This window comes from Cyprinus carpio, chromosome A14 (genome assembly GCF_018340385.1).
Source record: "Cyprinus carpio isolate SPL01 chromosome A14, ASM1834038v1, whole genome shotgun sequence".
NCBI lineage: Eukaryota > Metazoa > Chordata > Actinopteri > Cypriniformes > Cyprinidae > Cyprinus > Cyprinus carpio.
In genome coordinates, this window is record NC_056585.1 from 9,703,473 (window position 1) to 9,847,651 (window position 144,179).

Consider the following 144,179-nt stretch of genomic DNA (forward strand, 5'->3'; position numbering starts at 1 on the left):
ACCCAGAATCCTCTCTGCTCTTCCACAGTGTAAACTTGAGTTCCAGGCCTGCAGCTCGAGTAAGAGCATCTCTGTGAAGTGTGAGGGTCCGTGTCCCTGCCTGCCAGGACAGGAAGTCATCAAACCACACGCAGAGAAGAACAGTGAGTCACTTCCTGTTTGTTAGGATGTTGATAGGACTTGTATACTGTCTGAATGGAGACTGTCTGCACCGTCATTTTATAGGTGGTGGAATCTGATCCATTTGAGGTCAATATCAACACTATATATCAGCGATTTTCAAACCTTTTTGGCAGCTGAAGCCTTTAACCTAAAATTTTAACAAAATAATTGGATGATTATATACTTTTAGAAAACATCTTAATATAATTTTTGAATGAAAATCATGAGAAAATACAAAAAAATATAAAACATAATCATACAACATAGAAAAAAATACGAAGAAAGAACAGCACATTTTTGGTACTGAACTCATGAGAATTTGCAATACTGTATTTTACATATTCATTCTGTGTCTGATATCACTCACTAATTCACTAAACAACAGATGCTTCATAGTTTAATATATAGGGAATGAATGTATGAACACTTTTGATGAGGTTATATATGGGTCATGCTTTGAGTTATGAGGAAATAACAGTTTAAAATTCGATCAGACGCTCAGACCACATCGGATCAGATTTTAAATTGATTTGAAATGACCAGTGAATGTGGTTTGGATGGGGTTTGTGGAAGTTGCATTTGGTGTGTTTTTGCTGTTTAGACCACAGAAAAATAAACGCTTTTGAGTTGGGCATGGCAGAAAACATTTTGCTGCCTGTCTAAACAAACCGTAAGAGACACATGAAAAAGCCTCGAGAAAGAAAAACACTCAAACACAAGAGGTTTTTTCATAGTGTGTGTGTGTGTGTGTGTGTGTGTGTGTGTGTGAGGTGTTTCAGATGTTTTATTCATGGGAAAGAAGGGAAAGTGAATAGTGAATTTGGGAACAACACTGGACATCACAAAGGCAAGCTCTCTGGAGGAAAAAACACAGAAAGATGTGTGTTAATGTGAATTTCAGATGTTTTATTCATGGGAAAGAAACATGTCAAATGAGATCTGTTTAACAGTTTAATTCTTTGAGATCAAATGGAGATTAAAGGGCCCCTTTTATGCCACTTTTAAGGTTCCTAATATTGTTTTGGGAGTCTCCTACAATAGGTTTACATGCATGCAAGGTCAAAAAATGCTTTGTTTTCTCAAAATATGCATTTAATATCACCTCATTTTCCAATGATTCTCAAACGATTCGTTCGAAGCAGTTCAAAGGTTCAGTCTCTCTAAACTTCTACTTTCCATGAGCCTACTCTGCTCTGACTGGTCAGATGTCACAGTCTGTTGTGATTGGTCTACTGTGTACAGCACATGTCGGAAACGATACACCCATTGCCATAGTTCTGCATTTTGAACACTCAATAGAAAATATAAGTATCTATTAATATAAAGATATAGGTTGTGATTCAGTGGAGCCAGCTGGTCCAAATAAACTGTGTACTGAGCCATCTTTCAAGAGCAAGTGTTTTGTGAATCCCACGTTGAACTCCCCAAGATCAGAGAAGCAGTCGTCAGTAAAAAAAAAATCTGTGCTTGGATTCGCAAAAAGAAGTCTCAGGATAAACTAACATTTATCATCAAATCTGAGCTGCTCTTCACATTCATTTTATAACTATACACTTACTGGATGATGACTAGTAACTAATTTTGGTCACTTACAGGAGAAATATCAGAGTAAATTTGTGCAAGTTCAATGTGCATAAAAAATAACTCCAAAGAGGAGCATTTTGATAAATATATGCACTATATTACATATTACATATACATATTAAATGTATATTTGAATTAATGTTTCATGCTTCAACAACAAATTGGAGTAGAAACATTATTATATGATTAAATATAAAAACTGCTTTATGTGCAATTTAAATGTTAATGATCAGTTGTTAAATGTTAGTTATTATATTTAAACAATTAGAAAAATATTTATAGTAATTAGAAATTAGAAAAAAAAAATCTGATTTATATACCTGATATATATCCAAACGATGCAATATCAAATCAAATTGAGATTGGAATCAAATCAAGAGCTTTTGAATCAATCAAAATCGTGAAATCTATGTCAGAATTATTGATACTTAAAATATAAAATGATATATAACAGAGTTGAAACAGTCATATCATATAAAAATAAAAAAACAATTATATCATATAATGTAACTGCCTTATGTGCATTTTAAAATTGAATTTAATGTCAGTTTTTGAGTGTTAATTATTTAAAAAAAAATAAAAATAAGTTTCAGAAAAAAAGTTTGTTTTTTTCCTTAAGACAAATGGACATGTACCTGATATATTTCCAAATTAACTGATATAAAATCGAGATCAGAATCAAATCAAATCAAGAGCTTGTGAATCAGAATCAAACTGAATTGTGAAATCTGTCAATACTCTCGACACTTACCTGTAAAATAACTGAGAGTTGAAACATAAAATCATATATATTTACATGTATCATTAAATATTAAAAACACTGTCTGTGCAATTTTAATGTTAGTTATCTTATATCCTTAGATATAAGATATACCTTAGAAGTTAGATCCTTATATGTTTATACGACCCACCAGGTCTTATTTTTTCTACGCACCTATTACTTACAGGTGTGCGATGGAGTTCGTTCACTAATGTTAGTTATCTAAAATAAGAACACATCTGAAAAAAATAAATAAATCCTCTTTAGTTGAGAGATTTTTTCCCCAAGAAAAATTGACATGTAACTGATATATTTGCAAATTAATTGATATAAAATCAAGATTGTAATCAAATTGAGTCAAGAGCTTGTGAATCGTAATAAATCTGAATCAAGAACTTGTGAATCGGAATCAAATTAAAATCAAGAGCTTGTGAATCAAAATCAAATTGGGAATATTGTGTCAATATCCAGCCCTAGTTCCCTCACATATCCTGAACACTGAATAAGCAGTGAAGTTTTCCTCCTGAAGTGTTTTGATGCCATCACTCTGTTATTTTAAGGGTTTGTTATGCTGTAATTCAGATTCATGACCTCTAGCCTGTTTGAACTTATTTCCCAGAGGCTTCACCACACAGCACAGTCTCTCTCTGCGGGTTCTGCTGCGAGATGCGAGCAGAGATGAAGGTTCAGTCTGATAGCAGCGATATGATGTCTGTATTTTAATGACTTCAGATCACTGACATGATCTTTAATTGGAAAAGTGCTACATACATCAGGAAGCAATTACCACCATAAGAGAGAACGTGTCATTTGAAAGTCCATTTTTCTTTCATTACCTCACGTTTTTATTGTCTCATGGCCTCTTCTCTTTCTCTTTATTTGACCTGTTCATCTTGTTTTGTCATTTTATCTCTGACTTTCATCTCACTCTATTTTATGTGTTTCTGTTCTGTATTCAGATGAAGCGGTTATTCCTCTGTTTGCTTTGAGAAAATCTCTTTCTTCTCAGCATCCATCCATTATCTGCTCTTCTGTTTTCAGCCGTGTGATTCTCGCTGGAGCTACATTGTAGTTTAGAAAGAGGGGAGACACAGGGCAGGACTTAGGCCATAAGATTTTTGCAATGAGAAAAAATGGGGACAGAATCATAGAATCCAGTTCATGAAAATGGATTTTGCTGTAAACTGCAGAATTTTGGATGCATAATTCAAAAGTAGGACTGTACACTTAATCAAACTGTGATTTGGACTAGTGTCTGTGAATCTTAAACTGCAAAAAGACTGCTATTGAAATTAACTTGAAGAAATAAAGAAATAAAAATAATAAACAACAATAAAAAAAATAATAATAGTAATAATAATAATAAATAATAATAATAAGAATAATAAGAATAATAATAATAATAATAATAATAACTTAAATTTTTTACGGGATATAATTTTTTCCCATGTTTTAATTTAAATAGTACTCTGTCTGGCAAAAAAAAAAAATATATAATAAAAAAAATAATAATATATATATATATATATATATATATATATATATATATATATATATATATATATATATATATATACACACACATTCAATTTTATTTTAATTACATTTTAAAAGATTAATTAAAATATTGTTTTATGCCTTCTTTTGATCACCACCATTTTTGATAATACATTTAGGAGAAAAAATATATAAATATTTCATAGACCCAAAAATGTATTTTTGTTAAACCTTTAATTAATTATTGTTAAATAGTTTAGTTTTCATGAATTTAATTAATCACTGTCAATGAACTGTTGTTAAATTGTGTAAGTTTCATGATTAATTAAATTGGACATGCTTTTAGATTATTAAAATTGAATTAAACCACAGAAATCTAATTCAGAAAAATTCAAACAGAAAATATGGAATTTAGGAAAAAATAAAAACTGATTTCATAGGGCTCTTAGTGTAATTTTCATGAATTAATTAGACATGCTTTTTGATAACCATTAAAGCGAAAGGGAAAAAAATCTAGAAAAAATTACACAATAAAATAATTGCAAGATTTAAAAGAATTGGGTTAAAACAATTGGGTTGGGGGGGTTAATGAGGCCCTACAGGAGATTTAAATGTATGTGTTTTGCAGAGGCTTTTATGCAAAGTGACTTACTTAGAATCAAATCCATGATCTCGACCAGCCGAACTGCAGAAACTCTGGAGATGCTGGAGAGATAAAGAGGTGGAGATGATTACAGATGGAGCACGAGGGGGTGGAGATGGGCGATGAGTTTGTTAGGAAGAAAGGATGGCTGGAGAGAAAGAGAGAGATATGATCTAAAGACAAACACCAGAGAAATTTTTCACTCACAGCAGGAGAGAAAAGTGAAAAATAGAGGGAACACCTGGGAGAAAATACTATAGAGAGATGTACAGAGTGTGTGTATGGCGAACAACACTCACTCATTATGTTTTGAAGAATCGTTTTTCACGCTTTACACCGCAATATAATACAACACACACACACACACACACATGATCTTTCTTCATTGGGCCTTAGAGGAAAAACAGCAATATCAGGCTTTCAGTGGAAAATTAAATCCACACAAATCTGTGTCAGTGATTGCTTGTGTGTGCACGCATGTGTGTGTGTTTCTGGGTCATTATGTTATGCAGAATATCTTCATCTCAGCATTTGTCTTCATATTCCGCATAAAACAAATGTAAAACATATCACTTTGTTTCAAGGTGATGCACCCCTGGAATGATAAATTGCCAATAATCTTTCCTGTCCTGTTGTTAGTCTTTTAAAATCTTATTGTTATTGGATATTATGGTATTTTGACCTTCAAGCCTTATATAAACTACTTTTAACAAGTTTGTGGTTGGGAACATTCTTTTTTTTCTTTTTTTAGGTCTCTTCTAAAAAAAAAAACAAGGCTGCATTTATTTGATAAACAATGCATTAAAACAGCAATATTGTGAAGTTTTATTAAAATTTAAAATAAGTTTTGTTTCTTTTTCTTTTTTTTTTATTGTGGATTTTTTTTAATGTAATTTATTTCTGTGATGTAAAGCTGAATGTTCAGCATAATTTCTCCAGTCTTCAGAGTCAAATGATCCTTCAGAAATCATTCTAATATGCTGATTTGCTGATTCCATTTATTCCATTAAGTTGTGTCTATAATAAACAACCATTTATGAACTTAAACTTGAAAATGAAAGGCTTCAGAAGCTCATCAAATGCAGATGTGGACGTGAGTGTATTTTGGGCTCACCACAACCCTGCAGAACATTTAGGAAATCCTGTAATTCCTCCTGAATCTCAGGTGCACCTGTCGAGCATTAATATGATGGTTTAATACATCAGAATAAATGTCACTGGAGTGTTTGACTCTCTCGTACTCATAAACACTTCATTTTAAAGGTCACACATATCAATAGCACTCTCAGGCAGGTGGATGTGATCTGAACATTATTCTTGTCTGTATGTCACATTAGGAGATGATAAATATGCTATTCGGTGCTGTTTCTTTGCAAGTTTTCATTAGACTGTGTCTGCATTCATTTATTAAGCGCATTTTTTGCACCAAAATCAGCAATTTTCCATCTACTCTCTAACTCATGCTACTGTAGCTTTAAAACGTATTTGTTGTTATTTGACAGTAGTGTTAAGATTTGTTCTGTAAATGTGGGTGGTCATATGTTAATGAGCTTATGGTTGTGACACCAATCATGATCATTTTTGGATAACACTTTACAATAAGTTACCATTTATTAACATTAATAAAACAATCTAACAACAAGCATGTATATGTTGATTTATTATTATTATTATTATTATTATTATTATGCATTTATTAACTTTTAGTTGATAAAAACAATGTTGATAATTAATGTTAGCATACAACTTTTGATTTTAGAAGTGTATTAATAAATGCTGGATATAACGTTTCCATTAATAAATGCTAATGGCTCCTTTTACTTTTACTAGTGTAGTTAACTAAGGTTAGCAAATTAAGTTTTAATGTTTTCCTCTTTATTCTGTGTTCCAGCAAAACTACACTGAATACAACAACAATAATAATGTAGGATTTACTTTGAAACAATTTTCTCTCAGAAATTGCTAGTACATTTCACAAATAATTGCAAAGAAATGGCAAGTACCATTGAATTCAACATGACATTTAGAAGTAGAAAAATTGAAATAATATTTTCTTGTAAAATGCACTGCAGTAACCTTTGTTTATAACAGTATTATTTATTATTATAATTTTCTAAGTACATTTGGGTTCAAAATGTTGTTATGTCTGCATGGTACAGCAGTAAAATAATGTATTTCAATGGATTTCTTCTTGGTTCTGTTTTCCAGCAAAACTACACTGAAATGATGATGATGATGATGATGATGATAATAATGTATTTAGTTAGAAATGCTCAGAAATTGCTAATACATTTCACAAATAATTGCAAAAGAATGGAAAAGTAAAATGGAATTCAAGTGAGATTTTGAAGCAGAAAGACTGAAATAGTGTTTTCTTATAAAATGTACTACAGTATTCTTTCTTTTATTACCAACTTCCAATATATGTATCTATATATATATCTATATATATATATATATATATATATATATATATATATATATATATATTTGTTTAGTTTAAGTAACGTTTGTCTGCATACAACAAAATAGTATTTCAGAATAGCAAGGGAATTTATATATATATTGTTCCAGCAAAACCACAAAGTGATGTTTTTTTTTTTTTATCATACTGTACTTTCCATAATAGATTCTGAAAATAGTGTGATTGCCATGAACAACAAAAATTTGGTGTGGAAATTTTTTTTTTTTTTTTTTTTTTAACACATCTGGTTATTTTCCGCCTGTTTCATGGTCCAGCAGGTGAATGTCTTACATCTGCACAGCTCCCCTCAATAAGACACATGATCTGGAGCACAGAAACAAAAAGTTGAATACTAGTACTAGAGGTGCTTGTCTTAGGAATCGCTGTTAATGAGATATTGTGAAATCAGTGCCACGTTTAACTCAGAGATCTCAGCAGTTTTAGTGGAGCAGACCACCTGAGATTCTGCACATTTGCATTGATTGTGCCTTCGTACGTCCTACTTTATACTCTGATTATCCATAATTCAATGTGACCATCACACCTCCGGGGGGGGGGGGGGGGGGGGGGGAGGGGGAGGGGGGGGGGGGGGGGGGGGGGGGGGGGGGGGGGGGGGGGGGGGGGGGGGGGGGGGGGGGGGGGGGGGGGGGGGGGGGGGGGGGGGGGGGGGGACACACACACACTCTGATTATCCATAATTCAATGTGACCATCACACACACACACACACACTTGCACAATTCCTGGTGGGAAGGTGTGTGTGTATGTGTGGATGTAAAAACCTGAATTTGCATTGTTGCCAGACTTTATGAATCATCAGAAAACCACAGTGTTCTTCTGTTCCTCGTGAAATCTCACACACACACACACTGTTAGCGGCGGCCCAGAGGAATACTGTGGACTTTGATTAAAAGAGGCTCAAAGTTCAACACAGAGAAACTGAAAAGGGACAAAAGAAAAGCGCAACTAATTAATTAATGATCTTCGTTATCAGCGTTTCCCTCTGTTAGGCCGGATTGTAACGATAGAGGAAGGATGATAAGTGAAGTAGGAGCTGGTGTTTTATTCTCTCTTTTTCTGTCTTTGACTGCAAGCTAGTTAATTAATCAGACTTTCTTAGATTAAACCTCGAATCATACATCTGGCCTGCGGAGGCTTCCTGAAAGTGGCAAGTCAGTTTTATTTGTATAGCACTTTTTAGATTACACACAGCTTTATAGAAAATCATGATGGTAATGTCTATAATATATTAATATCTTCATGTCTTATAGTCGCATTTAACAGATTTACTGGACAGTAATATAGTTACATTTTGTGATAATAAAAGCAATCAAGCTGTTGAGGTTTGATATATAATATATTCTGCTGTACTGGAGTATACTGTATGTATATGGAAATATAGATTGCTATACTTAAATATCTGACTTTATATACAAAGCTGTGCAATAATAACACTTTTTTATGTATAGGGGGTCAAAGACAAAAAGGGGTTTTCAAGCATTAAAACAATACAAGTTTAATACAGCTTTAAGTTTATTTCTGTACATTAGAATGTGTCCTGTGTTTTTTTGTTTTTTTTTTCTGAGGGAGAAAATAATGACTGTTTTATACATTTTATCATGATTTACAGAAGGCACCCAATAAAATGTCATTCATTGTAACAAAAGTTAATATAACGAAAAATCCTGTCAGGCTTATTTAGACCAAGAATCTTTAGATGACATTAAAAGGCTTTAACGATCACAGTGCAGCCTCCAAAAACTAATTTATTGTCATTTTAAATCTTTACCAAACTTTGCCACTGTCCTTCAAACAACTAGTTTTTACCCATTTGTCAGCAAGAAGTTTTTAATCATTTCAAATATAATCAAAATTAATATGCTCAAATTTTCTATTTTTAAGAACAGGTCAAAATAACTATGTTGTTTCATTTGTACATAAATATATCTGTTATGCTGAATGACGATGGAAAAGTATTTTTATCACCCGTATTTTGACATTTTATTTTCACAAAAGTTATTTGAAACAAAGCAGACACTTAACTTGATTTAATATGCTTTCTGTGCACATAAGATCTCTTTAGTAAATTCAGTTTGATGCAGACACCAAAATGTGTCATCACATTTCTGATCCATATTTGCAGGTAAAGTAGTAAGTATTATATATCAGACTTTTAATATATATCTGGGCGATAATGTAGTTTACATTTGTGTGTGTTATATTGTGAACTGCATTCATTTTGTTCTTGTTAGGTTATCAACCCATAAAACTCAAATGCACTGAAGATGTTTTCACAAAGAAATTCCAGCCATTTCCGATATATATCAAATTAAGAAAGAATAAACAAATAAATTATGAGTGTTAACACAACTGAAGGGTTGTACCTTGATGTCAATCGTTTAGCTGATTAAATATTAAGAATACGTCTCTGCAAAGAGTTTGCAGTTGTGTGTTTGTTTGGTGGTTGAGACTCAGGAACAATAATATTTGTCTTGCAAACATAAGATTGAACTAATTGCACATAACTAAATGTAAGGTATAGGAAGGAGAGCTTGGGACTTTTGGGAGACTGCTTGGACTTTTCAGCTCATGAAAATCGAATTGTTTTCTGAAGTGCAGAAATGACATTCTGAGGAGTTTTAACTCAGGAGTAGTCTGAGTTTGTTTGGTGTTTGTTTGTGCTTGAGCTTCTCAGTTTGAGCTTCTCAGTCTTTTCCAACCTGCTGATCTGCGTTCCATTGTGAAATACCCATAATCCTTCACTCTGGCAGGAGATGAATCAATGAAGAGTTTTTTCTTGAGTTCATCACTCTCTGAACCGTTCCTGTTCATCCGCTGGCCACCCACCAGCCGTGAGCAGCACGAGCGCTTCATCATCTACATGTTCACATGCTCTGGAGCCTCCAGGAACACCAGAAAGAGAAAGAGAAAGGCTTTCTGAATCATTGACAACACCCACTCAACATATGCTCCTACCCAGGACACACACACACACACACACTTTCACACGCTTGATTTGAATTTACCGAAACTGCTCGGTTAAAGAGATTAATTCTTTTAACTAGATTCCCAGTTTCATTTTCATTAAGCAGAGCTCCAGGCACAGAAAGGCAAACATGCCAGAATGACGGACCTCCATCAGGAATTAAATCTCTGCAGCTGTAAGTCAAAGCCCTCTGATAAGAGCAAATTATCTCTTCCATCTGTCTGTAGAAGAAGCTTGCTGAACGTTTGGGACTAAGGGGCAAGATGAGAGCCCTACATTAAAATGTAGTGTAAAACTTACATTAGTAATCCGTATGAAAGTAATGTCATCTGATTACCAAAATGCACACAAGAGAAAGGTGAGGATTTGAATGTCAGCAAAACAGTCTGACCAGTAAAACAAAATAATTGTGCAAGTGCTAGGGCCCTTTGAAACTCCCCACCCACTTTTTTCTGGATTCCAAAAAACTTGTATAATTAATTTAAATCCACCAAAATCAGTTTAACAACAATTTATTATATAAGAAATTTAATAAGTTAAAAAAAAAAGAAAAAGAAAAAAGCAATTCCTTTTATTTTGTAGGAAAATAAAGTGCTGCACAACAGTGGTCTACTAAAGAAGAAAAAAAAATTGAAAAAATGAGATGATGTGATATTAAAATGAGATTAAAATTGTATTATTAATAATAATAATAATTTGAAAAGTGTTATTTTCAAAATGTTTTGTAATAAACCTCAAAACTATAAAATTAAGTTACACTCTAAATTGATCTGCTCATGCATAAAACATGGTCCCCTTTGGAAGTGCAAGAAAGAAAGACTTTAACTGTAATTACAGTATGATATGCAGATCCCTGGAGGACATACCCACATTATCTAGCCAATTAACATAGTCTATCACAGACACTTACTCTGTCTGTGTGTGTGTGTGTGTGTGTGTGTGTGTGTGTGTGTGTGTGTGTGTGTGTGTGTGTGTGTGTGTGTGTGTTCATAACACCATATGGGTCATGACTAAATCCAAATGCATAGCAGCAGGACTTCAACTTGAAACCCTTTGACCTTTAAGATCACCTACCTATGCTGCCACACCTGTGTTTTGCATTTATTACTGACAACAGTTCAGTGACAAAAGGACGTGACCATGGAAACCATAGGTTGTGCTGTCTATCAAATTTATTTAAGCAATTTGACCATCAGCCAACAAGAGCCCAGAGACCCACTAATTGTGTTCTTCCAATGAAAGTGAACAGTGACCAAAGACTGTCAAAAAGGACAAAAACAACATAAAAGAATCATAAAAAATAGTCCATGTGACTCATGCACAGTAAGTCTTCTGAAGCAATACGATGAGACAAATTTAAGTTGTTATCATTAACTATCATTCATTCATTCATTCAACCTTCAGCTAGTTGCCAAGGTAAAATTTCTCTCTTTTGTTTTTCTCTCAGATCTCAGTTTTTAATTCAAAACATACAAAATTGGTCATGGTCAAACTAATGTCAATTTAGGCCACTGACATTAAACATATTAACTGAAAATGCACATTTGTAAATCAGAAGCACATCGGTCATATGCACGACTCATACTTTTACTAGTGTTCATTTTGTCACCCATTTTTAAATTAGTCTTAGTCTTAGTCCTGGTGTCATATGTAGTTTTTAGTTATTATCATATTTAGTCAACCTTGTCCTGTTTAGTCAGGTTTTAGTTGACTAAATGTCTGAGAATTTCAGTCTAGTTTTAGTCAACAAAAAGTTTTCGGCACATTTCCATCATGCTGATATATATATATCTTGGGGAAAAAAAGCTTGTCAAGGAACATTTTTCATCATACTTTTGTTAACAAAATTAGCACTAACATTTACTATGTATTTTTGATTATCACTGGTCACCATATGTTTTCATTGCATGGTGCAGAACAGTGTGAACATGGTGTGAAACATCTCATTTGGTGTTGCATGAAGATACTCCAGCAGGTTTGAGTAAATGCCTTTTTTTAGTTTTAGATTAAAAAAAAAAAATGTGTTTGCTTTCTTTCCATTTTGTATTGATTTTCCTGGAGCATGAAAGACAGAAATTATGTTAAATGAACATGTGAACTCTTAAAGGTTGAGTAGCAGAGATTGCTAATTATAAGTTTTAAAGTGTCTCCTCCTCTCTCAGTCTCTGGGTTCATGCAAATGTTTAGTCTGTGATCTGTTGGCCTGTTTTTTCCTAATTAAACAAGACAAAATCATGCGCATTTGACCTCTTTAGAGAGCAGAAGTCTCAGCGTGCATTTAAAACTCTTTTAATACTGTAGAATGTAATACTGAACTTCAACACACACCTCTACATTCATCATTTGAAAGCTCTTATTAAACATGATTCACTTCCACAGCCGAGCAAACTCTGTTCAGCTGCTGGGATCTAATTTAAGTGCATAATGATATTAAATGACCATATTCGGTTACAGTTTGTGTGTGGATTAAAATATATATGTTTTAAAAACACCTGAGTGCAAGATTTGTTCAGAAAAACATAATCATGTTGTTTCAAAAGCGTATGACTCTCTTTCATTTTTGAAACGTATAATTAAGCAAAAGAAGATGAATACTTTTGAGCTTCAAAAACAACAAAAATCATCAGAAATTGGTAATACATTTTGCAGTGAATTGCAATGAAATGAAAATGAAACACAATTAAATGTGAAATTTTGAAGTAGAAAAACTGAAATTTATTTTCTTGGAAAATGCAGGGTAATTTTAGTATAACTGAGATGCTACTATGGTATTTATAAATATTTTGAATATTTTATATATTCTGTTTTCATTTTAATTTTAGTTAAAGTTTTAGTATTTATTGGCATTTTTATGAAATATGCCTGTATAGTTTTCATATATTTGTAGTTATTTTAGTATATAAAGAAATGACTACATGATATGACTGCATGAAAATTTAAAAATGAAATAGAAATTATTATTCTAATTTTCAAATATTACACACACACACACACACACACACACACACACACACACACACACACACACACACACATATATATATATATATATTTATATATATAAAAATCATAAAAAAATAGAAAAAAATATTTTTTACAATGTGTAACTGTCATAAAAGTGTGTTATATTTTGTGTGAGAGACAGATGCGAATTTAAGCCGTTATCAGCAAGAATGAAATAAGATTTGAGAGCCATGGGAGATTTTTAGCAAATATATTGTAAAATTATTTTTCAAAATTTCAAATAAAATTACTGGAGTAGCCTACCTTTTCTGTCTTTCTATTTCAAAATTTCATGTTGAATTCAATGTTGCTTGCCATTTCTTTCTAATTATTTATTAAATTTAGAAGCAATTTCTGAGTGTTTTTTTTTTTTTTTTTTTTTTTTTTTTTTTTTTTTTTTTTTTTTTTTTTAAGTGAATAATATTTTGTTTTCTGTTCCTCATATAAAGTCTTATGAACTATTGTTATTATACTTCTGTGATGATTTTTGGCCTTAACAGACTTGGTTACCATCCACTTTCATTGTAAGGATGTATGCGGGTGAGTGAACGGTGACAGTTTTATTAATATGTGATCTATTCCTTTAATTAAATATTATAATCTATCTCTTGTGCTCTATATGAGGCATCAAACAGTCGATCTGATGTCATTACCGCTGAGAAGCATTTCTGTGTGTAATATCGCCCGTCCTGCCGTTAATCGCTCTGAGAGATGGTTTTCTGTGAGGAATTACTAATATCTACGTCTCTCTGAATTAAATGCGTTCATCATGTCGTCCGGAGCGGAGTGAGTGAATGGTGACTGCTGCGGTTAGCGTTTATCTTTAAAGAGGAGGATGATTGTCCCGCGTGAGCGTCAGCAGTTATCCTTCACACCGCACAGGAACAGTCAGAGCCTGACTACAGCGGCCTTTAATTACTGCGACAGTGCGACACATCAGCACCAAAACTCACCTGTCAATCAAACACAGAGGACTAGAAACATCTCCAGGTTTTCAGGTTAACCCTATGAAGACTGATCTATGAAATATGAATATAAATGTTAAACATGGTTGGATTTCTCTCACAGTAGGCTCTGGTAAATTAACCGTTTGATTTACAGAGTTCTTTGAAGTACGTTGTGGAACTAAATTGGACAACTAGTTTTAATACTGCAGAATGTAATACTGAATTTAATTAGACTCTCCGCTGTAGTTTCTGTGATCTCAAGCGAAACCCAACATTACAGTCCAGAAAACATGCTGTTTAACAGCAGCAGCTTAAAGAGAACCTCACCGTGTTAATATTCATGAGCTTAGCTTTCACTATTAATATCATCTTAACCAGCTCACATGTGAATCAAAGTGTTGCTTCTGGTTAAACTGTTATTTCATGTGTTGTCTTGTTTAGACTCTAAATCAGTGGTTTTCAACCTTTTTGACTCAAAGGATCTTATTGTCCAACAAAATTGTAAGATATTTCCAGTATCCATGCTGTACTTATCACAACAATGCATGTTTTTAAACCTTTTTATACCAGAAACTGGGGGTGTTGATATAAAAAATTAAATTAAGCACAAATTATTTTGTGATTCCAGAAGATTCTGATTCTGTATGTCCTTAAAAAAAAGTTATTGAAGGGGAAAACAGTGCAAATTATTTTTGACACACATTAACAAATGAGTGCCTTCACACTGGGAGCAGGAGCAGCACATGAGAAGCACTCAATTAAAGTGGCAGCACACTTCTGATGAACAAAATTAATATGATTTCACACAAAAAGTGCTAAAATGCACAGAATACGCATGTCTAGTGTGTTTTAAGAAAATTCAGAAACAAGAAAATTAAGAATATTTTTTTTTATAGAAGATTTACCAATTTAAACTTGTTTTTAGCTATTCAGTTTGGGTAAAAGTACAGTGTATTATAAAAAAAACAGTATGTTATTGAAGTATGACTGAGATTACATGATCGTAGCTGTTTTTTCGGTTGTGTTTGTTGTTTACCATTTACATGTGAATCCCCATATTAACAGATTTCCAAGACTTTAAAACTTTTAAGTTCTAAAAAAAATTATTGTTGTCTTTGTAAAGATATATGTAGCTTTGGAGCCGCTACTGTGACGCTGCACAAACGCTTCCAGTGTGAATACTCTGCAGCTGCAGGGACGAAAGTAGTTACGCTGATGCTTGGCTAAAGCTTGCGGTGTGATGTTATTGTTGTATTCCTGAGCTCCTTATTTGTAAACTCAGCAGAAAGACAGAGAACCAGGCCAGAAACAAGATTTACACAAGTACATAGAGTTGAATGCTTGGCCAGTATATAACAAGTATGTGTAAACCTGCACTGAGTTAGACTTCAGAGAGTCATTTATCTGACATTAAACTAGATGTTATTGTGTTAACTCTCATTCTAAATTTAGTTTCTTTAAACTGTTGGTTCGTCATGACAGTATTTGATCAGAAAGACAATCTGACCACAGAAGAAGATGGAATGCATGTTTGCATAAATGTGTAGAGTATGTTTCTAACCACACAGACACAGTACATTTCTATTTCTAGGTTTGTCTTTTTTTCTTCTCTGCTCTCAGGTCTGGGTGTTTATCTGAAAAACAAAGACAGCAGTGAGCATGTGTGTGTGTGTGTGTTATCCGTTTCTATCAGTCTAGGTGGCTTATTTCCCTCCTGACACTTGCCAATTTCCAGTTTGCAGCTTTGTGCTGATGTTTGTAGAAATAGAAATGACATGTTTCTGTCACAAAACTATAACAACACAATTCAGCTGAATTACTGCACTTTAAACACTTCAGTTTGACTCCTGCGGACTTCCAATTTTGTATTGAAGTTAAACATGTGCTTGTTTTGTGTGAGTAGAGTAATATTTGAAGATGCTTTCATTGAGGTCCTCTCCGTAACCGCAGCAGTGTGATTGCACATTCATATCTGTGTGTTCAGTGCTGGTCTGTTGTTTGCGGCTTTGTTTTGTGAATTTGGCAGGTGTTAATAGGAGAAATGTTGGATCTGCAGAGCTGTGTGTTTGTAATGGTGCCTCTCTCTGGTTAAGCTGCAGCGTGTGTCGTTTCATTTGGGTTTATCTCTGTGTAGGTTAATTACATTACAGGCTTGTAAGAGTGTGTACACAACACACATCAGTCGCCACGGTAACAAGACTCGTTTAACAGCACTTACTGCACCATCAAAGCCTTTACTGCACTTCCTCCTTCTTCATGAAAGTCTTTGTCACATGACTGCGGTCAAACACACTCGTCTGTGTTGTAGAGGTGAAGTGTGTTGTCTGCACAGCTGCCGCCACCAGATGGAACAGTAAAAATAAAGACCAATCAGTGTTACAATCCTCAGGAAGCTGATTTATTGTCATCTTTTTGGTGGGCTGCAGGATTTTCACGTTTGGGAGCTCTTGTTTTACCTTACCAGTTAACGCTTATTCTGTGGTTTTGGTTACTTATTTTGTTTATTAACTCTTCTATTTGCTTATTAACTTATTAACTCTTCTGAAAAATGTATTTTATTTTATTTTATTTTACATGCTACGTGGGGAAGCAGGAGCCTATTTTTTATTTTATTTTGGTTTTATCCATTTTCCAAACCACTCATGGAGGTTCATGGGGATGTTGGTGCATTATTTTATTTTATTTTATTTTATTTATTTTATTTTTATTTTATTTTATTTTATTTTATTTTATTTTATTTTATTTTATTTTATTTTATTTTTTTATTTTTTTTTATTTTATTTTATTTTATTATTTTGTGACCTTTTTATTTTAAACATACAAAGTTTAGCAAATGCACTAAATATACTTTGGTTTGCACATTGTTTGAAGATTATTAGAAAAGTGGTAAAATATCAGATTATTTGAGGATAATTTAAAGATTATCAAACTGGCCTACATTTACATCATACTCTGATTTTCTTCTCAGCCATTTCATGGATTTACTGCAGTCGCCGTTTCGAAGAGTCATAGTCTCAGTCAGCTGGTTAATCTTCAGCTATTTCTGAAAATAAAATAAAATCAACACTTTATTAATGTTTTTCCAGTCCAGCGTATTTACTGGCCACACACAGAGACACATGCTAAAGGTAATCTCCATAATCCTCTCCACTGGCACTGTGTGTTTCTGCTGCTTCATGAATAGTGTGACCAGAGTTATGATTGCAATACAGACACAGATATGATGCGATGTATCATAGCACAGATATATCAGTAGAATAGAGGAATTACACTGTGTTATCTGGTTCCTGCTCAGAGGTGTGATTCACACAACTACCAAAATAATCCAACACTTTCAAATATAGAGACACACAGGATTATATAAAGGAGAATATAAGTGTGTGTGTGTGTGTGTGTGTGTGTGTGTGTGTGTGTGTGTGTGTGTGTTACAGTGCTGTAAGACTGAATATAGACCAACAAAACAAGACTTTGCATTCAAAATTAAATAGCTTCCTTTTCAATCAGTAGAGCTGTTCCTTCAGCTTCAGGTTCAGCTGAGAGACACTCTGTTTTAAATCATCCTTTAAAAAATAAAATAAATGCATTTGTATGGATTTATTTTAGTCAGTTCCTTAATATATATGTAAAACAACTTCTTGCAGCTTGTGATGTTTCTGGCTTACTAACCTTTTTTATTTCTAGCTGTAAAATCAGTTTTTAATTTAATATTTTCCATTTTAATTTTAGTTCAAGTTTTAGTAATTTTGTTATTATATATATATACATATATATAAGATTGTGTTTATATATATATATATATATATATATATATATATAGTGAATATTTAACCACACACACACACACACACACACATAAAGTGAATATTTAACCTATAACTTATTTTATAATATAATTTAATTGTGTGTGTGTGTAATTTAAAGTACTTTATTTTAAAAGTAACAAAACAGTTTATATATATATATATATATATATATATATAGGTATTTAATCTATTATTTAAAATCTTTAATTCTACCACTTATAAAGTGTGTGTATGAAAGTGTGAAAATGAAAAGAAGTCGTCTAGTATCTCCCAGCTGATTTGTCTTTAACCCCTTAACTGTCATTCACATTTTTGAACATAGACTTGAAAGTGCACTTTCCAAACTAAAATTTTTATAATTAATGAACAAAAAAATTTTATAACATGATATTGATGTACCATTTTCGTGGTAATGCTATATCTGATTTTAAAATGGGTTTTAAAGGATGGATTTTGAGATTTTAAGTTTTCAGTTGATAAATCATTTTTTTATTATTTCTAAAGTGTGACAGAGAAAAGACGAAGGACACTTTTTTTTGACAAGGTCAGAACTCCTGTTATGATGTACAGGTCCTTCTCAAAAAATTAGCATATTGTGAAAAAGTTCATTATTTTCCATAATGTAATGATAAAAATTAAACTTTCATATATTTTAGATTCATTGCACACCAACTGAAATATTTTCAGGTCTTTTATTGTTTTAATACTGATGATTTTGGCATACAGCTCATGAAAACCCAAAATTCCTATCTCAAAAAAAATAGCATATTTTCATCCGACCAATAAAAGAAAAGTGTTTTTAATACAAAAAAAGTCAACCTTCAAATAATTATGTTCAGTTATGCACTCAATACTTGGTCGGGAATCCTCTCAACTTTCTCTTCACAATATCCCACAGATTCTCCATGGGGTTCAGGTCAGGAGAGTTGGCAGGCCAATTGAGCACAGTAATACCATGGTCAGTAAACCATTTACCAGTGGTTTTGGCACTTTGAGCAGGTGCCAGGTCGTGCTGAAAAACTAAATCTTCATCTCCATAAAGCTTTTCAGCAGATGGAAGCATGAAGTGCTCCAAAATCTCCTGATAGCTAGCTGCATTGACCCTGCCCTTGATAAAAACACAGTGGACCAACACCAGCTGCTGACATGGCACCCCAGACCATCACTGACTGTGGGCACTATACAAAAAAATTAATTCATACCACCAAGCAACACTCCACAGCCTCCCCCCAGACTCTGGCACCTTGATTTCCGAATGACATGCAAAATTTGCTTTCATCCGAAAAAAGGTACTTTGGACCACTGAGCAACAGTCCAATGCTGCTTCTCTGTAGCCCAGGTCAGGCGCTTCTGCCGCTGTTTCTGGTTCAAAAGCACACGCCTGTGCACGGTGGCTCTGGATGGTTCTACTCCAGACTCAGTCCACTGCTTCCGCAGGTCCCCAAGGTCTGAATCGGTCCTTCTCCACAATCTTCCTCAGGGTCCGGTCACCTCTTCTCGTTGTTCAGCGTTTTTTGCGCACACTTTTTCCTTCCCACAGACTTCCCACGAGGTGCCTTGATACAGCACTCTGGGGAACAGCCTATTCGTTCAGAATTTCTTTCTGTGTCTACCCCTCTTGCTTGAGGGTGTCAATGATGGCCTTCTGGACAGCAGTCAGGTCGGCAGTCTTACCCATGATTGCAGTTTTGAGTAATGAACCAGGCTGGGAGTTTTTAAAAGCCTCAGGAATCTTTTGCAGGTGTTTAGAGTTAATTAGTTGATTCAGATGATTAGGTTAATAGCTCATTTAGAGAACCTTTTCATGATATGCTAATTTTTTGAGATAGGAATTTTGGGTTTTCATGAGCTGTATGCCAAATCATCAGTATTAAAACAATAAAAGACCTGAAATATTTCAGTTGGTGTGCAATGAATCTAAAATATATGAAAGTTTAATTTTTATCATTACATTATGGAAAATAATGAACTTTTTCACAATATGCTAATTTTTTGAGAAGGACCTGTAGATTTTTGAGGGTGCACTCTTGTCATAAATTAATTATTACTTTTCCTACATATTTTTTAACCAAAACCATTGGTAAAATATCTATTTAGGAGTCTTAGACCTTTCCAACGATATATAGTTTGTCATGATTAGATAAGGATTTAGTGAAGTAAATGTAGGCGTCCCGTATACGGGAATGGGTGACAGTACTTCCTGTGTTGACAGGATGTTAGTGTTATTCTTCCAGTTTCTCGATAGTTCAGTTCTGAACTGTTCTTTTCATTGTAAAACATTCAAATGTCAATTAATTCACAGGGAGTCACATTACCTTATTCCAGCGTGGCAAATCACATTGAGGGAACAACATCATTTTATTCATGTATTTCATTTGGAGTGATTCTCTGAAACAAACTCCCATTACAGCAAAAACTCATATTCCCATTACAGTGAAAGTGTCAAACAGCAGCCCTGCGGCACTCTTCAGTTCCTCCTTGTGAATTCAGACATGTCGATTCAGATGAGAATTAATCTAACACGCAACCTCAGTATTTGTCAGAAACACTAGCTTCTTATTTGGTCTGGAATATTCTCCTGGGCTTTTGGGAGAAAATCATTTCCGATTCAGAAGGCTATAAAATCACAGACTAGCGGCTGTAAGTGCTGAAATTACCTTAAGCCCTCCCGGAAAAAACAAAACAAAAAAACAATCACCCTTGATTTTATTTTACTGAGGTTTTTATGCTGTTTCAATCACTCACACACTTCATAATAACAGAAGAATCACAAATGAGATCTTTCATATCTCAACTATTTCTTCTGGATAGTAATACGATCTCAATATGGACTCAAATATTTTTTATTAAATGATTTCAGCTGCTCTACATTCAATTCATAGCTCTAGACTCTAATTAGATGACAACTAGTTACTCTTTTAGGTTTGGAATTTTAGGTGAAACATGTTTTATTGACTATAAAAGTGAACTCCATTAAATTTTCTTGAGGTGAGAAAGAGAAACATTTGAGCAATAAAATGCTCTACTGATCTCTGACCTGTGTCTGAGCTGAATGTAATGAGAGTTCCTCAGTGTGTGTGTCTGTATCTCCTGCACAACTATTGTGATGTCAGACAGAAAATATATCATCATCACACTGGTGTGCTCATTTAAATGTGTGTTTCTGTGTCTCTGTAGGCTGCAGCGACGCTGATTTGAAAAGTTTAGCATCCAGACTCAAAGACTGGTTCGGGGTTTTGCACACAGATGCCAACAGAGACCTGAAAAGCACCACGAGTGACACTGCACAGGGACGTAAGTGTGCTTACATATTTTAAAAATGTGTTCAGTTCAAGCTCTGAGACACTTTATTAATGCTTTTCTGTTTACTATATGTTATTTATTGTAATTTTACTTATTTTACTTGTTAGAACCAATTAATTACTTACTGTACTACTAGTTCCCTTTCAGTCGGTCACTCTCGACGTCACGTCAGATGACTGACGAATTGGGATATTGCTTCGATAGAATCTACTGTGAGTGTAAACTAGCATGAGCATAAAAAGGCAGCAGGTGCAATGCATACCAGCTTTTCACTTCGGAGCCGAGTTCTGCTCCATTTAAGTGTCTTCAGTGAGCTACGAGTTCAACGTGCTCTTGGAAGCTCTTTGTGTTGGCGGTACGGCGCTTCAGCGGTGGTCGTTCCTGTGTCGAGTGGGTTAGGCACTCCATTCCCCTGTGCGCCTCAGCACATAGAAGATTATTTCCCTAAAAGAGCAATTTCTCTAAAAGAGCAATAAATGGGTGCGTCTTTGTAAAGAAGACGGATCGTCTTTTTAAAGATGCCATTTCACCCGTACGTTTCTAGATGCGGTCGTTACCTGCCGCTAGGTGATGGTCACAATCGCTGCCTCACATGTCTGGGTAAACATGCTGAGGCGGCGTTCGCGGATGAGTCATATTCCCATCGCAGGAAGATGACCATCTCGGAGCTGCGGGCCAGGATCCATTTCCTCAAGGGGGATCTGGTTCTGGTTGTCAGTGTCGCGCCTCTGTGCCTTTCTTTCCTGAAGTCCATGAGGTGCTCACCAGGTTGTGGGTAGAGCCTTTTACTGCCAGAAACCAGCCTGATGAAGTTGTAATACCGTCTCCTCGGTTTACATGGATTATATGGCCTGTGGAGAAACTGCCTCACTCATCCTCCTTTGCCAGCCGGCAGCAGCAGGCTGTTCGAGAGCGTCAACAAAGGCCCTACTCACGCACCCTCTGCCAACCTGTGGAACCAGGTTAGCGTTGCACCTCACACTCAGACTCCTCTCCGGTCCCGTCACAAGCCGCCTGAGTTGGGTCCCTGCGTTCTACCTTGCTGCCCTACTGCGGGTACAGTGGTGGTTCCGTTGGTCCCACTTGCACAGTTTCTGGGTGCCTGGCTAGTACTACCCAGTCCATCTTGCTGGCTTCTTCGGACCATCAGCCTCAGCTATGCGATTCAATTCACCCTGGCGTCCCCCAAGTCCAGCAGCATCCACTTCACTACAGTGACACTACAGCTGATGCTCCTGTCTTGCATGTGGAGATCGCAGTCCTACTGGCGAAGGATGCGATAGAGCCGGTCCCTCCAGTTGATATGAGGATGGGGTTTTACAGCCCTTATTTCATTGTACCCAAGAACGGCAGTGGGTTATGGTCAATCTTGGACCTGTGAGTCTTGAACCGGGCCCTTCATTGGTTGTCGTTTAAGATGTTGATGCAAAAACGCATCTTCGGGTGTGTCCGTCCCCGAGATTGGCTCGCAGCGATTGACCTGAAGGACACGTACTTTCAAGGGTTGATCCTTCGACGCCACAGACCTTTTCTGCGGTTTGCATTTGAAGGACGGGCATATCAGCACAAGGTCCTGCCCTTCGGGCTGTCCCTGTCTCTTCACAAAAGTCACGGAGGCGGCTCTTGTTCCCCTCAGAGAGTAGTGTATTCGCATCCTCGCATCTCGCATCTTGATGATTGGCTTATACTAGCACAGTCTTGGGATCAGTTGTGTGAGCACAGGGACCTGGTGCTCCGGCACCTCAGCCTGTTGGGTCTTCGGGTCAACTGGGAAAAGAGCAAACTCTCCCCGATGCAGAGGATCTCTTTTCTCGGTATGGAGTTGGATTCGGTCGAACAGACAGCACGCCTCACAGAGGAACCTCTGCTTGCTGACCTGCTTGAATTCGTTCAAGGGCAGGACGGCAGTCCAACTGAAACTATTTCAGAGGCTCCTGGGGCATATGGCAGCTGCAGCAGCACTTACATCGCTAGAGCTATTGCATATGAGACTGCTTCAGCACTGGCTTCATGGCCAAGTCCCGAAGTGGGTGTGAAAGCTCTGCACTTACCGGGTCAAAGTTACACCGGCCTGTCGCCAAACCTTCACCCTGTGGTTAGATCTTATGTTTCTCTGGGGAGGAGTGCCCCTGGAAAAGGTCTCCAGGCATGCTGTGGTTTACACGGATGCCTCCACCACCTGCTGGGGGGCCACATACAACGTGCACGCAGTGTCGGGGGTATGGACAGGCTCACATCTGCACTGGCATATCAATTGCCTAGAGTTGATAGCAGTGCACCTTGCCTTGAACCATCTCAAAGTGTGCTTACGAGGCAATCAAGTGCTGGTCCGATCAGACAACACAGCGACCATTGTGTACATCAACTGATAAGGTGGTCTGCGCTCCCGTCGCATGTCGCAACTCGCCCGCTACCTTCTCCTTTGGAGTCAGAAGGTTCTGAGGTCACTTCATGCCATTCACATTCTAGGCCTGCTCAACCGTACGGCCCAGGAGCTGTCTCAAGCTACGCTCCCGGGAGAGTGGCAACTCCATTACCGTACGGCCAGCTGATTTGGAGAAGTTTCGGAACCACTCAGGTAGACCTGTTTGCCTCACAAGAGACCTCTTACTGCCAGTTGTTCTACTCTCTGACCGAGGGAAGACTGGGCATGGACGCACTGGCACACAGCTGGCCACGGGGCCTGCGCAAGTATGTGTTTTCCCCAGTGAGCCGTCTCGCACAGATGCTGTGCAAGGTCAGGGAGGACAAGGATCAGGTCTTGCTTGTGGCGCCATAATGGCCCACTCGGACCTGGTTCCCAGAACTAGTGCTCCCCATGACAGCCCCTCCCTGGTGGATTCCTCTGAGAAAGGATCTTCTGACTCAGAGACAGGGCACCCTATGGCACCCGTGTCCAGACCTCTGGAAAGGTAATTTCTGGTCCCTGGATGGGACGCGGAGGTTCTTGGTGACCTACCACAAGAGGTAGTGGAAACCATCACTTCGGCGAGAGCACCATCTATGAGACATGCTTACGCCTTGAAGTGGAACCTGTTCATCGAGTGGTGTTCTTCTCATCAAGAAGACCCATGGAGATGCCCGATCAGGGTCGTGCTTTTCTTTTTACAGCAAGGGCGGGAGCAAAGGCTGTCTCCCTCCACCCTCAAAGCCCAAGTTGCTGCGATTTGCTGCGTACCATTACCCTGTTAAAGGGAAGTCGGTGGGTAAGCATGACCTGGTCATCACGTTCCTTAGAGGTGCCAGGAGGTTAATCTTTCCCGGGCCCCCTCCATACCCTCTTGGGACCTGTCTCTAGTGCTTAAAACACTACAGCAGGGCCCATTTGAGCCCTTGCACTCAGTAGAGCTAAAGTTTCTTTCACTGAAACTCTGCTCCTGCTTGCATTGGCCTCCATCAAGAGGGTAGGGGACCTGCACACATTTTGATCAATGATTCATGTCTAGAGTTTGGGCTGGCTGACTCCCAGTTAATCCTGAGGCCCCGGCCTTGCTATGTGCCCAAGGTTCCTACTACTCCCTTCAGGGATCAGGTGGTGAACTTGCAGGCGCTGCCCCCGGAGGAGGCAGACCCAGCCCTAGCTTTGCTCTGTCCTGTCTGAGCCCTGGGATGCTACGTAGACAGGACACAAAGCTTTAGGACCTCAGACCAGCTCTCTGTCTGTTATGGAGGCCGGCAGAAGGGGAATGCCGTCTCTAAGCAGAGGATGGCCCACTGGATTGTGGATGCCATCACCCTGGCTTATCAGGCACAGTGTGTGCCCTGCCCGTTCAGGTTGCGAGGTCACTCAACTAGGAGTGTTGCATCCTCCTGGGCGCTGGCTCGTGGCGCCTCGTTGACAAATATTTGTAGAGCTATGGGCTGGGCGACCCTCAACACATTCGCTAGATTCTATAGCCTTCTTGAAATGGTTAAGTTGAAGTACTTACTAAAAGTAAAACTGAAATAAAAATATAAAGCTGTATAGGAATATAAATAAGTAATAAAATGGCAAAAGAGCTTAATTGTCACACCCCTGGACTTATTATGTGTGTTTTTGCCCCTGTGACCCAGTTTCTGTCTCCCATGGTTTGTTAATTTATTTCCAGGTGTGTCTAGATTCTTTCCCATGTGTTCCATGTCCCCATTTATTTAGTAATTCCATGCACCTGTCTGCTCCTTGTTATCCTTTCTTTATAAGCCTTGTCCTTTCAGTTCAGTTTTGTCGAGTCTAGTGTTGCATTCGTCAACGAAAATTATGACTAAATATCATCGTCAACGAACCTTTATCATGTGACGAAAATGAGACGAGATGCAACGTAAATGCTGGTCTTGTGACGATGACTATAATTAAAATTATAATGCAATATTGTTGACGAATAAAAACAAGACTAAATGTGGTTTACAAAATAAAAACTATGCTAAAATATCTCTTCATTTTCGTTGACCAACAAGAGACGTAACAAAATATTTTAACGTTATTTCATCTTGTTTAGTCTTTATTATTATTTTGCAGTATTTCTCTTCCCCAAGTCCCACTCCACACACTCAAAAGATGTCCCTTCCTCAAGTCCCACTCGCTGCATTTAGAAGATGGCAACAAATAAAGTTAAGCAGGATTTATACTTTCACCTGGCTCTGCTGACTGTGAGCGCACGTTCCCAAAAGGACGAGGCTTTTATACTTGTTGCGTTCGCCGTTGTACTATTCTTTGAAACGACAGGGGAGCGACGAGGAGTACTTGTCCTCTAAAACCGTCGGGAATCACCGGTGAGAAGTAATTTGCCAGTATGGCCAGAACAAGTCTTGTGATGAATTCATGAGTTGATGAATTAATAATTTCTTTATGTACAAACTTAAAACAATCTTAAACTATTGGCTGTATTATGCATCAAACACAAGACAACTTTAAGCAAATAGTGTATAATTAATATCTAAATGAATTCTAATTCTATTTTATACTATAAAAATAAAACGTACTTCAAATAAAAAGCATTGGACAAACTATGCAAACATTTTTTTCCAAAAAAAAGATTTTTCCGTCAATAAGCACCTAATGGAGTTTGAACTTCACATTAAACTGCGTCTGTTTCACACAAATGCCGGCACAGACGTGCATGTTCGGCTAGAATCACCCTGAACTCGTGCATGTTCGGATGCGGAGCTATGCGGAAAGTTACAAAAAATGCTGTGCACTCCGCCACACGAAATGAGTTCATGCATATTCAAATAGAACTTCCAGCAACACCGCGATGAAGTCATATTTTCCGCGTTCACCCAAGCGAAATTGCGGATGCGTCGAGTATAAATCAGCCTTGATAAAGAGAAAGGCCAGCCGGGGTTCATCTTTGGGAGAAAAATTAGCAGATTTTTATTATTATTTTTATTGTTTTTATTTATTTTATTTAAATTTATGTGTGTACTTCTAACATGTTTGGTTGGTAAAATAAATGTAAATTCAAATCAGAGAGTCTGGAATGGATGTATTCTTGAGTCTATAAGGTAACAATAATATAATAAGATAACTATGTTTGAAATGGGTTTGGCTAAAAGAAAATTTTGGTTTTGTCTGTACTTTTAGGTACTTGTACTATATTGACTGGGTTAAAAAGAATAGAATAAAAAAAAATATACAAAAACAAAAACTACACCAAAAAAAAATCAATACTAAACGACAATAAACTAGACTAGACTAAAAAAAAAAAACATGTCATCAGTTTTCATCAACTATAACTAGACTAGACTAAAAAGAGTATGAACGTGACTAAAACTAGACTAAAATGTCATCAGTTTTCGTTGACTAAAACTAGACTAAAAAGAGTATGAACGTGACTAAAACTAATAAAAACTAAAATGACAGCTTCACACAAAGACTAGACTAAGACTAAAATTAAAACAGGTCGCCAAAAACAACACTAGTCGGGTCTACAACTCAGTACGTATGTCTTCCTTCTGTGTTCCATGTTGGATTTACCCCTGTGTTGGATTAATAAAGACTCTCTCGATTATTCTCGACTCCGTGTTCCTTCCGGCAGCATAGCGTGACAATAATATTACTGTAATGAATGAATGAATTATCATTTTAATTCACTCTTCACTCAGTTCTATATTTCTATATTTATATTTATTGTGTTATATTTATTGGTTTTAACTGCCAAAATAAATAACCTAAGTAAAATAATAAAATTGGCCAGTATCCTGTGTCAAAAATATAAGTATATTTTAAAGCACACCCACACAGTGAATTAAAAACATTATATAGTATTCTCATTACAGTAATTTTATGTTCTTTTGCCACTTTTATTTTACTTAATTTTTTTATTTATTTTATTTTGTTTTTACTTTATATATTTCTGTATAGCTTTGTTTTTATTTTAGTTTTAGTAAGTTTATTACTTTAGCTTGCTTCAGTTTATTGCCAAGGTGACATTTCTAATTTTACCAAACTAATTTTTTCTTATTATTTTATTTTTATGTATTATTTAAACTGTTAAAATCAACAAATATAACATAATACATATTAACACAAAGAAGGTTGAATTAAAAAGATTATTAATTATTATTATTATTATTATTACAACATTTATTATTATTATTATTATTATTATTATTATTGATTTGGTTTGACTAATATGTATGTCCACCTGTCTCTTTCTCTGTCCTGTAGGTTTTGACACCAGCATTTTGCCCATCTGTAAAGATTCTCTCGGGTGGATGTTCAACAAGCTGGACATGAACTATGACCTTCTACTCGACCAATCAGAGCTCAGCGCCATTTACCTCGACAAATATGAGCTGTGTATGCGGCCGCTGTTCAACTCCTGCGACTCCTTCAAAGACGGAAAGCTGTCTAACAACGAGTGGTGCTACTGTTTCCAGAAACCTGGCGGTGAGTTTGCAAAAATTATGTAATACACATTATATTGGGGAGCATTTCACAGTGGGGAGCTATAATTTGAATTAGAAGGTACTACTATTCGGGTACTAGAAACTGTTTTAAATGTGTTTCTTCAGGCATGCCATGTCAGAACGAGATAAACAGGATTCATTCTCAGAGCCGAAGGAAGACTCTGATAGGTGGGTGGATTTGATGAACAGCTGTTAGCTCCTCCCCCTGAATCCCTCTGGACCAATCCGCATCAGTAATCCTGCATGAAATGACTTGTAATTCTGTGTGTGTCTGTAGGGGTGTACGTGCCACGCTGTACTGAGGACGGGTATTTTAAGGCCACTCAGTGTCATGGCAGCAGCGGTCAGTGCTGGTGTGTCGACAAATACGGCAATGAGATCGCAGGATCCCGCAGACAGGGAAACCCTAACTGTGGTACAGGCACTAAAACACACAGCCTAACCTGTGCTTCACACACCAATCTTGTTTAAGTATTTTCTATATACTATATTCTATTTTTCTATTAGAGTATTTTTTTCATATTTAAAATTAGCTTTTTTGTCATTGATATAAATTATTATTTGAATTAGTTTGAATAATTTTGTCATGTGATTTTGTCGTTTTTATTATTTTTTATCTGTATAGCTTTATTTTATTTTTATTTCAGTTTTAGTAATTATAGTACTTCAGTTTGTACTACAGTTAGCAGCATTTCATGTTTGTTTTATATTTAATTTCATTTTAGCTTTATTTCAATATACATTTTTATTTTAATATTTGTTTCTAAAAAAAATATGGTTTCAGTGTGATTTTGCCATTTTTATTAGTTTTTATTTGTACTATTTCTATATAGCTTTCAATTGTTTTTATTTTGTTTTTTATCAAATGTTTATATTCCATTAGATAGACAATAAACAATAACAACGCTGATAAATAAACACACATTTTGATTCCTGCAGCAAACTCCAGATATGTATTTCTGTCATCCGAAGCTACATTATTCAACAGTATTTCTTGAGTTCTCTGTCAAAATGTATAAAATATCATATTTTATATATAATAAATGATCTTCCTCAGAACACACATGCGCACCTGCTATCTATCTGCCTGACACCTTCCCTTTCATTTGCTTGTTTGTGTGTGTGTGTATAGAGGAGGATCAGGAGACGTCTGGAGATTTCAGCAGTGGTGGTGGCGCCGTGATTCTATTGGACGATCAAGAGGAGGAGTCTCCACAGCGTGGGCGGGGCCGGCAGAAAGAGAGGCGTGGTCGACTCCACCCCCATGGGACGATCGAGGACGACGAAGATGGAGAAGATGATGAGATGGGCTACGTCTGGTAGCTCCACCCACCCATCTTCTGCTAATTAACCAGGGACCCATGTTAAAATGCACAGTTCTGAAGCCATTCCAGCTCTGCCCCCTCAGACACTCCCCCTTCTTCTCATTCTGGATCTAAACTTGTCCTTCTCATTCTGTCTTTCTCTCTTTCTCCAGCTGCCTCTTCATGTTCGGCCTCTGTTTTCCCTCGTTCAAACACTCCTTGATCACTCTTGCATATTCTAGACCGGCTCTAGACGGTAGACATGCATGACGAAATTGTTCAGCATTTCGGGGGCTTCTTACCAGTTCTACATAGGATCTTTTAAAAGGGTTCGTTCTCAGTGGTGATATGCATGAATGCCACTGCTGAATACAGGAGACGACATCCGAGACCTTCGAAGGCGAGGATCAGGTGGGCTTAAGCCAAACGCGCACTACAAGACCGAAGCTCATTGCGCTTTCATGATTTATATCTGCCACAAGAGGCTGCGGATCATAGCAAATTTGCAGCAATGATGTTCACTCTGTGTGAGAAACGTTACAACTAGTCACAGATGCTATAGTACTAGTTAAGATCTAAAATCTGAGCAAAGAGCAACAGCAACAAGGTAAAAAGATTGCAGGAGAGCACAAAAGAAAATGGTGAATTTCTCCCAAAGCACAGGCTCATGCATATTTTCTTTTTCTTTTTTGCTGCATGCAAAATCCATGCAAAAATGACCTGAAGCCCTACCTTTAGTGTTAGAATGAGAGAGGTTGTGCAGGATGATCTTGTAATTGATGCTTGTAGCCTGTGATTAGTTGAGTATAATGTGCACAAAAACAACGCAACACAAGAAACTTTGTAAATGTGCACAGAGCAATGAGCTTTAGTCAGGTTGTGTGGGCTTGACTTCATGCTGCTTTCACGTCAGTTCAAATTACTGTAATTATAAGTAGCAAAACCCATCCATGTGATTGTGAACTTATAGTTAAACTTCACTGCAAGAAGTGCTGTTCTTCCTCTGTGTTTTTGTCTTGTTTTAAATTGCAAATTTTATTTCAGTTAGTTGCCAAGACAGTTGAGTGTTTACATTTGATTTGATTTTAGCTACATTTTTTTTGTCATATGCATTTGTCATTTTTTATTTTATTTAGTAATTAATATTCTATAATATTATTTATTTCTATATAGCTTTTTATTTTAGTTTTGGTAATTTTAGTTCTTCAACTTTTTCATTTATTTCAGTTGTCAAGGCAATGTTTCTAATTTTCATTTACTTGACATGCAGAATGGCATAAGATAGTTCATGAGGTCAGAAAAATAATCTTTATTTTAATAAACTTGACTTAATGGCAGATATTTGTGCTTTTTAAAGCATGAAGTCACTTCATTTTGCTACATTTTTTCTGAAAACAAGACTTGAAGTGAGTTTCTTCTTAAAACAAGAACGAATATCTGCAAATGGGGTCAGAAAAATAAACTTACAAGATTATTTTTCTGACCCCATTAGCAGATATGTGTTCTTGTTTTAAGCATGAACTTCTAAAGCTTTACAAATTTAAGCATAGATATCTCAGAAAACAAGACTTGATATCTTATGTCGTTTTGGATTTGGAGTAAATGTATCTTGAGTTAAGAATGTTTAGATGTTTGTACTGGAAAACAAGACAAAAATACTGAGGAAGAACATCGCTTTTTGCAGTGTTGACCAAACAAATAAAATGACAACAGTTATTTGACTGCTTGTTTGGAATGGTTTTATTTTATTGCAGGTAGTTTCGCCTGGAGCTTTTTCTTTGTTTTTCAGTATTTTGCAAAATAATCTGAACACAAATTCTTATATTTACCATCTTGGATGCCATAGTGAGAAATAAAATCCATGTCATAACAGAATCTGGTAATTGCAGGAATTCTGACACGATGTGAGCGCAGCGTTGAGCGCGCCGGCCGTGAGCCTGATATTATTGTTTGTTTGTTGTTTTCGGCTGATCATTTACTTTCAGAGTTCTTCATTCTGTTTTGTTCTGTTTTTCTTTCTCCGACTCTGAGTGTTTAAGTGGATCGTGACCTTTGCGTCAGCTCTCTATGTGTTTCGACTAGACAGAATTCAGAAGTGATCAAATGGCTCGTCAGCCTGACCTTTTCAAACCATTACCGAACGCTTCCTCTCGCTGAAAAAAACAAAGGCGAATAAAACAGCATGACGGCTGTCAGCAGATGAATTTGCTGTAGTTAGCGCATCCGTGAGACTCTGGGCCCTGGAGTCACGTTTGCCTCGAATCTTCATCTCATTTTGCATTTGATCAAAATAGATTGATCCGACCCAGTATGTCAAGCTTGAAACAGATTTATAAGCACACATGAGAATCATACGGCTGAATCAAGGCTGTCTGACAAGCTCCGCTTGGTCGTTTTCTGCTTTTGATTTGCATACAGTTCTGAATTTCTCATTTTTTTGCTGATCTTACTTGCTCAGCAATCCCGCAATCCCCTGCTCGGCTCCTATAGTGAAGGAACTGGCTATGCACCGCAGTTAGACCGGATCGGATGATCCACGATCCTCAAACACTGCAGAAGAGTTTAGTGCTGATATCAGATCACAGCAGCCTAGTTCTGTTCCTCTGATTATATTCACATGTTCGTTTCTCATCTTTCTTGCACGTCTTTTCTCACTCATGTCAGTGGTGAGTTCTCTTAAGAAGGAGATGTCTCACTCGGTGATCATAGACACCACTGCAGATGGATTATGTGAGGCATTTTGCACCCAGAGGAGAAGTCTCTGGGTGCTCCTGAGGGATTATGGGTAACAGAGGAACGAACTGATGGGCTTATGGCTTCCTAACACCTTTTTATTCTCTTCTTTTTTCCGGTGTTCTGCACTGCACCTTTTCATTTCCATGTAAATGGTAATATACTGTATCTTGGAGTAGGAGACACATTTAATAGATCAAGATGAGTAAATAATAAGACAGAAATAATTTACTCATCCTGGTGTTGTTCCAAACTTGTATGGACAGGTTTTTGAAGAAAGTTTTCACTGCTTTTAAACATTACAGTGAATGCAGACTAAACAAAATAACAAACTTAAAAAGCATCATACAGTCTTGAAATTAAAGGTTCTTTATTGGCATCAATGGTTCCATGAAGAACCTTTAACATCTATTCCACTAAAGGTTATTTACACAAAGATAAAATGGTTCTCTTAAGAACTTTTCATTAAAAGGAATTGCATTTCTATGGCATTTAAGAAATACATTTCTAAAATCTAATTTGTATTTTATTAAATATGTTTAAAACGTGAGATATGATAACAGACACCATTGGTTTTCATATAATTGAAGAGATCTGAGAGCTGCTAAAAAACAAAACCATGGAGCTTTGGAACAACACGAGGGATTTTTCATTGGATACCCTGAAATAGGGCTGCATGATTTCAGGAGGAACAATTGTTTTTTATTTTATTTTATTTCTTTCATTAATAATTAGGAAATATTAAATTAAAAAATAAACAAAATAAGAACGATTACTATTAAAGCTTTAATTTTCGCAGAAAACCACAAAAATCCCGTTTGTTGTAAACGAACACAGCGTCACAATTTACTCTTCACACACAGCCCATTTTTTATTTTTAATTCAATCACAGCCTTTTTGATTTAAGCTAAGCCATATTGTGATTTTGGTTTTATTTTGATTAATCGTGCAGCCCTATCCTGAAATATGAGCATCAAGCTACAGGAAGTCCATCTTTCTTTCATTCCGACTCTCTTTCTCTCTCTCTGTCTATCGATCACATTCTCAAATGAAATCAGTTGTTATCTTGATAAGCTGAGAGCATCACACACACACACACACACACACACACACCCGTATCTGATCTCTGCAGAACTGCATCATGGACTTCTGATGATAACAATAACCTAAAGCCTTTGAGGTGACCTCTCCCCCCTCTAGTGCTGCTGTGTGTCTGATGCCTGGTCTGCAACTGTAAACTTCCCCCGGCCCATCCTGCCCACTTCCTGTCCCGCCTCTGCCTGCTTCGCTCCTGTACAAAGGTGCAATAAAAGCTTCATCACAATGTTTTCACATATTTTACCACACACACACACATACGCAGGCGATCTGACCGCTCACACCTGCAGCTACAGATGAAACAGTCGATGGCCATATTTGCAAGAGTTTCATTTGTTAATTCTCTATATTTTTTACTCTGTAAAGACAAAATTAATGTGTAAAAAACAAGAAAAATGCTGAATGTTCTACTGGAGATGTAATTAATGATGTCATGTGGCTTTGTCCATTTGCCTTGCCTGAGTCTGATTGTGTAAAAACCCTCCTGTGGTCCTGAGTTCAGTGTACAGCCCCTTCTCTCATGATCTGTCTGTCTCTCTATCTGTCTGTCTTGCTCTCTTTCCACCGTCAGTGCCGCTGTTCGCACTAGATTCAGTGTTCAATCTGGCCCGATACGGGTTTTTAACAGCCAAAACCGAAAACTTGGTGGCTGATCAAATTTAATGGTGGAAAATGAGGTGAATACAACATTATTGAAATGAAATAAACATCTAAACTCTTAAAAATAAAGGTTCTTTATTGGCATCGATGGTTCCTTGAATCCATGGATGATAAAGGTTTTTCAAAAGAATAAAAAGGTTATTTTAAGAACTGTTTCCTAGAAGGTTCTTTGAGGATTCAAAAATGGTTCTGCAATGGCATCTGTGAAAGCCCTTTGAAATCTTTATTTTTAAGAGTGTATTTTACACATTCTGTGTTAAAAAATCACTAAACCACAAAACAGGGCAGTTTTGAATTCACCACCCAAGTGGACATTGTTATTGGTCCATGATCTCAAATATCAGCTGATTAATCACCAGTTCTGGGTCAGATCGGAAAAGTGAACCTGCTGGTTTTGATTCAGTAACATCAGACATGTTTCAGATTCTCCAGCCGAACGCCGGCACCGCTCCTGTGGTTTGTCTCTGTTCTTGTGTTTTCCTGTCATTTTCCCCTCCTGATCGAGAGTCCCAGTGGAATGTTCTTGTTCTGGGCTGATTTATTTGCTCTGTTTGGTTCGTTTTGTTTCTCTCTTTTTTTCTCTCTCTCTCTCTTCCTTTTTTTATTTTTAGTTTTAGCTGTAAAATGGTTCCTTGAGAAATTGTTTGTCTGAATAAAACTGGAGTTTGTCCTCGTCCAGTTCTTCTCCATCTGTGAATCTCTTTTCTGCTTGTGTGTCTGTGTAGGAAACTGGTCACTGAGTCTACACAAGGTTTGAGAAGTAGTTCTTATTATAAATATAATAGAATTGAACAGTTTTCATTGTGTTCGGTTCCATTAGCAGTTTTTTTAATGTCTGAAACATGTCTTAAATCCATCAACACAAATATTTTACCTCGATTTGTGTATTTAAAGTCACACTGAAACTGAAGTAGCAGTAAATATATATATATATTTTTTTCCATATTGTGAAGTACCTCCAAGTCTAACAGATTTTCCAAAAAGAAAAAATGTAGGGTGGGACTTGGTTCTATGCATCAGTTGTTGATTGGATGTTGATGGATGAGATGCGGTGTGGCACTCAAAAGTGAATGCAGATTAAGATGAGTTTGCAAGCGGAGTTTTAAGTGGACTAAATGATTGGAGAAGTCATAGTTTCAACTTTTTTTAATCTCATATTTTCGATTTAGCTTTTCATGATTTCAGCTTTATATCATAGTTAGAAGCTTTTTAGCTCATGATTCTAACTTAGTATTTTATCATTTCAACTTTATATATCATAATTTTAACCTTTATATTTTATAATTTCAACCTTTTAATCTCATTATTCCACTTTTTATTTTATAATTTGGATTAAGTATCCTTTTATCTCATTTTTTTTTTTTTTTTTTAGTATTTAATCATTTCCACTGTTGTTTTGTTCAAGTGGGATAAGTGACTGGGGAAGTCATAATTTAACATAAAATAACTTTTTATGTCATATTATTTACTTAGTATTTCATGATTTCAACTTTTTATTTCATAATTTCAATATTTCAGTCGTTTCAATATGTACATATAATGCTGTTTTACCAGAAAGTCCATTTATGACTTTGGTTTAACATTACAATTTCATATTTATTTATTTATTTATTTATTTATTTTGCACGGATGAATTATACATAGTAAGATCTATAACATGAAATATATATATAGAGAGAGAATTTTTATTCCATGCTGACTTTCATCACTGTCACAGCTCAGATCTTACAATCTGTCCACTATAACACTGAAACCTTAATATCATCAATGATCTCCATGTATTGATTGTTGTCTGAGACACTATTTCCCATAGATACGCCCTCAGAACGGCACGCATCTGTCAAAGCTAATGTTCTCCAGCGGACACGGCAGACGCTGTTCTTTTGTCTTCATTTGATAAGCTTTATTCACCCATTGATTTCATAAGACCTGATTTATACGCTTTAATTCATTAGGCCAGCAGAAAAATCCATTATTTTGTCAGTCACTCTTCCTGAGCGTCTGGGTTGCCCACTCGTTCTCTCTCTCTCATCTCTCTCTCATCTCTTTCTCGTCTCACTCCATTTAGGATGTGCTAACCGATATGGTTTCAGTGGGATTCTGGAACGTTCTTCTTGTTCCAGAAATCTTTATTGAAGTGGGATCTCCTCACTCTCGGCTCCTCACCTCCGATAAAAGCAATTTTGAGCTGACAGCAGCCGTGGAGTTTATTTACAGATGTAACATGGGAATTTGCACCATCTGGACTCCTTAAAATACCTGCATTCAACATGTCAATTTGTCCCCTTTCAGAGTCCGTCAGAAAACAAGAGAGATGTTTCAGAGGTCTCCAGAGGGATTGTGGGTAGCTGCAACATATGCCAGAACGTGTGTTCTCTCTATGAGTGAGACAGCAGTTTGCATTAGTCTGTTATTTCCTCGTATTATGGGCCAATATGATGGGGATTCAGATTTGACTAATAGAATTAAAAGGTAAAACTTGATTTTTGTGTTTCTTCCAGTTTTGTGTCCCATTTTGACAACATAAAAAAATGTTTTGGTAAATCATAATTTTCACATAAATCATAACTATGGCAAAAATGACAAAGAAATTGAGTGCTTATGTCAGAATTACTTTTTTTAAAATCTTATAATTTCAATTATTTTATCCCATTATTTCAGTTTTCTATTTAGCTTTTAAAACTATTTAATCTATTTATCTCATAATTTTGACTTAACTCATAATTTCAACATAGTATTTCATATTTTCAGTTTATCTCCTAAATTAGAATTTTTATTTCACAACTTTGTCATAAATTACTTTTCATCTCAAAATTGTTTTTTTTAATCTAAATTTCAATTTATAGTATTATTTCACAATGTCAAATTATCTCATAATTTCCTATTTCGTCACTTTCATCTTATCTCCATAATTTCAACTTTTTATCTCATAATTTTTACTTGCCTCACAACTTTGTTGTAATAATGACTATTCCATAATTTTAATTAATTATTATAATTGTCTTTAATTGTCTTTTATTTCATAATTTACATTTATCTCATACTTTTGACACTTTTTCTCAATTTTGACCTTTTGATTTTCGACTTTATGGACAAAAATTCTTATAACTATGACTTAGTATATCTCTATGCATTTTTCATAGTTCATGCTTTATTTTCATAATTCATTCTTATTTATGGATAAAGAAAGGCAAAACAATTAAACATGCAACCTAGGAAGAAATGTTTTGCTGTTGCTCATACTATTCCTAAAAACACTAACAGTATATACTAATATTAAGGCCTAAATATAAAATGTATGTATTTTGTGATTTTCAAATTTAAAGACAAAAATTTGTATTTGTATTTTAAGCTGGGTTCACACTGTGCGGTTTTTAAAAGTCCTTTAGGATTGTACTTGTCAGACTGTACGAACATGATCATGTCACACTGTGGAATCTCAGCTGCAATTATATATGGCAGTCAAAGAGGCGTTAAAAACAGGTGCGTGCAAGTAACCTTGTCCTGAGTTCTACATTATCAGCTCATACACATTCAGTGACCACGAGCTGCATTACACATGGGGCTGTAATGTTGGCGATCATAAAAAGTATATGAATGGCGGCAATACCGGCATATTTAAGAAGAATAGCGCAAGCAGCACTACACCCCACAAGAAAACAGCGGCCCAACCAGTGTTTATCATAGTAAAGGCAACGTATCATATAAATTCAGTGAGCGGAGGACAAGAGCGCCGGAGTTTATGGCAGATAGAAGAAATCTCTAGCATTAATTCTGATCACTGACACAATAAAAAAAAAAAAAAAATTCTACAATAAACATAAAACAACACACAAAAAAAACAGAAATCCTCTGCTTACTTTATCTGACACAACGAAATGCAACATGTCAAAAAAGTCTTTAAATAAAATTTTCAAAATTAAGCAACAGTCCAAAAAAACAGTCAGTGAGCCGGTGTTTAGAAGATCCTCTTCAGAGATAAATTAAAGCAGCAACAGCCGTCAATACGATAAGGCAAATAAAAATATCCTCATGAAAAACAAAAAAACACAGCAGAGGGAACAGGTCTGGCGGCGTCAAGCCTCAGTCTCTCAGAGGAGGTACAACACACGGCTGGCGGGTAGGAAGCTCAGGCTGGCAGACATCAGCAGGTAAACTGGACAGAGTGCAAGCAACCCGATAATCAGCAAACACAGAGTAATAAATTGTACAGACCAGATCCAGACAGGACTCAGACTAGACAGGTACATAGAACAGAGAGAAACCCTCTGCATAAATAACTCTAGGAATAATCCGGCAATGAAGCAGGGAAATGGGAAGCTAGAAGTAGCAAACACAATCAGAGGGAAAGGAGAACAGGTGTGAGAGAATTAACACAAATGCTGATAGCAAACTAGAAACAGCTGAGGGGAGTGAAGGTGCGTGTGGAAGAGAGTGAGTGAGTAACCAGTAGAGGGAGACAGAGACGGATACCGGACCCATGACAGCCGGGCTTTATATTTATGAATTAGTTTGTCCTGATTTTTATCTCTATACATTTTTTCATAATTTCAATTTATCTACACAATTCCAACTTTTTACCTCATAAATTTGTCATAATTATGACATTTTATTACAAAATTTCAGATTATCTCATAATTTTGACTTTTTATCTCATAATTTCAATTTTTGTCATAGTTATGATTTTTATCTTATAATGATGACAGTTTATTTCATAAATGTGATTTATATGAAATATGAAAACATGTTTTTCTGATGTGATGGATATGTGCTTTCCTGAGTGTAAGAAGAGTCATGATCATCTAGTTTCTAGATATTGCAGGACGATGCACACACTGAACATTAATTTAATATTTAATTTGGAGTTTTCTAAAAATCCCTAGTCATAACCATGTGCTAATCTTTGCCTTGGTGAATATCACTAACTAGCACAAGCTCATTCATATTGAAAGGTGGATTGTAAGGAGATAAATTCAGATGTTTTTCTGCACTAATGATGAAGAGTGCAGTTGTTTCTTGCTCAGATCAGATACACTAGCCACTAGAGGACGTGCTTCTCTTCCTGCATTGCCATATTAAAGCAGAATAACAGCCTCTTTTAGCCTGTCAGTCAAGCCAAAAAGGCCCTGAACTCCTGCTTTCTCTTGTGTTTGACCTTCGCCGCTTGAATTACACGCACACACACACATACGCGTGGTTGGATTAGCTGCGCGCTTCGCCTGCAGTGTCATGGCAAATACAGCCTGCATGTACTGTCCTAGATCTCAACTGTCTGCAAACTACTATTTATATTTATGACACTGACGCTCTTAAATTCTTCATTAATCCACTTAATATTTCAGAGCTGATTCATAAAACAGCTCTCGTCAGATGTGACAGGAATGATCTCATAGCGATTAAGAGGGAAGAAACACACACATAAGATCAATGACAAATAAGAATGTTTGAGATCTTAAACAGGAAAAAAATCGATTAAAATGAATGTGTCAGTTAGAACTGCTTTCCTTTTTTCATGTTATTTTAAATTCAGTCTATAAATTACCTGACCTTTACCCATACATTTTTTTGAATTCAAATATTTATATTTTAAACAGCTGCTTCTCTATTTTTTTATAATAATAATAAACATAAGCAATTTTTATGAACGCTTTCTTCCCCCCAGAGTGAGGGCATAAGGCTTCACCTTTCTTCCTCTGAGGTGATTAATGTGGTGAGCCTTGACCAGGATGAAACTGGATAATTTTCACCCTAGTCCATCCAGTATGAGGAGCTCTTGGAGGTGGTAACTAGGGCTGTATGAAAATTAAAGATTGATTGGCCCGATGAAAAGCAGGAAGACTATCCAAAACTGGATGAGCGCTTCCTGCGCTCCAAGTCATCTCCTCCATGCCTGAGCCTTCATTCTTTCCTGATTTCTATGCTGACGTTGCGAGATCGTGGGAAAGACCATACTCTGCTCGCATATTCAGCCCTAATGTCTCCAATTATTCCTCCAATTATGCCACTCGGAACTACTTCAGCTTTGGTAGGTAAAGCCTTCACGGCAGCGGGACAGGCTTGCACATGCCTGCATACTATTGTGGTGTTGCAGGCATACCAGGCTGACCTGCTCAAAGACCTGAACAAAGGTGAAGATTTTTTCTCCAATGACATCAGGGAGCTCTGGAGGGCTGCAGATTTGGCCACGGAGAGACATCTCTGGTTGAACCTGTTCAGCATGAGGGATAAGGACAGATTCTTCCTTTTTGTGTGCCTCGCTTACCCCTTCGGGCCTCTTCGGCTACGCAGTAAGCTTGGTCATCGAGAGGTTCCTGAAGGCTAGGAAGCAGGTGGCAGCATTCCATCAGTTCCCCTCCCGCTGGATCTTGGTCTCATGGGCTGCAGGGTGGGAGTTTTCTACCAACTCATACAGGGGCAGCAGATGAAGTGTGTCGCTTCCCGGGCTCTCAGATGAAGCCAACTAGGGAGAAGGTGGATCTGCGTACTGTCATTCTCTCAAGGAAGCTTTCGCTGCCTGTCTTTCCTCAGTGCCCTCGTGGTACTGGTCTGTCAACCTTGCCACCTCTGATGCTTCAGGGCACAGTGGTCTCCAGCAAGCAAACCTCTCAGTCTCTGCCCAGAAACTTAGTGGTCCTGGGAGGTTCGCGTCCTGCAGTGAGGATTCCAGAACAGCTGAATTGGTCGGTCTCTGCTGGTCAGCTGCTTCAGGGCATCAAGTCAGTTGTTCTGACAACACCAGAGACCAGTCCCGAGAAGCTGGTTCCCTTAGTAGACATTTTGGCTGCCTGGAGACGTCTGCCAAACGTGTTTTAGTGGGTTTTGCAGACAGTGGAAAGAGGCTACTGTCCGGTTCTTGTCCACCTCTATTCAACAGGGTTACACTTACTGTGGTATGACCTGAGCAGGCAATGGTGATGGAACAAGAAGTGGCTACCCTCTTGAGAAAGGAGGCTATAGAGCGCATCCCACCAGAGGGAGTCCGGCTTTTACAGCCGATACTTTATTGTTCCCAAGAAGGATGGGGGATTGTGTCCTATCATAGATCTGCGCCAATTCACCTGCAGTTCAGATTCAAGATTCTGATGTTGAAACAGATTGTGACGCAAATCAGGTCTGAGGACTGGTTCGTCACCATAGATTTGAAGGATGCATACATCCATGTCTCTATCCTACCCAAACACAGGAAGTTCCTGAGGTTCATTTTCAGGGGTGAAGCATACCAGTACCGGGTTCTTCCGTTCGGTCTAGCGCTGTCACCCTGCACTTTCACCAAGTGTGTGGATGCTGCCTTAGCTCCTATTAGACTCCAGGGAATAACAGATGACTGGCTGATCTTAACCCAGTCGTAGCAGATGGCAGTTGAGATGTTTTTCTTGTCCATATGAAAGAGCTGGAGTTGAGGCTAAACGCCAAGAAAAGTGTGCTTTCTCCGGTTTGGAGGACCACCTATCTTGGCATGGTGTGGGATTCAACAACGATGCAGGCACATCTGTCCCCTGTTCATATTAATTCGGTCCTTGCAGCCATGAACATTGTCAAGCTAGGCCAGTCACTCATGCAAAGCAGTTTCAGAGACTGTTGTGTCTGATGGCAGTGTCCAACATGATACCTTTTGGCCTACTGTACATGAGACTGCTGTACTCAGCACCAAGGGGTTTTCCCTGAGTGGCAACCCATTTCGTATTATCAAGTTCATGCGACGCTGCCTTCATGCCTTAGTCATGTGGAAGAAGACTTGGTTCCTGTCTCAGGGGCCTATTTTGGGTGCTCTGTTTCACCTTGTCATAATTTTTAATATGTTTAAATAAATGAACAGATCTGGACAAAAAGCCTCTTAAACACAATCAGCATTCATATAATGTCACTGGTTTCAGGTCTAATTGCAAAGAAACTTTCAACAGTTCAGACTGAATCCTCTCTGCAGTTAAAGAACCTCAAACACATTACATGACAGTCATGTTCAGCAGTCGATACTGTAGATGCTTAACATTTCATGCTGCTCTGTCACACAACTCAAAGCCAGTGTGTTTGAGTTGTTGAAGAGTTTTCATTGAGTTTCCTGGAAGACATGATTCACTGAGTGTAAGAAACATGTTGGAGTCCCCGGAGGGATTATATCAGTCTGAATGCATCATGAACTCAAGCCTGGAAGCCGAGCAGATGTCGTCTCTCAATCCTGAAATAACCCAAACACACATCCACATCCACCTGATTGATAAATAACATTCTATGAAAGGTGGACAAGAGCACGACAACCCCTGCATTTGAGTGAAACATTGAGTCTGTCTCTGTGACTCACAATTAATCATGCTTCTTTAAGAGAAGCAGAAAAAATTAAACATGCAACCTTAGAAGATTTTTTTGCTGTTGCATATGCTTTTCATAAAAACACTAAGCAGTATATGCATTTAGGCCTAAATAGAAGATTTATGTTTTTGAATTACATTTAAAATTACCATGCATTTAGAATATACAGTTTTAACATAAACTAATAAACTTAATGTGATGCAGATCAGTGGAGCAGGTCAGATTTCTGCAAAAGTAAAAAAAAAAAAAAAATGGCATATGTTATAAATAACCAGATTTATTTTTATCATCCATAAATCCAGTGTCTCATACAATCTCATACATTTTAACTAACTGAATATTGCCTGTTCCACAGATTGCCATATATATATATATATATATATATATATATATATATATATATATATATATATATATATATATATATATTTTTTTTTTTTTTTTACTTTTGAACTAAACCTTTTAACCAAACAGCTGCAGATGGAAACTAGAGCAGACTGGAACAGTGACAGGTGTGTGTGTGTGTGTGTGTGTGTTGTGTGTGATTCAGGGGAGTAAATCATGAGCCTTATTTCTCTGTTCTGTCAGATTTTACTGCTAACATTTTTTGGGTCTTTTTACACAAATATGCAAGTCAAACAAATGTTAACCTTAAATCGTAGCACTCACTCTGACCTTTAACCTTGACCTTTGACATCTGACCTTAAGGTCAGCAGGGTTCAAATAAGTGATTCTGTTTACATTCTTAAATCATGTTCATGGTCTTATTGTGAGCAACTCATCAGTGCATATTATAATAAAGACATTTGTGTAATTAATAAATAAATATGGATATTGGTCTTTTCTGAAACTTCTTCAAAACTTCTACAGTACAAAACAATGACTTGAATGCAGTGAAGTGTAAATCTAGTTCTAACCACGACCTTAAAAGATATATATATAACTGAATCAACACTGAGTTGAACTGAGCTGAATAATGACAATATAGTCTTAAGTAGAGCTGCTTTACAGCTAAAACTGAATCTTAAAAACATTCTGTACTGAATAAGGTGCTACAGAAATAAATGTGACCTTTGACCTTAACCCTGAACCATAACCATGACAGCGCTGAAGACACAAGTTTTCCCTGCAGGAATGATGGGAAATCACGTCTGATCAATTAGTGCCAGTGAAGAGACACGCTGCTGTTGACACATAATCGCATCAGTTCCTCTGCAGACGGCAGCTATTAGTCTCCATTTGAGCTTGTAATGTTGACGGCTCGTGTGTGACATTCAGACTGATATCCAAGACATCTGAGGAACCGTTTGCATAAGTGAAAAAAGAAAAAAAAAAAAAAGCCGCCATGTCACCGAAACTGCTGCATCATGGGATTTTTTGTGCAAACTGACAGGAGTAAAGGAGGTAATTTGTGTCTGAAACATATTTGCATACCTGAAGCACGAATCCTGCCCATTACCCAGCATCCTCTCTGCAAGGAGATCTTGGCAGGGCCTGAAAGCGCTTACTTCTCCCGTGCAATGATCTATCATTCCTCTCAGAGTCATCTGGTACCAAGCTTTTCCATTTGGAACAAATCTATTGGCTGGAGTTTCTGACTTGGACAGGCAGCAGTCCAAAAGGCCTCTAAAATTACCCAATAAAATCCAATGAAATAATGCAGGAAGAGCAAACCAGATTAGACCTGCTCCTGCTTGAATCATTTGGGGAGAGATCTGAAAATTGCATTTTTAATTGTGTTTGTCTCAAAGACCCTTCATGATGAGTTTATCCAGCTAACGGCTGTCTTAATTCTGCTTGTTTAGTTTGGGATTTATCCTGTGAATGCTGCGTGTTGATTCAGCGCTGGTGAAAATGATGCGATACAGAAACAGCATGTTGATATTCAACTGAAGTCAAGCATCATTAATATTTCTAGTATTTTCAGTGATCTGATCAAACCTCTAACATTAAGTATTTAACTTCAGCTTGTAACTGTGAAAACAAAAATTCCTATATACAAAATCTCAGCTGCATGTTTGTTATATGATTACATTAGGATTTATTAAAGATTATTATTTATTAAAGATTTTTTTTTTTTCCCTCAAAGCCTTCCCTTAAAACTTAGGAATTAAAAGCATATTCATAGCAGAGATGTATTCACATCATTATCTGTTTGAACATGTACTGAACATGTATTTTATCATTATCTGTTTTTAAGTCTGGACAAAACAGATCTAAGCATCACACACATTTATTATAGTTAACTAAATCTTAAATCTTTTATTATTTGAAGTAAAATGAACTTTAACTGAAAAAGTAAAATATTAAATTAATTAATTAATAAATAATAATAATTATAATAAATCAGCAAGTTGCCAAGGCAAAATTTTTCATTGTCATTTAGTTTAACTTGATGTACTTGATGTAAAACTAAGACTAAATATATATAAAATTTTCAACATGATTCCGGATTGTTGGTTGTGCTTCTGATTCCAGATCTGTCCTGTCCAGACTGAAAATGATGCAGAAATATATTTCTACCAGAACCTGAACAGAACCATATCAGAGAAACACACCTGCAGGAAGTTGGGACAGAAAGATGGTGCACTTCCTGTTAGTGATGTAGCGAGGCAGCCATCTTTTGGCAGCAACACTGAAGATGATTATTTTAGATCTGCTCAGAAATAGATTTACTGTAGTTTTCTGAACTTAGCCAATACCCAATATGTACGGTAACTATGGTAACCAAACAAGTATCATCAAACAGCTGTGTTCATTTAGAAGAACTCTCACTGCTTTTTCTGAATTCTGTCCTACAAACTAAATGTCAATTTAGTTTGTAGTACAGTCTATTCCCAGAATAAAAGTGCCAAGTTTTAATTTGACATGAAGTTAAATCATCATTCAGATGTTGATAGTGTAATAATTGGTGTGCTGATGCACCAGGCTCTCATGGGTTCTGAGCGCGAGGACCTGCGGTGTAATGACCATCTGCCTCCTCTGATAAGTGCTGCAGTCTCTGCACTCATAAACGCTGACCTGACTCTCACCGGGAGCAAACGTCCTCACACCCTCCACAAGACACATCCAACCTTCCCAAAATAACCTGAGTGTGTGCGCTTCAGTCTCAGGGTGTTCAAAAGTGTTTGAGGTGAGAATTACTGGGATTATCATCCTTAAATCGCTGTTATCACAGACAGTTTCAGCTGAGGTTTTCTTGGCCTGCATAAGGGAAGCAGCCTTGAGTGTGTGTTAGCATGCAAAAACACTAAATGTAAACATGCACAATGTTTAAAGTGCTTTAAGTTATTCCATTTGGAGTGTGGATTGTGTGAACACACATATTTTATACCCAGCTAACAATTCTGGTTCCCAGAATGTTCCCATAACACACATTTTAACATTCTCTGTTGGTTAGCCAGGAAAGCCTATTCAGCAAAAATATATTTGCTAAAATTTACATAAAAATATTTTCAACCAATATAGGCCTATTTTGGGGCTTTTTTAATTTTAATTTTTAATTTTTATTTTTTATAAATATATTTAAAAAATGTAAAGATATTTTAAAAGCTTATTTTTAAAGGTTATTTTGCCGTCCATATATTTGAATCCAAGAAAGTACATTTACATATGTCACATCCGAAGGAAAAACAACATTTGTCATCTTGTAACACATTTAGGCTAAATATATGCTATTGCAAATTTGGAAAGTATTTTCTTGCCCCGGAATACATTTTTAAATATGTTTTGGCATATGAAGATCGAAATATATTATTAATTTCATATTTCACTGAGCTTAACTATTTACACCATATATTTAGTATGTATTTAACCCCCCCATATTTTATTCAGTGCTTAAAAAGCCAACAGGCACAATGTGCAGCAATTAACTGCACTGGATTGTAAAGGAAACACTAACACTTTAATCCACTTTAATCCATACAGACAAAGTCTTGTTAAACAAATAAGTGAAGTCTTCATTTTTCAATTCCAAATCTATCAAACATTTCTCAACATGTCACAATGTGGAATCACAGTGTTGCGACAATGTCTCCCTCTGCTGGTGACAGTGACACACACCATACGGCAAACAGAAATGATGTCCCCATTTCAACATCGAATAAAAATAGGCAAAAATTTAAACCAAGTTATTACATTATCCCTTTATGGTACGGAGTTGCCATATTGCAAAAATGTATTTTCTGCAAATTTCAAAAATTGCAATTAATTTCTAAAAATGCCCTTGTCATTAAAAAACTAAAATAAGTAACATAAAAATATACTAAAAAATTAAAGATATTGTAAAAACAACTACAAAAATAAACATCAAAATAACAAAAACAATTAACTATGGGAATTAAAAGGGCAGGCCTTTAAGTCACATGACATCTAAATGTCCGTCCAAAACTCTTTTTCCGACTGTCACTCTCACACAGAAGACACCTGTTGAACTGCTCCAGAAATAGCTCTGTCAATCTCTCTCTCTCTTTTTTTGCAACATCTTTGTTAAGTAAATGAGACATTTTTATTCACAACTTAACTTTGTCTAACGTAGTTTTACTGTAAATTGAGAAAATGTCAATGTTTCCATATATGGCAACGCTGTACAACAGTGGAATTGCAGTAATTTCCCATTGGGATTTTATATAAATATGCGTTTGTGTGTATATATCTCGGGTATATATATATATATATTTCATGGTTAGAAAACAAAAATTTGAATATAATGCATGTTATAATTTATTAATTTAGTGAATACATCTGTAATATATGTAAAATTACCAGAACAAAAATATTATTATTATTATTATTATTATTATTATTACTACTACTAACTACTACTACTACTACTATTACTACTACTACTACTACTATTGGACACGTAACGTTACTTAGACAATAGCGTTTTTTAAGTACCTTAAATTAAATACAATAGCTATGTATCATGATATTTAGACCTGTAATTTATATTGAACATCATAAAAATACATTTCCCATGCACCCTTTCGGGGTTAAATTATGCTCATTTCCGCTTTCCGACGCAACTCTTAACCAAGCAAAACGACGTATTGACGCTGTTTCTACCACAGATGTTTATACATATGTATATCTACAGATATGCATTAATACATAGTTATATATATCTATGGTTTCTACTGTAGGAATAGCGGCTAGAATGGAAAGCAAATATATAGTAGGCGGGGCTTAGCGCGGCCCGGATGTTGTCCACTGTATTTTTGTCAATTCTATAAAAGTTTCTTTTTGTCATTATTCAGGTGTGGTTTCTTCATTCAGCCCTGCTGCTGGCGAATTGTCAGTATATATTTGATATATAAAATATTTGATGTTCCCATTAAATGAATCGTGAGATTAGAATGCGCTTCAGTCGAGCGCCCCGCTGGGCTCACGTGGCGCCCGATGGTTTCTAGGCAGGTAACTAGGAAGTGAAAGCGCTGAACTCCTCCTCCCGCGTGTATCCGCAGGAACCGGCGGCAGCGTGACGCGGGTGGAAGAGACCGAGAGACCGGAGTGACACAGCCAGGTATTTATATTGAACAAATGGTTTATATGGGGTTTTAAAGAGAATCTGGAGTTTACTGTTAGTGTACTTCGACGTGTACCATACTATTTGTACGGTAACGTTACCTCAAAGAATACAATAACACCTCCGGGGTAAGTTACGCGTCAGAAATGAGGGTAATACCGTGGTACTTTGTGGTACTTTTTGTTAGTGCGGCCTTGGGGAGCGAAGAGGGGCGTCAAGTAACCGTTTACCGGGCGCTAGTGTGGACGCGCTCGTCCGGGCCGGACAAACGCACGCACGCACGCGCACACGGGTCATGTCGGTCACGGTTTTAACGGCAGTTTCTTTCCGCTGTTGTAGGACTGAAGATGGCAGATGATCCGAACGCGGCGGACAGAAACGTGGAGATCTGGAAGATAAAGAAACTCATCAAGAGTCTACAAGCGGCGAGAGGGTGAGTGTGTGTGTGTGTGAAATCGCCAAATAAACCTCGTGTGTGTGTGTGTGTTTGTTTGTTTGTGTACGTACTTTACCATATTTTGGGGACAAATCTGTACCCAAAAGTCGGCAAAACCTGACAGAATCGCCAAATAAACCTCCATTTTGAAACGTCCTCATTTGTAAAACTGGTCTAAAAATAAAGTAAACAAAGTTTTTCAGAAAAGGTAAAAATGCAGAAAGTTTTCTGTGAGGGGTAGGGGTGTGCTTAGGTTAAAAAGTGTATATCTATCAGTATATAAAACAATAGAAGTCTATGTAATGTCCCCATTTAGATAGCTAAGTAAACATGCATGTGTCTGAGAAAGAAACACTTAATTGTGTGTTTGCGTTGCATGCAAGTGTTTTAATGTTGTGTTAGTTTAGTGGTCGACAGATTGACTGGGAACTGAAAATCTGAAGTTTCAACCCCACAGAGATTAATTTATTGCACATTAACACATGTATTTATAAAAATGACATTTTGTATATCATGTAATTCATATGTTGAGCTGAAGGATGATATGCACGCACACACAGTTAAATTTAATGTGGTTTTCTTCATAATCCCTGAAGTGTAAGTATGAGCAATAGTAGTGGTGATCCCTGCCTTTGTAAACAGCACTTAGCACAAGTTACTCCAATCTCAGGGCCAGGCAGCTCTCATGATAGTGTGAGATACTTCACTTCAGACCTACTGTGTGTGTGTGTGTGTGTGTGTGTGTGTTTGAGTTTTGAATCACGGTGAGTTTCAAACAGGTGTGTTAAGTGCCTCATAATGACTATAATCGCTCATTAAACAGTACATTTATTGTTGGCTCAGATAAGAGTCTTGGTCAGGGACACAGTTGTGATTGTTCATGATCAGCTTTTGCTGGATTTGAGCCTACAACCTACGTTTTGTCAGTCATTTGTTGTGGGTTTTGAAACGGGGAGATAGTTGAAGAGGAAGGAAATGCATTGCTGGATGGAGATTGTGGATCCGTGAGCACTTTATCGAGGGTAAAGCTTGTGTACATATGGGTCTGTTTGAAGAAAAACCACTGTGTGTGTGTTAGAGAGGGTTTAAATGCGTCATCGGCATGACACTCATGCTTTCATTCTGACAGGTAGTTATGTTGAGCGTTACAACAATACAGACCTTCATTGAAGGGTAACTTCTGTGTGTGTGTGTGCGCACCGCACATGATAAGAGTAATTAATGCCCACATAAAGTCCCACATCAGAAACTGAAACTCTTTGTTTTCATGCTTGCGTGCCGCTGACCTTCATGCCACGTGTGTGTGTAAATAAACCAGAGTGTGTTGGTGTGTGTCTGTGTTTTGGCACCAGCGTGACCCTGTTAACTCCTCACAGCTCAGTGTGGACGGTGTAAACCCAGCGTTTGAAGTCAGTCTCTGTTTTAGCAGTGGTTTGTGTACGAGAACTCTAGAAATGCCACTTTCACAATACTGAGGCCTTTGACCTCTATGTGACTCTCTGACTATAGTCTAATAACTAGTGAGCTACCCAGCTAGGCAGCATTATAAGGGATCATACGTGTGATTGTTGATCCAGGACATATAGAGAAGGCAATCCCAGGATGCACTGTGATGGGAAAAATCTATCCAAGATGGCAAACAAACTGATTTTTCAAAGTTGTAAATAAAACAAAGATTACTGGAGTGTATTATAGAAGAAAATACCGTTTCACACTTTAATTCAATGTGTAACTTGCTGATTCTTTGTGATTGGGTCAAGGACAAAAAGCACCAAAACTAAAGTTTAATGCAGCTTTGTTTTTAGAATGTGTGCTGTTTAATTGTTCTGAACAAAAAATAACGACTACCATACTTTTTACCATGATTCACAGAAGGCACCCACTGAAATGTAATTCAGTGTATCAATAGATCATATAACAAAAAATCTTGTCAGGGATACATAGACAATAAGACCACATTAAAAATCTCTATTTAAGGATCAAAGTGCAACCCTAAAATACTAATCAGATGTCATTTAAAATCTTTAGCTATCTTCGCCTCTATCTTTCAAATCGCTGGGTTTCACCTAGTGGCTGAATAACGCTGGAACATTATTTCATCCACATTTTAGCATGTTATCATACAAGTTATTTGAAACATTAAAGTCGACACTTTAGTAGCATTCAATATCCTTTCTATGTATATAAAATCACTTTTGTAAATTTAATTTGATGGAAACACCAAAATGGGACATCTTGTCTTTGACCCAATTATTTTTTAGCAATTTCTAAATGAAATTATTTCTTCACCATTTTTTTGTTAATACAGAAAAGTAGTAATTAAAATAATGAAAGATTTTGAAAGATCTGGTCAGTTCATGTCCTTTTATCTCATTGAAAATTGTTTCACCCTGGGAAATGTCAAAAAATGGTTTGCAAATGCCAATTTAATGTTGACTTTTCATCTTTACTTAGATATTGTATGTTTATGATACTTGTCAAATCTTTATTATTTGTGAAATATGCTAGCAGTAAAAATTACATATTTCTCTCTGTCACTTGTTTGATTGACAGTAATTTGTCAGTTTGATATATTCAGCTCGACAAAACTCAGTTCCTTAATTTTAACCACTAGATAATATCACTTGCAATGGTCATGTTCATGAGTTTGATTCCCAGGGAACGATGTACTGATAGAATGTGTACTTTGAATACAATGTAATTCGCTTTGGATAAAAGTGTCTGCCAAAAGCATAAATGTATATGAATAATGTTGGCGTTTGTTTCTCTCTCTGTCAGTAACGGGACCAGCATGATCTCGCTCATCATTCCTCCTAAAGATCAGATCTCCAGAGTGGCCAAGATGTTGGCGGATGAGTTCGGGACAGCATCAAACATCAAGAGTCGAGTGAACCGGCTGTCAGTGCTGGGAGCCATTACTTCTGTGCAGCAGAGACTCAAACTCTATAACAAAGGCTTTCTAAAAAAAAACTAAAAACAAACACAACTACATTAGGGCGATATGGCAAAAAAAATATCGTATCATGTTTTTTTTTAGTTTGTTTGTTTTTTCAGGAAAATCATGATTCCTTGTCATGTTGGTTTTATTATTTTGCAAGTTGTCTGAGCAGTACAGACAAACTCATTTCCATTTTTTAAAAACAAAGCCTTACAGGGTAACAAAAAAAACAAAACAATGGCAGACATTTAGGCCAAAGTGGGCGAAGATAAAAATCACTCTCATTATTTTATCATTGTTATTAAAAATAAGAACCAAAGTTACACATTACAAACACACATAATATACAAATAAAACTAACAGTGCTTTAATTTTCAGGTACAGTAGGTGTATTTAGCAGTAGCATTCAAATTGAATGAACAAATAAATAAAACAGTATAAACACTTCACTATATAAATTATACGTTGATTCTTATTAAAGCAACTGTAATAAAGTTCTTCACTCGAGCGGTGAGTGATTTTTCTCTTTTGTTGTTTTATTAACATTAAAGGAATAGTTCACCACAAATTAAAATTGTTATCATTTACTCACTCTTAAGCTGTTTTAAACCTGAATGAGTTTCTTTCTTCTGTTGAACATAAAAGTTTTTTATTACAGCAACCTTTTAATTTCAGCAATGAATTGGAGTAAAAACATAATTATATCATTAAAAAGTTGATGAAACTGCCTTATGTACAATTTAGGTTTATACAACATTTTTTTTTATTTGAGTGGTGATTAATTAGTTGATTATTAATTAGCAGTTTGTTTGGTTTAAATAAACAATTTTAGTGCATCACTATTGCTAATAATTACCACAATAGTTTAATGTTGGTTAATGTATAAAAGCCTACAGCAGTTATAACAAAAAAAAAATGTCAACTACATCCATACTCCGAAACTCCATTACCCCATAACCATACTGTACTTCACTATTTCACCATAGTATTGATGGTTTTGGTGTGTATTTGCAGTGCCCCATAATGGTCTGGTGGTTTACTGCGGCACCATAGTGACAGACGAAGGCAAAGAGAAGAAAGTCAACATCGACTTTGAGCCGTTCAAACCCATCAACACCTCTCTGTACCTCTGTGATAACAAGTTCCACACAGAGGTAACATCACCGTCCAAATCAAACATGTTTCATTGTTTCACAAAGCTCATTATACCTGAGATGCTGTATAATCGTCTGTCTTTATCTAGGCTCTGACGGCGTTGTTGTCAGACGACAGTAAGTTTGGATTCATAGTCATTGATGGTAGTGGAGCTCTGTTCGGGACTCTGCAGGGAAACACCAGAGAAGTGCTGCACAAATTCACTGTGGACCTGCCCAAAAAACATGGTAATCACTAGAGCTGCCCTCGAGGAAAGATTTTTCTAGTCAACTAGTAGTTGTTCATTTTAAGCAATTAATCGACTAATAATAATGAGCCTTTAATTGCTTATAGCCTATCAGCGCTCAAGCGCAAGCATAAAACTTACCACAGCACACCGGCAGAAGTAATGATTATGAACTCGTCAGGGAAAAAAAACAGCAAGAAGACTGCCTTAACATTATAATAATTCATTGATAAGCTAGTGTTTTCTGTATTTTTGGCGACAACACTGACTCGTCATCTCCACAGCGGACGTGCATGTTTCATACAGATTGCATAATCTGAAAATATTTGACTTGGTTCATTTATCATTTTTTTTTTAACTTCCCAAATTCACATATACCAAGACAGCAAAAAACACACAGTGCTCAAGTTCACAGAGATCTAGACAGCAGAAAGCGCACCCTGTTTGCTTTCATTGTTTTACGTTCTGTTGTTATTGTGAGTGCACACAAGTAAAAGTAAACCTTTTACAAATCAAAAGATGTATTACTCTGTATGAGAAAAAAAAATTATGGAGTATTTTAAGTTAAATGCAAATGATCGCCTCCAAGTTAACGGTCATACATATTCAGCTTCCACACTCCGCACAAATACGTTAATAGCACACACTTTTCTAGGTTGACATTGGAGCGAGCGGCCATATAATGTTGCTACTTACATGTTTCAGATGATAAGCCACACCATAACACTTGACTTTGATGTGATATCATTGGCGTGTGTAAGGCTCATAGAAAACTAAGATGGTTTCAGTGCACTTAGTATTAAGCCATTAAGCTAGTTTCAGAATTCAGCCTTCTCTTGAGACTTGTGAGTACAAGTTCATAGACATTTTAATAGCATCTGTCATGCAAGCATCAGCAGCATATCAGTGTTAGATTTGGTAAGTAGGCTTCATTTGCATCACTGCATTCATTTGCATTATATAAAAATGATCTGTAGTTAAACAGTGCTGATTGTTATGTAACACATGTGTATACAAATTAAAATGATGTAATTTTTTTATGTGTTATTTAATGAAATATTGTCTTGATTTTAAAAGGTAAACATAATTATTAGCCTCATATAAATGCATAAATATTAACATTTTATTATAATTTCTAGCCATATTTTCTTAATAGTAACCGTGTCGTTTTTCTCCGGGATATTTTACTTCTTGCATAAACATTTTTAGCTTGTTTTATTTTTTCAAATGGTTACTCTTAATTTTTTTATATAAATGCATCAATATGGAAATTTTATTTTATTTTAGCTATATTGGCCAGTAACTGTGTAATCTTAGTCTTACTCAAAGTTTCTCTGGTCTTCTATTCTAGGATGTTATTTTATAGAATTAAATGCATTTTTATTTGCATTTTTGCATCTTGCTATCTTTCTAATAATTACCCTTTTAATTTTAGAATAAATGCATAATTATTGAAATTAAGGCTAAAATAAAATTCAGAGTAATCTTCACTCAGTTTTTTTTTTTCTGTTCTTTTTGAATGTTATTTTATAGAATTAAATGCATAAACATAAAAAGATTTACTCTGTCAGGAAGAGGAGGTCAGTCCGCGCTGCGTTTCGCTCGGTTACGGATGGAGAAGAGACATAATTACGTGAGGAAGGTGGCAGAGACGGCCGTGCAGCTCTTCGTATCCAACGATAAAGTCAACGTGGCCGGACTGGTGCTGGCCGGATCTGCAGATTTCAAAACGGAGCTCAGCCAGTCAGACATGTTCGATCCGGTAAGAAAGAAAGCGGATTGGTTGGTAGTTGTTGGCCTCTGATTAGTTGAATTCACTTTCTATAAAGTCGTTGTTAAGAGAAATATGTAGAAATATTCAGAGAATTATTTTGTTCTGTATGTGGTTCACCAAATTGCAGCTTCTTTGTGATTGGCTAAAGTCTGACTTTCTAACATCAGTTTGTTGTCTCTGATTGGTTGCAGAGGTTACAGGTGAAAGTGTTGAAGCTGGTCGACATCTCTTACGGAGGAGAAAACGGCTTCAATCAGGCCATCGAACTGTCCGCTGAGGTCCTGTCCAACGTCAAATTCATCCAGGAGAAAAAATTAATAGGTAAATGTTAATTCTCACAAAGATGCAATTCTGTATCGTATGCATCTCTAACAACAGCACAGTCTAATTCTGCGTCCAGAGATCATTTTATAACCAAACAACCATTTCGCAAAACACGAGTTTTGCTCGTGCAAACCCCAGAGAGCCCTTAAAAAGTTCTTAAAGTGCCTTAAAGGGATAGTTCACCCCAAAATGAAAATTCTTTCATCGTTTAAGTTTCTTTCTACTGTTGAGCACTAAAGAAGATATTTTGATGAATGTGGGTAACCAAACAGTTTCTGGTTCCCATTGACTTCCATAGTATTTTTTATTTTTTCTCCCATACAATGGAAGTCAATTGTTTGGTTAACAGCATTCTATTTTTGGGTGAACTATGCCTTTAAATACTATAAGAAAAGACTTAATTATCATTTTAAGGAGAAAATACAATATCGATTGACCCCTAATTTGTATGTATTGATGCACAATTCAGTACATACTGTATGTACGCCACTAGTCAAAAGAAGTGGCTTCTGCTCACCAAGGCTACATTTATTTGATTAAAAATACAGCATATTAGAATGATTTCTGAAGGATCATGTGACACTGAAGACTGGAGTAATGATGCTGAAAATTCAACTCTAATAAATTACACTTTCACAATATATTTACATAGAGAGCACTGATATTAAATTGCAATACTGTAATATTTCACATTCTTATTATATTTTTGATCATATTTGTAAATTTGCTGTTACCCTGTCAGTTGAATGTGGAAAATAAATAAATTCTGAGCTACATAATTTATTTTGAGATTGTATTCATCCTCAAAAGCCCTTAAATTGACTTTACAATTTCTCCAGATTCTCTGGTTTCTTTAGAATTTCTGAAAGCGCATTTAGCTTGTCACACGTTTGACTAGTTTGCTAACCTAAACGAGTCGAAAGCATTAATAGCGGTGTTCTGTGTCTCAGGGCGATACTTCGATGAGATCAGTCAGGACACAGGGAAGTATTGTTTTGGTGTGGACGACACACTGAAGGCGCTGGAAATGGGAGCCGCTGAAATTCTCATCGTCTATGAAAACTTGGAGACGATGAGATACGTCCTGAAATTGCACGGCGCGGAGGTCAACGGTTCGGAGAACGGTAAGGAGACACACACGGGACAGTCTCAGATTAAAGATATTTTCACCTGCCTGTCACCTACTTTCAGTGCATTTCAAATAATTAAATCACATCAGAAATTGGAAAATGGATCATTCCTGTCTTCTGATTGGTCAATCCTGTGTTGCAGTGGCAATATAGTAACAGCTATATATGTGATTATATTCTCTATTCAGTACAGCCTCTTGTGCCTTCAAGCGCTGCGTGTCAGTGTGTTCAGTGTAAACATTCTCAGTGTTTCTCTTTTTACTGCAGGATGTTGTTTCAACAGATAGTAGGAGATTAGATTGTGTCAAGTGGGAGTGCTTCTGTAATGTCTCTTCACTGCTGTGTGTTTCAGATGAGAAAGTCATTTATTTGACCCCAGAGCAAGAGAAGGACAAATCACACTTCATAGACAAAGAGGTATGTGTGTGTGTGTGTGTGTGTGTGTGTGTGTGTGTGTGTGTGTGTGTGTGTGTTAGCATACATTTGGTATTATTTTATAGTTTTATTAATATTTTAAATGAGCTTATAGTTTTTACATTTGTAAAGAAAAGTCCTCAAATAAATATAATATTTAATAATATTATAAATAATCTAAATATATATACACCATGCAATAAATAAACACAACAAGCTTCATCTTTTTACATTTGTAAAGAAAAGTCCTCAAATGAAGATATGCATGAAGACACCATGCAATTCATTATCATAACACTTTTGCACAGTTGAGAGCCCTGGTCATTTGTGACAGGTGTAATGTTTGATTGTGTGTTTGTGGTGTTGTTGTGCGGGTCAGACGGGTCAGGAGCACGAGCTCATCGAGTGCATGCCACTGCTGGAGTGGTTCGCCAACAGCTATAAGAAGTTTGGAGCGACTCTGGAGATCGTGACGGATAAAAGTCAAGAGGGATCGCAGTTCGTCAAGGGTTTCGGAGGAATTGGAGGTGAGCAGATACTGAATCTAGATTTGTTTATAAACGAAAAATGATGCAAATGTTGATATAGAATCTTATTATTGTTATTATTATTTTTTTTTTTTACCAAAATGTGTCTCTTTATTAGGTATTTTGCGGTACCGAGTGGATTTCCAGGGGTTGGAATACCAGGAAGAAGATGAGGAGTTTTTTGATTTGGATGACTACTAGGTAGTTGAGAATGAGCTAGAGAGAAATCAGTGAAGATTTGAGGAATCATTGGGAAAAAAATAGTTCTTAATTACCAAATTCTAACCAAAAAAAAAAAAAAAACAACAGTTTGAGAAGTGTGTCATTTGTCAGTCAAATGAAGGACAGAGTCGTTCATGAATAATTAAACGGCCCTGCCTTCAGAGCGTTCTGATTGGACAGGACTAATTTGTTTATTCTCTTCCCCTGTTTGAGTTTAGGTCGCTGGAACCTTCAGACTGTTTTGAAATAAGTTTATTTTTCTTTTTATTCTCTGTTCCCTATTTTTCTTCTCTTAACTTTTCCCCACTATAAATCCACCACTAGTTCTCCTCCTTTAGTTCTCTTCCTTTTTTTTATTTTTTTTAATTGCCAATTGCTGCTGCTGTATTTTATGACAGTGTGGTGTTTTTTACCTGGGTTTCTGTAATGAATGGGGGAAAATAAAATAAATTTGAAAATGCTAAAACCTGCTGCCTTCTATTGGTGTTTTACTGATGTGTGCTCTATATATTCCCCAAAAATGTGCAGGTCATATTTGTGCTTCTAGATTTTCACATATTAACATTTTTAGACAAAGAATAATTAACTGTTGTATCATACTATATGAACACAACTGCAAAAACTTTCTTCCCTCATTATTTTTATTATACCAATTAAGAAATAGAATGAATATTAAGAAAAAAAATGTAAATCAATGTACAGGTTATTATAATGTACAGATTTGTATAAGTCTGGAAAAGTTTAGAGAAAAAGTCTAAAAGTAAATTAATAAAAATATTGATTAAAATAAATAATTTTACTTGAAAAGTGTTGTCAATCAAATTTAATTAAATAAAACCTCTAACATTACTATAGTGATTAATAAACTTAAAAATATATTGTAATTGAAGATATGTGTTGTTTTCACAATTTCAAAATCCATAATATTTTTCATGTTTATAGGATTTTTATAAATTTTGTGTAGTTTTAAAATATAGTATATTTGCCTTTTATTTTTTTTAGGGCTGGGTCCCTCACATGAGAATAATCATATTTGGGGGTTTGTGGCATCTGAAAAATGTAAAACCTCTAATGAAAAACCCAGTTTAGTAAAGATGAAACAATTTTTGCAAACTCAAAGAAAACGTATAGGATGATTTTATTATTATTATTATTATACATTTTGGATGGTTATGATCATTTTTATTAATTTATAATTAAGACCCTTCTAAACAATTAAAATTAATATAAATTATTTTTGCAAGACCGTTACATCTAAAGAGGTCTGTGGGTTCATTAGATGTTTTTCTCTATTGATGGGGAAAGACCCAACCAACAACAGAAGGAGCCAATCAACTGAAAGCAGGCTTGACTACAACCGCCCCTCGTCTCGGTTTGACCAATCAGATTGTCTGCAATTTAAAGTAGCTGCACGTGGCGCCGCCCCCTCGCAGACGCAGCGCAGATCCCGAAACCGATCGCTGCTGGTTTTGCAAACTAAAAGTCCTAGTATGATTGCGACTAAAATTTTTGCACGTGTACTCTTACTTTGATTTCTGCTTAAGGACCTGAAATTCAAAGACTAATGTCAAATAAAATATATAATGTTATGGATAGTAAAAATATAGTTACATAAAATATAAAACTATTATTGAAATAGAGTAATATATCATTAATAATATTATTTTAGAGGTTATAACAGAAAACTAAATTGTGCAATTGTAATTAGTTAATTATTTTTATTAAATAATGGTATGTTTCATGGTATATTTCACTTTTTGTAGTATTGTCAACATATATATATATATATATATATATATATATATATATATATATATATATATATATATATATATATATATATATATATATATATATATATAATCTATTTATTTATTTATTGCTGAACATTTAACCATATCTATTCCTATTTTCCAGTGTTTGCATTCCAGTGTTTGCATTTAATATTATCTAAAGATTACCCAAACAATGAATCAGCATTGTAACTAATTTAAAACAACTGGACTTGTTTTATTAAGTGTGGGTTTCACTCTGGCCTAGGACTCTTATTCTGCTGTAATGTCGGTGTGGCTCCATGTTTTGTGGGCGTTTGTTATTTCTCTCTTCGCTCGGTTTCACGGACAGGTTTCCATTTTCACGGTTGGCTTCAACCAGAACAACAATAATATGGATCCGGACATCGAGGACAAAACGCTGGAGCTGATGGTGCGTGCGGAACAACACACACGACACGGTCTGAATATGTGATGCTCGCGCTGGTGCGGATGTTTATGTTTGTTGTAACGCAGTGTTACGCGGGCTAGAGAAGGAGGAGGACAAAAACACCGCGGCGGCCCGAGCAGATACAAAACACTCGGCTGTTATCATGTTGCGCTGTAAGGATTGATACAAGTTTTGTCATTAAACCGACTTTTCGCTCATGTTTTGACGAGTGTGTCGCGTGTGGATGTTGAGGTTTGCGTTCGCTGGTCATTGCGGCACCGCTGCGCCACAGCACGCGTCGTATATCACAGGCGTCATGCGCTTTATATATCATACACATATGCACTTGACCAGGTGTACACAGTCTGTTTGTGAATCTAATATCACATACATATGCACTTCATGAGTCGTGTATAGTGTACATGCGCGGTATATGTGTGTGAGTCGTATATTAATTAAATGAATATACGCGTTTGATACATCAGTTATATTCGCTTCTTATAGTTATTAATATGTATATATGATTCATACAGTGTATACGCGTTTGATAGGCTAGATCACATTGCCTGTATTCGCTGTACTCTTTTTTTTTTTTGAGCTTCATTTATCACACGAGTTTCATATATTAAATAATGTGTATATGCCGCATGTAGATTATGATTTTCATATATTAAACAATCTGTATGTGTTTCACAAATCACATGCAATCTATATGTGCTTCATATATTAAATAATCTGTACAAGCTTCATATATAAAACAATCTATTTGCGCTTCGTATTTCACATTGTCTGTATGAACATATGTAAACAATCTATAAGCGCTTCCTATAACATTTTGTCTGTATGAGCTTAATTTATTAAACAATCTATATGTGCTTTACAAATCTGATGCAAAATATATTTTCTTTTCATACATTTCATCTAGTCTATGCTTCATATGACACAGTCTACATGTGATTCAAACAGTGTATGTATATGCAATCTATATATCACATATCGTCTATTTATGCTTAATTTTTCACACACTATATAGTCTCAAATATCACATACAGTCAATATGTGCATATCTAAATGTGGAATCCAAATATACAGAATCTGTATGTGCTTCAATGCCCTACACAACCTATATGTCATTCATTCACTATGTAAACAGTCTAATATGTATTTAATACCACTTATATGTGTCCTGGATGTTTATGTGCTTCATTTATCGCAGTCTTTGTGTTTCTTATAGGGTAAACTCTATATGTAGTCATAATGTGCTTTCTATAAGCATCATGTGTCACAAAGTCTATTCATGCTTATGACATTGTTCACTTTGCATAAAAAAACATCTAAAAACAAATGAGTAATTAGTAATGTTTATGCTATTCACATTTATGCATAGTTGAATCTCAGTGTAAACGATGCACAAGGGGCTGTAACCACTAACTAGTTCAGTCTCTCTAGACCTGTCATGATTATGCTAGTCTTGATCTGGGGTCATGTTAGGTTGAGTTTAACAACAGGCTCTCTGTTAAAGGCCAGCTGCCTGGAGACACAGTGCCTGGTTTGTTTTGAATGGGATTTGGAGTTTTGGATGCAGATCTATGAATGGTTATTATTAGTGCGAGGTCTAGTAAAATAGTAAAACATGAAATGGCCAAAATATGTAAAGGGATATTTTACACAAAAATGAAAATGCATAATTTATACTTAGCTTTGTTCTAAACCTGTATGCGTTTCTTTCTTCTGCTGAACACAGAATAAGATATTTTGAAGAATTTGGGTAACTAAAGAGTTTCTGGCCCCCATTTTTCAGTGTTACCAGAATTTCTTCTTTTGTGTAAAACAAAGAAACGCATACATGTTTGGAACGACTCGAAGGTGAGTAAATTATGACAGATTTTCATTTTTAGGTGCACTTTCCCTTTTTACGGTTTTAATAACTTATCAAATTAGCTGTGTTTTAATACATGTTAATTATAATAATATTAATAGTTTAAATTATGCATATATGTGTGTGTATATACACACACTACCAGTAAAATGTTTGGGATCAGTAAGACTTGTAATGTTTGTTTAAAGAAGTCTCTTCTGCTCATTAAGGCTGCATTATTTGATCAAAAATACAGGAAAAAAAAAAAAAATCTTGCAAAATGTTATTACAATATAAAATAATGGTTTCTATTTTAATATACTTTCAAATATAATTTATTTCTCTGTCGTAAACCTGAATTTCCATCAGCCCTTACTCCAGTATAAAGGTCACATGATCCTTAAGAAATCACTCTAATATGCTGATTTATTATTAGAATTATCAATGTTGGCAACAGTTGCCAAATATTTTTCGGGAAACTGCAATACTTTTTTCTGGATTCTTTGAGGAATAAAAAGTTAAAAAGAACAACATTTATTCAAAATATAAATCTTTTCTAACAATATTAATCTTTGTTATAACTTCTTAACAATTTAACATATCCTTGCTGAATAAAAGTTTTAATTTCTTTCCAAAAAAAAAAAAAAAAGAATAAAAATTTACTGACCTCAAACTTTTTAACTATAGTATAAATTGTTAGAAAAGATTTCTATTTTAAATAAATGCTCTTCATTTTAACTTTTTATTCATCAAAGTATCCTGAAAAAAGTATCACAGGTTCCAAAAAAATATTAAGCAGCACAACTGTTTCCAGCATTGATAATTCTAATAATAAATCGGATTATTAGAGTGAGTTCTTAAGGATCATGTGACCTTTATACTGTAAGTAATGGCTGACGGAAATTCAGCTTTGCGACAGAGAAATAAATTGATAATCAGCATATTAGAAGGATTTCTGAAAGATCATGTAACACTGAAGACTGGAGTAATTAAGCTGAAAATTCAGCTTTGAATTGCAGGAATAAATTAGATTTAAATGTATATTTAATATTTATTAAAATAGAAAAAAACGTTATTTTACATCATAATAATATCTATCTATATCTTTAAATTTAAGGTTTAAATAACCAATTTCATCAAACTAGCTCAATGTTTTAGTAAATTTAAATAAAAATATGAATTTAAATCATTAAATATATTAGGGGTGTGACGAGACACTTATCCCACGAGACGAGGCGAGACGAGATTTTTAGACTTTTTTTAAAGAAATCCTCAATGACTATATATTTATCGGAAAATAGTATTTTATTCAACTGAAAAACATAAAATGCAAAAAATGTAGAAGCATTTTGAAATCACCTTAAACTTCTATTATATATATCTACATAATATAATATATCTATAATATGCAGCAATAAACAACATGTAAACTAGAGCTGCACAATTCTGGATAAATTGAAAATCATGTTTTTTTATATATAAATTGGAGATCATGATTATCTCACGATTCTAAAGAAAAAAGATTAGAAAACTAAACAAAATAAAATAATTTACTAGTTGTTTTGATGAAATGTTCATTGCTTAAGTCTTTAAAAAATATATTAATTTGAACAAAATAAAACATAAATAAATAAATGGAGTCAGTGTCTCAATTCATAAAGACTTGTTTCACTATTGGAATCTCCTGAATGAATGATTCAATGACAAATACTTTTTTTAAACGGGCTGTTGTCACCACCTGCTGGAGGAAGAGTGTAAGCATTACAACACGTACACGTGTTTAGATCATAGACTGTATAAAAACATGGAAGTAGTGTCCGTGACGTCACCCGTAGACTCCTGAAGAGCGTTTTTGAAGCTCAAAGTGTGCAGAGCGGGCCGTCGCCATCTTGGCAGAGTGTGACTGCGTGACTCTTTCGGATAAATGAAAATGGGCAAAAAGGCGGGAGCTGGTTGCTGAAGCCACGCCCACCTAGCTCGATGGCAGTGTCAGCAGCGGCAATCCACCTGTCACTCAAGTGGCCACGCCCTTAATTACGCAGAACTTTAAGGCTTAATATAATTTAAACGGATGAGTTATAAAAAAAACTCAAGCCCTTACAGTTGTCATGAAGGGCAAAATTAGCTATATAGACCAAAATAATTTTTTGAACCAGGCTGTAAACATGTTTTTTTCTGCTGTAAAGTTGGGCATTTTAACATGGGGAGTCTATGGGACTGATTGCCTTTTGCTGCCAGCCTCAAGCGGCCAGTCGATGAATTGCAGTTTTAGTCACTTCCGTGTTTCGATACTTTCGTTTTGAATGCTACTGTAGAGAATAAGTGTTTATACCCAAACTATAAACTTTTATCTCAGTACTTATGCTAATTAAATGTCTGTAACACAGAAATCATGATGTGTGATTGAAAAGACTTTTTGAGTTGCTCTTTCTGGATCAGCAGCAGCCTGAATAATTCATTAACATGGGCAGCGACAAAACGTGCTTCTCACGCTCCACTGACACTCGCGATGTGAAACAGTTGTAACAGACATAGCTGAATCGTTGTCTTTCAGGAATAAGATTGCTTGTGTGTTTGAATTGAGATTGCAAACTTTAAACGATAAATTGTGCAGCTCTAATGTAAACTGCAAATTGTTTTGTCACGTTCTCACGAGACCAGCCGGATCTCGCGGGACACATCGGATCTCGTACCACGAGATCTCGTCGCATCCCTAACATAAATATAATCAATCTAAATAAATTATGAATATATATTCATAATTAAAACAAATTTTAATAAAAAAGAATAATAATTAAAATGGTTTAATAAATAAATAATAAATAAGCAGTTTACCATCTTTAAATTTGACTTCAGACTTCATTGAGTGTCATGAACGAACACAGCTCAGCACAAGAGCATGAATGTCTCGAGTGTGTAAAGTTTGTGTGTTCACACATCCATACTCTTAACTAGTTCTCTTTACTAGTGCAGAAGGGGAGGAGCCTATTAGACCACTCCCTCTTCCCCCCTCCGCCTACTCATAATTGTGTTTGTTGGTCCATGTAAATCACTGTCTGCAGGAGTGTGTGTGTGGGTGTGTGTGTGTTGCTCACTGTTGCTCTAATACTGTTTTTTCCTCTCACTTTCCTCACTGACTCTACTCTTCTCTTTTTCACACTGTTTCACTTGTACGACCTTCACGTCACTACTGTTATTTGCATGCTTCTTTTTTCTTTCTTTCTCACTCATTTTTGTTTTGTTTATTTTTTTCTATGTTTGTTTGCTTATTCCTCCTCTTGTTCATTGATATGTTCATTTTTTCTGTCTTGTCCTTTGTTTGTTCTTTTCTTTCTGTCTTTCATTGTTTTCCTCCTTGGTTTATTGTTTCTTTCGTTTGTCTTTCTTTTGTTGGTCTGGTCTTTTGTTTGTTCTATCCTTCTTTTCTCTCTCTCTCTGTTTTGCCTCCGTTCTTTCTTTTATTATGGCATATTCCCATACTATTCCCTTCTACACTCTCTCTCTCTCTCTCTCTCTCTCACAGTGTTCTTTGCCTCGTTCTGTCTGGCTGGGTTGTTCATCGGTGGCAGAGAGTCTGTGTGCTCTCAGATGCCTGCAGAGCCTCCCGTCCTCCCGGGCCCACAACCAGGTTCTGCTCTCCTCTTCTCTTCTCTCTGCTCGTCTCCACTCCTCCCGTCTTTCTGTCCGTCTCATGCACTGGATGTGTGTATGTGTGTTTGGCTTCTTGTCTCTAGATGCGATTGACTGATATCAAAGTGTGATCTTTAAATTTGTAGATGTCTAAATTTACTGAGCTGTAGTTCAGTCAGTATAATTGGCCTATATATATATATATATATATATATATATATATATATATATATATATATATATATATATATATATATATATATATATATATATATTATATTTTTTTTTTTTTTTGTCAAAAACAGAAAAGGAAATGCTTGCAAAAAGGAGTGCATGTCTTTCTTTTGCCCCCCCCCCTCTCTCTCTCTGCCTCTGTGTCTGCTTCTGCTTGTCTGTCTGTCTGTGTCTGCTTTAGTCTTACCATCTCATATTTGATCTTTTTTCATTGCGAAACATTGCATTAAACACATGCATTAAGAGTTTATTAAACACAGCAATCCAATTTTAATCAATCCTAAAGTGCCCCTGATAGTATTTAGTGTCAGGGCCATTTTATTTAAAGTAAGTGAGTGTGCATTAATTTGATCAAAAGTGACAGTAAAGACATCTTACAAAATTTTTCTATTTCAAATAAATGCCTTTCTTTTGAAATTTATATTCATCAAATAATCCAGAAAAATAAAATGTATCATGGTTTCCACAAAAATATGAAGCAGCACAACTGTTTTCAACACTGATAATCAGAAAGGTTTCTTGAGCAGCAAATCATCACATTAGACTGATTTCTGAAGGATCATGTGACACTGAAGACTGGAGTAATGATGCTAAAATTCAACTTTGATCACAGGAATAAATTACATTTTACAATATAATCACATGACCTTTATTTTACATTGTAATAATATTTCACAATGTTACTGTTTTTACAGTATTAATAATTTCAACCTTTTGGTGATTGATTACATAATCTGAGAGAATATATATATATATATATATATATATTATATATATATACATTTTCTTTTTTTTTTTTTTTCAGATTAGAATTTTTTCATTTGAAAGTGGACATTTCACTCTCTATAGATATATTTTTGATGTCTGTAAGGCAAGTACACACGGAGTTTCGCACTCAAGTTCACAGAGGCCGAGACGGCAGAAAGCGCATCCTGTTTGCTTTCATTATTTAACAAAAGTGCAATGTTTTGTTGTTATCGTGAGTAAACACAAATAAAAGTATAGGCTTTACAGATTTGAAAGATGTATTTCTCTTATCCGTATGACCAAAAAGACGGATTATTTTTTCATGCTGCGAATGCGCAACTGTTCAGCTTTTACACTTCGCATAGACACTTGAATAGCGCACATTTTTCTAGATTAACATTAGATTGACATTAACATAAACCCAGCCATTAATGATCTGTCATGGACTGCATGACCTCACTACTTCCTGTGGATTTTTTTTTCTGCGACTAATAAAATTATGGTCGACAAGGCCTCTTCTCGTCGACTAGGGGGCAGCCCTAACTAAAATATAGTATAACTAAACATTTCATGCCAAACTCACATTCAGCTGGCAGCTCATAGTGTTGAAACAGACAATCGGTATTGTTTGTTTGTGCTTAGTTAGTTGATGATGTAGCTAGTTGAAGTGGTTTTCCACACTTGAACTGAAAGAACTGACTTCATACATTCATTAAATCCACCAAAATACCGCCTGATTTAAAGACATTTAAACTTCAAAAATAAAACTAACATTAATATTTTATTCTACTACAGAAATGGTCAGACATTTCTATGTGTGATATATATATATATATATATATATATAATCTACTAAAAAAAATATAAAAAAATACAAATATATAAATAAATCACTCAAGCATCATGCATTTAACACTCACTTTAATATTTTATTCTACTACAGAAATGGTCAGACATTTCTATGTGTGAATGAAGTCACTCAAGCATCATGCGTTTAAGAAGGGATTTTAGTGAGCAGTGTGTGTATTTACATCAGGTTTCACTTATCTTTGTGTTTCACTGTTTGCTGTGTCAAAGGTGCACATGCATGTACATGTGTGTTTTTTTAACCCTTTATGTGATTAAGACTGCTTAAACACACCAAGCTGACCAGTCCAATTAAAGCAACAGTTCAGCCATAAATGAAACTCCGCCCACTCGTCCTTAAACTCCTCCCCTCCCGCATTTATGTTCTTTTTGTGATGGTTGCAGTGGAACTGACAGAAGATTCAAAGTTCTCACAGACATCAGATTAGAGGTTATTGAGAGCTGAATCTGTTTGTTCATGTTTGCCGTCTCTGTGTGCATGTTAACCTGCTTGTGTTTGAAATGTTTTACCCAGAATGCACTATTCAGACCGATTCTTTACCTGTTTTTCAGTCAGACACATGATTTCCACCTGTCGCTCTCTCTCTTGTGTGTCTCTCTGTAGAGCATGACGGTGATGGAGTCACAGAATAACACAGATGACCTCTCACCAAAGAAGACAACAGTGTTTAAGGTGTGTGAGTGAGAGAGTATTCATAAATTAGTGTGTGTGTGTGTGTGTGAGTGAGTGAGAGAGATATTTACATTTACAGGGGCTAGTCAGTGATTTTTATTTCCGTCCGAATCCCCAATATTCAGAAATTAGGTTTTTCTACCACCACCACATAAAAATTCCCAGCTGAATTCTACCTGCTGTTGACAAACACCAAGGTCATGTGGTAATTTAATGGCCCTCCGAGTTTATAAAAAGAGATCAATTCAAAAGCAAAATACGGTAACTGTTGTGCTTCACTGTAATGTGTGTGCATTTTAAAAATAGACTTTTATTTCTAAAATGCTGAAAGTGTTTCTAAGAATAACGTTACATCACCGCTCCACTACAGCGAGTGGGAGCCGAGAGACAACAAAATGTATGTTTGTGGCTCCAACAGTTATGCAATACATTTAAGTAAAATATTTATTATTTACTTATAGATAAATAACCGCTTACACGGCTAGTTTTACTAGTTGACCAAGTAGTAGTTTTTTTTTTTTTTTTTACTATCATCTCTATATATTGCAATACATATTTTAAATAAATATAAACAATTTTTATCTTTATATTTTCTGTTTTATTTTTCAAAAATCTGTCATTATTTACTCACTCTCATGTTGTCCCAAACCTGTATTAATTTCTTTCTTGTGCTGAGCACAAAATAATTAATTTAATGTTAATAAAACAACAAAAAACAAAGAAAAATATTACTCAATGCTTGTGACTGAAGAACCTTAATACAGTTGCTTTAATAAGAATCAATGTGTAATTGAAGTGTTTATGTATTTGTTCTTATTTTTTAATAACAAAGATAAAATAATGACAGGGATTTTTAATCTTCGTTCACTTTGGCCAAAATGTCTGCCATTGTTTTGTATTTTATATTTTATTACATTGTAAGGCTTTGTTTTTAAAATAGGGAAACTAATTTGGCTGTACATAAAAACATGAATTGTGATTTTTTTCCTGAAATTTTTTTAGTGATATTTTTGCCATATCGCCCACCCCATGTTAAAATGCCATTGATCATTTGAAAAGTGCAAGACAGTAAAACTATTTAAACCATAGTGTATACATTTTCCTATTATAAAATAAGATATATCACAAAACCTGCTTCTCCACCAGGAATAAACTGTAATATGAATTTATTTTTTTTTTTTTTTAATATACAATCAAACTTTGGTTTGAACTGTGAAGCAGTGTAATTTTAGTATCATTGAGATAGTATTATAAAGCAGTGTAATTTTAGTATCATTGAGATAGTATTATATTTTTTGTTAATATTTTGAATAAGATTAGAATAGAGTTTTTTTTTTAACTTTTAGTAATTTTATTGTTTTTGGAATTTTTATTATTTTAAATATGTGTCTAGTTTTTATTATTATATATATTTATTTATTTACATCAATTAAAACTAAATTAATTTAGTACATCAAAAAAAACTAAAACAAAATCAAAAAAAATAATCAACTATATAAAATAATAAGCTGTTTTTATATTTTATTTATTTTAACTTTATACAGCTATTTCAAGTATTTTTTTTATGGTTTTAGTTTGAGTTGACTATAATAACCCTGATGTGAAGTCAGTTTTGGCGTGTCTGTGTTCTCATTTTCATTCAGCCGCTGTCTGATTGTCTTTGTGTCCAGTTCGGGAACGGTTCAGTGGCAGGTTCGAGGAAGAGGACGTCACAGGGGAATTTCGAGAAAGAGAAAGATCTGTGCATCCAGCTGTTTGATCAGTGGTCAGAATCGGATCAGGTGGAGTTTGTGGAGCATCTGATTTCTCGCATGTGTCACTACCAGCACGGCCATATAAACTCATACCTTAAACCCATGTTACAGAGAGACTTCATCACCGCGTTGCCAGGTAACTAACTCACACATAAGCACATGTACCTTAAGCCTTGGCTACAACAGATCCTCCTACTCCAGCACATGCATTAGCAGAGTCAGAAATGTGAGTGTTGCAAACACACCAGACAACACCAACCACATCACTTAGACACGCATCTGACAACATGTACTGCAGTTTGTTTGTATGCTTGTTTTTATGTGATGTTTAGGGGAGGGTAAATATTAAAATTGCAGATAGTGAATGATGAACCAACGTGCAATCAAAGTAGAAGTTAGATCAAAAATGTAAAAATATGTGTAAATGGTTCTACAGACATTTGCAAAAAAGGCATTTATATAGATGTTGTGGTCAGATTTTAGCCCTTAAAGGATTAGTTCACTTCCAGAATAAAAATGTTCTGATAATTATTCTGTCTAAATATACTGTACAAACGTGACGTACATTCACATCAGATGTTAACTCAGTGGTAGAGTTGCACTCATGGAACAATGTACTTATTCGCATTCACAAAAGTACATTATTTGCAAGTGCTTTAAAGCATTGCTGGCTACACATTTAATTTGCGTGCTGTTCTGACATGCACTTTTACTGACCGCATACACATGAAGTGCGCACACCCTAAAAAAGCCTGTCAAACAGCTCCTGATTCCTGGACTAAGTTATCTTTTGCATCTGATTTCACTGATACTGTCAAAACACACAAGGTTTACATAATAAACACAGTTGGCTATGTCTACAGTGATAGTAAACACTAGAGAGAAAAATGAATGCGTGCCTGTATATTAGACTCGTGCAGTTCTTAAAGAGACAGCAGACTGATAGTACTAAACATGCTGCTGCTTGTCAATAAAGGGATACTTCACCTAAAAATGAAAATTCTGTCATTATTTACACAGAAAGCAACTTATTCCAGTTTAAAACAGCTTAAGAGTGAATAAATGATAACAGAATTTTAATTTGTGGGTGAACGATCCCTTTAATGTTAATAAAACAACAAGACAGAGAAAAATCTCACTGCTCTTGACTGAAGAACTTTAATACAGTTGTTTTAATAAGAATCAATGTATAATTGAAGTGTATATAGTGTTTTATTTATTTGTTCATTCAATTTCTTTAATGCTACTGTTAAATACACCTACTGTACCTGAAAATTAAAGCACTGTTTGTTTTATTTGTATATGATGTGTGTTTGTAATCTGTATCTTTGTTCTTATTTATTAATAACAAACATAAAATAATGAGAGTGATTTTTTTTTTCTTCGCTCACTTTGGCCTAAGTGTCCGCCTTTTTTTTTTTTTTTTTTTTTTTTTAAATAGGGAAATTGGTTTGGCTACACAATTTGACAAAGAATTGTGATATTCCTGAAAAATTTGTTATATGATATTTTTGCCGTATCTCCCACCCCTAATTGGTTATATAGATTTATTAAAAAATACTACATACATGCATACATATATATTACCCCTTCTTATTATAATTATTTATTCCTCAAGTGTTTTCATTGGTTTTTAGCATAGATTTACTTGTAACCACAAAATATTAAATAAAATATCATAAAAATATTTTATTCTTTTTTAGCACTGCCTTTACAGTTTCTTTATTAGTACTGTCCTATTTAATTAAATGATATATTAGGTTTTTACCTTTTTTAGCAAAAATAAAATTATAATAAAGAGAGACAAATCATATATATACTTGTAACCTTGTTATATATATATATATATATATATATATATATATATATATATATATACACACACACACACACACACACATACACACACACACACATACATATATATACATACACATTTCCTCAAATGTGTCTGCTGGTTTTCAGCACAAAAAATTTACAACATTAACAGGAATGAAGTATAGATATAATTATATAGATATATTTTAGGACCCGGAGTAGCCGCTGCTTCTGACCGCGCTGCCATCTTGGTCATCTATAATTGTTTTTTGATGTCTGTATTTATGTAGCACCGTGGTCCTGTGAGGCACGACATTTCATTCCACTGTATGTCCCCGCATGTAGCGGAATGACAATACTTTTTGCAGATTCTGAAAGGTGTATGTAAACTTGGGACTGCTACTGTATCATGTCATGAAATATAAAATAGTGCCTCAAATAATCAGTTTTGAGGAAGATCTCTCAATTAATCTCTTTCAATATACATCAGGTTCTCTATAAAATACAGTAAAACAACAAAACTACACTAACTCTCACTGAATCTCTTTGTCTGTAGCTCAGGGTCTGGATCACATAGCGGAGAACATCCTCTCGTTTCTCGACGCTCGTTCTCTGTGCTCTGCTGAGCTGGTCTGTCGAGAATGGCAGCGGGTCATTTCAGACGGGATGCTCTGGAAGAAGCTCATCGAGAGGATGGTGCGCACAGACCCGCTGTGGAAAGGCTTGTCAGAGCGTCATCAGTGGTAAAAACACACACAGACGCTCATTTGCTTTGTTACACTGATCAAATGTGTGTAAAGCTGTGCAGTCTTTTTTAAGCTCTTGATTGATGTTGTACAAGACAAATACAAAATTATTAGCCATGTACTCCACAAGAACATTATATTAAACAGAGATATATATTTAAAATATACATGTGTATATATCAAAATACACAGAAAATGCATACAGTGTCTACATATTTTTTTTATTTTTTTTTATTAAGCTTTAATTACTTAGTACTTCAGTTAAAGCTAACCTAAAATGAGAAATGTTGACTTTTTTTATATTTTATTTTATTTCAAGTAATGATTTTTTTTTTTATGTTTTCATTTTAGTTAACAATAATAATACAGCTTGGTAACCATTGTATAGGTAGGATGATATTAAAATGTATTGTCAGTTTGTCAATACAAACAAACCCAGAAATGCATGTGATGATTGTGATTAATCACAAGCCCCGTCAATCCTGTGGAGTTATCGATATAATTTGACAATATTTTAAGTGTGTATTTGTGTGTAAAATGTGTTGTGAATTATCAGTTAATCATGTATGTAATGAAGGTGGTGGCTGTACATTCTTTTTCAATAGTTGAATTATTAATTAATTAATTAATATATTTATTATCTACCTATACCACGGTTACCACACAGCATTATTATCATTAACTAAAACTAAAAACCTAAAAATAATAACAATGAATTACTGCAAATTAAATAAACATTACTTGAAATAAACTAAAATTAAAATTTATTTCCACTTATTTTATTTCAGCTAGTTGCATTTAGTTTAAGATTGAAGTACTAAATGAACTAAAACTAAAACTTAAGAAAAATTATATATATTAGTACTGTCAAAATTAATTTTTACACATGCTATTAATTTTTTCAGTTTAACGCATTAAAAATATTTATTAATTATTAGTATTAATTAACGCAGGGGTGCAGCTAGGGCTGGCCACCCCACTCACAACTGCTGCTTCTATCTCTTTTTTTTTTTTGTTTTTTTTTTTTGACAAGGCTTGCTTTTATTTAGATGCAGACCGTCTTTACAACTGCATCAAACAGGAGACTTTTCAGACGTGTACTTCAACTACTCCTTAGTGCCAGGCGTTAGTCAAAACGAGTGAAGAAAAGGTACAGGTGACGAGGGATCTTCCGCAGTCAGATGAGTTGTTGTCAGGCCGTATGTCAGTAAAAACACATTTTCCTTTCCTCTCCTTTCAGCCGTTATATTGTACTTGTATCACGTGCTCTTCAATTGCACACACAAATGCAGTGACGTGCGCTGTACATATTTGCATATTAACGAGAAAATGAAACTACGAGCATGCAAAGTTATGTCATCAGTTAAGTCATGAAGTTACCAAAAAGGTGATTAAAGCTGCCATAATGACCTAGTCTGTTGTGATTGGTCTACTGCGTACAGCGCGTGTCAGATCCGTGTCATGTTCAGCAGTGGCAGCTCTTAAAGTAATAGCGGCCAAAATAACCTAATAACCAGCTCCTTTGATGTCTGTTAATTTTGAATTTAGTGTTTGATAACTTGATATTACATTTCTGTAGATTTCCTACTTGCTGAAGGGCACCAGTAGCTAAATATGACATTTATTATAATGGGTTTATGTGAATTTTTTTTTTAAGTTCACTTAAATTAGAAATTGTTATTTTTTTTTAAAGTCTAATAAATGTTAAAATTGATAGCTCTCAATTATACTGTAATTTTAAATGGCTATAGTCAATGGTTAAATATTGGTAAAAAAATAAATAAAATAAAATTTCCTAGAGTAGTATTGGTATCAGTGATGCTCGTCTTCAGTCATGAAAAGAAGCCATTAAAAAATATACAGTCTTTATGATGTTTCTACATTAATTTGAAGATTGAATGTGAAATTATTGCAATATAAAAATATATTTAAAAACTTTAATATTAGGTGGGATTAATTGTGATTAATTTCAGAAAATCAATTCGTTTTTTTAATCGATTGACAGCACTAATACATACATATACACACACACACACACACATATATATATATAACACACACACACACACACACACACACACACACACACATATATATATATATATATAAATAAATAACTGTATTACATGTAAATCTGTTAAACAGTTACTAAAATAAAATCATGATGAATCATTATAACCAGTTCAGAAACATTTGGGTTGTTTAACCGTTGCTTGATTCTGATTGGTGTTTTTCTTGTTTTTCATCACCAGGGAGAAATATTTATTTAAGAACCGAACAAACGAGGTTCCGCCCAATTCATACTACCATTCACTCTATCCCAAAATTATACAGGACATTGAGGTGAGCGTCTGTCCATTCAATTACAATCTCATCCATCCGATTGCCTTTTCTTCCACCCATTCTTACAGTCTCCTGTTTCCTTGTTCTGTTTGTTTAGACTATTGAAGCGAACTGGCGTTGTGGACGTCACAATCTTCAGCGGATTCAGTGCCGGTCAGAGAACAGTAAAGGTGTTTACTGCCTTCAGTATGACGACGACAAGATCATCAGCGGCCTGCGAGACAACTCCATCAAAGTACCTATCTGTCTGTCACCGTGTCTGTCTGTCGTTCTGTGTGTTGTGGTGATTGTCACACTCTCTCTGTGTCTGTCAGATCTGGGACAAACAGTCTCTGGAGTGTCTGAAGGTCCTGACGGGTCACACTGGTTCGGTTCTGTGTCTGCAGTATGATGACAGAGTCATAGTGACGGGCTCCTCTGATTCTACTGTCAGGTATGTACAGATACTACAGTGGCATAATTGCTTACAGATTTTACTCTACTGTTCAAAAGTTTGGGGTCAGGTTTTTAATTAATACTTTTATTCATCAAGGATGCATTAAATTGATCAAAATTGACAGTAAATACATTTGTGATAGTAAAGACATTTACATTTAATCATTTAGCAGACACTTTTATCCAAAGCGACTTACAAATAAGGACAATAGAAGCAATCAAACCAACAAAATAGCAACAAAATATAAGTGCTGACAAGTGTCTTTTAGTCCAACGCAATACACGTAGCAAGTTTTTTTTTTTTATTATTCATTTTTTATAATAAATAAAAACGAATAAGAAATAGATAGAAAAGAATTGGATGGAGCTAGTGTTCAGTTATTATTCAGGGTCCAGTTGTTATTATTATTATTATAAAAAAAAAAAAAAAAAAAAGATTTTCAATTTGAATACATGCTGTTATTTTGAACTTTCTATGCATCAAAGAATCCTGAAAAAAATATGTAGCATGGCATTTTTACAAAAATATTAACATAATTAACATAATACAACTGTAAAGCAGGGTTATTGTATAAAAAAAATAAGTTCTCCTCAATTGAAAAAAAAAAAAAAAAAAAAAAAAATATATATATATATATATATATATAGATGTGTGTGTATATATATATATATATATATATAGATGTGTGTGTATATATATATATATATATATATTAGTATATATATATATATATATATATATATATATATATATATATATATAAATCATATTTTTATTTTGTTGAGCCTGATGTACTAAAATAACTTACACATATATATTATTTAATTTAACTTGTAAATGAAATTGAAATGTAATTAGAATTTATTTTATTATAAACTAAACAGTAAAACAGAGCATAGTTTTTTTTTTTTTTTTTTTTATCAATACACATTTTTTTTTTCCTCATTTTCACATTCATCTCAGTTGATTTCTAAAAATCTTTATCCAGTAACCATGAACAGCTATAAAAGTCCTTTGTCTAAAAGTATGAGAATCCCTAAGCAGGAAAACAAAAATATGATGTGCTGCAAATCTATATTAAGTAATTGGTTTTAAATGTTTCACACACATACTGCCTCCAGCTGAAGAATCTCCATGGAAACAATGACCTCACTTCCCTAGAAGCCTTTAAAGCTCCGGCCGGAGTTTGTGTGTGTTTCTCTCACCTGTGAGAGTTTGAAGGAATGAGCTGTACAGCTGCATAAATCAGGTTTACGTCACTCCGAGTGGAAGCGCAAACAGCCGGACGTTTAACACCTGAAGAGGGAAGCAGCTTTGTAATGTGATCGTGTTTAAAAAGCATTAACACATCAGTTGGCCGTGTTCAGCTCGAGCAGGATGTTTGAGCTGCTGGTGAGGTCGTTCACATGTAATTTACAGTCCATCTGTGATTTGCACCTGCTGCGCTTATTAATTTATGCCACTAGAGTTTTGCCTCTAACTTGGTTTGTTTTAATAACAGCTATGCCAGAAGAGCATAGCAGTTATTACAAGAGATATTTAGTACTTGAATTGTTGTAGAAATAGTGTGGGCATCTATTCTTTTGTTTTAAGGAAATTCTGTTCCACCAAAAATTCAAAAGGATGCATTAAATTGATCAAAAGTGACAAAACAGATTTATGATGTTACAAAAGATTTCTATATCAAATAAATGCTGCTCTTTTCTTTTCTTTTCTATTCTTTTTTTTTTTTAATCAAAGAATCCTGAAAAATTTAATGTATCAGTTTTTACAAACATATGAAGCAGCACAACAGTTCTCATCATTGATAATAATCAGAAATGTTTCTTGAGCAGAAAATCAGCATATTAGAATGATTTCTGAAGGATCATGTGACACGGATGCAAAAAACAAAAATAAATAAAATCAAAAAAAAAAAAAATTCTACAGTTATTTGAAATTGTAATAATAATTCACAATATTTAAGTTTTTACTGTATTTTTGATCAAATAAATGGTGAGCATGAATAGAATAGAATAGAAAAGAAAATAATAAAATTCTCACTGATCCCAAACTTTTGTAGAGCAGTGTCAGTGAGAATTTTTCCCAATGTAATGTTAAATATTTTATTATAAACATTAGAAATGGACAGAAATTTCTTTAATCAGTACAAATTTTGTTGCTGTTTTCTTAGCGATTCTGTCTTAATGAATATCTGATGATAGAGCAGGTAAAAAGGGATAATGTAAGATACATAGATACTATTAAGAATTTTTATTAATGTTTTTAATTAGTTTTTATTTTTTAGATTTTCTTTTTTCCTTTTAATTTTATTGAAAAAAATATGTAGTAATCTGTAATCTTGTGTTTTTGTCCTTTATAAGTTTTCATTTTTTTATTACATATTTTACATTTATATTTCAGTTTTAGTTTAGTAAATCAAGTTAAACTAGATTTTTTTTAATTAATCTTACTTAATTTATTTTAACGTTTATTTTATTTCAAGTAACAAAACTTTTTTTTTTTTTTTTTTTATGGTTTTAGTATTACTTTTAGTTAACCATAGCCTCCCTTATGTTAGTTGTGCACAAGCTCATATTTATCTCTGTTTCTCTCAGGGTGTGGGATGTTGTTTCTGGTGAGGTTCTCAACACTCTGATCCATCACAACGAGGCGGTTCTGCACCTGCGCTTCTGTAACGGTCTCATGGTGACCTGTTCGAAAGATCGCTCCATCGCTGTGTGGGACATGGCGTCTGCAACTGACATCAGCTTGCGCCGTGTGTTAGTGGGTCACCGCGCCGCCGTCAACGTGGTGGACTTTGATGACAAATACATCGTGTCTGCTTCTGGAGACAGAACCATAAAAGTGAGTGGGTGGGCGGGGCTTTAGTAATGGGTGATTGGCAGCTGTAGTGTGATGATTATGTAGATGAAGGATCTGGTGAATGTTTGCAGGTTTGGAGCACTAGCACGTGTGAATTTGTACGAACGCTTAACGGTCACAAGCGCGGCATCGCCTGTCTTCAGTACAGAGACAGACTCGTGGTCAGCGGGTCCTCGGACAACACCATCAGGTTTCTTACATTTAATTGTTTACATTTATTTAATTATTATTTTAGTTTATGTATTCATTTTATTTTATTTTTGTATATTTCTTTATTTAATTTTTGATAATTACGCTAAAACCGTAATAATTTCTTTATCAATACACAAAAATGCTATTTTTTGGTCCTTGACTCATCATTTGAGTTTTTATTTTTTGTATTCCACTGCAAAAAGAAATTAATGCAGGTTTGGAGTAAATTATGACATAATTAAAATTTCTAGGTGGACTAACCCTTTAAATGCTCTATAAAAGCTCTTAAATTTTTGTTTTGCAGTGAAGAAAGAAAGTCATGCAGGTTTGGAATGAGTAAATGTTGACCATTAAAATGTCTTGTTGAACTAACTCTGTAAATACTCTCTAAAAGCTCTCAAATCTTTAACATATGTTTGTGTGTGTTCAGACTGTGGGACATTGAGTGTGGTGCTTGTCTGCGTGTGCTGGAGGGTCATGAGGAGCTTGTGCGCTGCATCAGATTCGACAACAAGAGGATCGTGAGCGGAGCATATGATGGGTGAAAACACACACACACTCATTCACAGCACCATCTGTTTCTGACAGGCCGTTCATCTGTGAACCTGGTTAATAACGAGCGGCCATAACTTACCCTCACATTCTCTCTCTTCTTCTGCAGGAAAATTAAAGTTTGGGATTTACAGGCAGCTCTGGATCCTCGGGCCCCCGCCAGCACATTATGTCTGCGTACACTTGTGGTGCGTGTGAATAAAATAATGCCATCGTCATACCTATGTTTTGTGAAAAAAAAACAATTTTTTTTGGTTTGTTAAATTCCTATTAATAATTGTTTTGTCACATTCACATATTAGTAAACTGAACAGCTACAAGAGGTCACTGCAAGTTTATTTATCCTGCTAGTTTCCTTAAACAGTTTGAAATAATCATTTAGTTAACTTATATGGAAATTTGTTAAATATAATTCATATTTCTCAGTTGCCCAGTGCTATTTTAAAGACAGTTTGCCAAGCTGCATGCTACTAGAAATACAAGTATTAAAAACACAGGGACATATGGGAATGTAATGATGACTCAAATGAAGTGAATTAATTATTGTATACAGTTATTGTTGAAATTGTTCATTGAAAGAACTGCTTCACTAAAATAATTGTATTCCTTGCTGTACTATTAAACAAACTTTGACAAAAACTGATTCACTAAAAGAATCTGATTCCAAGCTATACCATTATATAAACTTTGAAACAAATTGATTCACTACAAGAACTGGATTCCCAAATCTATACACTAAAAGAATCAGATTCCTAGCTATACTGTTAAACAAACTTTGAAACAAATCGATTCACTAAAAGAATGAGATTCCCATACTGATTCCCTAAAAGAATCAGATTCCTAGCTATACTGTTAAACAAACTTTGAAACAAATCGATTCACTAAAAGAATGAGATTCCCATACTGATTCCCTAAAAGAATCAGATTCCTAGCTATACTGTTAAACAAACTTTGAAACAAATCGACTCACTTAAAGAATCAGATTCCCATACTGATTCACTAAAAGAATCAGATTCCTAGCTATACTGTTAAACTTTGAAACAAATCGACTCACTAAAAGAATCAGATTCCCATACTGATTCACTAAAAGAATCAGATTCCTAGCTATATTGTTAAACAAACTTTGAAACAATCGACTCACTAAAAGAATCAGATTCCCATACTGATTCCCTAAAAGAATCAGATTCCTAGCTATATTGTTAAACAAACTTTGAAACAATCGACTCACTAAAAGAATCAGATTCCCATTCTGATTCACTAAAATAATTTGATTCCTATCTATAGACCGATTTCGGTGTTTATAAACAGTGATGACATTTTTTTTGTGGGTGGAGCCTATCTGGTAGCAGAAAATTACAGTTTTAAAGTAGCGATCTATGGAAGCCATGAAATAAAAGAATAAAAAAGGTCATTTTGAGTTTATATGTCAAAATTCTGACTTGTTTTCTCACAGTTCCGAGATTATATCTCACAATTCTGATAACAAAAATCAACTCGTCAAGCTGTTTTTTTTTTTTTTTTTTTTTTTTTCTTCGGCTCAGAATCATGAGTTTATATCCTACACTTCTGGCTTTTTTTTTTCCTTAGAATGGATAAACTCACAATTGTTGAGTTAAATCGAGTTATAAAGTCCAAACTAGGAGACTTGCATTTGCATTGCGAAAAAGTCAGAATTGTGAGATAAAATAGGTCCATGTTATGTAAAATGTTATAGGTTTAAATAGTATTTCATGCTGTGACTGTAGGTGTAATACTTTATGTCCCTTTATGAACTGCGTATGTGAATATTATTTATTGTTTAAGTTATGCTTTAAAAGTAGGGTAATCATAGCAGGTTTCATCCATAATCTGTCTGTTTAAACGTCTGCGTTTAGCTTCAGGTGGCATCTTTGATGACAGTATTCTATAAAAATGATTTGCATTCTGATTCTGAAATCTAAAGGCACATCAATCCATTGTTTCTCTTATTCCATGGATTTTATCCGTTTCCCTCCACTTGTTACCAATGTTTTTCTGCCACCACAATGCGCGCACAGCTGCATGTGACGTACAGTAACTGTGATGTCTACTCCAAATTGATCTAAACTGTTAAACTTTGAAACTAATCAATTCACTAAAACTAATCGATTCAAGCTATTCTCAGAATTGTGATATAAAGAAATCTATGGAAGCCCATTGACTTTTTTTTCTCAGAATTGTGATATAAACTCGAAAATCTTGCAATTCTGACTTTATTACTGGCAATTGCGAGCTATAATGTCAGAATTGCATGATATAAACCCACAATTGCGAGTTATAAAACAATAATTCGAACTTTTTTTCTTGGAATTGCGAGTTTATATCTCGCAGTTCTGGCTTTAGAACTTGCAGTTCTGAGAAAAAATTCTGAATTGTGAAATAAAAATTCGCAATTACCTTGTTTTATTTTTTTTATTTAGTGGCGGAAACGGGCTTCCATAAGAATCAGATTCCTAGCTATACTGTTAAACAAACTATGAAACAAACAGATTCAATAAAAGAATTGGATTCCTCGCTATAGTAATCTGATTCATTGTCAATCAGTTTGTTTAAAAAAAAAAAAAAAAAGAAAAACATTTCAAAAAGAATCTCCCTGTGCTTTTACGCTTTTAGTAAAATTCTGAATTTTGTTTTGTATACATTTCCATGTAGGTTAACTGAATGATTATTTTAACAGCTGAGCAGTTAATACGCTGCAGAAACATGTAGGTACGTCAGTAGCATTGCTGCGTTTACTCCTCAACACCATACTCACCGTTTGTGACAGACCTCTGCAGTGTATCTGCGTGTGCGTTACTGTATGTTTTCATATTCTTTTGTTCATGTGTGTTGTCCCGGTAACCTCTCGCAGGAGCATTCTGGGCGTGTGTTCCGACTGCAGTTTGATGAGTTCCAGATTATTAGCAGTTCCCATGACGACACAATCCTTATATGGGACTTCCTGAACGTCTCCACCAATGGCCAGCCGGAGAGGCGATCGCCCTCACGGACATATACATACGTCTCCAGATAGCAGGTACACACACAGAGGACAAATAAAGCGTTTTCGTTTAGCTTTAACTGTGTTTAATGATTTTACATGTTTGTCAGACAGTCTTTGATTCTTTAATTAAAAAAAATAACTATGTTTAATGATTTTACATGTTTGTCAGAAAGTCTTTGATTCTTTCATTGATACAATAGTGCTTATTTTGTTATATTTTATTTTATATTTATATTATTTATGTATAAATATTAAATAAGTAAATGTTTTTCACTGGGAGATTTATTTATGATTTTAATTTATTTGTTCATTAAATACTTTTCTGTAGTTCAGTGTCATTTTCATTCATGTTGTAATGGTTGTTATATTTATAATTTATTTTTCATAGTTTTGAAAATGCATTTATTAAAATTGTTTTTGTTTAAAATTCTATTTGTTTTTTAGTGTTTATTGTAGTTATATTTTAATATTAAATATCATTATCATATTCATTGGTAATTTAATTTAAAACCACAAAATACTAAATACTATAATCAAATTACATTGTTTAAAATAAATTAAATTCTTTATTTCTATACACTATATTCATATTATATTGTTTATTATAATTTATTGTCTTTATTTTATACATTATTTTGTATTATGTCAAAACCCTAAAATATTAAATCAGAAAACATTTTTCATTGGTAGTTTATTTATTATTTTCATTTATTTGTTCATTAAATACTTCTCTCTCTCCCTATGTGTATGTATATGTCTATGTGTGTGTGTGTGTGTGTGATTGTTTTTTTTTTTCATATTGTTGTGGTTATTATGTGCTGCAATTAATTTGTTTAGTGTTTTTGTTTATAATTCTATTTAGTTTGCATTCATATTATAGTCATATTATTAAAACAATAAAATATTAAATATGAAAGCATTTTTCCCTTGTTTATATTATAGTTGCAATTTATTTTTCTTTCTTTAAATACTTACTTTAAAGAATTATCTAATCCATATCTCATCCATATGTCTGTCTCGTCCATTCAGGTGCCTCTTCTATGTGCCAGTGTGTCCTGGGAGAGTTGAGAGCTGATTGGTTGTTGGCAATGTCCGTCACAGAATGGTGCTTAGGGATCCACCTCCTCTTGGGGAGATGACCGTATAAACTAAAACAAAAAGAACCTACATGTAGTTTCAAAATTGCTTCGCCCCAACACACGCACAACACTAAAGATTTCAATGACACTCACACCATTTTTGGGTTTTTTCAGCCACTGTTCTGCTTAATCTAGGGGGGAAAAGACAAGCAAACAACAAAACACAAAAAAAAAACAAACTACAAAAACACATAAAAACGTATCTTCAAACATCACTCAAATGCCCAAACTAAACTAAAACCTGCAGTACTAATAGCTCATATCCACAAGGGGATCACTGAAGCTAGTCCCGTTGCAACGGGGGAAAAGTGAGCGGTGAAGGTGCATCTGGGAGTGATGTATGGATGAAGGACAGGTAAACGAGACTTTGCGAACTGCTGTGTGAGAGAAAGAGACCTGGACAGTAGCAGACTCTCGCGGAAATGACAGAAAAGTGAGCGGTGAAGGTGCAGGATGTCTGCCGCCTATCGTTTTCATGCCACATCTCTCTTCAGGACCAGGGACACAGGTGTTTTTCAGGAAGACGGCGTGAAGCAGAAGTCCGTCTGCATGCATGCGAGGATCAGCTGGGTGACCATCTGCTCTGATGCCTCTTTCTCATTCGTCTTTAGTTTTTATAATTTTGTTTTACTATTTAATTGGCCTCTTCATCTCTCCTGTATGGTTCTGCTAGGCATTGTATGTCTTTTTAACTCAATCTTCCCTTCTTACTTCATCTATGCCTGCTCTATCATCAAACAAAAAATCTATTTTCAAACAAAATTATATTAAAAAAAAATGTAAAAATATTAAAAAAAAGAGTTTTTTAAGAAAAAATATTGTGAATAAAGTACTTGACCATGGTTAGTGTATCATTCTAAGCCTAAAACATACATACACAAGTGCAAAAACTTGTGGTTCAAATGCATGCATTTTCTTCTTTGCTCAGTTTTTCTCTTTCAGATCAACTGCGGTCACAGCGGAGCAAAGATTTGAAGAAAATCTCCTTGAGCAGGTTAGTTAAAGTTAATTAAGCTGTTGACACGTTTATAAAAGCTACTTTTTTTAAGTCACAGACGTGAAGGAAACTATCGGCTCCTTGAATACTGAAGTTTGTTACTTTCACAGTAATGCAGCTTGTGCAATAATTTGGTTAAGTTTGTTTAACAGGTTGGCCAAGCTTTTCCAGAGTATTTGAGAAATGTGTCCTTGGCAACTAGCTGAAATAAAAATAAGTTCAAGTTTTCAAATTCAAGACATTTAGCTTAAATTAAATTTAGTTAATTTTAAAATATTTTAATCATTTGTACATTTATTTTAATGTTTTATTTTTTTTATTATCTAATTTTATTTTAATATTTTTTTATTATTTTGTCTATTTTATACTTTATTTTAATCTCACTTCATTTTAATCATATTTTTATTGTTTGAAAACAACTGTCTTTTAGAGTATGTTTCTGACTTCAGGCCTTTAATTTTAATAGAGTTAAGCTTTAGAAAATCTTGATTGATTAACAATAATAATCAATATGAACCTTGACTCCAGAAGTTCCCCTTAAATAATGAGAAGCTAAAAGGCAGCATGTCTTGGTGTTGTCAGAGCGACCACTGGGTGTCACTGATCATCTACATTCTCTCCCTCTCTAGACTGACCCAAGTTCATCCAAACTGAACAAGCCTGAACGTTCCTGATGAGCTGCTGGTTAAAGCACTTGATTGATTCATTAATAAGCGGATGACAGAGCGCCGTGGGCTGGGGATTATTCAAGACTCGTGCCAAGAGAGAATTCTTCTAGAAATCCTGTCTTGTCTTGGTTTGTGTGATAAACACACTGACAGTGGCAGTCCAATAAAATGGAGCCAATAGTTTTATTTTCTTTTAGCAGATTACGATACATGTTAGTAACTTGTAGGTTTGAACTTATTCAGATGGGTTAGTGTTATCGGAGACCATCCTAAAATGTATAATTTGAGAATTATACATTATGAGGGTCTAAATAATATAATTATAATAATATAATAATGATTAAATAATATAAATGTCTAAAATGTTATCTGGAAAATATCTTTAAATGTCTTAAAAAAAAAACAATTATTGATTGATTTTACTCTGCACTATAATGTTAGATGTTTATTTAATTCTCCTCTTTATTAATTATTATTATTATTATTTGTTTGTTTAGTATGATTTTTCTCTAAACTTGATTCCAGTTTGAAAACCAGTGGCTTGGAGTGTTAAGATTCAGGAAAGTCCTAATTGATTATCAATAACAGAAGAAAAAACAGTAATCTGATTGGCTGGCTTGAGTGCAACTTCTGCACAGGTTCCTCAAGTATGATTGGCTGATAGAAGTGTTGTTCCAGTTGGATAAAACACGTTACACTTGACCCCTGCCAAACACCTTCACCCCTGGGTGGACTTATGCTTGGAAATGTTAATATGTCCTCAATAGGTTTTCCTTGGCAAACTAAGGCATTTAAATGCATAAATGTCACTCGTCCAGAATAGATTGGAAAAATTCACAACAAACCAGCGAGAAGAGTGTGCAAACTAGCACAGGCAGGTTCAGAAGAGGCCACAAGCCGTCTTTTCCCCAACATTCCCAAACAAACACAAACAATCCCAAATGCTGCACCTGTTAGCGGTTCCTGGCACACCTCGAGACTCTCCCCCATTTCAAACAATTCCTCCGGCTTTACAGCCAGCGGCCGACATGAGAATGTTTGTCTGGGAATGTTGAGGCGATTCAGCCCATTTCAGCCAAATACATATTTAGAAAGGGCATTTGTCTTTGGAGAGTTTTGTCGTCGTGGGCCTGTGCGTCTTCACGGATTGGAAAAAGGGAATGTGTGTCAGAAGTAATTTGTCTGTGGTGTCGGCGAGAGAGAAGGAGCACTTAATGCTCGTTGTTTTACATTGTGGGTCTGGCTGCGGCGTGTCAGTGTCGTTGTGGTTTGCTGTGCTGAAAAGTGTGTGTGTGTGTGTGAGATGGAGCTGTGGTTATTCACTGCTCAGCAATATGACCTGGATTCAGTCTCTACACTGCGGTATTAGTGGCCTTCAAGTAGTGAATATTTGGGGCTGGATGTTACCCATGTTACAGAAAAGTTTGATTTGAGTGTCATGAGCAAATGTCCAGGTCATATTTCACTCCAACATCAAAAGTAAAAAATAAAGTATATTTAGTATTATGTAAATCAAGTATAATAATAATAATAATAAATGTTATTATTTAATTTACTAAATTATTTTCTTTATGTAATTATTAACTTTGGACTTTTTTCACGATATTTAATTTTAATTTTTTTTTTATAATAATGTTAAAAAAATAAATAAAATGTCTAATTGCTATTACTGTAATACATCATGCCTGTATACTTATATATATATACTTAAAAACATTTTATAAATACACTAAAAAAATATAAAAACATTTTATAATACAATATACTTAAAAAACATTTCGGAAAAAAAAATCTATAAATACATCTCTCATCTCTCTCCTCTCTCGTCTCTCTCTCTCCTCTCTCTCGTCTCTCTCTCTCTATATATATATATATATATATATATATATATATATATATATAGTATTATTATTATTAATTTTATTTTCTTCATATTTTCACACATTCTTTATATTTTTAAAACTAGGACCATAATGTGGAAAAAAATTAAAATAAAATCAAATTGTCATTACTGTAATACATCATATCTGAATTTATTTATTTTTTTAACTGTCATTGTTTTCTTTATATTTTCAAAAAAAAGTTTAAGTTAGAAAAGTTATTACTATTAGATTTTTAGTACTACTACTATTATTATTATTATTATTATTATTATTACTTTTTCTATTTTTAAATCAGTATAAATAAAATAAATAGCACATTGTGTTATTATTTTATTTTTGTGCTTTGGTAATACGTAATTTCTAAAACCAATTAAAATAATTAGTCATTAGAATGTTGAGGGTATAATTATCATCATGTCACAGTGCAATAATTGTAATGATCCTAAAAACAGCCTTAATTTTTGTTTATGCAGAATAATTTCTTACGGTCTGTTTTTTGAGTGAAATGTGACCTTGAGTTTTTGCCAGTATTTGTGTGATTCGCCCGTTTGTCTGGTTTTTGCCAGTAATATACCGCATATAACAGATTATTGTATCCGTGTGTGAAGCTGGCACGTTATATATGAGTGGGTCTGCGCGTCCATCTGGTTGAGGGTGTGTTGTGTGTCAGACGTGTTCGGTGTGTGTCATACTGAGGGTGTGTGTGAATATGTGTGAGCGTGACCTCTGCGTGTCTGGCTCTAACGGACCGTGTGTGTGAGAGAGACAGAGGGAGTGAGTGTTTCCTGTGGGTCGGTGGGGTTTTTTTTCCCATAATTTCAGCAGGTCTCAGGTCACCCCTGTGTTCTCACGCACATATTTTGCGTTCTTTCCTCCTCCAGCATTACCATACACCTTCCTCTGGGTTTGGCCGACAAATCTTTCCACCACTTCGCCTCCAGAACAGTCTGTTTCTCTTTCGGAATCCTTTGCTTTTCCCGCTGACTCAGCTGGGCAGAGACTGCCGGGATCACAGGTTGTTGGTGACACTAATGTGTGCTTGTGTGTGTTCACTGCTTGAGTTATAAGCAACAGATCCACATGCATTATATCTAGAAATATTAAGTGCATCCCTTTCAAGTTTATATTGTATTATACTGCAATACAATGAAATATTTAAATAAAGTCAAATGTGCATATATGTATATGTATATGTATGTATGTATGTGTGTGTGTGTGTGTATATATATATAATGTAGTGTTATATTGACATTATATATATATATTATACACTAATTGATAACGTATAGATCATATGTATATATATATGTATGTATATGTATGTGTGTGTGTGTGTGTGTAGTGTTATTATTATTGACATTTTTGCCATTTATTTTATTTATATTTACCATTAAACACTAATTGTTATTAACGTAATAGATCATGTCTAAACACTACAATAGAAGCTTCAATAATAAAGTTTTCTACATTGCTTTGGGGTTGCTAGAATGTTATGAGTAGTTACCAGGGTGTTGCTATGTTGTTGCTAAAGTTTTCTACATTGCTTTGAGGTTGCTAGAATGTTCTGAGTGGTTACCAAGGTGTTGCTATGTGTTTGTTAAAGTTTTCTACATTGCTTTGAGGTTGCTATAATGTTATGAGTGGTTACCAGGGTGTTGCTATGTGGTTGATAAAATGTTCCACATCGCTTTGAGGTTGCTAGAATGTTATGAGTGGTTACCAGGGTGTTCTTGTGTTTGGTAAGTTTTATGTTCTGAGTGGTTACCAGTTTGTTAAAGTTTTCTACATTGCTTTGAGGTTGCTAGAATGTTCTGAGTGGTTACCATTTGATAAAATGCCCACCTTTGAGGTTGTGTTATAGTGGTTACAGTATTTGTCGTGTGTTGTTAAAGTTTTCTACATTGCTTTGAGGTTGCTAGAATGTTCTGAGTGGTTACCAGGGAGTTGCTATGTGGTTGCTGGAAGGTTGCCAGGGCATTGCATTAAGCACATTGTAATGCAGTATATTTTGGCCTGTACATATGGCTTGTGTTACATTAAACATGAATTCCTGACCATATGTTTGTTTGTATGCAGATTGATGATAATGACGACTCGCACAACATGTATGTTTTTAAACACAGACACGTTTCTGTAGAGTTTACTGGCTTTGGAAAGGTTTTTGCCATACACGGAGATAAAATAAATAAGTGGAATCCTTTTATAGTAACAACAATGATAGAAACAGTCAAAGTAATATCACTTAGTCAGCATTAATCTTTATATATATATTTATATTTAGAAAAAAATTTGTAATGTTTTTCCTTTAATAAGCTGGTATAAGACTTTGGTTCTCTGTTACATTTCCCAGTAGCAGCATTCCACATTAAAATCCAAACAGGAACGTTGCTCCTCGTGTCATTTCAGGTTGTCTCTGTCATTGGTTGCCACTTGTCTTTGGTCGTTTAGTTTGTATTTGGTGCAGCTTTAAGATAGTTTACTTATTACTATCTTTTACATTCCAGTTCCGGTAAATCTTGTCCATCCAGCAACAAGTCATGTATGATTATATCCCTCACGGTCTTTTTAATGCAACCTGAAATATGCCATTGCACGCACATGCACACACACTTATACAGCAATACATTCATTCATTCATTAGCTTCAAAGGAATAGTTCAGCCAAAAATTAATACTCTGTCATTATTTACTCACCTCACAATTACAGTTCATAGTGAGTCTGTCAAGCTTCAAAAAATAAATAAAACACTGCAGTCCATATGACTAGTGCACTACAAGTCTTATGAAGTCATATTGTTTGGTGATTATGCATTGGATCTTATCGCGAAAGATTCACCCGTACATTTTTTACCTTATAATGTTTAATAATAATTTCATAACTGGATCTTCCAGTGAAACATCAGACTTTTGTCTGGTGAGGTATGCAGTTAGCTCCAATGATTTAGTCCGCTTAAACTCCGCCCCTTCCTGAGTGCCACACCCACAACACAACAACAAAAACATACACATAAAAAAAACTCTCCCCCACACATTTTCTCTTTCACAAAAACACATCACACTCATATACACAACAAAATATAAAAAAAAAAAAAAAAAAAACAAATAAAGAAGAACAGATCTGATGCCATTTCTGTTTTATCACAGATAATTAAATTAACTAATAAACAACTAATTACATTTCAGTTTTATTGCAACAATTTGTGTATGTATGTATATATATATATATATATATATATATATATATATATCTATATATATATATAATATATATATATATATATATAGATATATATATTATAAAAAATTGCTCCAATATTTTGACATCACTGATGCAAAAGTCATAAAAAAATTATAGATAGTAATTTAGATTATATAATAATAACTATATATTATATTAAGCTATAATAATCAATAATAACTTAAAGCTGTTGCATGATTTTGTATGACCTGGAATATAATGCATGTGTCGTATGAACCTTTTATGGTGTTTTTTTTTTTTTTTACTTTTCGAGAGCTTGACGGATGTGTTAACTATGAACTGTAGTGTGAAAAATAGACATGCAGTTCTCTATTGCAGTGAAAAATAACTGTGTTGAGAGCAACATGAGGTGAGCAAATGATGCCAGATTTTTTTCATTTTTGTCTGAGTGTGTCCTTTAAGGCAGGTCTTACCCAAGGAGCTCCCATATAACAGTAGCCTTTCCGACTCAGTTTCTAATCAGAGTCCATTCCTGTCTTCCTTTCTTCCGCAGGTTCAGGGATTTCTGCTCCTCTCCCTTAGGCGGGATCACGTCCAAGTCTTGTCTTAGTAAAATTGCCACACAATCGGCGTCTACAGGCCAATTCGCTTGTGTTTTGTTTCGTATCTTCATTGTGGGCCACTTGTTGGATGTGCAGCCTAACGCTTGCTCCGCCGTCCGCTGGCCCAGACTTTGCTTGTGTTTGCTTTGGTTAGTCATCTCCATGTCTGAAGTAAGCTGTCTTAACCACAGCTCTGGTGTAAATTAGCTATTATTATTATTAGGGTTGTAGAGGTCCAACCCAGTGGAATATAAAGTGTCTGTTTAAATAAGACAAGACGGTCTGGCTTCGCATTAGCAGTGTCATTTCACTGGGACTGTCTTTTTGTTTATTCCTCGTCCTCATGTAAAGGTTAGCAGTGGGACACCGGTGTCAGCATTAGCGTGGTCGCGCCGCACGGACTCTCTTGCTCCTCTTGCTGACGGTAGTGAAGCGGAACGGCGTTAAATCCGGCTGCTCTCCGGGTGGGAAGCGCTTCATGAAGTGGACGTCCTGCTGGTTGGGAAGCGTGTTCGGACCACGGCGAGGGCGCCCTCTTTTGGTAAAGCCCACGTACCACCCAGTGTAGCGCGCTGACATAAGTGCTGTGTAGTTGTTTTCCAGAACCTTCTCGATGAAGACGCAGTCTGCACTACGATTGCTGGCCTTCTAGGGAGACAGAAAAGTGCACACATGGAGACAAATGTGTTAGCTTGACCATAAACATTATATGGTTAATGCATTTATTAAAGACCCCAAGCATGGACTAATATTCTCAAATGTGTTTGTTAGATTTGAGATTGTCCTTTGATTCTGTGTAGGCTTAGATACAAGATAAAGTCTGTAAAAGAGGACGCAAAGTACTGTTAATATGAAGAGCATTTACATATTGATTTTTCACAGGTGATTTACTCATATTTTGAATTACGCATTACATTGTGTTTTAAGGTTATACAAAATGTCTTTAAACTGTTATTTTACAGATTTTCTTTCTTACAGTATATTTCTGTTACTTCTGCTGTATTGACAAAGTTGTCAGTTATCAAATTTTTAGTGTTCAAAAAATTATGAGGGCTAATATATTTAAATAATTAAAATAATAATTAAATTCCTTAATTTCACAGGTTTCAAATTAGAATTTTTTGTAATTCATGACTACATGATTTTAAGGTTTTTTTTATTATTATTATTACTCTTTGCCAATGTTTTATTATTTTAATAATAATAATAATAAAATTTTGTAACTCCACAAGTTTCAGTAATTTTCCATTTCATTTATTTACTTATTTATTTTTCACTCAAAATTTTTCAGCAAAATATTTTAGCGCTTGCCATGACTAGAAAATAAATAAGCATTATAAAAATTTCCATGACTCTTCCAGATCTACAAATCACACATTTAAAATTTGCACATAAACAAAATAAATAGGAATTAGTTTAACTGTTTTACTTTATTTTAAAGCATAGTTTGATCAAATATTGTTGCCAAGAAACATATTTTGTATTGTTTTAATGGGATAGTCCACCTAACAATGAAAAATCAGCATCATTTATTCACCCTCATGTTATTTCTAAACCTGTATGACTGACTTCTGTGGAAAACAAACAAACAAAAAAAATATATATATATATTTTTTGAAGGATGCTGGTAACCAAATAGCTTCGGTTTCCATTGGCTTCCATATTATTTTTTATCCATATTATGGAACTCACTGGAACATGATAGCATTGGTTGGTACCACCATTCTTCAAAATATCTTCTTTTATATTCCACAGAAGAAAGAATGTGGCGAGTTCTGTATTTATGTCCTGCCTCAACTTTGTTTTAATAGGTGATACAGGAAAGAAAGAAAGTGAAAGAAGTCAGCAGTGAAGTTCACCTTGCCTACGAGTTTCCCTCTGCGGTTCATACACAGGTAATAATTGGTTTCCTTCCCTCGGATTCGCACCTGGCTGCCGAAGGTGTCTGCCTCCACTACGAGCTGGGCTTGAAGAGACAGGCAGAGAGACAGACAGACGTTACTAAAATATCACCATGAGCTCTGGTTTTGTATTGACGTAAATTATGGTTTAAAGCCAAATAAAGCTAAATATAAATGACATCAGCAGTAGACCAATAACCATCACGCTCATGTTTGTCAATTTGTCAATCTTTTTTTTTATTTTTTATTTTTATTACTTTTGGCTACGTCTGGAATTAAACACAAGTGTACTGCTTACTGCATTGTATAAACTGTGTACTGTGTAAGTGCCTATAAAATACAGTATCAACGTTTACCAGTATCTTTTTTTTTTTATACAGATTTCTTTTACTTGGTGTATTTCTAGTACTTCTGCTGTAATGACTTCAGGTAATATATTAAAATAATAATAATTTCAGTTCATAATTCCACGTTTCAAGAATATTTTCAGCAGTTCATGTCTATTATTATTATTATTATTATGAGCTCAGAATAGCAGTTTCTACCTGATCATCTTTTTTACACTTGATATAACTATAAAAATGTATAGATATGTCCAGGACTTTTTTATATTTTATTAATCTTCATGACTTTTCCAGGTCTAGAATCACAATTTGTAAATTCCCGGATGAATTCAAGACTGTAGAAATTCTGGATCTTATAAAAAATTAAGTTGTTGAGGGAACAAAATAAACAAATATAATAAAATATATTTTTTAGTTGTTTTACCTAACTTGTAATCATATTTTGATAAAATGTATATGTGGTACATTTTTGTCACATGAATTCATTACATTTTTTAATTTGGCATCCAAATAGCAAGTAAATATGACTTATTTTTTTTATATCCAAATTTCTATACAAACGTATAAATTTTCCCCAATCAAACAATGAGAGAAAAAAAATGAGCCTTATTTCTGATTCATTCTTCATCTTGAAAATGGAAGGGTGATAGGGGCGCATTGCATTGTGGGATACATTTTGGCAGTGGTGGGTCAACCAGATTTATAAAATGCATATTGTATAATATGAGTTTTAATATGCTATTCTGAACCGCCTTTCTGTCACTAAAAGCCTCCAGATACTGTCAGCCTTTAATGAGGTCATTCAGCCTGTGTGTGTGTGTGTGTGTTTCAGGATATGGCAGATGAAGCTCTGAAATGGCTCTTGTGTGACCTTTATGAGCGCAGGGGTCACCAGAGATCAATAACCTCTTTGTCGTGCTCCAATCTCTCCTCATCCAGACATCCCTCACTGGCTGTGTAAATACATTCATCCTCACCCCCTTCCCATCTCCCTGTCTTTCTCTTCCCTTTATTTTCTGATGAGGAGAGTCGATCACAAAACCTCAAGCTCTCTGGAAGCTTTCAGAATAATATTTTCACAATAAAGAATGAAAGAGTTATGAGGGTGAATCTCACAAAACCTGTCAAGATCATGTCCAGGTCATATGTTCTTACAGGAAATTAGTAAGAAATTATATCTTATACAAATAAAACAAAGCCGGTTTTAGGACCATTAAGATTTTCGGAATTCTAATGTTATTTGTATGAGAATTAATCTCATTTCAGGACATATTCTCATTCAGTTGCATTCTGACATATTAGTTTTGTATTTCCCGTTATCATTTTAATTTTAGTTTAACTTTTGGTAATTTGTATATTTTATTTATTTATTTTAACTATTGTTGTTGTTTAATGTCTACATTATATGTGCTTTTTTATTTATATCTTAGCTATTTTATAAAATAAAAATGATAAATGTTACTTTGGAAATTAGCTGTATAAATAAGTTTAAGTTTTTTTGTATTTCATTTTATTTTAGTTTTTATTTTATTTAAATATTTTAAAATATTTTTCTTTTTTTTTTTACAATTAAATATCCATTTATATTATTGTAAGTGCTGAATATTTTCATTGTTTTCATTTTAGTTTTAATTAACTATAATAACCCTACTATAGTAATCATATATATCTTTTTGTGAGATTCACCCCTCAATAAAACAGGCCCATTATTAGGTGTGAGTGCAGATATCCACTTTCAACTTTCACGTCCATTGATTGTTTGCTTCTGAAACCCATCCAAGGCCATTCACAGGAGGAGAGGGGATGGATGGATGGATAAACAGAAGGGGGGAGAAAGGAGTAAACGAAGATAGAGATTGACCAACAAAGGTTTTTCAGTCGCCAATACTTTTATCTAAAGCTCAGGGTGGCTGATGGCCACATTTTCATTCATTAACACTCAAAATTCACAATTTTGTAAACAGAAAATGTGCAATTGTTTGGTAGATATTGGAACTGACACAAGTGGTAATTATGATGATATGGCTAAAACCTTTGATATTAGTAGTTTAGTATTACTGCAGTGATGTATATCACAATATACTTGTTTTCTTTGAATTTCAGCAGAATTCACTGACATCGTTTTCTCTCTGTCTGAATCCGTGCATTAGCAATAGCTGAGTCTTTGTCTTCTATTTTTCCTGTTTCCTGTGTGTTTTTGTGGGTGGTCTTTCTTGAGTGTGTGTGTGTTGTTGTTGTTACCATATTTGTCTCCGTCCTCTCCTTGGGCGCTGATTTTGCGTCCGATCACCTGGACGTGTTTCCCACTGGTGCGGCTGTAAAGCTGGTACACGCGATGATGTCGCCGGCTCATGCCGTCTCGTGCACGAGTCTGATTCTCCACGTGCACGCTGAAATTCACCCCGTCCACTCCAAACACCTGCAGGCAACAGACCACACACATCCAGTCTTTATTTCCCCTTATGTTCTGAAATTTTTCTGACGTGAACTCACTGTGAAAATTCTAAACTCATCACCACCAAAAAAGCACTATGGTTAGCCTAGATTGAATTTATGGTGTGTATTGTTAAAGCAGATACTTCACATGAGAAAGTGAGTTTGCAGTGGATTTTGGATGATCTACTGTTGGTCATGTTTAGCCTTCAGTGCTTTTACACATATACTAACATTAACTATTTATTTATTTATTTATTTATTTTAATGTATTCACATTTGATATTATCTATCTATCTATCTATCTATCTATATTATTATATATATATATATATATATATATTATAATATTCTGATGATTTTATTTTATTATTATTATTATTAATAATTTTTTACATTTACATTGATATTATGATTTATTATCACCACTTTTATTAACTCTCACACAAACATTATCACACAAACATTTGTTTAACTTGTACTAAATTATGTTGCATTACCTGCAAAAAAAAACTACAAAAAAGACTAAAAATTAAAATTAAAAAATAATAAAATTAACAAACAATAATACATAATTTGTACATTTAGTTAACCACACTAGTTAACATGAAAGAACAACCCTTGTACTGAATGCATCTTAGTTTTGTTAGTTTCAACATTTGCTACATTTTATAAAATCAAAAGTTGTATATTAACCTATAACATACAAAAAAACAACAAAGAACTGACAAACTAAAAACAACAAAAAAATTAATTCATTACAAAGTTTAAGTTTTTCAACATAATCAGTTCATTATATGAACTTCATGTTTTACTTATGTTTTTCAACATAATCAGTTCATTATATGAACTTTTCACAGTTGTTTTTAAGTTTAAATTGAAATGACTATGAACTTTTCACAGTTGTTTTTAAGTTTAAATTGAAATGACTTGTCTAACCAAGTTGATTATACTTAAATATTTAAGGCAGCAGCTGAACTGTTTTTAAGTTGAAATAGGTGTTTTTTATTTGTTTGTTTATTTTTAACACTAACAGATTAAAGAATGCTGTAAAAATGTATTTCTCATGCATTTCTCATAGTTTATGCTAATGGAATGGAACTATGGAACATCTAATGAAACCTTATTGTAAACTGTTACCACATTAAGTCAGACTATTTTCATGTAGGATTATGAAGAAAACATATTTGAAATAACATGAACAGACTAAATCATGCACAGTAAGACCAGCAATGTCCATTAAACGGGTTATTTTGATTTCAGGTAACTCACCTGTAGAGGATTGCACATGACCAGCATCATCTGGATATACCTGAGGAACCGGAGAGAGAGAGGGAGAGAGCAATCAAGGTCAGGTGAGTGTTACCATGGTAACAAAAACAAATCCACCCAGCATCCCAAAGCCCTGCTGATTGATCAGGTCTACGGGGGATGTGAAGTTAAAATGAACGTCTTAAGAGTTTGACTCATCCTCCAGTATGAGTATTATAGTTTATGCAAAGGATTATATACAGTTAGATGCTCATTATATAAAAATTAAAAAAAAATTAAATCAAAAAATAATTCAAAACAGAAAATTCTCAACATCAGTCATACATAAACATTAAACACATTACCAACCCAAACTCAAATACACAGATAAACTTCAAAATTTGAAATTTACAGAGAAAAATAAGAAGAAATGGTTGTTTTAATGAAAAACCATCAAATGCGAAGTGTCACATGAAATTCTGGGAATGTAAATTTATGTTTTCACTGTAAATTATAAAATTAATTGTTCCTTTTCACTTACAAAAAAACAACAGAAATGTTGTCATCGACCAGTCAGAATCGGCTGCTGTGTCGGTAACTTAATTAAAGGGCACTGATTATGCCCCTTTTTCCATGATACAAAATTAGTCTAGGTGTCCCCAGAATGTGTCTGTGAAGTTTCAGCTCAAAATACCCCACAGATCCTTTCTTATATAATTTTGAAAAAGCCTATTTTGAGTGGAAGCATAAACTAGTTGTTTTGCGTGCCTGTATTTTTAAATGCAAATGAGCTGCTGCTCCCCTCACACTTCTCCACAACAGGGCTGTGCCTTTACAGTGCGTACCTCAAATACTCTGCCAAAAAATCTGTCTGGTTTTGATTATCAAGTCTATCGGGCTAAAATAATGCGTTTTAATGCCATATCAGTTAAAACTGTTATATACGGTTTTCTGAGTGCACACATCTGAAGCACGCGCACAGAAAGCAGCTGTCACATGGCATGTGAGTACATAAAAGTTATCTTTCATGTCTTATCACGCTTAAACTGTCAAATACACAAGGTTATGTTAAAAACACACGAGTTACAAAAACACAGTCGGTTTTGTTTGTGAAGGTAAATAGCTGGGAAAGAAATCACATGTTTATATTAGATCTGTTTATGAAGTGACAGCTGCACAGTATATGCAGTACCTCTACTGCTTTCTATGCTGTTAATATGACCCAAAGAATATTATAAAAACAGAGAATCACTCACTGCTCTTGACTGAATAATTTATATAGCTTTAATAAGAAGGCATTTCTTACTTGAATGCTGCTTTTAAAGGGGTCATATGATGTTGCTAAAAGAACATTATTTTGTGTATTACGTTATTATAATGTAATACGTTTATGCGGTTTAAGGTTAAAAAACATTATTTTCCACATAATGTACATTATTGTTGCTCCTCTATGCCTCGCCTTTCTGAAACCCATTGATTTTTACAAAGCTCATCGTTCTGAAAAGCGACCTGTACGCTGATTGACCAGCTATCCAGTGCGTTGTGATTGGCCGAATATCTCAAGCTTGTGACGGAAATGTTACGCCCCTTATCATATGAGACAAAACCAATAAAACCCATTACAAATGAGGCATTTGTTGCATCCAGTGGGGACATAATTACTGATTATAATGACTTATACTGTCTTTTTATGCGTTGCATTGCATCACGGCGTGTAAACATAAAGCCATGTGTGCATTTGTGTTCGGAGAAACGACAAACAACAAGTGCTGCTCTACACTGCTCAAAACACACGTTTGAATCATCAGTGGCAAATTCTTTAAATATGAAAACGTACTTACAGGCTGTGAGTCAGAAGCACCAGACTTTTCTTGCAAACTTTGAATTGCCTCACTTTATAGAAACGGCCTTTGTGCACAGACACATTGTAAACTACTCTCCCTGGTTCAGGAAACAGTCCTCCATAAAATGTGCTGCACACATCTGAATATTTGGGTTGAACTGTTCTGGAACAGTGTTGTAAATACTTGTTGTAAAAACTTAACTACTGATTTCTAGTTGTGCCCTCTTTAGGAAGGCCAAACAAAGTAGTTTCGCTTTCACAACGAAACATACAACATCTCCACGACATGGTAGCGGCAGCAACAATACTACAGCGAGAATCAAAGTTACACCTTCTTTCTTTGTGTAAACATTTGGGCAGCGTTATGCAAATCGTCCCACATAGTGATGTATACGGAGGTGTGTGTTTAAAACGAGGCATTTTATGAGGGCGTAGATGAGTCATAACTTTTATAAAGAATATCTCTTTGGATTTGAGACTTTAGTCTTTGCAACTTTACAGATCTCATCTACGCGCGAACAGCTTGTTACACTCCAAAGAGTAAGGAAATCTTGAAATCGCATCATATGACCCGTTTAAATGCTCTAGGGTGAAGAAAAACAGCGTTTATCATTGTAGGGAGGTTGTATTCACACACTGCCAACACACATTTGTCTAAACACCATGTAAAAGTGGATTTTGCATAATAGGTGCCCTTTTAAAATAAGTCGCAATGAAGCGTAAGTAGTAACAGATCTTTTTTTTCCTCCGTATTGTGGTGTACATCAGAGTGTAACAGATGGACTCTTTTCACATTTATAAGGTTCTCAGAATCAGAAGTTGTCATAGCTGGGTAAACTTCTATAGTTGTGAACGGAGAAATCAAATGCAATTTTTTTTAGACTCCCAATAAAGTCTGTGACTTTACAAAGGAAAAAAAAATATCAAAAGATTGATTATGTTGGTCAGAAATTAGAAAGATGTGATTTAATACTAATGTAATATAACACAAAAGTGTAATTAATGTACATACATTTAAAATATATATATATATAAAACTTGAAGAATACTAATGTAATATAAATAAATAGAATAATTTAATACTAATGTAATATAACACAAAAGTGTAATTAATGTACATACATTTAAAATATATATATATATATGAAAAAGCTAAATTTACAATGTTAATAACTAGAAACGCATCATCACAGTCTGCTGTCTGAAAATCATCGATTTTGGAAAAAGAAAAAACTTTCCATCATTTCTTGATTGAATGTTAAGATGTGGGTTTGGCACTCAGATAAGGGCGTGGTTTAAGCAGACTAAATGGTTGGAGTCCTGCATAAGTCACCATGTGTTATTTTCACTGGAAGATCCAGTTATTACAAGTTATGAACAATCATTCTTCCAGTGGTGTTAATAAAATGTTCATTTAGAGTTATCTGGTATTTAATAATGTTCTCAACAGTATCACAAAAAGTTATTTATACATTGTTTATGGAACATTTTTTTTCTAAAATATTTTAGTTGACTGTTCGTTCATATGCTACTACTTACTACTTTTTCAGAATTTTCATAGAGTTCAAAAGTAATGTTTGCAAAATATTTGCTAAGTGAAAAAAAAAAAAGAAATATCCCCTTAATGTCTTCTCTAACATTTGCATAACCAAAAAATTAAATTAAAAAGTTCTAAAACATTTAAAAAAAACTGGATGTTAAGACAACATTCAGAAATAGCATTTTCATAATTTAAAGGGATAGTTCACCCAAAAATGAAAATGACCCCATGATTTACTCACCCTCAAGCCATCCTAGGTGTATATGACTTTCTTCTTTCAGACGAATCGCTTAACTTTAAAATTTAAACGGAGTTATATTAAAAAATGTCCAGATTCTTCCAAGCATTATAATGGCAGTGAATGGGGGTTGAGATTTTGAAGCCCAAAAAAGTGCATCCATCCATCCATCATAAAAACTTCTCCACACAGCTCCAGAGGATTAATAAAGGCCTTCTGAAGTGAAACGATGCATTTTTGTAAGAAGAATATCCATATTTAAAACTATAAACCATAATCTCTAGGTTCCGCTAACTGTCGTATGCGTGTTCACGAGAGAGTCTAGTTCCAGCGGATGACGTTGGATGTAGGTGTAGTGTAAGCTCCGGTGAGAATATGCTAGTCTTGCGAGAACCAAATTTTGTTTACAGCAAAGGAAAACTACGTGAAAAAGTGAATTGTTTTAGCCATCCTCTACATTTTATTAGTTTTAAAATTGTGTGTTCGTGTGTATATCTGGGATGCTTCAACATAGCTCAAGTTGCATTCGTCACTTCTCACCGGAGCTTAAGCTACACCTACGTCATCCACTGGAACACCCCTCTCTTGAACGCGTGTACGACAGTTAGCATAAGCTAGAGATTATATTCAAAAAAATCTTTAATAAACACATCTATCTCAAGGACTTTTATGATGGATAGTTGCACTTTTTATATAATATATATAATTCCATTGCATTCATCTGAAATAAGAAAGTCATATACTGGGCTTCAAAATCAAAAGAGATATATATAATTCCATTGCATTCATCTGAAATAAGAAAGTCAAATACACCTATAATGACATATAATTCCATTGCATTCATCTGAAATAAGAAAGTCATATACACCTAGGATGACTTGAGGGGTGAGTAAATCATGGGGTAATTGGTCATTTTCAATTTGGGGTGAACTATCTCTTTAATAGGAACGTTAACAAAATGTCCTTAGAATATATTTTTGTTAACTGGCTTTTGATCAAACATTACAATGTTAAAAAAAAAAAGAAAAAAGAGACATGCACAGATAAATTGGTCATGCATTTAAAAAATAGATTATATGATTTTTAATTTGATGATTCTAAACGACTTTCCCTTCTTGTTTTAATCGCCACATGTTGTTGGAAAAGGGAAAAACCTGACATTTGAAGCATAACTCACATTTTCATGGAAACTTGGAAGACTGTGGGTGTGAGTAAGATTTTAAGCGTATAAGAGCAAGTAGATGAGGGCAGCGCTGTAGCTGAAGGGCCCACGGTAAACTTCTCCATCACCACAGGCCCTGTTCTGGCAGGGGACTGTGACTTTGAAATCGAACAGGCCCGCAGGACGGATCAGTGTGTCTGCTCAACATAAGTCAGTGTGAAAAGTCCGATGTTATGACAGCCAACAAGGAGACCACAGGCCCCTACGGGGCTAACGCCTGCTACAGACTCAAATGTTAGAAACCAGTAGAGGAACATGATTCACTTCTGCTCAGAGATGCTTGAAGATGACGTGTGCAATTTTTCTGATGTAAAAACACTTCCTCCTATCCCAGGCTAATATGCAGAGACAACTAAAAGTAAACCATTTGTAGGCTGATTCAACACTGTGAGACAGACTGTTTGAGTTTCCCGAAAAAGCAACTTCTGATCAATCATTGGCATGAGTTTGGTGCATCATTAAACTAAATTGAATCAACATTGAAATAAATTGAGCTGAATAATGACACTATTGTCTTTTTTACACAATGCAGTTCCTTAAATTTCCTCCTTATGAGAAATAAAACTAGACTCAGAGAGAACTATAAAATTATATCAGATCATTTAATCTTGGACAAATTTGATTCATATTGAGTTTGTATTGAGATCTTTGACTTTGGTATCAAAGGAGGAACGTCCAAGAAGTCTCCAGCAAAGATTTCCTGTTTCTTTCATTAATTTCACTGCTGTCTGGGAGATATTAACCCTATAAACATACTGTTTCATAGTTGATATTCAAATTTCTAAGCTCTCTAAATGATCAATGAGACCAAAACTTTGCTGTTGCACACAGTCTACTACAGGGGTTCTCAACCCTGGCCGACAAGGTCCACTTTCCAGCAGAGTTTAGCTCCAACCCTAATCAAACAGAACTGAACAAGCTCATCAAGGTCTTCAGGATTGCTGCAAAGTTACAGACAGGTGAGTTTGATCAAGTTTGGAGCTAAACTCTGTAGGAAAGTGGATCTTGAGGGCCAGAGTTGAGAACCTCTGATCTACTACATGCCTTCTGTCATCTGATTGATGAAATTTGAAATATGATCATCAGGCTTTTGAGGAACGTTTATTTGTTAATCTCTCAGTCATTATATTTGCATTTACATTTAGTCATTTAGCAGACACTTTTACTAAAGCATATTATTGGAGATGACTGGTACTTATATCATTTTATGTAGTTTTCTGCTATATTGTTATAAAGATATCATTACAGAATTTCATACATCTGAACCAAATTGCATATTTTTTTTGCTCCGTTTGAGCCTCTGAATAAAATTGAGATCCTGTGGCTCAATGGTAGAGCATTGCGTTAGCAGTGCAAAAGGTTGTGGGTTTGATTCCCAGGGAACACGCATGGTAAAAAAATGTATAGCCTGAATGCATTGTAAGTTGCTTTGGATAAAAGTGTCTGCCAAATGTATAAAGTATTAAGTATTTTATAGTATATATATAATATAATATAATATATGTGTGTGTGTGTGTGTGTGTGTACATATATAGGTATATATATATAGACATATATGTTGTGTATGTATGTTGTGGTTGTACAGTACAGACCAAAAGTTTGGAAACATGACTATTTTTAATGTTTTTTTGAAAGAAGTTTCTTCTGCTCATCAAGCCTGCATTTATTTGATCAAAAATACAGAAAAAAAATGTAATATTGTGATATATTATTACAATTTAAAATAATTGTTTTTAAATTTATTATACTTTAAATTATCATTTATTTCTGTGATGCAAAGCTGAATTTTAGGATCATTATCACATGATCCTTTAGAAATCATTCTAATATGATGATTCATTATCAAAGTTGGAAACAGTTCTGCTGCTTAATATTTTTTCAGAACATGTGATACTTTTTTAGGATACTTTGATGAATAAGAAGTAAAAAGAAAAAAAAAGAAGCTATGTTTTTAAAATATAAATATTTTGTAATAATATACACTACTGGTCAGTAATTTGGGGTCAGTAATTTTTTTTTCTTTCTTTTTTTTAAAAATAAAATCAATACTTTTATTCAGCAAGGATGTGTTAAATTGATTAAAAATGATAGTAAAAAAAATATAATATTAGAATATATATTCGAATTTTTTTTTTTTTTTTGAAAAAATGCAGTTCATTTTAACCTTTTATTCATCAAATATATTAGACAGCAGAACTGTTTCCAACACTCATAATAAATCAGAATATTAGAATGATTTCTAAATGATCATGTGATAGACTGGATGTTACATGTGACACTGAAGGCTGGAGTAATGATGTGAAAATTCAGCTTTGCATCACAGGAATAAATTATTTTTTTAAAGTATATTCAAATAGAAAACTATTATTTTAAGTTGTAATAATATTTCACAATATTACTTTTTTTTCTGTATTTTTGATCAAACAAATGCAGGCTTGATGAGCAGAAAAAAATTCTTTCAAAAACATTAAAAAGAGTAATGTTTACAAACTTTTTTTGGTCTGTACTGTATGTATGTATGTATGTATATATATATATATATATATATAATATATATATATATATATATATATATATATATATATATATATATATATATATAAGTATATTGTGTGTGATGTGAGTATGTGTATATGTATATATATATATATATGTGTGTGTGTGTGTGTGTGTGTGTGTGTGTGTCAGGCTTTACAGGGTTAATGATAATCTCCATTGTGATTATTCTTTCCTATAGGTAGGACTTTAAAACAAACACATGCAGTTTAGTGGACTGACACTCAGCTAAACTTTGATTGATTTGGCTGGTTAACATCTACTCAGCAGAAGAGGTAGAACTTCAGTTTTTATTTATTTTCCTACATATGTGTTTGTCAACTGATTGGTTCTCTCCTGTATTGGTAGCCAATGAGTTCGCTGCTCAGCATTCAAATATATGACTAGAGCTTGCCGTAGCAGTGCAGCTTGCTTCAGAAACCCTCCACCTTCCCCAGCACCACCTGTATAGATCAGCCACGAGGTGATTCATGTGTTATATTTGCAGCAGCAATAGTTCTTACATGCTCACAGCAGCATGTTGTGGATGTATTGGCAGTAGCAAGTCTCGATAATAGTATATTAGTTGTACTAAATTATTGATTTAAATGAGTTTTTAAAAAAAGACAGAAAAATTGGCATCTGTTGCATTTCTCCTTCATATTTTCTCAGTTTCTTTATTTCTCTCTCTAGCGGCTCGTGCACACATTTCTCCATCTTTCCCTTCCTGTTTCCTTTCCGCACTCTTGGCAAACGTTTCACGGAAATAGTGTATCAGATCTCTCTTTCTGGGTGGTGTGGGGTGTGGTCAGTGTGATGACACTTATTGAGAAGGCCAGAGTGGGTGTAAAAAGAGAGGAACACATCACTTCCTCCTTATCGTCTCGCCAGTGACCCCGCGACCTCCCCATGACCGAATGTCTGAGATCATGAGCGTGTGGGTGTGTGGATAAGTTTGTTATACTAGTGAGGCCAAAATGCTTTTTGACACTAGTCAGAAATGTCCACGCTAATAGTTGACTTTTAAGCAAACTACTGGTATGTTTATGAATTGGCTGTAAATTCTTAGAGTTTCCAAAAGGGAGTTTTCGTAGCAGTGCAATTGAAGAACAATTTTTGGTTCCCAAAGTGCCTTGTGAACAGTTCTTAAAAGAACCAATTTGATTCTTAAAGTGAAGAACATTATAATACTGTAATGTCAAGAACTCTATAAAGAACCCGCAGTGGAAAGATTACATGGATGTTAAGGGATCTTCATTGAACCATTGATGCCAATAAAGAACTTGTATTTTTAAGAATGTAAGTAAATTATAAGTAAGCCATGGCCTGAGTTTGGCACAGGCTATCTGTTTGTCCAGTCAATGGAAGACCAATGGAGTGTTTGGAAACATTTATTTTTCATTAATATGTTTGTGATTCAGTTTGGTGATGCATAAATGACACGCTTCACCTTTTACCGCATTAGTGTTGTGTGTGTGCTTATTCGGAGACACCTGGAAAAAAGTCTTGTGATTTCAGAAGCAAGACGATTCCAGTGACTCTGACATGATCTATTGCAGAAATGTCCTCTGACACCTGATGTAACAGTGAATCACTGAGCTTATTCTGTGAGATTCCCAGTCAATGAGGTTTCCTCCGGTTGACATTAGGATGGGTGAGAATTGCGGCTCTTTTCGACATTAATATTCGGCCTATCGCGATAAGATGGTAGTTTTTGATTTATTCCGGATGATTCAGCTGCGGCCCATCGCTTGTTTACATCCCAAAAATTCACCTCGCAAATGAAATCACCGGCGGGGTCAGTGGAGACGCAGAAAACAGAGGAAAACATGCCAGAGGGGAAAAAAGACAGGAATGGAGGAGATATGAAAGGAATTGAGAGAGTGTTTCTCATCTTGTCATTTTTAATCCCTTGCTCTTTCTCTCCCTTCCTCTCTCTTGTTTCCCTGTCTGGAAATAGAGAATGAACGACTCCCCCACACTGCCTCAGCTATGAAGAGATATAAGAGAGAGAGAGAGAGAGAGAGAGAGGAAGCATCTAACCAGCTGACAGCTGCAACCAAACACACACACACACACTCTCTTCATCATGCCTGTCAACACACACTTAACATACACATGCACTCATAAAGCCTCATGTTCAATCATACTGCATCACAAAACCACAAAATTAAAGGAATGCTCCAGGTACAATACAAGCTAGTGGACAGGATTATTATAGTTAACTAAAACTAAAACCATAAACTAATTTTTGTTACTTGAAAAAAAATAAATGTTAACAGAAGTAAAATATAATATTAAAAACGAATACAAAATCTATATATCTCCATTTTATTTACTTTAATGTAAATATTTTAACGTGAATAAAATAAAATAAAACTGAAATTAAAACATTTATAAACCTGTATAGACATTAAAAAATAATAATGACAAAACACTACAAAATTACTTAATTTAACTAAAATTATATATATATATGTATATGTGTATATATATGTATATGTGTATATATAAATGCTAAAATAACACTGCTAATGGGTATATGTGTATATATATGTATATATATATACTATGTATATATATATGTATATGTTGTATATATATATATATATTCATATATATATATGTATATGTGTATATATATGTATATGTGTATATATATGTACATGTATATATATATGTATATAATGCTAAAATAACACTGCTAATGGAATACTGTTCACTCAAAACTTTTTAATTTACTCACCCTAATGTATATGTCAGTTTTTTTTTTTTTTTTTGCAGACTAAACTATAAACTAAAATAAAATAAAATATTCACAATTTCAGTTTATTTTTAATTCAGTGCATTTCTCACACAAAGCATCGTATGGTTTCAGAAGACTTGGGATGTTGTGCACGAATCATTTGGACTACTGTTACGGTAATTTCAAAAGAATGTTTTTTTATTTATCTATGTATTTATTTATTTTATTGTCCATTTCCAATCACTTTCATGAAAAGCAACATTTTAGTATGACTCATAGAGTCGTTTAAGCGCTAAATGTCACTGAGTGACATTTCATTCACTAAATGTGTTGTACCCATCAGCTACACACTCCCTACATTAAACAACAAACCACAGGAACACACACACACCCTATAATAGCTGCCCAATGTACAAAAAACACATTTCCCATGTTCACAACTGCTGTACACTTAACTACCCAAACATGATTTACAGTCATAGTCTGTCTGATGATCATATACCTGTCTACATTCTGATACCACAGAAACTACCACAACAGAATAAACTCCTTGGAGGAAGATTGTAATATAAATGCACCAATCTTTAGAGATTTCTATGTGCAAATGACATCTGTTATGATGGACTAACCTCTGAGTACTGTTGTAGTTGTACTGTAGTAAGAAGAATGTTTTTCAGAATGTTCCCATTAAGTTTTGAAAACGTTATTTATGCCTGGTCAAAATGTCCAGTTTTTTAAATGTTTTAAAAACCTTTTTTTGGTTATGAGAATGTTAAGGGACTATTCCATTTTATCATTTTGCAAACATAATGGGAATGTTAAAAATGTTCTATGAATGTTCTGAAACAAGTATTAACGTTCAAAAAAAAAAAAAAAAAAAAATCCAAGAATGAAACATACATGTTTTTGTGCTAACATTTTGAGAACATGAACAAACGTTCTGTTAACATTACTGGTTTGTTCATAACTTTGACAGAACCATCCTAGAACATTCTGAGAATGTTTCCTGTTATTCGGGTTCATGCTGTCACTATCTCTGGCAAGCTCAGTTACTGAAAAGCGCTAGATAGTTGGTGGATTGCTCAGAAAATAGGCTTTGATATGTAAATGTCATAACCATGACAATTTCTGAACATAAAAGTCGTTTTTGCAGCTTAGTATCCATTGTGAATGTTAGAGTGTGTCTCACAGTACAGCAACTCTTATTTCGAAGCACAAGAAAAATAATGCTTTCCATGATATGTCTATTTTAACCTTTGACCTCTCAGGAACTAAATCAACCGTGGCTTTTAAACTTTTGAAAACAACCTGCTGTCCTGCAGTCCTCGATTTGAAATGTGCCATCCTTGTATTTTGAATATGGGTTTTGTGAGCCAATCACCTGAGCCATTCATGCCATGTGACTAAGTGTGGAGCTGCAAAATGAGAACACTGATTGGTTGATGACCACAAGATGCGCATATGGGCTGCGTCTGAAATCGTATACTCTCTGAATGGTTATTTCTTCTGAATAACCAATTACTTTGTGACTGTTAAAAAGTATGTTCTATTTGGTGTGAATATGTGTAGTAATGTAATTTGGACGTACTACATTCATCATGTTGTCACTGTCATGTGACCTGCCAGCATTAGTTGCATTGCTTTACTGCTGTTCACAAATCCTCTCCCATGGCCTCATTGGACAGTAGTGTTCATCAGATGTGCACTTCACAGTCTCAGCAGAAAAATACTTTTGCCTATTGTTTTATGAATACTGTGAATTCGAACATTATACTTTTTTTTGCTAACTATATAATAGGGAAGTGTGTGATGTTGGATGCAGCCATAATCCCAAACCCACAGCTGCGATGAATAGGTTATTTAATTTTATAGGATATGACCTTATAATGTATAAGATATTTATTTGTTGTTTTTATGCCATAGAAGTTATTTATATCATATCCATGCAGCTCCAGAGTGATTAGGGGAAAAAGTTACTACTTTGGATGGGTTTCACAACCAGATGGTTTAGTTAGTCATACTAACTAGCAAAATCCCTTGATGCTGAATTATCTATGAGCAATTCCAACCAATAAGTTTCTTGGAGATGATCTGCCATTCTGTTCTATCATTTCCTGGCATTCATGCAGCACATAAAACAAGTCATTAAACACAGGTGTCACCGCACTCTCAAAACATTTTCCTCCATTACTAAACTCCTCCACATCAAGAGAAACAAGATGTAGGAAAATGTAAAATGGGCATCTTTCTCCATAACAGATCAAGGCCCTTTTTTCACTCATACTGACCCAATATGTTCACAAGCATGTGTGTTTGTCTGCGTTCTCTGTGTCATGTTAACAATGTTAATGGAACAGAGACGCTGTGTATCCTGTTGCTAAACGGCATAGACTTCACCCGTCTGGCTGACACACACCTGTGCTTTGACCCTTTGTACCCGAGTCCCCGAACGGCCACACACCTCGCGCCATAACTGAGCAGATGTTCATGTGCTGACCAGATTCTCATGTGTGTTTATGTGTGTGTGCACCTGCTCACATAAACACCTGTGTGCAGTTTTTTTTTTTTTTTAATTCATGCATACCTGTTGTGCACTGATTTACGCTGTCTGCATTTCTGATGTGAATATGTATGAAGCTTTTTATACAAATGAAAATACAATACAGTTCAAAAGTTTGGGGTCAGAAGATATTTTTTTTAAGCTTTTGAAACAAGTCTATTATGGTCACCAAGGCTATAACTATACATATACATATATACATATATACATATATACGCATATACGCATATACGCATATACATGTATATACATATATATATATATATATATATATATATATATATATATATATATATATATGCATATATATAGATATATATACATCGATGTGTGTGTGTGTGTGTATATATATATATATATATATATATATATATATATATATATATATATAGTATCAGAAATACAGTAATAATGTTACTGACCTCGAACTTTTGAATGGTATTGTATCCGAACATGAACCTTTATCTGTATAATGGCTAATAGGCATTAAAAAAAACGCTCCCAGTTTCTGTGCTTGTCAAGCAATTTATGTGGTCATAATAAGGCCTTATGAATGTTGTTGACTATATTTAGTGCTTTATGAGCTTTGATGGCATCTATGTGTTTACTACAGACACGTTGTAAATATGACTGATGTGCATTAGTGTGCATGTGTTTCTCTGAGGTCATGCATGCGCAGTGGCTCTGCACACACTGTATGGAAGCTGCAAATTTGCACATGCAAACTGCAGATCTGTGCATGCTGGCTGCAGATCAGCACACATTGGCTGCAGATCTGTGCATGTATGGTTGGTGTAGCTGCCAAACCCTGACTGCGCAGGTGAGACTGGCTCTGGGTCCCGTAAGAACTCTCAGCTGTTAAAACAGTAGTGTTTCACTGAGAGAGAGAGTGAGTGAGGGGGAAAGAGGGAAAAAAAAACTACTTCAGCTGCAACCTCGGATTCTCCGTATCCCTCCCAAACCGCAACGAGCCTGTGGCCTGCCAGAGACCGAGAGAAAGGTGGGGGAAAGGGGAAAGAGAGGGAGAAAGAGCGAAAGAAAGTAGCTGCGAGCTTTACTCTACTGAGCACTATTGTCAGCGGCCAAAACAAGCAGGGTGATGACATCATCAAACCTGAGACAGAACGATTCCTGAAGGCGTTCGTGTGTAGAGTTGAGCGCAGAGAGGTGGAGTCGTATCCTAAATCACCCCGCACACCCTTCAAGCACAATTTACACCGCTGGCCAAGTTTAAACAATATAGCAACACAGGGAAGGGAAGAGAAACGCAGTCAGGGCTGTAGGTGCTGCGAGTCGGGTCGACGCTCAAGATTAATGTTCTCTGAATGATCTACAGGAACAGAAAATACTGTCTGTGTGCTGTTGCATGTTACATATGTCACTGTAAAAGCCTCAGTTTCTACAGCACTCATTCAAGGTGACTGTATCTGTCTTGATATGGGAATATCTTTTCCTAGATTTTCACTCCTTCTGTTAAAGTTTACAAATCATTTCAAACCTGTTTTGTATCTATGTTGATGCTCCTATCAGTGAAAACCAGTAGGACTTCCTTTGTCACCAGATGCATCAGAAAAACCATGGTGGTTGAGCAGTTTGTTTTTATCTTACAAAACTTTTTATTTGCAAGTTTGTTTAAAATCTCACAATTCTGACTTTTTTCTTAGAATTGTGAGATGTAAACTCAACATTGTCAGACAAACTCAGAAAATCATGCAATTCTGAGAAGGAGAGTCATAATTTTGAGATATAAACTCACAACTGACTGTCATAATTGCTAGTAAATTTCACAATAATTACATTGTAAAACACACTCCAATGATCACTATTTACAACTTAAAATGTTAGGGTGTAACTTGTTTTTAGCCATTAGAAGTGATTGATTTGTAACTGGGGTCAATTCCATGAATTTTAATCTTTCTTCTTGTAGAGCATATGGTTTGGAAATTTCTGTCCTGATTGCATTAAATCAAATCATATACCATTGTCTACTGCTTATCGCTATGGCCTTAAGCAAGTGACTGAACCACAGGTGCATCTCTGAGAAAATCTTTGAATTAAACATGTCTGATAAATGTCAACCAATGTATCTTCATCTCATCACAAATAAATAACCTCTAGCGCACCTGACACAGGAAAATAAGACTTCAAAACATCTGTGTCCACTGTCGTCTTCTGTTTCACCAGACCCTGAACCACTAATTTAGATTATTATCAGATAAAGTGAATCTGCCTGTAATGACACTAGCCTTGAGAACAAGTCGGCAAACACAATCTAGTCTCACTTGCACAATCCCCAGTTAATTCTGCACAACCGTCTGAGAATGTTAAAGCTCCGTTTGATGTTTTTCTGTCTCTAAACTGCAGTTTCCTGTTGGAGAAGGTCACATGCGCTCCGCTCTATCCAGACAGCAGATAAGGTGCCAGCTCCATGCCTGCTGCAACAACCAACCTTGGGTGTTATTATTAGTAATTTGGTGGGACAGGACCAGACAGCCTCTCTGTCTGCCCGGGGGAGCGTGGGGATTCTGGGCAGAGTGGATTATCAGAGGCCCTTTGGTCCCATCCGCAGGTTGGGAAAGGAATGATAACCATCTTAAAATGACTGCCATGTGTGCACAACAAAAAAAAAAAAGGAAAATATGTTGAGTGGTAGACACACCTTTGGAGTGACCTGTTTTCATTGGACATGGCCTTACCTGAGCTGGGTGTGATTGACATCTGTGTCCATGGCAACCCAGAGGGGTGATGTCATGAGATCATTATATATGCAAGACTTGGAGTTTGTCACGTCAAGTGAAGCGTGTGGCACACAGACCGCTTTTGATTAAGAATTTACGTATTACAACTTAGGCAACGATTCATTAAGAGTCATTCTGCATGAGCTCATTCACAAATGACTTACAAGACAGCCACCGTGGAGAGAAAGGCCCACATCGCTTCCTCCGCGTCCGTGTGGCTCCGTGCGCGATTGCGAAACGGCTCTCCGGGTCACAGCTTCACGTCTGTCCGGTTTGTTTAATCCGTTTGAATGCAGGGTCTGTAGATGTTCCCGCTGGCGCCGGTGGAATGCATCTTTTTCCGTCAACGGGCGGCAAGGGGTCAGCGGGGTGTGAGCCGCCGCCGACACGGATGGTTGCGGTGCACGGTCGGTAACGGGCAGGAGGCGGGGCGAAGCGTGAACCTCCGGAGTCTGAGGAACAGGTGAAGCGAAGTTCAAACGCGACCCACGCCTATTTGTCGTTTCCGCTCATAAAAACTTTTCGACAGCCAGCAAAAGGTTCGTGCCCAGTGTTTTCCAAGCAGTCTGAGCGTAACTTTTCCTGCCGAAAATGCCCTTCCACAGATAAGGATTCAAACTCCGTAGAGTGCATGCGCACGCTTGAGAGTTCGTGTCACTGCTGATCCACTACGGGCGAAATGACGCGCCGCGGGAGGCAGAGCACCTGGACGGGGATGGAGCGGTGAAGGCGCAGCGGCGGCGAGCTGGACTCCGGGTACCGCGGAGCGTGCTCGGTCATGGCTGCTGCGCCGGAGAGACGGCGGCGCGCTCCAGGTCAGATGATGGGGAGGGAAAGTGAAAGCAGAAGGAAAGCGGCACACGCTCGCAGCTCCCTGCACCTGATTTCTCGGACTCAATTCTGGAGCTCCAGCGCACCAGCAGCCAAAACACGGGCCGATGACATCACCTCCAAAATGTTTGAAGGGGGAAAAAATGCAATCTGAGCTTTTTATTTATTTTTTAAAAGGAAGAAAGTTTGCGGCTCCCCCCACAACAGCGCAAAAGTCTGCCCGAAGAAAGCTCTTCGATCTGTGAGGGAAAACGCGTCTTCTTTTCGTGCATTAAAGCAGGCGATCCGTGCACTGGAAGCAGCGTCCACTTAACCTGCGCCTCCTCTTCCTCAGCCGCTTTCATTCACAAATTCACGTAAAACGTTGGATAGAAAACTATCAAAGCTGGAAAGCGTTTGCGCGGCTTGTTTCCTCTACGCTCGTTTGTCTTCTGAAGCAGAACAAGATTTCAGATAAATCCACCCTCCTTCCCCCAGCCCCCCTCCTCTCTCCCTCTCCTTTTGCTTTGCCCCTCTCTCACACACACACGTATTGGATCCAAACGAGGTTACTCAGCCTCTGTGTGATGCCGCCCGAATACAGCGAAAACACTCGCCAATGTCACCGTGCCCAACAAAGGAACGCGCGCACGCGCCAGCGGTCCCACAGGGACGCATCGTGCTCCTGACTCAAGCCCAGGCCGGGTCCCACACTTTAAGAGGGTAAAAATCTGCCACTGGTTCAAACCCAAATTCCCCTCCTCGCGTAAACCTGGACCAGCACAACGTCAGCCAGAGCGCTTTACGGTGCTTCCAGAAGTTTAGTGCTTTTGATGCATTTTGAGTCTTCGATTCATGACTGTAAAAACTGTAAAACTCAAGAGGGCAGAGTGAAAAGAGACGGTTCGTTTGAAAGCGAGAGGGAGGTATGAAAGCTCAAGGTCCGATCCAAAAGGAACATTTCTCAGCACCGCGACAGAACCGCAGACGGTCAGCAAAGCCAACACTCACCCACCCTCTCCCGAACCCCCTCCACTTCTCTCTCCCTCTCTCTCTCTCTCTCTCTCTCTCTCTCTCTCTCTCTCTCTCTCTCGCTCTCTCTCTCTCACTCACACACACACACACACTTTTTTACTTAGCTATCTAAATGATGACATACCATGGACATCTGTTGTTTTTATATAAACCTAAAGCAACTAACCAAACCCTACCCTTAAAAAAACAGCATGGGATGGTTTGCTGGTCTCCCAGACTGACTGGCTGGAAACCTCTTCAAATCCAGCTAACAGATTAGCCTGATCATGCTTAGACTGTTTTTATAAGCAGGTACCCAATTAAAACTATATTTAGGACTCAGGATGTCTTTTGTCTACTTAACTAACTTATTTGAGTTCAAAGTATAACTAAGTATAACCCCCGCACACACTTAAACACAACATCGGTGCGTGTGTGTGAGAGCTGGGAGACAGTAATTAATAGTGGGGCATGAGGGTCAGTGGTTAGTCAGCAATTGGGACTTGCAGGTCATCCCTTTGGTCCCCTCCACCCATTGTAACACACACACACATCGACTTTCTGCTCTAAATGCATTCATGTTTGCTTCTTGTTCAATCTCTCCCACCTCGTGAAGTATGTGCCATTGGAAGGAAAGTTGTTTTTCAGAGGAAGAGAGAGGAAAGGAGGGACGGAGAGGAGGAAAGAAGAGGCAGATAAGAACCATTATTAATCCACCTGACATTTAGAGACCGTTTCCCTCCGGTCTTCCAACGTCCCTCGCCTCCAACATCCAGTTTCCTATCGTGTTTGTTTCATGCTGTGCTTCCACTAGAGGGCGTCTGTAGGATCTCTGCCCTTGTTCACTCATAGGACAACATCAGGTATTCAAGTGCAACAACTAAGCTGCGTTCTAAATAGCATACTATTATTATTTCTGCATTATATAAAATTATTGTCAATGGTATGCATAATAGGCACATATATTTATCAACTGGACTAGAGGTCCTGATGTGCTCAGAAGCAGGTGAGACACTTGTGTAACATGGTTCCCACAATCATGGAAATTATGGAATTTTAAAATCATGCCTTCTAGGCCATGGGAATTAATCTTGAAAGTCATGGAAATTTCACACAGTGTGCACTAAATATGCTCTAAAATATTTCATCTGGTAGATGTTGCTCTTGTATCAAGTGAATCTTGCTCATTGGACATAGTGATTGTCTGATTTGTGTGCAAATTGTTCTTTACGAGTTCTTTTCAATGAAACTGATTCACAAATTTCTCTGAATGATTAATTAGTGAATCCTCATCCTGTAATCACAAATGACTGGAAAGGTCGTGGAAAAATCACAGAAATTCACTGGTCAAAAAGTATGAAAACCCTGTGCTAAGTGTATAACTCTTGGATTATTATTATTATTATTATTTTAGGTTTGTTACTCTGAATGTTAAGGCTGATTTGTGGAGATTTGTTTTTCTATTTGCCCTGTCCCTTTAATTCGTTCTCTTGTCTTTCCCCCTCTCCTTCTTTTAGTCCCTGCTCGCTGCTTGTAGCGGCAGTATTGATTGCCTATGTCTTTGCTTTTGCAGCTTTGGGCTATTGATCTTTGGCTGAGGCTCTGCAGACACACAGACACACACACACACACACAAACACACACAGTCGTGTTGTCTCTGTTTGAGATGGCTTGCTCTGAGATGGTACGAGAGGAAGAGCTGTGGGTTAATGAGTCTGTCTTGGCAATGTGTTTGGCTGTGAGTTTCTCTGTGTTTAATGCCTCCATTCTGTTCTACAATTAACATCAATCACTTCAGCTCAATATATTCTGAGTCAGACAAAGACTCGAGACCAGCTGTATGTGTGCACACATGTGGGCTCTTGGCTTCTCTACCTGCTCACAGAGTCACTGCAATACAAAATGCACACTGATATTAACATGTCAAGCATACTGCAGATTTATATTGCAAATTTAGGCCTAATGTCACCACAGAGAATTGCAAAAATTATGACTGTTTTCAATCTGATTTCCAGAACACTCCCCCCATCTGCCATATCCACCATAGGTTGCGTCAATCTGACAGGCCAGCAAATCTAAAAATCAGAGTGTTTGAACTTAAAGGATTAGTTACAGATCAGATAGAGGACTCATATCATTATGTGGCCTATGGGTGTTTGTGCTTGCCGTTTGGTAGTTGCAAGTCAACATGGTATTTGACTCTCAAGCAAAGATTATTTTGGACATTTTGTCAATTTTACTCATTGTCAGAGCCATAAATGACATATTTTTCTGTATATTAAGATAATGTATATTATTATCATGTGTATATTTTTAATATGTATGCTGTATCACATGACTTTAGGCAATTTTATACATAATACGTATGTGTGAGTAACCGATAACATTTTGAATTAGAAGGAAAAGGAAGGGGTTTGGTACTAAACCATCTTTTCGTCATTGAAATGGTCAACATCATAAACGATTTGAAGTTTGAGGAAGTGTAAATAGTTCTTAAGTTTGATTTTTGTTTTTGTAACTTATGAAACGAAAAGTAAACTGTTATGCTGCAAGTTTATGGTTTTACACATCGCCTGTGGAAATGGTGAAGAATGGAAAAAAGCTTTTATTTCACAATTATACTCATTACATTCAGACTGATGAATCACACTTTTTAAGATCCACATTGTCTCTCTGGAAAATGGTTCCCTCATGTTATGTTTTTGAAATGGATATTATGTTGCTTTTATTGTATGTTTTTTTCCGATGGTTTTTAGTGGACAAAGTCTCACAGGTGAAAAAAGGGATGAGTCTGCAAAGTCTGACTGATTAAAAACATCCCTGTGTTGTAAAACTAAACTTATGTTCTTTCTTGTGTTTTCAGACAGGAGAAACATCTCAGTTTGATCACACTTTCACAGTCTGCGTCACAAGATTTTCAGAGGCCAGGATGATGATCATCGTGGGTCTGGCCTGGAAATAACAGTCCCTCTGTGGTGAGGTTAGTCCGCAGGTTACCAGTAAAGAGCTTTTTAAACCACACAAGGAAACTGCACATGTCTTTTTAAGAGTCTGTGGTTGACAGATATGAAACCAGATTGGACGAATTTGGGCTTCCATTAATGCAAAATGGTTACAAACCTTCTGGTCTCTTGTTTAACCTGTCTGACCTGACCTAAACTGGATTAAGATCTGTTGCAATACAGTTGTGGTTTTTGTGGGATTGTGGCTGTTGAACTAGTTCCATTTGCAGCGCGGTGATTGTAGTTCACAGTCTCATGTTTCTCATTAGGGCCGCACTTGATAGAAAGGCTGTTGAACTAGTGCGTCACATCTCATCATAAAGTCGTTATCTGCAATGAAACCCCTTTTATCAGTGACTCACTAAATCTAAACCGTTCCCCAATGTGTTAATGTATGAAACACATTACTGAGTGTCTTTGATGACGGGCCCTGGTGAAACCGTCAAGTGCCGCAGAGCTGCGGAATTTGTGTGGTGCTTTGAAATGAGAACCTGTTAGCCACTTGTACCGCAAGTGAGGACAGCTGCGAGGGGAACTGATCAGGAATTAATTACTGCAAGATTTGTGTGTGTGTGTGTATGTGTGTGATATCACCGTGAGGAGATGGAGGAGACTGGGGCGAGCAAGCAAAAATAAGAGGTGAAATATTGTTTTTATTAGTGACGATGTAGGTGGCGGGGTGCTGACTCTTGCACTCAGAGATCAATCCATGCTTCATTTCATGTTTGGAATCTATCACGGCTGTCTTGGTGATGAGGGATAACTTTACTTTTCTCACTGCGGTGCAGTTCTTGTAAAAAGAGTTCAAAATGTTGAATGTGATCACTTCAACACGACACCGGTGATATGGAGCAGCATACGCTCCTCTAAAGTGCTGTGAAAGCATTGGAGAGCAACACTCGCCAATGCTCTTTTACTGACTGTTATTGTCAATACTGTATATTTATAGATATAAGGATAGGTCTTTGATAATGTGCCTAAAAATAACATACAGCTGAAGTTTGTAATTGTTCTCAACCTCATTTGCAGCAACAGCTGTAAGGCATTTGGTGGTTGATTTCACAGAAGAGTATCACTGATTTCACAATGTCACTCTGTTTGTTTGAGAAGCCTGATGCAGCAAAACTGACTCAACCAGTAGTGTTTGGGGCAGGAATATCTGTTTGCCAACCAGTGGAAAATGGTGGAAAGTATTTGGGAAACCTGTCTGAAAACCATAATTTTTGCAGTTCTTTTTTGGTGACACTAGTGGTGCAGAAATTACACGCATCAGTAAAAAAGTCATAACAAACTCTATATATTTTTGTAAATGCATGTTTCTGGTCTTGTGAAAATAATTGCAATTTATATTTTGGATGTTTGTCTTTCATCGAAATGTAATGACTTTCTCTATAAGCAGCTTTCCTTTCCAGTTGACTTTTCAGTCACTCTTATTTTTCAACCACCTGTCATATACATGTAGAGACACTTTTTAAGAAGTCAAGTCCCAACTTAAATATGTGTTTGAGAGTACAAAATAAGACTTTTGATTGAGAGTCCTGCTTAAGAGAGAAGATCTCAATAATGTCACAATCTGTTCTCACATTTGCCAAGATACCAATGTCTGGAATCAAGAGCCAGAGACCTCAATCTACGTTCATTTTATAGCTATATTAAATGAGGCAAATGCAGATAAACTGGGTCAGTGCAACCAATGGCCCAATCTACAGCATGTTTGGACATCAGTGTGAATCTGACAGTCACCTGTCATATAGAGACACATTTTATGAAGTCAAGCCATGACCAAAATATGCATTGAAGAATATCTAGATCACTTTAAGGAAGCCAAATGAGTTGAAAACATTTCATGTTGCTTGTTTCTCTTAGTGAGTATAAATGAAGATTTTTAAGATTCTCAACATTCTCAATAATGTTGCAGTATGTTCTCAGATTTGCCAAGATACCAAAGTCTCCAATCAAAGGTCAGAGATCTCAGTTTGAACTCCAACATTTCTCATCAAATGATCCATGCTCCTCCAAATTTATTGCTCAGCTCTAGACTCTTACTGGTTGACAACTAGTGTCCCATTTGTGTCTGTTTTTATTTCTCCCGAGAAATCTTAGGACATCTAAGATCTTACATCATACTTGAATTCTCCTGTGCTATGTAAGAGCAACTTTTGAGCAATATCACTTTCCTTTGGGATATCACCACTGTATACATGTACATGTAAAATAAAGTGTGTGTTTGGGTTGAAGGAGGCAAATGCAGATCAACTAGTTCAATGCAACTAACGACCCAATCAGCAAAGCCTTTGTACGTTGGTGCAAATCTGACAGGAGCAGTGTGTCCTCACAGGTAGTTGCTTACTTGTGCTGCCAGGCCCAATGAATGTCAGCTATGAGTTTAATTCACAAAGCTCTGTTAGCAAGTGCAAACATCTTTTCGCCGCAAATACCAGCAACTGGAGTAAATTTATTCCTGAAGTTCCTGGCTCAGAGAGCCAACATTCCCCAGCAAACACAAGAGTTCTAATGTTTGCCGTTGGCTTCAGAAAATGGAGTGACAAGCCAAATGAACTTGTCTAAATGGAGGAGAACACCGCGAACGCTGCCAATAATTACTAACAGGTAAAGCATTGCGGCCCAGGAGCATGGCGGTTGTTGGTGTTTGTTGGAGGGATTTTGGGGTCAGTACACTGGGGGCTGCAGGGCCCAGATCCTGGAACTCATTTTCCTCGACTCTCAGGAAAAGCACAGGCAGAGATGGTTAACAGGTAATTGTATAATTAGCAGCAGGTATTGTTTTTGAATGGCTGACTGACTCTGACATGTGTCCGCCGAAAGAAAGAGCAAACTTACATCATCGTCTTGCCCTGCCACAGCTGAAATGGAAGCATTTGTCCTCTGCTGGAATGGAGAAACTCTTGTTTCATACAATTGCTTCTTTCCCAGAGATGCATTCAGGGAAGGAGATCATATCCTGGAAATCATACATACCATATGAGTGCTCAAATCTTTTATCTGATTTTTAGGCTTTCTGCCATTTCATTGGTAATGTCTGGGGTGGGATCATGGAATGACACAAGCAGGCTATATCATCCATTGTAATACTTTCATAGATTTATATGTTCACCCCTAATGTTTTTGGAAATAATCATTATATTTTCAGGGATTTGATTTGCTTAATTGTTGTTCACAGACAATTTCTGAAATTTTCCCAAAATGCATGCATAAAATGTACTTACTATTTGACATATCTTAACAGATAATACTTGACAGAAACTTACTTAACATTATATAACACTTGGTATTAGCATGCATTTTCAGTTACTGGATCACAAATGGATTACACTTTACCATGTTAAAGTCTATTTGTAAATGTACCTAAGAAGAATTTTAATCAGGGTCAGTTTGCACAAGATGTTCATAAGTTGTTTCTTGAATTGGAACGCAAGTCCACAGCAGAGACTTAGTAACTATTAGCTAGTTTGTAACTAACTGTACTTTTGTTTGGTTGCACGATTTGTTCTTAAAGGGTTAGTTCACCCAAAAATGAAAATTAGGCTGTGTTTTACTCACCCCTGTGGCATCCTAGGTGTATATGACTTTCTTCTTTCAGACAAATCCAGTTGGAGTTATATAAAAAATTGTCTTTGATCTTTCAAGCTGTTTAATGCCACTCCGTGGGTGTTGCATGCATCAGTCCAAAATAAGTTAAATAAAAAGCACCCATAAAAAAAAAAAATCACATCACACCTCTCTGGTGAACAACAAACCCCCCCTGTCGAAAATATACTCTTTTTTTTTTAAAGAAAAATCACTTTAATGTAGCTTGCGCCAACAGTTGTACATGGAAGTAGCTACGAGGTGATGATGTTTGGGTTAAGCGTTGAGCATGTGCCGCTCAGAAGTGACGCACATGGAAACGCAGCGGAGAGATCAAAACAAAACAACAGTCACTAATTAGAAATACAAAACGAGGATTTGTAAAGAAGAATGTCAGAGGATTTCGATATAAGCCAAGAGGGGGCTGGTTTTCCGTTGCTAAAGTAAGAAAACATTGCTTCTTTTGATCCTGTTAACAAATATTGGTTTTCATGAGTATCACCAGCGCATGCGCAACGCTTAACCCAAACGTCATCAGCCCGGAGCTGCTTCCATGTACAACTGTTGGCGCAAGCTACATTAAAGTGATTATTACATTTTGAATATGGATATTTTCCTTAGAAAAATGCATCGATTCACCACAGGAGGCCTTTGTTCACCCCCCGGAGCCATGTGAGACACTTTTTTTTTTTTATGGATGGGGGCTTTTTATTTTACTTCTTTTGAACCGATGCATGCAACACCCACTGAGTGCCATTAAACAGCTTGAAAGATCAAAGACAATTTTTTATATAACTCCGACTGGATTCGTCTGAAAGAAGAAAGTCATATACACATAGGATGCCTCTGGGGTGAGTAAAACACAGCCTAATTTTCATTTTTGGATGAACTAACCCTTTAAGGCACCACATGGCTAGTCGGTCGTAAGCTATTCTTCAAGTAATGTGTAGTCGCATAATATGATGTTTACCCTCAATGGTCCAATAGCAGCTTCAAATACATGAGCAGTTGTTGTGTTGAAATGCAATGAATTCCATTTAATTCTTGATTCCAAATACTTTTGCCTCATGTAATGTCACGGTTGGTAGAACCGTCATCTCTGTTGATCACTATGTGGGTGGAGTTATGTGTGTCTCTCATTTGCACTGTTTGTTTCATGTAGGCGTCTCCGTTAATTGTTCATCAGCTACAGCTGCCATGCTCATTACCTGCTCCCTATTTATTGCCCTGTCTTGCGTCTTGTGTTTGTCAGATCTCTGTTGAAGCTCCTTGTGTACATGCCTGCCTGTTTCTCCACTACGCTGGATCGCTTCACTCCTGGAACCCCATCCACTCACCTCTCCACTGGATCGCCCATCTCAGTTCCTGCGTCACACTCTCCTGGTGTAAGATTCCAGCTCTACTTCCTGGCCTCCCATGACGTTATCTCTCTGCATCCAGTTGTCCTGTTGGTTTCCCTATCATCATCTGTATCTATTCATTAAAATATATTTCACTTGCATTTGCTTCCTCGCCCATTCCTTTTCATTACAGAATAATCTGACTAATTATGGAAGCAGCAAGTTCACCTTCTCTCTCAGAGTTCATTCACCACAGTGTTTCCCGTATGGATCAACAGCAGGAGAGCATCGTCAACACCGGACACACAGTTCAAGCGCTTGTGACGCAGGTGTCCGAGCTCATCCAGCAGATCCAACAGCTAACTATTCCCGCTATGCCGCCTGCACCGTCTGTTCCCCGAGCTGCCTCTGAGACAAGCCAGTGGCCGGAGCCCTGCCTACCCGTTCCTGAGAGTTATGCCGGTGAGCCGAACTTCTGTAGAGCATTCCTTACCAGATGTTCCATGCATTTCTCGTTGCAGCCTTGCACCTTCGAGATGGAGGAATCTAAGGTGGCCTTCGTACTTACGTTGCTTACCGGAAGGACAGCATTGTGGGGAATGGCGGTGTCAGAGAACCGGGATCCATGTTTGATTGAGCGGTAGCCGTCAAGGAGGCTGCCAGAAGACTCGCGGATCTTAAACTTGGGGACTGTTCCTGTTGCTGACTACTCCATTGAGTTTCGCACGCTGGCGGCCAAATGTAAATGGAACGAGGAGGCGCAATGGGATATGTTCCTGCATGGGCTGGCCGACCGTGTTCAAGTGGAGATTTATATTCTGGAGTTACCACCGAGTCTCAACGGATTGATCAACTTGGCTCTTCGGGTGGATGCCCGCATTGAGCGACTGGGAGAGCACACCTGTTCTACACATTCCCTCGGCAACACTGGCGCTGGCAGCCAATGCACAGCGAACACGGTCGGGCCCGTCGTCGATCACGAGCCCATGCAGGTAGGAAGAGCTTGGCTGTCCCGGGAGGAGAGAGAGAGGCGGAGGTCCTGTGGACTCTGTTTATACTGTGGTGGCTCTGGACATTTTCTATTCTCTTGTCCGGTAAAAGAGCAAGCCCGGTAGTAAACTTGGGGCTACTATCGGGTGGGATCTCCGCCGAGAAGTCCTTATCCACTCTCCTTCCGGTGAGACTGAGATGGGCCAACAACAACACCTACTCCTGTCAACACCTACCCATAACCCTGATCCCCTCCGGCAATCACAGGGAAACTATTCCCTTCCTTCTCCTGGACTCCCCCGTGGCACCCATTGTCCTAGGTCACCCTTGGCTGGCTAAGCACAATCCATGAGTGGATTGGGGTTCCAACTCCATCACGATGTGTAGCGAACATTGTCATGAGTCCTGTTTGGTGTCTGCTTGTTCTTCTGTATCTGGTTCTGTGTTTCAGGAGAAGGCAGCGGTTCTGTCAAATCTGCCCACAGAGTATCTGGACCTGAAAGAGGTGTTCAGTAAGCCTCGCGCTGCTTCTCTTCCTCCGCATCGTTCCTATGACTGTGCCATAGAGTTAGTACCAGGTAAGTCCCCATCTAAAGGCAAACTTTACTCTCTTTCTAATCCTGAGAGGGAGCCCATAGAGAAATATATTTCTGATTCTCTAGCAACGGGGTTCATCCGCCCTTCCTCTTCTCCTGCAGGGGCGGGATTCTTTTTTGTTGGTAAGAAGGATGGTTCTCTGCGACCTTGTATTGATAACCGAGAGCTGAACAACATCACGGTGAAGAATACTTATCCTTTGCCGTTGATGTCTTCAGCCTTCGAGAGGTTGCAGGAAGCCTCCATCTTCACAAAATTGGATTTACGAAACGCTTATCATTTGGTTCGCATCAGGAAGGGGGATGAATGGAAAACCACTTTCAACACCCCCAGAGGGCACTTTGAATATTTGGTTATGCCGTTCGGCCTTTCCAACTCCCCAGCGGTTTTCCAAGCTCTCGTGAATGATGTGCTGAGAGACATGGTCGACCAATTCATATATTTTTACCTGGATGACATATTGATTTTTTTCTTCGTCTCTCCAGGAACACGTTCAGCATGTCAGGCGAGTACTTCAGAGGTTGCTAGAGAATGAGCTTTTTGTCAAGGCAAGAAATGCGTTTTTCATGCACAGTCTGTTTCTTTCCTAGGTTACATCGTTTCTTCTGAGGGAGTACGTATGGATCCTGACAAGGTTAAAGCTGTGATAGATTGGCCAAGTGCAGATTCCCGTAAGGCCCTACAGCGGTTTCTGGGGTTCGCCAATTTTTATCGCCATTTTATTCGCAACTTCAGCCAACTAGTCGCGCCTCTGACTGCCTTGACTTCCCCCAGAACGACGTTCAGGTGGTCCGATACAGCCGAGGCTGTATTCACCAACGTAAAGAGTCGCTTTGTTTCGGCTCCCATCCTAGTTGCCCCTGATCCCACACGTCAGTACATGTTTTTTCCCATCGTTTATCTCCCGCCGAACGTAACTATGACATTGGTAACAGAGAATTGTTGGCTGTCAAGTTAGCGTTGGAGTAATGGCATCACTGGTTAGAAGGGTCGGGGGTACCTTTTATCGTCTGGACCGACCATAAGAATCTCGAATATATTAGATCTGCCAAAAGACTCAACTCCAGGCAGGCTCGGTGGGCACTTTTTTTCTGACATTTTGACTTTTCTCTATCGTACCACCCGGGTTCTAAAAACATCAAACCCGATTCTTTATCTCGCATTTTTGATCCATCCGAACACCCGGTGACTCCCGAGTGTATTTTACCCGAGAAATTAGTTATCTCCACACTCATATGGGAGGTTGAGTCGAAGGTCAAGATGGCCTTAGAAGGGGTAATGCCCCAGCCCGGGTGCCCACCGAATCGGTTGTTCGTTCCGGCTGGGTTACAGTCCGACGATATCCGATAGGGTCATTGCTCCAATGTCACTTGTCATCCAGGGGTAAGCCGCACCAGCTGCTTAGTAAAGCAAAAATTTTGGTGGCCACTTATGGCTTGCGACATTCACGATTTTGTTTTGGCCTGCTCTGTTTGTGCCAGTGGTAAAACGTGTAACCAACCTCCAGATGGGTTACTCCAACCGCTGTCTGTCCATTCGAGACCCTGGTCCCACATTGCACTAGATTTTGTTACCGCCCTCTAATGGCATGACGGTTGTTTTGACCATAGTGGACCGGTTCTCGAAGGCAGCACATTTCATTCCCTTGCCCAAATTACCTTCAGCCAAGGAGACAGCAGTTACTGTAATTGATCACGTCTTTCAGTTACATGGCCTCCCGATGGACGTTGTCTCTGACAGGGGTTCCCAATTTGTGTCTAAATTTTGGCAAGAATTTTGTAAATTATTGTGAGCTACGGTTAACCTGTCTTCGGGTTATCATCCCCAGAGCAACGGTCAGTCCGAGCGTGCCAACCAAGATTTGGAGAGAACGTTGCGATGTTTGGTCTCCAAGAATCCTTCATCCTGGAGCCACTGGTCAGGCCTCCCTTATACGTTGTGGGTCAAAAACTGTGGCTTTCTACCAACAACATTCCGCTCCGTTCCGTTTCCAACAAGTTAGCTCCTAAATTTATTGGCCCGTTCCCTGTCACCAAAATCATTAGTCCGGTGACAGTCCACCTCAAACTTCCTCCTGCGAACAGGAGAATTCATCCCACCTTTCATGTTTCAAAAATTAAACCCGTGTTTTACTCCCGCATTAATCCTGCTAGTTTCTCCCCCGCCGCGACTCATAGATGGGGAACCTACTTATTCTGTAAATTGTATTCTGGACTCGAGACTGAGGGGATGAGGATTCCAGTACTTGGTGGACTGGGAAGGTTACAGTCCGGAGGAGAGGAGTTGGGTACCTGCTAGAGACATACTGGATCACTCCCTTATTGATGATTACAATAGACAGGTAGAATCGCCAGGGAACGCCAGGAGGCATTCCTAGGGAGGAGGGTACTGTCACGGTTGGTAGAATCGTCGTCTCTGTTGATCACTATGTGGGTGGAGTTATGTGTGTCTCTCGTTTGCAATGATTGTTTCATGTGGGCGTCTCCGTTAATTCTTCATCAGCTACAGCTGCCACTCATTACCTGCTACCTATTTATTGCCCTGTCTTGCGTTTGTCAGATCGTTGTTGAAGCTCTTTGTGTACATGCCTGGTTTCTCGTCCTTGTTCTGCCTGTTTCTCCGCTACACTGGATTGCTTCACTCCTGGAACCCCATCCACTCACCTCTCCACTGGATCGCCCATCTCATCCCCCGCCACACACTCCCTCCCTCCCTCCACTTAATCTATCTCCATCCATCACCCACCTACCAACCAACGTTAAATAATTGACTCAGGTCCCAGCCACAGAAACCCAACAGACAGTCAAAGGTTGAAATACAAAATACACTTTATTAATGGGCCAACAAGCACTAACTAACAAATACTAGTATGTAAAGGAAAGTCCTCTAAGATCAAGTCTCTAAAACCCTTTAAAGAGTTCAAGGTTCAGTGACTGGAGGCTTTTAGGTAGTTCGCGACAGCTGTCCTCCCTCAACAGATGAACGGACACGTCCAAAGAATCACAGCAGTCATCAGACCCACAGGACAACGCTACAGTACTCCAGGCAGCAAACAGCAAACGTTGACGGAGATTCCAGTATAACCAAAGCAGTCTTCACAGCAGCACTGGGCCCAGAACCCCAAAATGGATCAGCCAGAGGCTAGAAAAGAGCACCAAAAATGACCACCAATGTCACAGATAGCAGAGGTCACACACACTGCAATGCAATAAAATATAGTTACGGCCCTTCAGGCAACATTAGAGAGCGTTGAGGAAGGTTCGAGGATAGCCACAATCTTCAGGACAGCACCAGACACTGGAACCACAGGTTGGATATTGCCAAGGCTAGAAGCAAGCAACCACAATGAACACCGACACCATAGATAACAAAGGGACACACATTCCCACTGTGTGGTAATAAAATATTACGGCCCTTCAGGCAACATTAGAGAGCGTTGAAAGAAATCCAGCTGCAGTACACCGGTGTTCAAACAGAGAGGCCTAGGAACCTGGGCTTCATTTGCAGAACGGGAGAGTCCTTTGAACACAATGCCAGCAGATCAACCACCACCAGGCACGTCTCCCTCTCTCCTAAAGACCCAGTTTTTATCTCCTTCAACCAAAGCATGGCCAGCTGTTAAACAATTAGTCGCTAATTTCAAATCATCAGCAGCAAGGCAGAGGCAATAATAAAGTAACTCAATGACAGGAAGTATTGCCCAAATATGGGCAGAAAGGTGGTGCATGGTGACGAGTTCTAATAAACAGATTAAATCACATTAGCAGGGGAGGAAGCACAGTCCAAATATGGGCATAGTAATAAAAAAGGAAGCAGGTTGCCAGGTTTGTCCATGAGCGGGTGTCTAAAAAGAGTCAAATAGGGCAGATTAAATAATAGCAACAAAACCCACTACAAATTTGATACACACACACGGTGAATAACAACTACAATTCAGAGTGCAAATGTTCATGCACACAGTAAATACCACCACACATTAAGGCCCTAATGTCTCTGCTAATTAAAAAGATTTAAAAAGAAAGTACAGAGTCCACCGGTGACACATCCAGTTGTCCTGTTGGTTTCCCTATCATCATCTGTATCTATTCATTAAAATATATTTCACTTGCATTTGCTTCCTTGCCCATTCCTTTTCATTACATGTAATTAATGGAAATACATTTCCAATGAAATATGATGCTACTTAATCATGAATAACATAATAGGTATTTTTATATGTAAATGACAGTCAGAAACTGTATTTGAAATTAATAAGGATCAATAAACAAATACTGATACAAAAAAAAAAAAAACTTACATTTATTTATTATGATTGATTTTATTTGACACGCACGACATAGACTGATGAGTCGGACGACGTCTCATCCCTTTTGAACACTATTACTTGGGACTAAGATCTTTAGTGTTCCACTAACTTGCTGCACAGCAGTAACCAGACAGACTCCAGACAATGCCTTCGAATATGCTTTAATCACAGCCAGAAGGACTTCATACTAATCACAGAGAATCACACCCACAAATAGAATACAACAGTTTGTATAGCATAGGTGCATGGCAAAAATGGCGTGATTCATGACATAATTTTTCTCTAATATAGTTGGTCTTCATATGTGCAACTTAGCAATGGGTTGCTATGTTTATTATTATATTCAGTCAGATGCCTAGCTGCCTTGTCCATATTGCATCTGTTATTGCAACACACTAACTAGCTTTGGCTAAAGTGTTGATACATTTTGTTCTCAAAAGCATACAAATGTTAAGCCTGCAAAAAAATGATAGTAATGATTAATTAAAAATTTCCTTCACAAGACTCTGTCTACTTTAGCACCACTTGTTGAGAATTGAGTTCTGACCCATTTCAGGACGCAGTGACATTTGAAATTGATCTTACCTAGCTAGACCTGTTTGAGTTGTACTGGATTAAGTTTTGACTTAAGAATGAGGGTAAGACAGCTTCTTTAAACTTTGTTCTTTTCTTTTTGTTAATTTGCAGTAGCCATTACTTCAGTCTTAAGTGTCACGTGATTTTGATAATGAAATCATTATACAATACTGACAAAATGTTTTGAAAGAAGTCACTTATGCTCACCAAGGTTGTATTTATTTGATCAAAATACAGTAAAAACTGTAATATATATATATATATATATATATATATATATATATATATATATATATATATTCACATATTAATGTTTAATATATGGGGGTCACATAATAACTGTTTTCTATTTGAATATATTGTAAACTAATTTATTCCTGTGATCAAGGCTTTATTTATTATGTATGTTATAATTTATATAATTATTTATTTATTATGATTGTTTGTTTATGATTTATTTGACATGCACACAGAGGCACTAACATAGTAATTTAGTTACATAATGTTTTGCTCTTAAAATGTAAAAAAAAAAAAAAATCAAACATCAACATTATCATTTATGTCTGACAGGAAAAACAAAAGCTTATGGATACAATTCAGTCAATCTGCTGTTGTATTTCGATCATTACTCCTGGTCAGAGGTTTCCATTAATATTTAATTTATACATTATGTTACTTTTCAACTAAGTTTAATGGTGCCACACAAACATTTTTAGTAGTGCCTAAGTTGTAACTTAGTCCCCCTTTATGTCAAAACTAAGTTGTAACTTACACACAGCTGGTGCAACAGACCCTAAATCATTAAAAATTATTTTGGTGGTCTTTAAATTTTGGATTTTGCTTGATAACTGCTATCAAATCTTTATCGGATCACTCTGATTTTGCATTTCAATTTCATTAAAAGGATAAAAATATCCAAATACTATCCGGATGCAAATGCATTTTCATTCCAGGTGTAAAGAGAGACCGTTTTCTCTGCTTTGTGCCTCTCAGACTTCTCTTCTGTGCTAAACCTATCAGAAGTTTGCAAAACAGCTGACAGCTTCTTTCAGAGCAAGCAGAAACCAAATGCATTGGTAATGAACTAAACAGATGAGCAAGCAGTAATCCTACCATAACGAGCAGCCACTCACCTGCCTGTCAGCAAATCAATTACCTCAACTAATTAAGAACCAAGCTGAAAAGATTTATAACACATTCTCTAACACTTTTCAGATCGTTCCAATGCCAATGGACCAGGAGCGGATGCCGTCTCCTCTGTATGACCTTGTGTGTGTGTGTGTGTTTTGTCAACGTGTTCCAGATTGTCCTGACATATGCTCTGTGTGTTTATTATGAGACGGATGTGTGTGTGTGGATTGTGATGGCATGTGTTGCAGGTGTGTGTGTGTGTGTATGTGTTTCTGTGTGTAAGATGTATGGTATGATTGTGTATATTTGGAATATGAGGTCAGGTTTTCAGTCCATGCTGATGGCAAGAGCAGATGTGGTTTGAGTTGGATTCTGAATTTTCTGGATGCCGTTTTTTCTCTTCCTCTTAATTTTTTGCTTCCCTCTTCGTCTTTCAGGTTATAATCTTATTCCTCCTTTTTCACCTTATTTTTTCCTCTCCTTTCCATCATTTTGCTGCTTTGCAGAGGAGATCTGTACTGTATATGGAAGCCTTTAATGTGCTGTGTAATTACTCTTGGCTATGGCTTTCTTCATTAGTCATTTCAGTAAAGCACCTTATAATCACTAGGGAGAATGATGCCAGAAACAAACTCAAAGACGTGATGCCTGACCAATGTGTTGCAGGCATGAAGTGCTTAACGTATTACTGCAGCAGTAACAAACCTCAGTACTCAAGGGGCTGATAGAGTTTCTATCAGTTGTCTGTAATTAAACCAAATGTGTGGTTATTCAGGTAGCTAACAAGTCAACAGTGGAACTAACTTTGACTTGCTCAACCAAAGTAGAAGACTGTGGTAGAAATTCCCCCACTCACCTGACTTGGGGCATTTCTGGCGACACTTACAAATTGATACTCTTTAGTGACACCCTGCTGAGTCGGACTACATCTCATCCATTTTGAACACTACTACTTGGAATTTTAGTGTTCCACTAACCTGCTGTGCAGCAGTAACAAGACAGACTCAAGACAATGCCTTTGAATATGCTTTAATCCCAGCCAGGAGGACTTCATACTAATCACAGAGAATCACACCAACAAAAAGAATACAACAGTTTATATAGCATAGGTGCCTGGCAAAAATGGCATCATTTGTGACATAATGTTTCTCTAATATAATTGGTTCTTTTTATGTGCAACTCAAAGAGTTGTTATGGTTATTATTATATTTTGACAGATGCCTAGCTGCCTTGTTCATATTGCAACACACTAACTAGCTTTGGCTAAAGTGTTGGTACATTTTGTTCTCAAAAGCATACAAATTTTAAGCCTGCAAGAAAATGAGTTATGATTAATGAAAAATTTTGTTCACAAGACTCTTTAATTTAGATAGAGACTCTGCCTACTTTTCTAATTGTACCTTTTTGAGAATTGACTGTTTTCTATTTTCTGTATAATTTAACTGCAGCAATCGGTTTGCATAACCAAAGAATTTCTGCACAAACTGTCAGAAACCATCCCAGGGAAGCTCATCTGCATGCTCGTTGTCCTCATCAGGGTCTCGACCGGACTGCAGTTCATCGTTGTAAACGACTTGAGTGGACAAATGCTCACATCGAGTGCCCCATGGTGGCGGTGGGGTTATGGTATGGGCAGGCATATGTTATGGAAAACGAACACAGGTGCATTTTATTGATGGCATTTTGAATGCACAGAGATACCGTGACGAGATCCTGAGGCCCATTGGTGTGCCATTCACCTCATGTTGCAGCATGATAATGCACGGCCCCAAGTTGCAAGGATATGTACACAATTCCTGGAAGCTAAAAACATCCCAGTTCTTGCATGGCCAGCATACTCACCGGACATGTAAACCTTCTGGCACCTCTCATAAATCGGACGACTAAGTCATTTCTACCCACGACTGGCCTGCTATAGGGGCGTGTGACGCCGCTTTAGTTGCTACGTAGACCTTGAGCGTGGAGGGGGATCATCCCTTCTCCAAATGCTCTTGTAAAAATGACAGTATCACTGATACGTCACAGGAGGTCGGGTTTTCGCCATGGTCTGAGCACCATGTGGAGAACACAGACCATTTGGAGGTAGAGGCGTCTTGTAGACAGAGCTCTAGCCTGTGAAATTGTGTCTAGCACACGCTCAGGGAGTCCCATGGGTTCCCGTCGAGCGGCCAAAGGTGCAGAGACCACATCTCTGGGTGCGGATGCCAAATTGTTCCGTCCGCCTGAGAAAGGAGGTCCCGTCTCAGAGGAACCATGGGGCAGCAGTCATTATCTGTGACAGGTCGGCTATCCAGTGCTGATTTTCCCAGAGTGGGGCTGCAAGAAGAACCCTGTCTTCTTTACGCCTTTCCTCCGGTTCCTCTGATCCCCCAAGTAATCAGGCGGGTCTTGGATCAGAGGAACCGGAGGAAAGGCGTAAAGAAGACGGTTGGGCCAGTCCTGGGCCAACGGGTCCTCGATCTTGGAAAAATATGTTGGGCAATGTGAGTTGTCTTTTGAGGCGAAGAGGTCTATTTCCGCTTTGCCAAAGATGTCCCATATTTTCTGAACTGTCTGCGGCTGAAGCCTCCACTCTTCTGAGGGGACTCCGCTTCTCGACAGCATATCCGCGCCCTTGTTCAGTTTGCACAGTAGATGCACTGCTCTCAGGGACCCCAGGTTGCTCTGGGTCCATTCCAGCAGTCACGACGTTAGCCTGAAGAGTCGCGTCGATGACAGCCCGCATTGGTGATTTATGTAAGACACCACTGTCATGCTGTCTGATCTGACCAACACGTGGTGGCTCTTGAGGTCTGACAGGAAGCTCTGGCAGGCTCGTTGAACTGCAATCATCTCGAGGCAGTTGATGTGAAGCCTGCTCTCCTCTTTCGACCATCGGCCAAAAGCGGGTTTCCCCTTCGCACAGCATGCCCCAAACTCTGTTGGACGCGTCTGTGGAGATCACTTTCCTTCTGCAAACCATACCAAGCGGGGCACCCCGTTCCATCCATTGCATGTTCCTCCAAGGGGTCAGGGTCGAAATGCAGTCCTGACTCACCTTGATATTCAGGCGACACACTCGCTGTGCTCGTCATCAGCGTGCAGAGGAGCTCTGCACGAGCTGCAATGTCGAGACGGCATTTGCAATGAAAGGCTCTTTTAGAGAAATTAGCTCTTTCAATCTCTCTCTCTCTCGCCGGATGCCTGCAGGGAAGCGATGAGTCTGCAGCAGTTCAGCGGAGATCAGCAAAGTGATGTGATGTCGTCGCTGAAGGAGAAGAAATCTGAATTCCTGTGGCGAAGCGGCCAATATATAGCCAGATCCCCTGCCCATTTTGGTTGGCTTTGGCGGGCTTCGCTGCCATAGGTTCGTGCAGCACCACTGCCGAGCCATTGGTTTGTTTTAATAACACTGCACGAACCAATGGCCATGCAGTTTCACTGCGTGATTGAACAAAAAAGGAGAAAAAAGGAGTTTTTCCCATAGTGTCTTCGCAGTACGAGTGGAGTATTTAAAGGGAACTGCAGTTTAGAGTGGCCTTTTATTGTGGCCAGCCTAAGGCACACCTGTGCAATAATCATGCTGTCTAATCAGCATCTTGATATGCCACACCTGTGAAGTGGATGGATTATCTCGGCAAAGGAGAAGTGCTCACTAACACAGATTTGTGAACAATGTTTGAGAGAAATAGGCCTTTTGTGTACATAGAAAAAGTCTTAGATCTCTGAGTTATGCTCATGAAAAATAGGGGCAAAAACAAAAGTGTTGCGTTTATAATTTTGTTCAGTGTACTTAACCATATTTTAAGGACATATTTTTAAGTAAGATAAATCTGACAAAAACTCCTTTTGGGGACATCCTCATTTGGAAAAATATGAAAATTAAGCAAATAAAGTTTTTTTTTTTTTTTTTTTTTGTATGTTTGTAAAAATTCAGAAAGTTTTCTTTTAGTGTATGATTAAGTTTGGGTTAGAATATTTTAAACTATAGCTGTACATGAAAACAAAGTACCCATTTAGACTAAGTAAATGTGCATGCGAGTTAGTGTATGTGTATGTGTGTGTGTTTGTGTGTTGACACGTGCCCCTTTCATTGGCTCTTCCACAATCACTTACCACTCCACAGATTATAGGGGCTTTACCATGGATCTCTTTCAGTCTGTCTTTCTGCTCGCTGATGGCCGGACGCAATTCTCTACCGTCAACACAGCTGGGATCTAAAGTACCTAATGATGCTTGTCAAGACTCTAAAATTGGATCAGCCTCAAACCCATCACTCCCGCTAAGTAGCTCTGGGCTTTAGACCTGTCTCCACCCCATGACCTTTGAATATCTACCCCTGCCCCCAGAGATCCGAGAGGTCTCGTTTGTCCAACAAATACTACAAAAATTAAGCAGCATTAGAATAGCCGGGCGTGAAGCCTGATGTCCGTCTGTGTTTCATTAGCACAGCTCTCTAACGCATTCCATCTGGAGGGGCTGCCACGAGCTCCCTCTTGCCCTGTGTGGTGTGGCCTGGCCTGGGTCATGATGCCCCCAGACCCCCCAGCAGCACACGACCTTTGTCAACTCTAACTTCACCTGAACTCAATAACAAGTACTTCCAAGGCCAATATCTCTTACACCAGTACAAGTAATTAAATGAACATGTTGTTTATTATAATGGGTTTTATATAAAGATTATGAAAATGAAAACTTTTTTTTTCTGTAACAGTTTAGGCCTATTAAATGTTAAAAATGATGGCACAATTTTTTTTTCTATAATGTTACATGGTTATAGTTACTAATTTTAACCCCAGAAATGTGTGTATATATATATATATATATATATATATATATATATATATATATATATATAAATTAAATAAAATATGTGGGGATTGATCCTCTCGATCCAATCAAAATAACAAAAGTACTGATTCCCCAAAAATCAAAAAGTAAAAAGAAATGGTGAAAAAAAAAGAGTGTAAGTCCGTTGACACCTCCTCCATCTCTCTTTCCTTTTTAGTGTCACTGGTGGGGTTTTTCCACATACACACACTTTCCTGCAAAGTTTGTCAGATTGTGTTTAGAGTGAGTTGGGAATATAAAATGTGGCAGCGATATGGAGGATGACAGTCATCTGGATTGTGGCAGAATTTTAGTAAGTGACAAAAAAGGAAGAGTTCTGGAATACCATCAGAATCCTATAGAACTGCACAGATATAAGGAATATGACAGAATTCTAGAAGAATATGCTAGAATGAGACAAAAAGAGAAACAGAAAATGAAACACAGAGAACATTTTTTAAACACATTAGGGAATAATCTGAGTGTTGAGAAATGAGGTGTTGAAAATGTATTATGAGTGTGTGTATGTGATTGGGGTTGGATGGGGGGGATATGCAGAGGGGTTCATGGTTTGTAATATATATATATATATATATATATATATATATATATATATATATATATATGTGTATATATATATTTATATAAGTGCTGAGGTCATAATTTTTTTAAGATTTTGGGTTAATCTATTGCTATGTTTCAAAACAGTTGGAGTCTATGGTATGTCCTCTTTTACATGGCAGAATAAACGAGTGTTTTCCCTGACATTCAGAAATGAGTCAGTGCTGAGGTCATAGGTCAAATATCATTGTTCTTCTTTACTGTAACAACAATGATAATTCAGCCCAGAAGCTTCACACAAACACAGAAGATTTGTTTGCCAGGTCCAGCCTCAAAGCCAACCAGCCCAAATTCTGAACTAATGTTTCTGGAGCAGCTTGATAGAAAGTATGTGAGCAGTGTTCTGGTTACATGAGGATCCTGATGAATGTCGGATCAGAAGATGCACTTCTTTGCTGAAGTTAAAAGAGCTGTTTTTAATTTAAAATTAATGTTAGCCTGATATACAGTATTGGTAAATTAGTTTCCTAGCAACTTTTTAAAGACAAAGCGTTTTGAATCTTTGTTTTTTTAATGCATACAAATGTATAGTGACTTACAAATGATTGCCTATTTAGTGATGTTTACTAAGTATCACTATTATTCTGTTCTAAACATGGACTGTTTTGCACTTTCAGTTGAACCTAAATACTTACCAAATAATGCAGAACAGATTACTAGTGTAGGCCAAGTTCATCCTTCCTTGTGTCCCGATGATAATGGCTTCTCTTTATTATTTACTGTTATTGCCATAAACTTTGCAATAATGTTAACTACTGTAGCAACATTTACTTGCCATTGGCATTGTTCACCCAAAAAAGAAAATTTGCTGAAAATTTACCACATGACTCAGTGTGTTTGTAATAAACAAATCCTTGGCCAAATCATTGGCCATGTTCACACTGCATCAGAATACTGTTGTCAGTCCTGTATTTGAATCCTTGATATGGTTACGTTCACATACAGTACGGTTATTTTTGGGAATGACAACTGCATTCTATAACCAAACTGTAAATTTTCAGGTCTCACAACCTCATTCTCTGAAAACTTGACCATTTTGCTGCACAAATGCATGGCTATCCTGTGTTGGAGGTACCCTTTTAATTTATGCACACAAAAGAAACTCAAACCCAAATCGAATTAAACCTCATTAATGGTCTCTCCCGTTGCGTCAATGATGCTTATGGGGAAACTCCTGTTTACTCTGAATACTGAAGCCTGATTTGATCACGTTCATGTAACTGCACAAACCAATGGAGCTTCAACCCACCAAAATGCGTGGAGCACACTGCTATATAAGTTGGCTCTGAGTGCCATTTCATCAGAAATTTTCTCCTTCAGTGTGAAGATTATCTCCTCACTGGACTCTTAAGCAAGAAGTTTGAAACCTGCTACTTGCTGTGGAAGAGAACCCGGCAGCAGGAAGATGCTCCTCTTCAGTGCCTTCTCCTCTGTGGCTATCTGGTGATCACAAAGAGCTAATTTTCTAGATCAAATTTCCTTGGATTTGTTGCAAATGTCATGACAGGAGAGACCGTACGAAAGGGTACCTGAAACACACGATAGCCACCCATTTGTGCAGCAAAATGGTATGATGTGTATGAAGTGACAGACAACTATTTGTACAGTCCACTCTTTGCTGCTTATGTGGCTTGTGCAGGCTACGCCCATGCTGAGGCTGCGCTCACTGAGGCAGACTGCTCTCACTGCGAGGGTATGAGTTTCACCCTGATTTGATCATGGATCACCTTCTTCAGTGAAGGCAGCCCCGCTCCTCCTGCTTTGCCGTTTCACCCCTCCCAGCTGCCTCGGAGGAAGAAACAGTGGAGTCACAGTGGGCTGAGCAACCAGGCTTGAGTGATCTCATGGCGGCACAGGTCCCACGCGCTTCACTCTTCCCACAGGATTTTGATCTGCCGGTGTGTTTACACATGAGAATCAGCACCCCTCGTCTGCAATCAGCAGTTTAATCTTTTAAGGTGGATCAGAGGAGAATGCTGTCACTGATGATTCCATATTACTGACAGCTTCAGATTTGGAGGATTGGGTGTGCTCCAGAGAGGATCATGACACGAGAGTGAACTGATTTACATCCTCACCAGGCTGTGGAGAATCTCAGCTTAGAATGGTCGGCTCCAGAATAGATTGCCAACAGCCACTTAGATGAATGATGCCCACTGGGCTGTCATCAGCGAACCAACCATCAGAGACCGGTGCTGTTTTTTCTGGAAGTTCACAATGAACTTACCAAGGTGTGGCATGCCCCTATTCGGCATGCGTCCAATTTTGTAATGCTGCCGCCCTCACCTCTGTTGACAGCACTGAAGAAAAACGGTATGGCAAACTCCCCCCTCAGGAAGAGGTGGTCACTGCACATCTCTGTCTGCCATCTGCCTGGGACTAATGTCCTACGGGGTTGTTCAGCCCTGCTGTGGATGGATTTGCAAAGCACTTCACTGCAGCTCAGAAGTCGTTGCGGGTCATACGCCACATCCTACCTAAGTTCTCCAGCTCAGCAGCTGGTTCAGGTTGCCAAAAGGCTCCGTCCTCCCAGCAACCTGCAAAGCCCTCACTGTTTCCAGCTCGGCCTTGGCTAAAATAAAAGCCTGGGCTCCGACAGGCTAAACGCTCGTTCCCCGGGCAACAAAAGCATTATTCATGCTGGGCCATCCTTACCAGAGGCAGACAGTTGTGAGGTAGTTTTACTTTACTCAAGTAAAGCATAATGTCATACTTTTTACTGCGCTACATTTCATAAATAAAACTTGTTGTTTGTTTTACTTTTAATACTTAAGAGCATTAAAATGTAGTACTTTCTTGTACTCAAGTAAATATTTGAATTACTTTTATTTGAGTAAAAGTAAGAAAGTAATAGATTTCTAATGTAATTAAGTATTAAATGATATTTAATATGAAACATAGTGCAGTAAAAAGTACAATATTTTGCTTTGGAATGTTGTGAAGTAATTTTTTTCTAAAGAATAACACTGATAAAGTACAGACACTTGAAAAGTACTTTTACAGCAGAGTAAAAATACTTCACTACTGTCCGCCTCTAGCCCTTACCACTGTTATTAGTGGACCTACTTACTCAAGTTTGGTTCTGTGGACCATAGAACGAGGTTACTCCCTTCAGTTCACTCACAGGCAACTTCGCTTCAGAAGTATTATTCAAACTTCAGTACAGGACAACGATGCTTATGTTCTCTGGTCTGAAATACAAACTCTGTTTGCAAAAGGAGCTGTAAAAAATTGTTTCTCTAGCAAACAGTAGCTACCAGGCAGTGGGGCTTGGGCACTCCGGGGTGGGGCTACCAGAGCGTCTTAGTTCTGTACTCACTTACAGCTGCCGCTATTGGATGTGTTCCCCACAAGCGTCATCGACACAATGGGAGAGACCATTCAAAAATGAGCGCTCCGGTTACTAATGCAACCTAGGTTTCCTGAGTTACAGGAATGAGCATTGCGTTCACTGCCGTGCTATAAGGTTGCATGTGAGTTGCTATCAGTCAAAAGATACTGATGAAATGGCACTCAGATCCAACTTGTATAGCAGTCGGCTCCAACAGTTTTTGCAAGGTAAAGTGCCATTGGTTCATGCAGCTACACAAACGTGATCAAATCAGGCTTCAGTATTCAGAGTAAACAGGAGTTTCCCCATAAGCATCATTGGCACAACACTCGTTCCTGTATCTCAGGGAACTGAGGTTCTGTTAGTAACTGGAGCGTTTCCATGTATGTTTTTTTCAGTAACTTACAGTGACAGAGAAATGAGCTATGTGTCATCTGAAGCGTTTTAGGTCTCGTCACTGTTCTTCTCCACTAGAGTTGCTCCCATCAGTTTCATGTTCTATGCGCAACTCAAATTCTCTGCTCTCCACCCAGATATAAAAGGTGCTGTTGGTTAATGAAGATTTAATGCATGAACTCGCGGCTTGATTAGACTATTGATGTGTCCAAAAGTGATGAGACTTTTTAGTTTTATGAACGTTGCCATCTTTGATGTTACTTTATTCACTGTTGCTATGGTTACTGGCAGGGCAAAACATTAACATTTTTTCCTAATCTTATTAAATGTATGTCAATCATTCATATCAAATTCTTACATTCTATTAATAATTTCAGTTAATATAATAAGACACAATAGGTCTGTTACCAATCAAATGAAATCAGCATCAACAAAATAGTTATTTCCTCTTCAGAAAAAATGGATGCAGCTGAAGTGGCATTTAAATTCATTGACACTTTAATGATGCTGAAATGTAGCAGGAAAATGCTGCAAAATTACAGCTGCATAAATATTATGTGTTTGAAATCAGTTTTTTAATATACAAATATGTAATGTTGGAAAATATAATGATAAGCTACTTTTAAATATGAAAATAAACCACCAGTAGGTGGCAGCAAGTGACTGTCTTAATGAGTAAGTCATTGAGTTATTCATTCAAACTATTTTTGTTAACCAAATTGAGCAAAAATGGTCAACATTGACAATATTGTATCTAAATTGTAGAACACTGAACATCAACTACGCATTTGAACTTTGCATTTGAACTCAAATTTATACTCAAATAGAACTGTACACTCTTGTTTGTCATGTTGCTTAACTAGTCTATATCATATGCTATACATATAAAAACTAAATATATTTCTTTATTTTTTTACAGTATGTTTCAGTTTTTTTCTTCTTTATGCAATGTATTCATTTGTTTTGATTTCTCCACGAGATTGTCTCGCACACAGACAGCCTGTGCAAGGCTCAACTGCCAAGACATTGTTACTGTCCATACATTATCAATTTATGGCCATAATTATCGCCATTTACACAAAATGTAATAAAATCAGAATCATTTTCACCAAAATGTTGGTGCTGAATTAGTGACAAAGGAAAACTGGCCATCATACACTAAACAACTAAAGATCACACACTACCAGACTTTCAAGTTGTTCTGATCACAACAAGCTCATGCAAAAACGTGCGCCTTGTTGCTAGGAGATGTGTGACAAATGAAAACAGCATGTGTTCTAAAAATGGTTGAAAATATCAGACATGTTTGATATCCTCTGACTGGATGGAATCATAGTCTGAAGCTAAAAAATAGGAGTCTGTGTACATAATAAACTATGCGATTTTCTATGGAATCTGTCAACTCAAATCTGCAGACTGACTCTGATTTTCGGCGACTAGCGTCAACTTCTCCAGACTGTAAATCGGCGGAAAATTGGGGCAAAAATTGAGTAGTATATTCCAGGCTTAAGTTGTTGTGTGAACGGGACATTGCGAGACTTACACCTGTAAGCAAATGGGGTTGTCATTATTTGGATTATTGTGATGTTTTTATTGGCTGTTTAAACTCTTATTCTGATGGCACCCATTCACTGCAAAGCAGGGGCGTCTGCAGGATTTCTTCTGAGGGTACATACAGACTTCTTTTTTTTTTTTTTTGGTCAAAAACAGCACTTAAATGTTCAATTCAATTCAATATCTTGAGTACACATGACTTGAAGGCCAAACAATCAGTGACAGCAACACCGAGCAGAACGAAGGTGTCACACATTTTAAACCTTTTAAAAACAGCACAAAAACAGCAAAATTCAACAAAATGACAAAAATACATCCATTAAGAGCATACACACATCAAACAAAAAAAAACAAAAAAACAAACAATACTCACTAACGAAAAAAAAAAAAAGAAAAAAAAAAAGAAAATAGCTTACCGTCAGTGCGAATGACCGCTTATTCTTGACACAAATTAACTGTCTCAGAGTTACCTCTCAATAAGTAGTCTTTTGTTTCAGTTATATGTAGGAGTTGCTATGCAGTTATTGAAGAGATAGAGCAGAAGAGAAAGATTGTTTTTTATTTTAGTCACTTACATGTAAATGTCTTGTGTGTGAGAGAGACAGAAAGTGCTGTCCACAGTTCAGTGGTTTTTCAAATTGTTTGATGCCAAGGACCCGCTAATATAAAAATTCCCTTCAGGCCTGGTTTTACAGAGGTGCTAAAGATGAAGCTGTAATACTAACACTGGTGAAACATATCTGGCAAACTATCCATTGCGTATTTGTGTTTGCACTCTAGAGAGAGTAAAGGGTTTCTATTTACAACGTGTTTTTACTGCGTTTAGAGTTGAATCTACTTCATCCAGCACTATTTGTTATCTGTGTTCTTAAGTATACTTTTTGTTTTACTGACAGTTTTATATGATTCAGTGAGAGAGCTGTCTGAATGAACACGTATCGATTCAGACCATTTTGCAAATATGTTTAGTAAGTTCAGTGAAAGAACTGACTCAAAATAATGATTAATTCATAATTAGTGGTATGGCTAGTTTACTCGACAGAAATACGGGACTGAAATATCTGCAACCTGCTGAAAGTAACTGCGCTCATGGTAAAAGTGCAGACGGATAGTTCAGGTCAGCCGAAGCGCTCATGGTAAACACAGTGCAGGCGCCACTGCTGCAGAGGATCTATTGGTGAGCAAGGGATGTATTGCTTAATTTCTCCAAAATCTTTTCCCATGAAGAAACAAATCTGCATATTGGATTCACAACAAAATAAGGGCAAACATTACTACACTTTATACATCAAAATCAATACTAGTTTCCTTAACATTAAAGTTGCATTTGTAGTTTGTAGTGTTCTGATAGAATGTCAGTATGTTACTGATACAAAAAAAACACTGCGTTGTATATTCACTAGGAGGTCCTGACAAGAACCAATACCTCAATCTCTGTGGTCACCCCATTAAAATCCCAGGATGTCCTTCGAAAATTAAAGAAAGTAGCAAAAACCCCGGCATCCTGGCCAAATGCAGCCCAAGATTGGTTGCCTCTGACCATCATGGCCTCCTAACCATCCCCATATGGAGACTGGTTGGCTTCATCACTCTGTCTCCCCCAGTCTCCACCAATAAGCACGTCTTTCGTGTGTGGTGGGTCCTGTCTCTGGCGCAATAGCAACCCGGGGCCAAATGCCATCGCATCATCCAGGTGGATGCTGCACACTGGTGGTGGTTGAGGAGAAACCCGCCTCTATGTAAAGCGCTTTGAGTGCCCAGAAAAGTGCTATATAAATGTAAGGAATTATTATTATTATTATTATTATCTAAAACTCTGTAGAAGACGCATGTGAGATTACTGGGCATTTAAACTCATTGCTGTTTAGGAGCAAATATTGAGGTATTAAAGAGAACCCATTTGTGATCAAATGTTTGCTGCAGATGTGTGTGTGTGTTGTCAGCTGGTTCAGTTCTTTAACAGTCTTCGTCTCTACAGATGTCAGTTCTCAAAGCTGTATGTTGTTTATGACCAAAATTTTCCTGCTTGGATGACCAAAAAAGTGGGAAAATCTTTTCACACCCAACACACACATACACACGCACACAGAGTTGATTTTGAGAGGACTCCATGCTGCTGGTTTGGCTCTTCTGTGCTGTGAGAGCAGATGATACTGTTTATTAGAATAACTGATGTCTGATGAAAACTGTGCTGTTTTTCTATGTCAGTGCCAGTATAGTCACAGTAAGTTTAGCTGTACATTGGAGAAAATGCAGATTTGTGTGACTGCGCTGATGTTTTGCTGCATATAAATGCTCTTTAAGTCAACATGACATCAAAATCGACTCTGTTTGCTTTCTTAAAGGAACAGTTCACCCAAAAATTTAAATTTGCTGAAAATGTACTCACCCTCAGGCCATCCAAGCTGTAGATGACTTTGTTTCTTCATGGGAACAGATTTGGAGAAATGTGGCATTGCATCACTTGCTCACCAATAGATCCTCTGCAGTGAATGGGTGCCGTCAGAATGAGAGTCCAAACAGCTGATAAAAGTATCACAATAATCCACAAGTAATCCACACCACTCCAGTCCATCAATTACCGTCTTGTGAAGCGAAAAAAGCTGACTTTATAAGAAACAAATCATTAAGACATTTTTAACTCCATTATACTCCTTTATACAGTCTGGTCTCATTGTTTATGAATAGGCATTAGTACATAACGTTTACAAGCACAAAACGTACATTTTTGCACATTTTGATGGATGCTGAAACATACAATTTGCATGTATTACAACATTTAAAACGTAAAATTGCTATTTATTTACAGCTAAAAAACTTTTTATTTTTAATATTTGAATATTTGCAAATCTTTTATATTATTAAGATATTTGTATCAATGCATTTTTATCATTATCAATAAGCAATTTAGATTTTTAGACACCTTAACCTACCCCCAAACCTAATATTTAAAAATATATATAATATAAAAAGATATCAAATGTAGTTGACCGAAATATGCAGGTAAATGACCATTTTAGTAACAATACAGCATTAAAAAAATATTTTTTTTTATAGTTGCTAATCCCACTCCTACCTCTAACCCAAACTATAACTATTTCTTGAAAATATTTACAGTATAAAGAAAAACATGACAAACAGATAAGTGCAATCCCAACAATTTATTTATTGCAAAAAAGCAGTATCAAAAGTAATCCAAATGATGATGTTGCAGCTGCAGTCCTCTCTTGTGGAATAAAATAGTTTTGTGTGAGGTACAGAGCAGAATTTAAGTTGTTAATTGCTAAAAATATTATCCAGATTATTATCCCAATCCACTCTGTTAAAGTGTGCATTTCTCATTCAAACACACCTCACCAGAAACACGGCATGTCACAATCTGTGATGAAGCTGGTGAGAGCCAGTGAGCGTTCGAGATTCCTGCCGCAAAACCTGTCATAAAGTTTCTTAAAGCGGCAACTTTTGAATTTGTAGCCAACGTGTCAGCACGGGTATTTCTGCTTATAGTTGCTGCTCAGGATGGAGATGTAGATCACTGAATAAAGGCTTGAGTTTGGTACTGTTCCTCGCCGGCGTATGGATTCTGAAGATTTGGATTACAGCGCACAAATAAAATAGTTTACTTTTGTAGTTATGTTGCCTTTTTTGTTTATTTTATGGTTCCATTGTCAGTCACAGCATGTCCTTCTCTAATTTCCTGTATAGGATAAAGGCAGTTCAGTAAACTGGCCATTTGTCGCTACCTATGCAAATCGCATGCAAATACTGACAAGCTCTTGGGCAGTATAAATGCGGCTAGAGCGAAAATTGCCTCAAAATCTAAGACTGAACACTGCATTGCTGATTGAGCAGCAAGCACGGGGATCTACGCAATGTCTCGTTCCCACTCTCAGGGAACCGAGGTTACTACAGTAACCAGAGACATTAGGCTAAGACTACACCAAGCATGGGGTAGAGCAACACACAATTTCCAACCAATATTGATGTCGCTAAGGAAGCTCGTAGCTGATAGGTGGAGCTAGACCAAAGAGCGTCTTTTGCTCAAGTATACTGAATTTGTAAATCTAGCTAAAATGAACAAAGCGACTGCACTGAACACAGGGCAGAACAGCAATGTAATGAAATGCACATAGACTTGTACATCGTCAGCAGCTATATGCGGTAGTAGGGTGACCATATTTTAGTTTTCCAAAAAGAGGACAGTGTGTGCATGCGTGGCAGGGGGCTGGGGTGTTGTTGGTTGGTGGTTAAAGTAGTGCCCAAAGTAGCGCAATGACCATATCCCAAATATCAAAACTCAAAATATTTCATTTCCATATCTAAAATACAAAATGTACAGTCTTTTATGCATATTGATCATAAGCACAGATAAAAAGTTTCCTACCAGTGGCCCTCCTTCACAAAATTTAACACCTAGCACAGTTTTATCATAGAATACAAAATGTTTCAATACAAGCATTTCATTCAAATGTAATTTGTGCAATATTTCAAACCTTTAACCCGGGATTAAACCATTAATCCGGATTAAGAAAACAGTCCCTTGCAGGGCTCTAATACAAAAAAATCACACAATGAATGGCGAATGTAGAAAGCAAAAGCCGAAACCTGGACATTTTGGGCAATTTAGAAATCCTGGCCAGATGTATTTTCTAGGTCCAAAAAGAGGACATGTCCGGGAAAAAGAGGACTTATGGTTGCCCTCTGTGGTAGAAAACAGTAAAAAGCACATATGCTGTATAAAAATGTACATAGTCCTGCACAGTGTCAACAGCACCTGTGCATAACAAACTGTGCTTAATTCAAGTATAGCAATATTACAAAGCACATAATAAATGTAGCAATTATATTACATGTATATTTATATATTTATAATTATATTTATAAGTAATTATAACTGGTTATAATTAATTATGAATATTTAGGTCAGATCTTAGAATTAACTGTTGCAGAATCAATAGTACAATGATTTAATCTGTTCGTCCACCGACAGTATAATAATTTATCAATTGTGAATAAAAGGGATTTAATAAATTAAACTACAGCTAACATACAACAAGACCAAACAAAACACATATATACAGAATGAAGGAAAGAGAGAGAGAGAGAGAAGAACAAAGAATGGCAGTATTTAGCATCAATTAACCACAACCTAATGAGAATCATCAGAGAATCAAAAATCACCTTGACAAAGGGCCCAAACTGAGACACTCTTCTAACTAGTTGGAAACGGTTACTTGCATTGGCTTTGTTGCTGAACAAGCGTCCAGATGTGGAAGACAATGGAGGTTCTTGATGAGTTCTGTAGGAGTGAACTGGAGGCTTTCGTTGAGTTCTGAAGATCAGCGAGACCACAGGAAATTGACAAAGTTACTTGAAGATAAAAACTGCCGGAAAAATCAGGCTCCAGAGTGATGAGTCTTGGAGAGTGTGTCTCAAAGGGTTTGAGCCATGATTGGTTTGGGTTTGGGACATTTAAGGGTCTACCAGTAACACCCATCTGGCAGACTGACCAATGTAGAGGTGTGAATTTTGAGCGGGAGAGGT

The 144,179-nt window shown here is 36.5% G+C and overlaps 4 protein-coding genes and 1 long non-coding RNA gene across 12 annotated transcripts in view; 4 read left to right on the forward strand and 1 right to left on the reverse strand.

The window, feature by feature from the left end:
- The window catches only part of LOC109097575 (SPARC (osteonectin), cwcv and kazal like domains proteoglycan 1), a 327,147-nt gene extending 296,712 nt beyond the window's left edge, over positions 1-30,435 (forward strand). For all 6 annotated transcript variants that reach the window (XM_042770615.1, XM_042770613.1, XM_042770614.1 and 3 more), the window contains 6 exons: positions 29-143; positions 21,026-21,142; positions 27,798-28,019; positions 28,145-28,207; positions 28,317-28,454; positions 29,172-30,435. In XM_042770615.1, coding sequence (XP_042626549.1) covers positions 29-143; positions 21,026-21,142; positions 27,798-28,019; positions 28,145-28,207; positions 28,317-28,454; positions 29,172-29,362 — 846 coding nt within the window. In that variant the 3' untranslated portion in view covers positions 29,363-30,435. The remainder of the gene's footprint in view (positions 1-28; positions 144-21,025; positions 21,143-27,797; positions 28,020-28,144; positions 28,208-28,316; positions 28,455-29,171) is intronic.
- Positions 30,436-47,392: 16,957 nt separating this feature from the next.
- Positions 47,393-57,280, forward strand: LOC109095403 (eukaryotic peptide chain release factor subunit 1-like). The gene is made up of 11 exons (XM_042770616.1): positions 47,393-47,665; positions 48,008-48,101; positions 50,883-51,058; positions 52,057-52,196; positions 52,286-52,424; positions 53,995-54,185; positions 54,389-54,518; positions 55,472-55,645; positions 56,004-56,068; positions 56,445-56,592; positions 56,711-57,280. The coding sequence occupies exons 2-11, from the start codon at positions 48,016-48,018 to the stop codon at positions 56,791-56,793; spliced, it is 1,332 nt and encodes a 443-aa protein (XP_042626550.1). The 5' UTR covers positions 47,393-47,665; positions 48,008-48,015; the 3' UTR covers positions 56,794-57,280.
- A 1,584-nt stretch (positions 57,281-58,864) lies between these two features.
- LOC122147567 (F-box and WD repeat domain-containing 11-A) lies at positions 58,865-81,862 on the forward strand. 2 transcript variants are annotated; one of them, XM_042770607.1, is made up of 14 exons: positions 58,866-59,019; positions 64,398-64,502; positions 66,957-67,025; positions 68,696-68,915; positions 71,154-71,340; positions 73,596-73,686; positions 73,784-73,921; positions 74,001-74,119; positions 76,720-76,969; positions 77,059-77,177; positions 77,610-77,720; positions 77,841-77,919; positions 80,601-80,765; positions 81,762-81,862. In XM_042770607.1, exons 1-13 carry the CDS (start codon positions 58,873-58,875, stop codon positions 80,760-80,762), a joined length of 1,797 nt encoding a protein of 598 aa, XP_042626541.1. In that variant the 5' UTR covers positions 58,866-58,872; the 3' UTR covers positions 80,763-80,765; positions 81,762-81,862. The 2 variants fall into 2 exon arrangements, with proteins under 2 accessions (XP_042626542.1, XP_042626541.1); XM_042770608.1 differs by lacking the exon at positions 64,398-64,502 and having other exon boundaries at positions 58,865-59,019.
- A 7,735-nt stretch (positions 81,863-89,597) lies between these two features.
- LOC109061518 (fibroblast growth factor 18-like) lies at positions 89,598-111,839 on the reverse strand. 2 transcript variants are annotated; one of them, XM_042770618.1, is made up of 5 exons: positions 110,735-111,839; positions 95,170-95,209; positions 93,706-93,883; positions 91,079-91,185; positions 89,598-89,864 (listed from the first exon to the last, which is right to left on the reverse strand). In XM_042770618.1, the coding sequence occupies exons 1-5, from the start codon at positions 110,764-110,766 to the stop codon at positions 89,598-89,600; spliced, it is 624 nt and encodes a 207-aa protein (XP_042626552.1). In that variant the 5' UTR covers positions 110,767-111,839. The 2 variants fall into 2 exon arrangements, with proteins under 2 accessions (XP_042626552.1, XP_042626551.1); XM_042770617.1 differs by having other exon boundaries at positions 89,598-89,867.
- LOC122147569 lies at positions 89,628-91,473 on the forward strand. Its single transcript, XR_006161674.1, has 2 exons — positions 89,628-89,760; positions 91,031-91,473. It is a non-coding gene; the product is annotated as an uncharacterized LOC122147569 (long non-coding RNA).
- Positions 111,840-144,179: the final 32,340 nt, after the last annotated feature.

Coding starts and splice junctions, on each gene's coding strand:
- LOC109095403 (XM_042770616.1), top strand. CDS start 48,016: ATGGCAGATGATCCGAACGCGGCGGACAGAAACGTGGAGATCTGGAAG. Junction 52,197..52,285: donor ATAACAAGTTCCACACAGAG/GTAACATCACCG, acceptor GTCTTTATCTAG/GCTCTGACGGCGTTGTTGTC. Junction 52,425..53,994: donor GGACCTGCCCAAAAAACATG/GTAATCACTAGA, acceptor TTACTCTGTCAG/GAAGAGGAGGTCAGTCCGCG.
- LOC122147567 (XM_042770607.1), top strand. CDS start 58,873: ATGTCGGTGTGGCTCCATGTTTTGTGGGCGTTTGTTATTTCTCTCTTC. Junction 71,341..73,595: donor TTGTCAGAGCGTCATCAGTG/GTAAAAACACAC, acceptor TTTCATCACCAG/GGAGAAATATTTATTTAAGA. Junction 74,120..76,719: donor TCCTCTGATTCTACTGTCAG/GTATGTACAGAT, acceptor TGTTTCTCTCAG/GGTGTGGGATGTTGTTTCTG.
- LOC109061518 (XM_042770617.1), bottom strand. CDS start 110,766: ATGTGGGCCTTTCTCTCCACGGTGGCTGTCTT. Junction 93,884..95,169: donor TCATGTGCAATCCTCTACAG/GTGAGTTACCTG, acceptor TGTTGCCTGCAG/GTGTTTGGAGTGGACGGGGT. Junction 89,868..91,078: donor GAGGGAAACTCGTAGGCAAG/GTGAACTTCACT, acceptor CTGTCTCCCTAG/AAGGCCAGCAATCGTAGTGC.